General features: G+C 45.2%; 5 protein-coding genes and 1 long non-coding RNA gene across 14 annotated transcripts; 5 read left to right on the plus strand and 1 right to left on the minus strand.

Annotated features, from left to right (window-relative positions):
* Positions 1-4,367: 4,367 nt before the first annotated feature.
* Positions 4,368-8,634, plus strand: LOC113123241 (uncharacterized). The gene is made up of 3 exons (XR_003294942.1): positions 4,368-4,744; positions 4,836-4,942; positions 8,431-8,634. It is a non-coding gene; the product is annotated as an uncharacterized LOC113123241 (long non-coding RNA).
* A 10,242-nt stretch (positions 8,635-18,876) lies between these two features.
* kdm6a (lysine (K)-specific demethylase 6A) lies at positions 18,877-47,535 on the minus strand. Of its 4 annotated transcripts, XM_026295058.2 has the most exons (30): positions 47,059-47,535; positions 46,854-46,917; positions 44,059-44,167; positions 43,672-43,721; positions 40,687-40,745; positions 36,862-36,982; positions 33,324-33,378; positions 32,848-32,882; positions 30,305-30,398; positions 28,559-28,685; positions 27,578-27,676; positions 27,084-27,303; positions 26,549-26,689; positions 25,510-25,602; positions 25,344-25,421; positions 24,850-24,957; positions 24,345-24,731; positions 23,331-24,214; positions 22,896-23,025; positions 22,687-22,792; positions 21,950-22,155; positions 21,590-21,642; positions 21,432-21,506; positions 21,197-21,345; positions 20,998-21,112; positions 20,724-20,911; positions 20,458-20,599; positions 20,244-20,370; positions 19,980-20,150; positions 18,877-19,873 (listed from the first exon to the last, which is right to left on the minus strand). In XM_026295058.2, the coding sequence occupies exons 1-30, from the start codon at positions 47,214-47,216 to the stop codon at positions 19,847-19,849; spliced, it is 4,371 nt and encodes a 1,456-aa protein (XP_026150843.1). In that variant the 5' UTR covers positions 47,217-47,535; the 3' UTR covers positions 18,877-19,846. The 4 variants fall into 4 exon arrangements, with proteins under 4 accessions (XP_026150843.1, XP_026150842.1, XP_026150844.1 ...); XM_026295057.2 differs by having other exon boundaries at positions 18,877-20,150; positions 47,059-47,534; XM_026295059.1 differs by lacking the exons at positions 40,687-40,745; positions 43,672-43,721; positions 44,059-44,167; positions 46,854-46,917; positions 47,059-47,535 and adding an exon at positions 38,135-38,226 and having other exon boundaries at positions 18,877-20,150.
* Positions 47,536-49,496: 1,961 nt separating this feature from the next.
* fundc1 (FUN14 domain containing 1) lies at positions 49,497-51,571 on the plus strand. Its single transcript, XM_026294540.1, has 5 exons — positions 49,497-49,586; positions 50,030-50,183; positions 50,445-50,520; positions 50,634-50,762; positions 51,223-51,571. The coding sequence occupies exons 1-5, from the start codon at positions 49,568-49,570 to the stop codon at positions 51,298-51,300; spliced, it is 456 nt and encodes a 151-aa protein (XP_026150325.1). The 5' UTR covers positions 49,497-49,567; the 3' UTR covers positions 51,301-51,571.
* Positions 51,572-52,189: 618 nt separating this feature from the next.
* Positions 52,190-62,710, plus strand: efhc2 (EF-hand domain (C-terminal) containing 2). 3 transcript variants are annotated; one of them, XM_026295709.1, is made up of 16 exons: positions 52,207-52,339; positions 52,730-52,918; positions 53,149-53,299; positions 53,386-53,609; positions 53,830-54,081; positions 54,845-54,952; positions 55,491-55,629; positions 56,429-56,594; positions 56,704-56,846; positions 57,212-57,408; positions 57,585-57,718; positions 57,980-58,174; positions 59,042-59,134; positions 59,419-59,518; positions 60,058-60,142; positions 60,694-60,794. In XM_026295709.1, exons 1-16 carry the CDS (start codon positions 52,280-52,282, stop codon positions 60,696-60,698), a joined length of 2,241 nt encoding a protein of 746 aa, XP_026151494.1. In that variant the 5' UTR covers positions 52,207-52,279; the 3' UTR covers positions 60,699-60,794. The 3 variants fall into 3 exon arrangements, with proteins under 3 accessions (XP_026151493.1, XP_026151494.1, XP_026151492.1); XM_026295708.1 differs by lacking the exon at positions 60,058-60,142 and having other exon boundaries at positions 52,190-52,321; positions 60,694-62,710; XM_026295707.1 differs by lacking the exon at positions 60,058-60,142 and having other exon boundaries at positions 60,694-62,710.
* A 142-nt stretch (positions 62,711-62,852) lies between these two features.
* On the plus strand, positions 62,853-79,362 carry ndp (norrin cystine knot growth factor NDP). 4 transcript variants are annotated; one of them, XM_026295710.1, is made up of 4 exons: positions 62,853-65,634; positions 66,691-66,790; positions 75,719-76,172; positions 78,719-79,362. In XM_026295710.1, exons 3-4 carry the CDS (start codon positions 75,966-75,968, stop codon positions 78,941-78,943), a joined length of 432 nt encoding a protein of 143 aa, XP_026151495.1. In that variant the 5' UTR covers positions 62,853-65,634; positions 66,691-66,790; positions 75,719-75,965; the 3' UTR covers positions 78,944-79,362. The 4 variants fall into 4 exon arrangements, with proteins under 4 accessions (XP_026151495.1, XP_026151497.1, XP_026151496.1 ...); XM_026295712.1 differs by lacking the exons at positions 62,853-65,634; positions 66,691-66,790 and adding exons at positions 67,333-67,476; positions 71,601-71,763; XM_026295711.1 differs by lacking the exons at positions 62,853-65,634; positions 66,691-66,790 and adding an exon at positions 67,333-67,476.
* A 4,131-nt stretch (positions 79,363-83,493) lies between these two features.
* mao (monoamine oxidase) lies at positions 83,494-102,451 on the plus strand. Its single transcript, XM_026295482.1, has 15 exons — positions 83,494-83,649; positions 90,575-90,669; positions 90,969-91,106; positions 94,889-94,993; positions 95,069-95,160; positions 95,804-95,945; positions 96,956-97,105; positions 97,725-97,884; positions 97,979-98,075; positions 98,392-98,445; positions 98,527-98,584; positions 98,668-98,765; positions 99,047-99,158; positions 99,293-99,355; positions 99,453-102,451. The coding sequence occupies exons 1-15, from the start codon at positions 83,526-83,528 to the stop codon at positions 99,606-99,608; spliced, it is 1,644 nt and encodes a 547-aa protein (XP_026151267.1). The 5' UTR covers positions 83,494-83,525; the 3' UTR covers positions 99,609-102,451.
* The last annotated feature ends 21,674 nt before the right edge of the window (positions 102,452-124,125 follow it).

Consider the following 124,125-nt stretch of genomic DNA (forward strand, 5'->3'; position numbering starts at 1 on the left):
CGTCTAAAGAAGCGTCTACACACAGACGACCGCTACAGGGGCTGAACGTGAGCGTGTGTGATGCCCGATGACGCACACTGAATCACGACAGTTACGTAAAGACCTGAAGACAGAACCAGTGACTAAACATCTCTTGGAAGATGATATCCCAGATCGTGGACTGGAGAGACCAGTAATTGCTGCAGTGCAGTGGAGGCTTTACGTACTGTGCCTGTCTCTACTTTGGTTTGACCACAATTCACCAGAGACTCAAAGTGCTGGCGAAAGAGGCTAATCACAGCATGTTCCCCACTGCATTATCTCATACCAAACCTGCTGACTCAAACGGCAGAGGAGGGTGCCTACCACAGAGTCTGGTGCGAAGGCGTCTCAGCCGGACCCAACCAGACTGGGAGCCGGAGTAGACAACAGGGCAGTCCAGATCCCTTTTAAAGGTGCATGAACCAAGGTTTCCCACACAGTCCAATACCTGCAGGTGCCCAGATCCAGGCCATGGTGTCTCTCACCTTTACTAACCTTGGCTTTATTAGTTTTCTGTCAAAGTAAAATTGAATATTTTGCATTTTTGGATGACGTCACCTTGGCCAAATAATGGACAGATGAACTGATAATGAAAATACTCACTACTTGAAGCAGTGAGAAGTATTATCACTCTAAATGTGAACCAAAATCATTTTATGTGAACTGAGAGAATCAGCAAACAGAAGATGCTGTTCGCGTCATGTCTGTTTAATACACTAATACATGATGCATGTTTCAGACTGAGCACCGTCTCTGTAGGTTATGGGACAAATCCCCATTACTCAGCACACACACTCAGGCTTTGCTAGCTCTGCAGCCTGAATGGAACATGTCAACTATGCAGCGTCTACATAGATTCACTGATACTGTCCTAAAAACATCAGCATCCTCAACGGTCAGTGTCATGCAGGTGACGCACGGAGATACACGACCACACCGGGTTATTTCTGACAAATGGTCCGAGGTGAAGCGTCAGCTCCGGCCTTCATATCTGCTCCCACCATCGGCCCTTAAGTTCAGCTCAACGTGCAAACAGCGACACAAGCATGAGGTTGGCATTCTGCTCCGATTCCCATCTGCAGGAAACCCTGACGATGCAGAAAACAAAGCACGCTCCCTGACATGTCGGACAGATGGACAGACAGGCAGCTGACCTCACGCCGCCGCAGCGCGTCAAACATCAAGGTCTGGGGAAAGGCCAGTGTCAGGGATGGACCCCGTCAAGGGGACGGCACTGAGAAATAAGAGCGTCTCTGTCCCTCAGCTGCAGTGTTTCACAGGGTGAGAGGTGAAGCAGCTGCAGGGAAATGAAGCGCACATGACAGGAGGCTGGAAGTGTCTCTGCCCCACTTGTTTTCCTTGTTGGAGAATGTGGAGGTAATGACATCATTAGCACCTGACACACGGGGATGTTATATACGTTTTAACGCCAACGTCCGCTTGAAGACAGACGAGCCGTAACGGACCAGGGTCTTGTGGTGATAAAGTTTGTGCATCTATGGAAAGCAAAGTGCAAAGTGTAACAACAGTGAATCAGGACGTGCACAAGAAGTGATGAGGCGACTTTCCTCACATTAAAAACACCAACAAACAAAAATACAATTTCCCATCATGCTTTTCCACTGTTTTCCCACCATTTGAGGTTTGACTGGCTCATAAGATCTGCTGAGTCCTTATTCTTTGTCACTGCAAATACAGTGTGTTTCATGTGTGACTGTTCGGCCTTGACACTCATTTGAAATTACAGCTTCTTCTTCTTCTTCTTCTTCTCTCCCAGAGCACTGAAACCCTATAAAAGCCTTATATTTAGACACCAGAGCACTTGAATTCACTGTGATCCTGTAGGTTTGACTTGGCAAGCACACAGCAATCCTAGGTTTCAAAAAATATAATAGATTACGGTTTAATTTCCCTGCTTCTATGAATCCTAAAAGTCTTTTTGGCCACAGCTGCCACGCTCATATTCCTCCTCTGAAAACTCAAAGGTGAAGAAGTACGCCGAGCTGTTTGCTGCTGGATGCGTGTTGTCAGTGACTCCAATGCTTTTGACGTCGAAGCGAGAGCCTGCGGACCGCACTCCTGCAGAGTGAAAGCTTTTCTGCGTGGGAGAGTTGCTTTCTTGTCTCTCCTGACCCCGTGCCTCCTCTCCCCTCTCCTTCACTCTCCCTTTTCTCTCTCGATGCGGCGGCTTAGAAACGAGGAGTAAGTCCCTCTGTTTCAAGAGGTTTGGAATTAGTTTGTCTCCTAGCAACGACCCGCACAATACAACGCGGTTTTGTGCGAGACAGAGACGCAGTGTGAGAGTGTGAGTGTGTAACGAGTGTGAGAGACTTTGGGTACGCCTGGTATTGCTCACGCTGTGGGGACCTCACACCGCGGGGGCTCACCTTCATTGTGGGGACCAGCTGCCATGTAAACCACTGGACCTAAAGACAGTTTGTTCTGTGCATCAGTTTATACACTGGGTCCAGTTTCTTTTCACAGTCTAAGCGAACCAAAATCCTTCACTACAAGTCACATGACAGCGTTCCCTCTGCTCACTGGTTAAATGAGCCGAGGCAGGAACATAAACACAGGAAGACGATCCATGTTCTGCACTGGTGAATGTTCCTATGGAAGAAATTTGCTCATAATTGTGATAATTAGCAACAAAACATCTTGAAAATACTGAAGAGCTTCACACGTTGCAAAGGGAGCGAATGCTGAGCACGTACGACCACACGCTGAACCTCAGCTCGTTCACCTGAACACAGAGTACTCTGTACTTGGTCTGGATCGATGCTGGACCATGTTCCCACTGCAAACAAACTAGTCCAGAGTGTGTCTGGGACCAGGTCGAGACCACAGACCAAACAAGGCAGATGTGACAGCAGGTTGAAGACAACAGGTGTGATAGAAATAAAATTAGCTTTGAGGTCGTGGAGGAGATGCTCCTCTGCTGTTAAACTACCAAACTCTGTCTGTGCTGTGTTTATTTAAAGCGTTCAAACTCGCACCCCGAGACCATGTGCTGTTGAAACCGTCCTCGTTGTGACGTCACACCTAACCGTTAAATCGGATAGGCTACCTGAGGATAAGCCCCGCCCCCTGCACGGCAATACAGGGAGGGAAAGGTATCCAACTGATCTTTGTGGTTGTCTGCAGCCAGAAATGACGAGCCCACCAGGACAGTGGCAGTAACAACTATGACATGAAGCACTTCTGTAAACAAGAACTACACATTTAAAAACAAAAGCAGCCACAAACATCTTTTCTTTCTGGCCCTCAGGTAAATGAAAATAGCTGTGCTAAGGCTAAGCTAGCTGCCTCTCTACTTTTGGAAACAGGACTAAAAACAGAACCGTATCATGCTGCAACATCCAGCTGTTTCCAAGTGCAGCTTTTTGCAGGGTCGAGACCAACCATCCGAGGATCTGCGTTATTTGGTAGGTCAGTTTCTGATTGGCTGAGGGTGAACACGAGTCACAACCTCAGCCAATCAGAGCAGGTGCTCATGAATAACGTACATTTGTACATTGTACATTCGCTGAGGCTTAGCTAAGTGTTGGTTATAGTTCAGCTAGCTCTCCAGGAAATCAATGTAAGTCAATGTAAAGTCACCACAAGTGATGAAAACAAGGCTGTGTGTGTGTGTGTGTGTGTAGGTGTGTGTGTGTGCACAAATGCACTAATCAGCTGAGCACACTTTTTCCACTGTCGTCGGTGTTTGGTGGGTTTACTCTCATGTGGAAACCTGTTCCACTCCACACGTCGCCTCGCTCTACTCGTCCTCGTCCTCCAACACACACACACACACACACACACACACACACACACACACACACACACACACACACACACACACTCTTCATTCACAGCAGACAGCACTTCCTCCCTGGGTCGATGTTACGTAACATAAGGACTAAGAATCTGAATGGAAACTGGTGATAAGCTGGTGTTTTATCACAGGGACAGAGGCAGTGACCATGAGAGTCTGGGTGGGACAAACTGGCCGTGGCTTAATAAACTGGGAAAACCTGACCCCGACCCCACCACCCACATGGCCACCGTGATGTCACCAACCCCGGTGACAAGATTAGTCCGTCAGATATAGGTCACAGCCTGGAAAATCATTTCCAGTGACAGTAGAAAGTAAGATGTGTTTGGAACCGATGCTACAAATAATATTTAAACAAACTGTAAGTGTATTTCTGGGCCACTAATCTCTGTGTAATCACTTCCTCCTTCCTGTGAGAGATTTACTGCTCTCAGCTGAAAGTGAAGCCTGTTTTATTGGAACACAAAGAGTTAAGTTGCTGTAGCTGGAGCTGTGAAATCTGAGACGTGAAGGGAGAGGGGGAAGGCAGGGGAGATTTCTGGGGACCAAAGAAAAAGAGGAAGACCCAGGCCACTAGCCTTTGCCCTCCTCCTCCTCTCTGACAGCTCTTTGCTGTCTCCCGGTGGCACCGGCTTTCTTCTCCTTTCTCTGTCCTCCGTTTTTGAGTGGCAGCCACCTCTGGGATCAGCATAGCTCTTCTGAGTCGCTTTCACACACGAGAATACACGCAAGCACCTGTGACACAGTATGCTCGCTCGGCTTGGACTTGTCTTTTTTGGTCCTCTTTGCTGGGGGACTCTTTTTACAGCTACACCGCTCCAGACGAGGCTCTTTCCCTCCCGGCGTTAAAGCTCAGGAGTAAGCGTTTCCCACTTCCCGTGCAGCACTGAATCAGCCTCCAAGAATGTACGAGCACTGACTCACACTTCCTTCTGGATATGACAGAGCTTCCTCTTCTCTGCCAACTGATTTAGCCTCTTTCTCCTCCGCCCCCCAGGAGCAGCACCCAGCCCAGCCCAGCCCAGCCCAGCCCAGCCCAGCCCAGCCACCCAGCCTCCTTCCTCTCACAGTCGAAGGTCTGAGAGGTGACCCAGAGTGGAATAAGTGAGTCCTGCCTCGTATGTTTGCAGAACATTGACGGAGAGAAGCAGGGCACTGAGGAGGGATAAGTCACAGTCTCAGTCATCAAGCCTGAGTCATTTGAATTTAATTTGTCCTGTCTATATTTAGGAGCCTCGGTCCAACCTTATGATCATTCATAGGAGGAGAACAGATGGGTCTCTGTTGCATCGCTCAGGCTAACAGCAGGTCCAACATTAGCGACGGGGGCAGGTGAACTGCAGTTCAGGTCTTATTAAAACAATTAACTGAAGCTGTGATAGGACACTGAGGATCAGTTAACAGACATTAAATTATAAAGCAATTCATATGATTTTGCTCCTTCATTGTGGAATTAAAGGGTCAGTTCTCCCCTGAATAAAACACACTAACCATGGCCGGATTAACCTTTTATGGGCCCCCAGGGCAAAAGCTTGTTGGTGCCCCCCCCCCCCCAGAATCCAACCAGCAGTGTAGAAGTGAAACAGGTTAATTAAATAGATGCTATTTTCTGATGTTTTATACACAACCAATCCATTCATAAAGAAAACCAATGTCAGACCCACGGATGAAAATAAGGTGCAGCTGTACAATTCTCCCATGTAAGACCAACTGACGAATTTGCAAGTAATCCACTTATGTCTGTATCCAACCATGAAGAGTGAGAACTGTGGATTCAAATGTAGCTTTAAATATTATAACCACAAACCAAAGGCTCAAAAATTAATTTATCAGGACCTGGTCAGAAAATAACATAACTATCTACATGGTTTAAAACCACCAGGAGCAGGTGAGAAAATGTGTTTTTGGGTAATTTTCATGAAGTGACCCTTTAATTAATAAAAGGCCTTTAAAGGGTCACTAATGTTTGCTCTCGTTAACTTCTGTAGCAGCATTAAAGCAGAGGGAGTTTGGGAACAGACCATCAACCTTCTTAGCTTACAGTAAAACCACGCAGAGCAAACAATCAGACTGTGATGTGGTAGGTGCAGGATTTGGTACTGACAGGGACAGAGCAGCTGTTTCACCTCCTTTCCAGTCTTTATGCTAAGCTACGCTAACAGGCCTCACGTTTACTGAGCAGGTGTGAGAGACGTGTCACCTGTCAGCCAGAAAGCAGGATTTCCCAAATGATTAACTGCTAAAGCAGAAAATATAAAGGACTCTATCACATTTCAGACTTTTCTGATAAAGAGGTGTTTCCCACTATGTGCAGACAGGACACACCAGAGGTTCCTCTTCCTGCGACCTTTGACCTCTCCTCTGTGAGAGTAGGCCATTCCCGGACTACTCAAGTGTGTAACGGAAGTCTTTTTGTCCGAGCGCAGTGGAAAGTTTACCATGTGACCAAGGTGTGCTGCTGTGCTGATTACACAAACATCTCACAGCCAGCAGGAGCCTACACACTCACCGCACACACACACACACACACACACACACACACGCATGCATTCACCTGACTCACATATGACGTCACACACACACACACACACACACAACAGGTGCCTCCATGGACACAGCCAGACCCGGGGCAGCGAAGGAGCGTTGGATAAGTGTGTGTATGTGTGTGTGTGTGTGTGTGTGTGTGTTCACTCTGTGTTGTTTGTGGTATTTACACACAACAGTGTAATCGTTAGAGTATCTCGCGTCAGGGGAACCGGGAAACAGCGAGCGGCCGAGAGAAGCTGGTGACGTCACATGGTCATAACCAAGGAAAATGTTGCGCAATACCTGCGTCACCGCGCACCGGGACAACAGCAGGTTGAAGCCTGGAGCCGGCTGGCCAACCTCTAAACAACATCTGTCATATAGAGCCCGAGGTCAGCACAGTGCTGCTGGTTAGTCAAGGGCCACTGGCTTACACTGCATTAGTAGGTGGAAAGCACCGGACTGTCCAGCTAAGCCTGATAATCTGATGACTGGTGGAGGCACTTGAGATGACCAAATATTGTGGTATGTTTGTAAAAGGAAGTAACACAGCCTCAAATTCAGCTGGCTTTCCTGTATCTGCTTGTTCCACACACACGCTTGTCCTACTTAGAACCAGCCTGATCAATTCTGTCCAGTGTAGTCGGGGGTGAAAACAATCTTTGTGCTCGCGTTTCTCCTCCCTGGCTCGGCTCCTCCGGGGTCAGCGCTCAGCCAGAAACGATGCCCTACAGCGCAGGTGGAAAATGGGAGCATTCTGACCCAGGGTAACAACCAGAGCTAAACTGCTGCGGCTTGGACAGTTGAAGAGATGAGATTATGTTATGTCAACAGAGCCTATAAAAAGAGCCCTCTCAGCCACATCCGTTGGAGCGCTGGAGTTTCCCCTGCTGCCCAGGTAGCGGAGCACCTGTCAGGAAGAACGTTGCTTTATGAATTAAACAAACACAGCAGCATCCACCTGAGCTTCCCTCGCTGCCCGTTAACTAAATATTTTCTACTTTCTCTGCGTGAGTGTGTTGTTCAGTCAAGTCACGGTTACTCATCATCTTTATCGCACACAGCCAGACTGTTGATCTTTCCCCTAGTTTATTTTCTATGACAATCCGTATATTCATGGAACCAAAATGTGACCTGCCTTAACCGCTGTTTCAAATTAGCAACATGAAGCATCAAATGGCTGTTAGCTCGACCTCTGTGCCGCCTGATGATCGGCAGTGACTCAGGAAAAACACAGGAAAGAATTTTAAAGATTTTGGACACTTGCCCAAAGCACCAGTTGGGTCACCAGCTGCATTTTGCAGAGATTTCCACTGAAGTCCTGCCGACACGAGGAGACCGTCACAGCCCACACAGGGCAGCCTGCACTTCACTTGGAAGTGGAGACACCAGCTGCAGGTAAGAGGTTGTTTTCGAAGCTGCGTCGACAGTATTTTGTGGACACTGCCACCATGTGGCTCACCTCCAACCTCAGAGCAGGGGTCCCTGCTCCTCCATTTCACGTCCAACACACAAACACCTTCAATTTCAGTGACAGCAGCTGGGAAGCTGCTACATAAACACTGTGAATATTAACAGGATAAAATGGACAAAGAGAGAACGAGCAGCTCTGTCACACACATCAGTTTTATTAAATGCAGCATTTATATGTGTGTTGTTGTTCACACTGTGGCTGACAGCACAAATCCTGGTAATCTCTTTTAAAATGGTTAAATTAAATTTAATTATTATTATATTATTTTATTTTAATTAAATTGTATAAAAGGGACAGCGAAAACAAATCAAGATTTTTTTTATTATTATTTTTTAAATCAACAACAATGTTCTCAAACATTCACACCAACCTTCTGTCTATGAGCTAAATTATTATCAGGTGTGCCACATTCAGATATGTCCACTGGATTATTTGAGTCTAATTGTGTCCACACAGATTAACAAGTGGTGTTAACAGATGTGTTTTCACCAGAAAAGCCACAACCAAGTTCCCCCTGTGCATGTTTGAACTGTGATTCAGTGCTGAGCTCCACACCCACTGATTCATCTTCTAATGGTTAATATATTAACAGGAAAACAACATTTCAAAAACACTGCCCCACAACAACGAGGCACGACGGGCCCGTCCGTGGAAGAACACGTGAAGACTCTGTGAAGGCTGTGACGAGCGGCTCCGGGGGTGGAGGACAGGATCGGGTTAATGCTGCTGAGATGTCAAAGCGAGCTTCATGCCTGTGGGCTTCATGCACGCAGACAATGCTGAACGCAGCAGAGACGAGGTGAATTCAAGTTCCAACTGGAACCATGTGGATTTTTGAGAAGGTGTTGGCTCTGAGCTGATTATAAACCTTCAGCTGATCGGATTTCTCTCTTAGAGGTGATCAACCTTAAATAACCTGTTTGCAAGATGTGGCATTTTTTCAGAAGCAGGAATTTGTTTACCTTCGTTTCGTTTTCTTTAAGAGACCCATCAGAATAATGTGCACTGAATTTTAATGTGAGGTTTTATTGTCCAACAGGAGGAAATTTCCAAAGCACAGTGAGAACAGTCTGCTCAACCAATAACAAAATCATACTGTTTAGTATGAAACTAAATTAAGAACGAAATTGCAAAATGCCTTGTGCTCTTCCCCTTTTACTCTTTAATTACACAATAAGAAGAAGTTATTAACACCATTTTCCCCCGACTTCTGTTTTGTTTCCCAGCAGTGTTGACTCTAGGTAACCAGCATGTACAAAAATACTCAGAGTAAATACTCAGTGTTTTTATTTCTCCTTTCCTACCAAAGCCACACTCCTTTTCCTCCACTGCACCGACAGTTCAGTACATACATTTATATATATTATAATTATTATTATTTTTACATTTCCTTTTGTCCTGAAGTGAAGAGAAAAAAAAAAAAAGCAGAAATGACTAAATGAAAGTTTTGAGACTAATGACACAAAACGTTCTGCTCTAACACCAGGTCGTGCTTGTGCTCGCTGTGATCCGTCCTCCTGTTCACACCGGACAGTAAAGGTTTACTTTGGTAGAGTTACTTTTATAACGTGCTTTAAACGACTGAACTTCATTCACAGCCAGTGGAAATCCTCTGGGGATCAGTCACACAAAGAGGAAGTTTGGTGCTAGAAATACTGTAAATACAGTTTTACCTCATAACGTCTGTTTAACCATTTCTGCCTGTTTTCATTCAACAACCATCTGATATAAACCACATTTTAAAATCTCTGACTAGTTTTAGCTCGTGTTCAACCTTTGAATTCATTTTACTGGGGATTAAAAGGATCTTGTGAAGTCCAGAAGGAACAGGAGGGATGATTAGAAAAGACCCGCCTGGGTTTAACTTTAAGTGTATAGAACCTGTGGACCTGCACATTTTTACGTTAATATTAACACATGTGGCTCAGACTTTATTTGATCATTTTCTGACCGTTGCTCAGGTACAAACTTCTCTTCGTTGTATTTAATTTGTGGTCGTCGTATTTCAGGTAACACGCCGTAAACAAAGGCTCTCAGAGGAACCAGACACAGAAGCTCGACTGTTTCAAACCATTAGAGTCGTAACTCATGTTTTCACGTGGTGCATGAACGCCTCATACGAAAGCAGCATTTCTGAGTTTACCTTGTAAATTGTTTCCAAGTCCAGGGAGCACAGTACAAAAATGTGGTTCCCCCATGTTCTAGGGACACAGAAGATTATCCATCAAGATGATCTGGTGTGATACGTTCAAAGGGTTCACCAGAAAACTGATGCTGCACAGAGAGCACCCTCTGGGTGAGGAGAGCAGTTTCTGCCTGAGCACCACCAGGACCTGCAACGCTGGGCTCACATCAAACACCATGAAAGGAGGGATTCTTCTTGATGACTACTTTAACTTTACACACACACACACACACACACACCTCAGTGAGTGTGTGTGTGTAAAGTTAAAAAAAAAAAAAAACATCACAAGATGCTCATCAAGTTAACCCGATGCTTCCTGTGACTCACAGCTCCAAACGCCTCAGACTCATGTGGGAGGAATCCAGGGGACTTCTGCCACATGGAGACCTTGTTGCTGCTGGCACAGGGAGAACGGATCATGTGCACACTGCACTTCCTGTGCCCTCTCACTGATACAGTACAATCTGAGATATCTGTACTTTACCTGAGTATTTCCACTTTGTGCTACTTCATCCTTGGACTTCACTACATGTCAGAGTCAAACCTTGGACTTTTTCCTGCTCTACATTTGTCTGATACTTTAGTTCCTTTTCAGAATCAGATGGATCCAACAAAATACAGACTGATCATCAAACTTTATTGATCCCTGGGGGGAAATTCCCAAGATACTCAGCAGTATGTAAAGTACTTCAAATTAGAAGTATATAAGGCAGTTAACGTCAGCTACCCAGCAGTATATAAAGTACTTCAAATTAGAAGTATATAAGGCAGTTAACGTCAGCTACCCAGCAGTATATAAAGTACTTCAAATTAGAAGTACATAAGGTAGTTAACGTCAGCTACCCAGCAGTATATAAAGTACTTCAAATTAGAAGTATATAAGGTAGTTAACGTCAGATACCCAGCAGTATATAAAGTACTTCAAATTAGAAGTATATAAGGTAGTTAACGTCAGATACCCAGCAGTATATAAAGTACTTCAAATTAGAAGTATATAAGGTAGTTAACGTCAGATACCCGGCGGTATATAAAGTACTTCAAATTAGAAGTATATAAGGTAGTTAACGTCAGCTACCCGGCGGTATATAAAGTACTTCAAATTAGAAGTATATAAGGTAGTTAACGTCAGATACCCAGCGGTATATAAAGTACTTCAAATTAGAAGTATATAAGGTAGTTAACGTCAGATACCCAGCGGTATATAAAGTACTTCAAATTAGAAGTATATAAGGTAGTTAACGTCAGCTACCCAGCGGTATATAAAGTACTTCAAATTAGAAGTATATAAGGTAGTTAACGTCAGCTACCCAGCGGTATATAAAGTACTTCAAATTAGAAGTATATAAGGTAGTTAACGTCAGCTACCCAGCGGTATATAAAGTACTTCAAATTAGAAGTATATAAGGTAGTTAACGTCAGATACCCGGCGGTATATAAAGTACTTCAAATTAGAAGTATATAAGGTAGTTAACGTCAGCTACCCGGCGGTATATAAAGTACTTCAAATTAGAAGTATATAAGGTAGTTAACGTCAGCTACCCGGCGGTATATAAAGTACTTCAAATTAGAAGTATATAAGGTAGTTAACGTCAGCTACCCGGCGGTATATAAAGTACTTCAAATTAGAAGTATATAAGGTAGTTAACGTCAGATACCCAGCGGTATATAAAGTACTTCAAATTAGAAGTATATAAGGTAGTTATATAGGTCAGCTCCAACATTAAAGTGATCAACACAATAATCATCAATAATTAGAATCCAATAATATCAGATACCTTCATGTGAAATGGACCATTCTGCACAATGAGTACTTTACTTTGGATACTTCAAGTACATTTGGATGATGGTACTTTGGGAGTTTTACTATGACCAACAGAATTTTGCTTCCATTTCTTCCTTTTAAATATAATGTAGTTGTTTCATGTTTTCAGTAGAAGTACTGGAAAGTGACTACTCAAGTATTGATGTACTTGTTCTGTATTTCTACTACAGCACATTTCAGAAAATATACTTGTTCAGTACTTACTGCAGATTAAGACGTTGAAACAAAATCATAGGAGTAATACACACGTCAGGAGGTTGTGTTTACTTTAACTCCACCTCAACTACTGTAGTACCTGCATCTCAGTACATGAATCCTAATAATCCAAGGATATGACATATGACAAGTCCCAGTTTAAAGTACACATTACAGAGGGAAATACTGCACTTTTTACTCACTGAAAGGTACCTGCATGATGTCTTTATTTAAACTAAATGATTTGCTCCTTTAGCTCAATAAGCTTAAGAAGCTGTGCAGCGATAAATAACTGAGTAAACACTAACAGAAATGTTTCTGAGAATTAAACTTCTCTATTTGAGGAGTTTAGGATTTAACCCTTCGGCCGCCGCACCGATCACTGCGCCGATCACTGCACCGATCACTGCACAACAACCTCCAGGAAATGAGTCACTGTTTTGGTTGTGCGGGGACTTTTTCACGGTGACACACTTTATGAATGGCCGCCTCAGATGCAGATTTCCTCATGCGCCTGTTCACTTGGCCGATCGCAGCTCATGTGCAGACGTTATACAGAAGTTACCCACAGTTTGCGGCTGTTTCCGTTTTGCCGGTGCTGCGCCTGCGGTGGTTTACGCACGGCGCTGAGTCACCGGCGCGCACGGAGCCGCGGAATATGAGGAGCGGGACAGGCTGGCAGAGCCTCTGCAGAGTCACTTCCGGCCAGAAACACCCCAAAACATCAGACCCGGCTCCTGACGCTGTTATTGCGCCTCAGTGAGAAGGAATCATTTCTGTAATATTTGGAAGGTTTATCTGATCAGCTCAATCTGCATGAACGTTTTCAACATTCTGTGTTTTTAAAACAAACATGGCTGAGTTTAAAGTGTTTGTGTAGAAGTGCAGCAGCAGAGGATGTGAAACAGAACCAGGGGAAGAGCAGCACCTGATAATGATGCTTTATTTACATTGTTCCTTAAATGATTTTATTTCTTCCTACTTCCTGCTATCAAACATTCTGACTTTGGTTTAGTGGAATAAATAAACACCAACAACAAGGTGCTGTGAGAGCAGCGTGTGTCTGCCCTGTCAGCCTGCAGACACTTTGCACAGGAACGTTAGTCCGCGCTCCTTTCACACACATTCCTCACAAACCCAGCGCTTCCACAAATGACTATGATTTCCTCTTGGCTGCTGAAAGAGGTTTCATCTGCACAGTCCAAGAAACATCAGCTCTGCCCTCCTGTACGTCCACTTCCTGCTCTAAAACACTCGCATATGTTTTCTCTGTCAACTGCAGCCTGACTCACTGGGGTGAAGAGTAAAAACAAATATGAACGGAACAAACACGTGCTGACTCACAGGAGTGACTAAGCTGTTTGGAATACACCTTCAGGATCCGGGGAGAGATGCTGTGTTCCACATATATACATCCATCTCCTCCATAGCTACAGTGACATCTGCTGGCCTCCAGCATCTCCAACCCGACGCCACATGTGAGGCCCCGGCCCTCTGCTCATCTTCACCTCCCTCACCTGATCCAACCACAGGAAGATGAGACTCATCACTATGAAAATCAACATCCGAACTAAAGCTTTAGTGTCAAAAGCTTCTCACATTAATCACATTTCTGTTTTGCTTTGTCTCGTTCAGTTTCATTTATAAATATTTCAGGCCGTTTATCAGGCTGTGACCAGACATGCACAGTGTCTCCACCACCACAACGTCACCCAGAAACCTTTGCAGCGACTAAACCCGTGTTTGAAAGGTAGGAACGAGAAGCTCTCTCTCAAGGTTTGAGTTGTGTCCTTGTCACTACTGGCAGCATAAGGAAGAGCCTGCAGCCCGATCCGAAAGCACAGGGAGTCCAGTTACTCCAAGATGACACAACCATTCGTGCAGTCACAAGAAGATCTGCTGTGTCTCCCAGCACAGTCGTGGAGGAGATACCAGAGAGCTGGACAGGATCATAGAGGAGTAACACATCTCAGCAGGACCAGTATCTGCTCCTCTGTGCAAGGAGGAACAGGAGGAGCACGGTGAGAACCCTACAGATTCTGGATCCGGACCAAAGTGTCAGAAACACACTCCTCTAGTACACGGAGCACATGACGGGCATGGAAGAGTCTGGACACACTGTGGTGAACGTTATGCTGCCTGTCACATCTGAGCATGACTGGTTTGGTGGTGGGTCAGTGAAGGTCTGGGGAGTCACGTCCTCACGGACCAGCACAGACCTCCGTGTCACCGCGATACAATCCTCAGAGCGACTGTCAGGCTTTACGCTGGTGCACTGGGCCCTGGGCTCCTCCTGGTGCAGGACAGTGCCCGGATCGCGTCCTTCCTGAAACTTAAACCACTGTGGGCCTGAAACCAGCAGAGCGACATGTTTCTGTTGCAAACTGACAAAACTAAATGCAGAAACAGCAAACAAAGGCTCAGAACAGGAAACAACTGCGTCTTACAGGAACCCAGGATCCAGTACAAGGCCACACTTCAGTTTCAGACTTTGATATTTTCTAAAATGTCAACCCTCCTCCTTCTTCTCACTTCTGAAGTTAAGAGGAAAGAGGGGGCATTGTTTTAAAAAAAATACCCTGAGCGTTGAAAAGGGATCGTGAATAAATTATAGGTGTTTTGGTGGAAGTGGTTGTCAGCCACCTGTGGTTGTGATAATGAGGTAACTGTCAGGCTCACTGCCTACGAGTCCTGCTACAGGCGAATGATCCCACACTTACGGCTGGAACAGGAGCACAATGAGTGTCATCTAGCCAGCACAATGAATCCCCCCCCTTCCCAATCCATCATGTCTCCTCAGGTTTTCTGAAAAGGCTTAGCTGAGCGACTTCGTTGGACGAGTCTGGAGCAAAAAGTCTCATTTGGGCTTATTATTTATATAATTCGCACACAGAGACCAAGGAGTCGACCACCAGCTCTCCCTGATCTGTCAGCACCCACCTTCAGTCTGCAGGACCCAGGACCAGGCTGGGTGAGTGTCTGCATCGTGAGGTGGACCCAGCTCACACAGTCATCAGTCATTCATTCATTCATTTTTTCAGGGAGGTATTTTGTTTGCATGGACAGAAGATTCTTGTTTACATCTGCACAACAGAAGATTATTGGATATATATTTGGCTTTATTCTTACTGGTAACAGTAACAGAAGTCACTCTTTCATACCAATTAATATAATCTGTATTATCACAGAATGAAATTATTTCTATTGATATAATTATCTCCTACATGCATCCACATCCAATCCAGCACATACCATCAATACTATTATCAGTATTGGATCTGTCTGTATTATTATAATCTATTGTTGATAACATCAAAGATCAGATTAACACGAGGAGCAAGTATCACATGGGATTAATACCGAGTTGATGCAGCACTGAGTGTTTCTGGCAGCAGCTGGTCAACGAGGCACCGACTCAAAACGAATGAAGCTGAAAATGAAAAGCTGAACAACGACAGACGAAGACGCAGAATCAGTTTTCAGTGAAAACTAAGAGCGATGACAACTTCAGCCCAAACCAAACTGCAGCTGCCCCGTGGCACAGGCCTCCTGCTGGGCTGAGTGACGGCAGCAATGCATTAATAGCTTTAATGGAAAGCGCTCCAGAGAAATAATGGCCATTTAAGTGGATGTTCTAAGCCGAGCTTTTCAGAGCACTTAGTCAGGAACAACTATACAACACAACAAAACTAACACAGCAGCAGAACAAGAGAGTTTATTAATGAAACACACAAAATAGTGAAAACAGTCTGAGCAGGAAGCTGAAACCCTGGACTGATCATCTCAGTAGCACATGGAGCCCGACATTTCACTAATGCATGATGGGAAGTGACTGAGGTGGTTTAAACCTAACCTAACCTAAAGACGTTGACCAGGTAAAGATCCCAGTCACCCACAGACAAAATAAAGGAGGAGAAGAAGAAGAAGAAGGAGGAGGAGTTCAATTTAAAATACACTGAGGTGTGTCAGTCTAAACACAACGTCCCTAATGAGCAGATCAAACTGACACATGACTCTGTGCATATGATCAACAGACCTGACAGGTCAGAGTCTGTCAGCCTGCACCGAGAAGAACCAGTCATTTACCCACTAGGTGTGTTGCCTCCTCTTCTACAGTTTAGTTCACGGAGGAGTTTCTGTTCCTCTTTTATAAACCGACACAGGCAAAGTTCCTCTTTTCATCTGCTGTAAATCCTCCCATCCTCACATCCCCAGGGCTGGAGGCTGCACATGGTGTTCACCTCACATGGAAACTGAAAATCACAGCCGCTGTGCTCAGACACCGTCTTTCTCTCCCCGGTGTGTGTTGGCTCTTTAATGCTCATGGCCTTCACTGGGACAGAGACGGCTCAGCTCAGCTGGAGGCAGCATGGGCACATTTAATGAGGCTCTGTGTGTTCGTTAGGGCGCGGGGATGTGTTTACAGCCGCCTGCGTGAGGTGCAGATTTGCAGGGATAACAGGCTGCCTGAACGCTGCACACAGAGACGGCGAGCACCAGGCGACGCGTCGACTGTGATGAAAAACTACAGAAATCAGGTTGATGCTCTTTGCATCAGACGGAGGCTGTTTGTGAATATGAAACCATTGTAACATCCGTGGACGCCTAAAATTAACAATACACTTCACATTTAATACAATAAGCGGGTGCAAAGTCTCTCTCAAATCTCCAGTGACTAACAAACCGCTTGGACAACGTATCTTTCATCTGCGCTTCGCCATCTGCATTGTTCTCACTTGCTCAGTCGCCCAGAACTGTTCTCTCATTTGGTTTTGGTTCAGATCCAGCACAGCAGAGCTTTGATTCTCTGAATACAAACTGCAGAGTCGGATCTTCCACAGCTACACTCTGAACCAACATATTGCTAAGACGTTCCCGTACCCACGTGAAACGCTTCCACCAAGGCCGAGGCGCTCTGTGAGAAGCAGCTCTAATGATCGACTTGGCGGCCTGCTGTGCACCAGAACAACAACAGAAGGACACATGGCAGCATCTCTCTGCTCTTCGCCCAGGACAGTTGCAGATTTGTGTGACTCAGACCAGATCTAAACTCAGCTGTGCACCATGTCATCATGACAGTCCCTGTGCAAACAGCTGGTTGGGTTGAAGGTTCACGTTGAATCCAGTTGTGAGAAGTAAATGAAGTTATCTAAATGATCCAGCTCATCCTCTGGGAAACATGAGCACAACACTAATGGCCTTAAACGAGTAACACAACAATACAAATGAATAAGGTCTCAGCAGGAAGGAAACTCATGAAGTTTCTTGGAAAAGCATCAGAAACAGAAACGGCACGAATTTTAAAACATGATCCACTTAAAGATAAAGGTCGTATGGGCATTTGTTCTACGTAAAGGACACGGTGGAGTCCAGTCAGTCAGTCAGTCAAACAGTTTATGGCCTTAACAACCGCCAATGAAAACATACATATTTGATCTAATTGATATAAAATACAGCTGAACAATAAAAGACAAAGTCAAACAGTAAAGAACTAAACTCTAATTTGACCTTCACCCACAGAGATTTAAAGGTTAACGTTAGTAAGGCTCAGAGACTCAACACCTACATAGAAATAAAGTACGACAGAGATGCACCGTTACGCACCGTTACGGCACCATTACGCACCGTTACGCACGGTTACGCATGGCTTTGATGAACAAGTCTCGTAGCTTTCTGAAAAACTCAACTTTACACTGAGACAAACTGCGTCTATTTTTTCAGTTTCCCAAACAAACGCAGTCAAACTCCACGGAACAACAACTTTGACCTGGATTCAAACATGCGACCAACACAGGCTGTTCAGGGCCAGACCCGGGACACATCAGAGCATCAGCAGACCTGAACTCAGACACACGTCTGTGGGGACAAACCATCCTTACAGAGCAGAGGAAAGAGGCCTACCTGATCCTGCTTGGACATGGGCCCAGACAACCTCCTGCAGGGACATCAGTCGAGTCCCGAGTCCTGGTTGACCTGGAAACACGTTTAAAATCCATTTAAGATAATGTTTTTTTTCTGTCAACAGAACCTTTTTCCCCATTTCCATTGGGAAGTACCAGGTGTGCCCAGTTCGTTAAAGGCACGTGACATAGTCAGGTGAAGAAAAGGTCAGGAAGGGTGGGCGGGGCATCCGGCGGAGAGGCGCGAAATAAAAACGTGTAAACATGTTTTTCTACAGCAGATGTGGACAGTGACAGCTGATTGACTGAAAACACTCTGGTTCCACACTTCAGGAGATTCTCTCACACAGATAAAGTTTTGCAGGGACTGTAGATTCTGTCCCACAGACGGAAGTGACGTGTTGAGGATGTGCACACACAGCAGGACTGATTACATGTGGACATGTGAGGGTTGAACTGAGACAAACTTAAGAAACGAAAGAAAACAACCTTTTAGCATTAAATGATTAAGCCCTGGCCTGTGCATGGACTCTGAGGGTTTGCAGCAGCTGGTACTTAGATTCTTTCTATAATAGACTGGATTATAAAATTTAAAAACATATTTTCAATTAGAGCCAGGTTGAAAAACAGTGACTCAGCTTTTCATATGAAAACAGAGCAGTTCAACGTCAGACCTGCTCCTGTCTCATCTCCAGCTTCAGGTCATCACCAGTGTGACCGGGTCGTCGGTACAGTGACCCTCCGTTTACCCTAAATCCGTTCATCAGTACTGAAGTAAACAGGCTTCTGAACATTGTATGTACATTATTGGATTGTTATGGTGCTGCTGTATTGATAAAGAACCTGAAATGGCCTCTGGGTCAACTTTATGAAAATAACATGGAACCTGCAGCCTCAACATGAACCAGAAAAATAAGTACAGCAAAGCTGCAGATGTAAATAAAGACAGTTTCTGTTTATTGACGCATAAAACATCCTTCAAACAATAAACCCATCTCAAGGTATGGTCTCTGTACAACGCTTACTAAGCAGTTTTATTTATATAGAAAACGTAAGAGGAGCTGTGCTTAAAATCACAAGGCTCCTGCAAATTTAATGGCAGGTACTCTGGAAAAAAATTACAGCATTCCATCAACAAATATCTTCAAGCAATAAATATGCATTTATAAATAGTGTCAATTTACATCAGAATACAAAACACAAATTAAAGTTCACTCTTTTGTCTATGTGCAACCCTTTTCTCTGCGACTTGGCTGTTGTTTGTCTGCAAATGATTCGACTCCCCCACACCCAAAAGTAACCAAACACTCATCAAAAGGTTCCAGCAAAATCAAACTGATCAAAAAAAGCAAAGAGGGGAAAAAAAACAAAACAAAATAAAATGTGTCACTCAACTTTTCACATTACAGACCAGTTTTCTCTCGTTTTCCTGACCGAGGAGGAGTCTAGCACACAAACCACCAGCTATGCCACGGCGCTCATGTCAGCCCACGAACAGAACACAGATGGCAAAGAAAACTATCAGGTCAGTAGTCTCTGTGTGATGACGTCGCCAGTTAAAACAGAATATGTACAAAACTTTATTTCATCATTTTTCTGGGGGATTGTGTGTGTGTGTGTGTTTTCTAGTGAAGTCCAGCTGGGCCAGCAGTAGAACAGTCTGGTCATGATGACAGGACGGGCTGCCGTCCCCCTCCAGTCCACCAGGGGGAGGCACACCGCTCTGGGCAGGTTGCATAGACACACAGCTTTCACGCAGCTGCCTTATGGGATAGCTACAGAGCGCAGTGAGAGGACTGCCGGCTTACTTCCTGAATATCAGAAAAAAAAAAAAAGGTTTCTGGAGAGTTTCTGATGAAGTCCACTGTGGTTCTAACTGTCCTCAGACATGTGAGACATGTTAGCATCAAGAGGAGAAAGGCAGGGGACTGGCCTGTAGAGAGACGGACAAAGGACACACTGAGCTCTGCAGATAAAACTCCTCAAACTCTCCGATGAGCCGTCAGGGGACTGCTGGTGGTTTTGTGTATGACACTTACAAGTGTGAACTGGTCATAAACCTGCATGAGGTCCTCTATCTTGTACTGCTCTAGCACCACAAAGTTGTCCAGGTTAGTGCTCGTCCTGCGGGCACAGTCCTGGCAGTGCACCACGTACGTCTTCCTGCTGTTGCTCTCGCTGGTGACAAAGAGCAGGTCAAACACCTCCACCTGGGCACAGGAGACGGGAAGGTGTTAGAAGAGTCTCAAGTGTAATTTAAACGACTAAACACACACAGCCGAAAGGATCCAGGTGGGGTTTACCTCGCAGATGCTGCAGTAGTGGGCCGGCTCGTTCTGGGTCCTCCCGTGCCACACCAGCTCCTTCCCGGCAGCCAGCAGCAGTTCCCGCTGCATCTGACACTGCTTCAGAGTCCGCAACAAACAATACCTAACGCACAGAAACACACACGTCCACTGAGCTCTGGGTGAAAACACACACTAGTGCGAACACTCACATCAGAAAACGAGATCTCACTTGATCATCTCAAAGAGCTTATGGTCCGACACTTTGATGTTCCGGGCCATGTTCCAGGAGAGGTGGATCATGGGAACGATGGATTTGACGCTCTGCAGCTTGTTCCACTCGTAGCGCTCCACTGCCAGCTTGTACTGACGGGCTGAGGACAGAAACGCACGCTGCACTTTTAGATGCTTACAAAGCCTCCAGGCTCCTGGAGGATCAGTCCTGCCTGAGGTTCTGCTTGGTCCGCGTCTGTATTGTGTGATTCTTGCCTTTCTCACCTGTGAGGGGTCCCACGTTCCACGCGATGTTGTTGCACCAGCCGACGGCCTGAACCCAGTGGATGGTGCCTGTGTTGAGCCACACCAAGTCTCCGGGACGCTGGATGAAGCGATAGACAGGCACGTTGGTCTCGTACAGGTCCTCCAGGTTGGGCCACCAGGAACCCATCAGGAAGTTGATGTTGTTCCTGTTAAAGGAGGAAAAAAAACCCGAAAACGTTAAGTCGTAAGTTAAGTAGGTCTTTCATTTACAGCCTCACTTCTGAAGACGTACTTTTCACAGAAGTCGTTGATGACGCCCCAGTACGGCTCAGGCACAGCGAACCACTCACAGTCCCCAGGGCCGATGTTGATGTTGACGGAGCAGAAGTTGTTGTTCTCTTGATGACCTACAGGAAAGAAAGACGTGATCACTAACAGCGAGGAAAGCGGCAGCCCAGACAGGAGCGGTACTTGTTCAGGTCCATGTGTACCTGGTGTCCGGCTCCCTGGCACCTTCATGTAGAGCTGCACGGTGTTCATGCCCAGGATGGTGTGTCCTACGTGGCTGAGCAGGTTCCCAGCTGACACCACCCGGGCAAAAGCTGGCAGCTTGGACAGCTCCTGAAGCTGCTGCTTCCACCTACGGAGGCCAAAGGTCACACACTCAAAGATCAAAGACAACAACGAGGAGAAGACGTGCGAGGTTTAATTCAACCGGTCACTCACTTCTTGTCATCAGAGAGGTCGATGTTGGTGCCAAACTTGATGTGTTTGAAAGGCCCTTTCCTTCGCCGCATCAGACTGTCAGAGCAGCAGAGGAAAACAGTCAGTCACAGAAACGCTGCTCAAAGTCAAACTGAGAGCTGGGAAACCTGACGACTCACCTGTCTGATGAACCTGCCTCTGCTTCCATCTCCTTCTTCTTCTCATTCTCCTCCTGTCACGAGATTCACAACCAGTGAAAACATTTGGTCAAACTGTTCTGAGGTAGTTAGTCAGTAAATCTCAAAGTGAGGCGGCGTCAACAAACATGACTCTTACTGCAAATCCTTCACTCAGTGTCTGATCAAACACTTAACATTGTGTGTCCATTGCTGAAGATTACGTTTTATATTAAACCTGATAACTCTGTTGTGTTTCCACTTTCATTTACAAGCAAGGAGCCAGTTGTCAGACACACTGGTTCAGGTCCAGCCAGTGCTGCACAGGTCGGGTGTGTGTGATCGTTTGTGACTCCCACTGACCCGCAGAGACTCCTGGAAGGACGAGGCCTGATACTGGGCGTATTTGATGATGGTGGTGTGGGAGCGGCTGCTCTCGCAGCGCCACCTCTTCCTGCTGCCGCTCGGGTCCCAGTTCTCGTCAGTGGGCTGAGCCAACTGGGTCCGCACCTCCACCAGATGGTCGGGGTTGGCCTCCACCAGCGTCTTGGTGGAGAACAGGCCGAGATCTGTGCAGGGATGATGGGAGCAGAGGGGTCAAGCAACCAGAGCTGGATTTGGGTAACAAAACAGTTTTATCTGTGGACCAAAGGTGGAACGCTGAGGAGTGTTTGCCCGTCCTATCAGTGTAAGGTTAGAGGGAGCAGGGCTGCTGGTTATAGGCTGTGTTTGTTGTCTTAACAGAACAAAAGTCAACAAATCGGCATGAACAATTTGTCAGATTAGCGTGTTACATAACACAGCAGCCATTCACTCTAACAGCAGAGCAGATGTTGGAAAATTCTTGGCAAAGTCGACCTGTTTTCTCTACAGCAAACACCTGCAGTAGCTCTTTCCACATGCAGGTGGTGCTGTTGTCATGCATGTCAAATCCCTCCACAGAACACACTCCCTCCCTGATTACAGACACACCCACGGAGCCACGTGAGGCTGGGGAGGACAAACATCCTGTCGGCCATGCACACAGAGCTGCAGCACTCGAAACAGAGAAACTGACTGATGCACTTCAGCAAAGCAAAAACCAGTTTTTAGCCTCTTACCCAGTTTGAGCGATCCAGCCAGTCCTCTGATGACAGTGACTGGGTTGGCGGGGTTGGTGCAGAACTGATGGAGAGGAGGGAAGAAGGCATCCCTCTTGTTTTCTAGCTGCATGTCAGACAGGAGACACAGGAGCAGTCAGGGGACAGAGTCCACCAGCACATTAAACTCTTTACATCTTGGTCAGTGTGGTGTGGTGAGCTGTACGCACATAAATACTGGGTGTGGGGGGGTTGAGTTTGTCCTTTGGCAGTGGAGGAGAGGGCGGGTGAGGGGGTCGTGGCGGGGGACACTTGTCCAGGAGGATGCTGCTGGTCGACAGGCCGTTCTTCCCCAGGTTCCTGTGTTTATCAGATAACAGCATGTTCTCATTTGGTCCCATGAAACCTCACCCCCTCCAGAGCACAGAACTCAGTGGTCAGATTATTAGGATTAGGATTATTAGGGCCTCTAAAACACCCACCCAGGTGAATGACCAGCTCTCACACAGCTCTGAACGTTTTCACTGTGACCACATTTAAATGACTGAAATAAATGTTGTTAAAGAAGGTTCCACCATTAAAGGATTCAACACATCACCGACTCCCCAGCTTCTCACACACACACACGCTTTAACGCTATAACAGGTGCTGTGCAGGTGTCTTACCTGCAGGCTTTGAGCACTTCACTGGAGCTGGGGTAGATGGAAACTGAGGACCAGGGTGCCAGAGCAGCAGGGACAGAGTGTTTGTGAGCTCCTGCAGAAGGCTCCACCTTCAGTGGGCTCCGAGAGTCCTCCAGCCCCTTCCCGTTGAGTGTGGGCCCCTGGCTGTTGGACGGGCTGTTAAGGCAGGACAGGCTGTTGGCGGCGTGAGGTTCTGTTGGGCACGGAGAGGCTGTTGCAGTGGCTGAAACTGGCGAGGAAGCCACCAAGAGCTCCGACGTCGGCTTGGCAGCACCGTGCACACTCGGGTGGATGTTGTTGATTTTCTCTGAGGATGGCCCACCGTGGTTACTGTAGTTATTGTTATCGTCATTACTGGTAGTATTGGCTTTTCCCTTTAGCAAGGCTGAGAGCTTAGGATTGTCTGACGTGAGCGCGCCGGGGGCAGGGGAGCCTGGCCCAGACAGGCCAGCAGAGCTGTCCGTCACCCGTGTCTGGACGTGATTAGTCAGTCCCTGCACGGGGGTGGTACCGGGACTGTGGGGTAGGGTCGTCCCTGCGGAATGCCTGACTGCGGCCTCTGAAGCTGATGGCAAAGAGGCAGCTGCACCACCGCTGCCAGTGTTGCCCCCTGAAGGCGCGGTGTCTTTGGTGTGGACCCCTGAGGTAGTAGCAGAGTGGGGAGGCGAGGACAGGTGGTTGGGGGTGGACTGAGGAGAGGTGGGGGATAAAGAGGAGGCTGAGGAAGAGGCAGTGCAGGGCCCAGAGGAATGTCCAACCTGATTCAGAATGCCAGAGGAAGAGAACGAGGTCTGAGGGGAGGAGGAAGAGAAAGGGGGTTCTCCATTGGGACCTGCCGAATGTGAACCTGGACCTTTTTGAAGTCCCTGCAGAGAAGACGACACTGAATTATACACAACACACTGATCAAGCCTGATGTTACATCAAAAACATGCCAGCAGTTCAAGACAGATGCCGACACGTCACCGTCACAGAGAAAGATGAAACACGGGGTACCTGAGTCGTAGTGTTGCGGTGTTGATTCCTCCATGTCTCGTCCGCATGACTGGGACTACTAGTAGTGCTGCTGGTGCTGGGGTGACTGGTGGCTGTGCAGTTGTGAGGTAGAGAGTTCTGCTGTGGGTAAGGCACATTTCCGTTGCTCACGCCACCACCTCCCAGTCCCAGGGGGGGATTTCTGTCCAGGTGTCCCAACAGCCCCGCTGAAGGACTTGAAGAGCAGGATCCGTTGGCTGTGGGCTGGGTGACACATGGGGGCCGGATGGCTGCGTGATTGGGGGGGGAGGTGCGGGAGAGGCCAGCGTGGTGCTGGGAGGACTCGGCCAATGGCCCGTTGGGAAGGCTGGGCCGTCGCTGGCCACCCGCTGCCGCCTGCTGCCTCATCTGACACAAAGGAGCACAAAGACCACACCCAAACACAAAACAACACAGAATTCGTCAGTAAGTTGGACCTACACGTCCATCAAGTCCAGCAGCTCCAGAACTGTACGACCGCATGTACCTGCTGTTGATGCTGCTGCATGAGAGAGAACTGGTTCTCCAGCTGCTCCAACATCTGCACCTGGGGAGGCTTGAGGTTAGCCCGGTTGGTCCGCAAGTGATCCAGATGCTGCACATTTGACCACAGTGTTTAAATTCAGCAGCTTTAACACTGAGCAAACACTTAAATACACATTGCACATTAAAAGTTAGTAATTTAAAAAACTGCAGCCAGTCACTCTCATGTCCTCCTCCTATCAAACCTGGACTGAGGCAAAACCTCCAGTGAAACTCATGAAACTCATAAGTTAGAAATATCTTCAAATGCATTTTATTAGACATTCAGACACACTATGGCTACAGGAGCCACATGCACAGGCTCCTTTGTAATATACGGTGATGCAAAAACACAAACTCCAGCACCTGGACACTCCTAATTTGTTTTCTTAGGTCTGCATTAAGAACATTTTCAATAACAAATGAAAATGTTTCTGGGGTTAGTGATAGTTTTCCCACCTGCAGCTTCTGTGGAGTTAGGTACCAGCTGGGGACCTGCTGTAGGTTGGGGTTGTTTGTCCATGAATCTGCAACACTCTGACAGAAACAGAAAAGGGGAATCACTTCCACTGCTCAGCTTTTTAACTTGTCCAACAGGAAAATGATGCACATGTTCCAGCAGTACCTTCGCAGGACTGGCAGTGCGTTTTCTCTTGGCGGGACTGGCCTGTGGGTCTGTGTGATTACTGGTGGACTGGCCTCCGTCCCCCTTGCAGGCCTAGCAGGGGGAGACAGTTTGTGAGGACACGGCAGACTAATGATCAGCAAAGGTTCTCCGAGAACCCCGCAGTTCAAAACGAGCCCTAGTGTAACGGTCCAGACAGAGAGAACACCCATGCATCCTGACTTTTCTGCAGAGTGACGCCACATTAACATGCACAACAGTTTCAGCATCTGAAAACAGCATGTACGACAATCCTCTGATTAAAATAAGGTCTGTGTTATCACTTCAATCGGACACAGGTCGATGAAGGTGATAATCACAGATGAATTTTAATGCAGTGTTAGCTGCTGTAACGGACGGTGGGCTGGACATGCAGAACCTTTGTTAACACAACAGCCACGATTGCAGGTAACTATCATGTGTAGACATCAGTGATCAGATCACATGAAAATGGATTAGACAAAATAAATGACTACATGTAACTGAGGTGTCGATGTGGGTGGGAGACGTAATGTGCACACACACACACAGTTGTGACAAGGAAAAACCATTTGTGTCACTTTTAACCATTTAAAAAAAAAGATACAAGAGTCAAATACATGGCATAAACACATGCACTTATATCTAAATATGCTGGATCCATTTAACACGCAGGTTGCCAAGTATGCAGCAATGACTGGCTGCACAGAGTTCGTGCATATCTGCATTAAGGCTAAAAGTTTCACAATGAGCTCTTCGTAAAAACACTGATGGTCACCTGCTCTCTAGTAGTTAGAGTACTGTAACACGGGCCTCGTTCCAGTTCCTTAACACTACACATATTTTTTTTAGATTTCAGTCCAGACACCCATACTGACCACAGATGCAAACCAGAATTTTGGAAAGATCAATACCGTCTGACACAGAAGAAACAAAGAATCCGAGGGAGTCCTCAGCTTTAGTGGTGATCATATAAGTGGTTGCCAAGAGGCTGGAGTCTCTTGTATAAGCTGAATCTCACCTGCTGTGCCTGTGCAGTGTTCAAGGCCCCCTGTCTGGACGTGAGCTCAGCAGGAATGGGTAGGCTCCACGCCTCCTCAATACTAGGGAGCATTTTACTCTTATTCTGCAGACTACCTGGCTGTAGGTTACACAACTGAGCCTAGGAGAAATTGTATAAGACACAAACTTCAGTGCTGCACTTGTGTTTTAACAAGAAAGGCATCACAAAGACTCCTGCTTACTTACAGGCAGTGTTTTAGGAAACTATATAGAGAAAATAAGAGAAATGTTCAATGCCATGAAGTTATGATTAGAATTACACGTGAGAAACACATTAATATGAATCACCGTTCATATCTCAGTGAGCAGAAATCACAATGACAAGACGCACAATCTGCATTTTAAAAAGCCGATTGCTCCACTAATACCTGACAAACACAACACCTCAACACACACACGCACACACACACGCGCACGCACGCACAACGAAATACTGCACAACATCCAACAAACAGAGCAGGTGGAGCACGTTGCTCGTGTAAATGCAGCCCTACCTGCAGCAGCTTGATGCGTTGTGTGAGGACAGCAGTGTTGAGGCAGGCCTTGCTGCGCGTAGCATTGATGTAGCACTTGATAGCGTCATGCGGCTGGCCACAGGACTCGTAGAGGGTGCCGAGGTCCATCCAGGCGGCGGCGTGGCTGTGGTCCAGTTGAACAGCGCAGATATAGGCCTGCAGTGCGTCCATAGGCTGGTTCTGCTGCTGGTACAGCACCCTGGGGCGAAGAACAGCGGAGATGATTCTCTTGCCACCCTCCAGGATCTAAGTCCTTATCTCTCTGAGCCATCCCAGCTCAGTAACCCCCAGAGAACACAACCCACCCTTCATGCATCTATCTATAGATCATGTCTGCTGCCCTGTTATCTCTCCTGTCCCACTGCAGCTGCTGTGTGAGCCAGTCTGCAACACATCAGCTGTGATACACCAGCTACTTAGCTACTTGATGTTAGCCACCCAGTGTAAGGACGGACTGCAGGTTGTGTCCTTACCCTATGGAGCACCAGGTGTCAGCACTGGCCTCCGACTTGTCAATGGACTGACGGTAAGAGATGAAGGCATCCTGCACCTTCCCAATACTGGAGTAACACCTGGAGGAGGGGAGACGGACAGGAAGACAATAATAACACACCTGCTGACACGCTTCAAGTACAGCAGAAAAACGTCCTTTCTACCTTTGCCAACAATGTCTGGTATTGGAAATATTTGGGTTCCAGCTGGGACAATGTTTCATTCAGTCTGATTAGCTCCAATTCCTCATGTCAGGCTGTTTAGAAAGCTCACATTAACAAACAATTCTACTCCAGCGTTCATTACTGTGCACTTCATACTGTGATGGCTGCAGCTGAAGGTTTTAACTGGATCCTGTGCACAAACTAAAGCTGATGCTCCTCATCACCAGAGAAGATTTGTTCACGTCAGCCCTCTGGGTTCTGCATCTTGAACATGTCTGACTGATGATATGATCTACCACTACTGGCACTTATATCAAAATAAATTCCAGTATTAACACAAAAATTCAGCCGATTGAACTAGAGCCATACACCGTGTCGGTAACACAACAAAAGAGCTCGCTGTTCGTTTGGTGTGACTGAAGGTTGGTGCCGTTTCTAAGGTTTCTTGTTCTCCCATGTGAGGACTTTCAAGGAAGAACAACAGTGAGAATTTCTAAATGATTTCAGTTCATTGTGGTTCATTTGTGAAATGGCAGGCAGCAAAACAGAAGCCAAAGTTAAAAGTGATGTTTTGCGAAGATGACAGGTGCTTGACCCCACCTGAAAACCTGGTGTGACATGGGCCTCCATGGGTGGGGCCCCCCCCACAGCATTAATTACTACCAACAAAAAGCTCATGTAGCCAGGATTATGATCCCAGCCCACTGGCTATGAGGTTAAACAAACAGTCAGGAGCCAGGAAACAGTCCAGGCTCTCAAAGGTCACAGTCCAACTCTGTAAAAAAAACACACACTCACCTGCCAAGAAAATACCAGGACTGGCCAGAGTTTGGGTCTGCTTCTAAAGACTTCTGCAGACACTGGATGGCATAGCTGTCCTTGGTGGCTTTATCCCCCAGCTGCTCCACTGTGTGATGCATCCAGCCTGGAAGAGCAGGACAGGAGAGTCAGCTAAGACCCTTATAACAAACCAGCAGCCTGAGCTCTGGCTCTAAAGCAGCTATGACATGCAAAGTTAACAGCAGAATCATACAAAACAGTCAAGAGCTCAAAAGCCTCACCCAAACCAGCTTTTACAAACCTCTCTGGTTTTCAAAGCTGGGTCAGACCGTCATCTGAGCACACGTCCATGTTAACCTTACAGCTACAGGTTAGCTGCACATTCACACCATAAGACAAATCAAACTTCCAAGTTAATGCAAAAACAATCACTCTTCAGAATATCACACAATAAAGCTCCAGTTCTGTGCTGCTCCACTTCTATGTTATGCACATCCTGACATCCTAGACTCATCCTAAACACTCACATGCCACTTCACTCTTCCTGTACATGCCAAGAAATATTAAAAACATATTCAGAAATATTAAGTCGTCTCACAGTCGAGACAAAAGGCCTCTTCCCCTCAGGAAGCAAACAGCAGCTCTGTTGTTTCATCGCTTCACAGCTACAACTGGCACCACTGCCATCCATCACCTCGAGGCTCGTCCTCCAACATCAGCTCATGGGGAGGTTTTCCACCACAATGATCAGGTTTCGTTTTAATCTGAACTTCATTGTAGAAACTACAGTGTACAGTCATAAACTGACTGGTTAATGAGCCCTATCACAACTACACTTTTACTCCAACCTTTTCAGCTTTAGGCCAATCAGATCATCCTGATTCCAGCAGAAAGTCGAAGGAGTTTTAATCTAAAAGGAGGGAAAATGTAACATCGGTGTGTCCCAGTCCTCACACGTCTTAAACAAGGTACCAGGACACAGAGCAGAAGAACGACTGTCCAGTCAGAGCAGGGGTATAACACAACACATGCCCAGAACTACAGATTCACCCGAGGCAGACGCAGCAGCTACTTCCCATCAGCAGCTTGTGTGGTCTGTTAAGTCTTGGCCCGGCGTTCTGCTCTTCCAGTAAAGTCGTGTAATGGATTCAGAGTTGAGTTGATTTACGCGATTCAAATATCCATCCCCAGACAGATAAAAAGAACTAAATTCACTCTAGGATTCGTCTTCGCTCCCCTGCCTCAAACCCACAGGGTCAGCATAAGTAGACGCTGCCACATTTGTCATGCAACCATCAAAAAATGATTTACAGAGATGATGCAGAAAACCTTAAAAGACCCTCAAAAGTGTTTGCATCAAATTCTCTCCAGTCGTACCAGCGCGAAGCTCGTCTCTCTGTAGCGTGATATTTATTAGTTTAACAGTTCACTACAAAACAAACACACCCACCCAATATAACTTTGCATCTGCGTGAGAAAGGGGACAAGAGAAAACAAGAAACCAGCCTGGTAGAAAAACAGGTAGAAACCCGCAGAAAGGCCGTGGTGTGATGTTTTGTGAACACATTTCACTGAACGACGTGATGTCCAAAGACATCCCCAGCACACACAGCACAATGCAATCCCAACCGTGATCACTTATAATCACCTATAATGGCCATACAGAGCAGTCCACGCTGCAGACTGTCTAAACTTTGGGGAGACTTTCTGTTGTGTCCTGTGTGTGGAGATGAGTTTCAGTATATGTGAGCAGGAGACACTCACCAAGCTGTTGCAGTGTGGTCGCCTTCACCTGTGCAGGAAGATTTTCCGTCTGCAGCAGACTTTCATACGTTTCCTTCGCCGCTCTGTATTTCTTCTGCAGGCGGGATGAGAGGAGGAGAAGACCGAAGAGAGAGGGAGAGATACAGAGGTTGTTTAAGCCAGACAGCAGGGTCAGAGGGTTTTATGGTCCTTTTTGGCAGACACAAAGCCTCTACAGACCTCCTCACACACATAATGACCAGCCAGATGAACACACACACACACACGGGGGAGGGTCAGTGTGGAGGACGGGCCAGACTCAACATGTCTGGCAGCTTTAAGTGTGTGTGCATTTAGGTGTGTGTGTTAGTGTTTTGGGGAAACCTGAGCTGAGGGTGAGCCCACTGTTTGTTTTAACTTGGCGACCTCATTGACCTCGAGTCTGAACCCAGACATGGAGGTCTGTGTGTGTGTGTGTGTGTGTGTGTGTGTGTGTGAGGCTGAATCTTATCACAGTCTTTCTACAGAAATACACATCCTAAGAAAATAAAACAAATATTAATGAGTGTGTGTGTATGAAAAATAAAAATATATTAGAAATGACAGCAGGACTGCAGCATTTTTACATCCATTAAAGAAACTCTAGTCTGATCAATAATGAACAAGTGGATTACGCTGAATAAAATATGACAGTGTAAACTTATTGGCCTTTTCCCCCCACTCAGGCTCTTTCAGTGTTGCTGCATCATGAGCATTATCACACAGACTCTCAGACTCAGGTCTGTGAGCTGATTGACCAGACTCCGATCAGCAAAAACAGAGTTTCGTCTCTCAGTGTCGCCCAACTCAACGCTCAGGGTTAGTTTGTTAAGCCCCCAGGTCTCTTCCTGTCTGCACACAATAATGACACCTCAGGGTAAACACAGACACCTGGGGCTACTGAGACAGGCTCTTAGTAGTTCCTTCCTGCTTAGACTAATGACTGCCATCAAGCCAGACCTGGACCAGACAACGAACACATGACAGCATGAAGACAGATCAAGCATAAAATGTTGATGTTAATGTTAGAGATTAAGTCAGTAAACTTTATTTAGTTTGGGGTACATCCTATTCCTATTCCCATGGAGGAGCCATGAGTGAGGACACAACAGGGGTCTTTATAGCAGGGGTGCCCAATCCTGGTCCTCAAGGGCCACTAACCTGCTTGTTTTCCAACTATCCCTGCCCTACCCACTGCTGATTACCTGTGCCAGGTGTGTTCAGGCCTTGGAATCTGGAAGATACCATCTCAGGTGAGGGTGGAAGTGAGAGAAGTTAAGTGGTATCTCCCAGCTTCTGATTGGCTGAACACACCTGATCCAGGTAACCAGCAGTGGGTAGGGCAGGGATAGTTGGGAAACAAGCAGGACAGTGGCCCTGGAGGACCATGGATTGGGCTCCCCTGGTATAAAGACCATCACACCCCTTTAGTGAAGCTCAGTTAGTGATTAGACACATCAGATGACATCTCATTTCTGAAATCATGTTTCCTCAATTCCTCTCTCCTTGCACCTTGGAAGGACATGAGGGAAATGCATTAATAAGGGAAGACAGGTGTAGCCCTGTACCCTTCACCTTGTAGCTGCATTTACAGCAGCATCATGGAACTTTTGCTGAACAGGCGCTTTAACCAAAAGGGACAAAGCCAGGATAGAGGTAAATGTTAAAACACTGCACAACGGCAGCAGCAGAAAAGTTAAATCAACATAAAGAATCAGGAAATTAAAGGAAAACGCACTTTAATTCTACTAACACTGGCTCATATGTGCCACCATAACACTGCTGATACTGATCCAGGGTCCAGGCACAAACATAAACATCACACATCATCAATTTAACAAGAGAAACCCAAGAATAAAGCAGGTGACTTTAATGTGTGGCAGTATAATCACACTAACACAGCTCTGATCTCTCTGTGTCATTAAAAATAATTAAAAAATCCAGAAGCAGCAGAAAATGTGGGTCGATTTCCAAAATAAACCACAACAATAAACACCAACAAACCTCCTGTATTCCTTAAAAGAACATCCTCCTGTATATCTCAATTTGTACATCAATTCAAAGAACAGATTCATCCTAATTCAGGCAGGAGTGAACTCATCAACCTGTGTGCCAAAGTGACTTCAGTTCAAACAGTGACTGTGTCAACGTTGCTGCATGACAGCATGTAAACATAAGATTCAAACAGACATAATTTATCGCTCAGTGATTCCCAGCTTCTTTTGCTTCCTCAAATCTTTAAACACAGGAGTATTTTTAAGGTGCCATGAGAACTAACAGCCTAAAAAAGCCTTTTGCTCAGAGTACCAGTGCCAAAAGAAAAAAGAAATAGTGTGAACCCTTTTCAGAGAAACAGAAATGTGCAAAAACCTCAAAAGCAAAGTAGAAAAGCTGCACTACTTCAACAATATTACACCATATTTTCACCTCAAGAACTCACCAGTTTCTTTTTCACTACTAAAAAAAAAAAAAAAAAAAGCCTTAGAAATGAGAAAATTAAGAAATAAGAGCTGATCAGTGCTTACCTGGATCTCATACAAATGAGCAATGTGGAACTGAACTGTGGGACGAAAAGCAGAGGAAAGAAAAATTAGGGTTCAAGGCTCCATGGAGCTCAGTGTGAACAGATTGCAAACAGTATGGAGCGCAGGTGGGGGGGGGGGGGGGGGGGGGCAGATTCATACAATCTGAAATCCCAGAGTGTATGTGCAATGTGTATTTGTGTATGTGCAATGTGTATTTGTGTACGTGCAATGTGTATTTGTGTACGTGCAATGTGCTTGCAAGCATTTCCAGCACTCTCACTCTCTCCTTGTGCCGTCTCCAAGGCAACCCCACAGTCTCGGGCCGAGTCAGCAGGGAAACGGCAGCGGAGAGGAGAAATGGCTCTGCAGAAATATTCCTGTGCCCTTTTAAAAATGTGTGTTCTGCCACTGAGAAGATGGGGCATCAAATCTAATACGGCAGTACACAGGCTGGAGCCTGTAGCAGCACTACTTACTTTCAGCTTTGGACAAAGTGCAGAGATTGGAGTCGATCAAAGCCAGCTGAAAATGCTGCGAAAGAAAAAGAAAAACTTTAATTACCAACTGAAATACATAAAAATAAGGTCTGATAAGTCTGATAATATAAAGCACAGGATTGCTTAAGGTCTTGATGCTTTTAAGGAAACTAGGGAGAAACTGTTATTCTCCTCCATCCGGTGTGCTTTACTGAAAACCCCAGCAGATTAACAAGAAACCATGAATGAACTCTGATGACCGTAACATGAGAAGACGCTGATAGCTGCCGGGGCTGAACCACAGATATTCTCGTCTCTGGATCACTCAGCTTGCTCCAGCTTCCCTCCCTCCTTTCCACTGAGGAGTCGTCAAAATGCCTCCCTGACATCCAGCAGTTAGAGCGGGATCCTTTCCCACCATCTGAACTGAAGACGGGGCTTCCGGTTCAGGCAGGTGTCTGCAGGGGTTCAGCCCGGCTGCCAGGGCACGGCCCGCTCCTTGCCAACATCTCCATCCAGGGTCAATGAACAGATTAGCCCAGTAGTACATTACACAGCTACAGAGACAGCTCTGTGGGTGCTTCCTCTGGCGTTTCCCTCGTTTCAATACAGCTCTGTCACTGCCTCCTCTGAAAGCCACCATGACCGTGACCTTACACTAAAAGTCCTGTGTTTCCAGGCTCACGAGCTGAGAAACCTATGAAATTCCTGCGAGGTGTCTGAGCCATAGGTGCTTTCAAGGTGACAGGCTCCCACTGCAGCTATTAACCTTCACACACATTAAAGAAAGGCACCACCAGTGTCTAACTGGGTCAGTTAAAACTCACAGCTCCTCAGCACGAGCACCTTCTGAAAGCATGAAGTGCCCACAAGAATCTAGCACACAGGTTACAGAAACACTGCAACCTCAAAAGGTAAATATCAGTATCTGCCATCTAGCTGGCTGTAACCATGCACGCACGCTTAGAGCAGGCGTCCGTAGTGTTGCAGCAGCTACACAGATGGTCAATGTCTGACAGATCTCACACACACACACACACACACACACACACACACACACACACACACACACACACACACACACACACACACACACACACACACACACACACACACACACACACACACACACACACACACACACACACACCAAGAAGCGTCCAGCTGGCTCTTCCTTTGCCTGCTTCACCCTGGACCATTGGAGCTTCACACACACAGAGACAGGACCCTGCTTAGAATAAACTCCCTTTTAGGCAGAGCTATGAGCCACAACACATCAGACACAATCATCACAGTCAGATGTCCCAATGTCAGAGTATGCACTCAAACACACACACGCACGCACCAACGTGTTACCTAGAGTGCTGGCACATCACATTCCTCCTAGAACCCCACTGCATCCTCCTGAAGACCTCTCCCTCGGTCTCTCCTATCCTTCCCCTTCTTCTCTTTCACACTTGCTCTAGCACCAGGCAGATAATGCAGCAGGATTGTCAGCTTGGCATTCCACCTCCCTCCCAATGTCTCGCCTTCCTCACTCTCTCTCTCTCTCTCTGCTATCCTTCTTCCTCTCTCTCCCCCTCCTTCTCCCTCTTCTGTCCTGGTGTCACTGATTACTATTCAGCAGACGGCTGCAGTGGAGAGTGCAGAGAGATGACACACAACACCTCAAAGCTGGAACAGACAGGCACACGCCACCTCTCCCCCTCCCTCTGGCAGCTCCGAGCTCTGCTCTACAGCCAACTCATCACCCTCCCAGTACACAGTGCATGAACACAGGCTCACTTCCCAGCATCTCATTGGCTGAATTAGCAGCCACTGAGGGCATGAAGTTGGTGTGAGTGTGTGTGTGTGTGTGTGTTCAGTACCATGGGTAAAGAAGCATGGTTAGATGCAGCTGAACGCAGTGGATGGCTTGTACCTAAGACTACACCTCTTCGTCATATGGTGCCTCTGAATCTCTTCTCCTGCCGTGTGCTCCAAGGAAAAGAGGAAGCACCATGAAAAATGTATGCACTCACCATCTGAAGCATCCTAACAAATTTCCTGCTCTGCCCTTTCTATTTCCCTTCTCTCATTTCTCTCTTCCTACATTTATTCAATCTCTGCTCTTCTAACCGTGCTAACACCCCTCCCTGTAGATAACTGGGGCAGTCATGTGTGTGGTGTGTGTATGTGTGGGACTCTCTGGGTGTGTGTGTGTGTGTGTGTGTGTGCGTTGCTGGCAGAAAGCCACGACAAAGAAGGAGCGGTGCATCCAAGACAGAGTGAGGACGTGCAGCACGTGCAGCCTACTTAGTCCAATACTGTGCACAAGCATCAATACGCACATTAAACGTACGTACAGCACATCATCGCCCACTACACAATCTGTTATGACATTACAAACACACTAATGCACTGCAATAAATATCTTTGACTATTGAAACTGTATCAGAGGTGCTGATTTACATAATTTAATTTAATAATGACGATAATAATAATGGATAGTTCCCTTTCCTTCTGCAATCGTCTGATTTCTTTAGATTATTAAGTCGTCTGAACGGGAAACGGTGCTCTGCAGTGGACTAAAAACCACAATAAAACCTGCTGTGACACAGTGTCTGGGACAGGACAAAGCCCAGGATCAGATACCAGTCTGGTCCTGAAGGGCACCAGAGGCTCAGACGACAACAGAGCCACAGGCTGCAGTCACACATCCACAGCTCAGAGGAGCCAGGAGACCGTTCAGACAGCGGGGACAGATGATCCAGCTGCCATTGTTGAACTGGCAACCAGTGACTGTCTACATTGTCCATGCTGTTACCATTAACTGGGTGAACACACAGTTGGAAGGATGAAGACAGGACAGTCCATGATCACAGGATAATCTTTGATTGCATACATTAGGACTGCAGCTAATGATTATCATACTGTCAATAAAAATAAATAAAAAACACCCAATATAATCTGACCTGTAGCATCCACTGATGTTTCAAAGTGTCCAATCCAGGGATATTCACTTTTAATATCATGTACCTTCATATTTATGAAGCTGATAGCTACAAATATTTTGATTTCTTTCTTAAAGGCAATAGTTAAAACGGCTGCCAACCTGTTAATCAAATAATTTATAGGCTAATTGCTGCAACTCTGATCATTTTAATTTACTGTAATTATTAAATATTTAATTTGTGTTCTTACAGTGAAATCAAAGTTGTCCTGTGTGTGTGAACAGTGTAACATTTTTTTATTATTCTGACTTTTACAAGAAACAGTCTCCTGGTGACATTTTTTACAATCCAATACATAATTGATGAACAATGCATCAATGCAAAGAGTAACAGCACACCCACCACAGAATTACAGTGATAATTCTGTTCATCACCATGAAAGGCTATGGGAAAGACTCAGTGCTGTGAAAATCACTCTACATGAACTGGTCCCAGCGGTCAGGCTGAACACAGCCCTGCTTAACCGGATCATGACCTGAACCAAAATAAACAGCATAACCTCAAATGACTTTACTCTGGGTCTGTTACAAACCATTCAGACTTACCTTTAAGCTTGACTCATAGTCTGTGTTGACTTTAAACATGAGTGCCAGCCTCAGATGAATCTCTTTAGCTCGAGAGAAGCCGGGGTCGATATAAAGCACCTCCTGGAACGCCTTGATTGCCCTGGAAACACACAAACAGAAGTGATAACAATTATCTCAGCCAACAAAAAGGGAAAATCCAAAAAAAAATAGCTCATCGTGTTACAATAATGTCATTCCTGACTCATTCTGCAACCATCACATTAGCAGACTTTTAATCATTAACCGGAACCAGTGCTGGTTTCACAAACAAGGTGCAAACACTTGTGTCTCCTGAAGGCTGAGCTGATGTGCAGAAATTACACTTCAGTGATCCACACTTGTCCCTGCCTATTAAAGCAACAGGAAGCAGCAGGTTTAGTTAATTCAGTCTGCGTTTTCTGCGGCTTTACCGCTGACCTCTGGGCCAAACGACACTTAATCCATGACACGTCACACGGACATAATCAGAGCTGTCATCTGGCTTAATGGGGACATATACAAATGTGACACACAAGACACTTGAAATGACAAGTTGAAGCAGGGTCCAGTGCAGCTTTTCCACAGCTCTTGATCTTAATAAGAGGCGGGTAATATAGGAGGATCCACCAGCTTCTCACTGCACAGAGCAACGGGCCTCCCATTGTTGAAGAGGAAGAACCATGTGAGCCAGGTCACAGCTGTGGCTCCCTGCTGTGTTTTTAATAGTATTTGGACAACAATGGAGGTCTACGGCTCAGACCCATAAGCTGAACCAGGTTCTGGACTCACACACATTAGGCTGAGGACACCATGTTCATTGGTGCTGTCAGTCTCTGGATGAAGTTTGGACTCACACATGCTGAATCACTGGTTGCTTCCTGTGAATATTATATATATATCACATATCTAAATTCCACTGCGACTGAATTAATAAAGACATCTGCTGTAGATGCTACTGTAAACATGTCTGAGTTTTGAGTGTGAAGTTTTTTTTTCTGACCGTGCAGCACATTTTAATATCAGACATCAATATGCCACACTGAAAACCATTGAAAAGTATTCTCAGTGTTTCCAATTCTTAATTTCTTCAAATGGACAATGCAGCGTCAGCCACTGAAGCAGACGTGGAGTTTGGATGAGCTAAAACGCTGAAATGCTGCTGTTGAGGTCGCACACATTTCTACTGCTGCGTCAACAACATTAATAAGAAACCAGTGCACAGAGAACGCTCCTTAAAACACAAAAACACAGATCTCAAACTGAAGCCACTCACTGTGTAGCTATGACAACAACTGCACGTCAGCGTGAACCCTTCTCCTGTGTGAAGCAGCAGAGCTCTGAGCGACACACACACTGAACACACACACTGAACACACACACTGAACTCATTGCCCCTATCCCTCGCTCTGCCTCCACATTCATCTGGTCCCTCCCTCTGTGCTCGGCTCGCTCTCTCTCCTCCCTCACTGGCAGACGATCCAAAATGCTGAGAGAGTGCAGCTCTTCTGCAGGATAAGTTGTGACACACAGCGCAGCAGGCTCCAGTAAAGAAGGGCCGCTCTTCCCTCCAGAAAAGGTCACGTGTTCTTTGGACAGGCCACGTTATGGACGTTTGTTGTGCAATTACAGATTTCAAAGCATAAATGTTGCGGAGTTTCACTGGTCATTTGCAATATTTTCTCAGGGTGCAGCTAGTTTTGGATGAATTTTGTGATGAGCATGCTAATAACCAACAGACAGACAGGCTGGGCAGTTGAACCACTTCAGCATTTGACAGCTCAGCATTCCTTCAGGCCTAGGGCTCACGGTGACGTCATCCAAGCTCGAGAGCTCAACATGACTCCCGCCCCTTCCCCCACTGACACATTCCCCAGGCTGCAGAGATGGGACACACAAAATTTGGAAGGGCAACGACTCTGGAGCCGGATGAGGTAGGGGGGCAGCAGAAGACCAAACTAAAGAGAGAGGTCATCGTGAGTCAGCAGAGGAAAACATCAGCACATGGAGGGAAAGTGGTTCAGAACCAGGTGGTGTGAACAGAAACGGAGCGAAAATAACCGGTCAATGCACAGCCACAGTTTCCAAGCTCTTTACCGTGTCACACAGCTGATTCAACCGAAGCGCATTTATCGAACAGCCACATTTCAAACACAACATATATTATTAGTGGCTGGGAAATCACAGTCCGACTGTGCCAAGGTAGGAGATCCAGAGTTCACTTTTAACATGCACAGACTGGAAGAAAAACACTGGTAGAACTGAAGATGATGAAGTCGCAGTAGAATATGATGTTTCCGTCAGTGACAGAGACTGAACATGATCTGGGCCCAAACCGACATCTGAATCTACGGGATTGAAAATAAATACTGGACTGTACAGTCCCCTGGTGCAGCTGAGCCACACTGAGCCCACCTGGGCCTCTTTGAGGACACTGAGCTGACCTAGAAAACATCACTGAACTCCTGACACATCCTGACAACTAGAGAACTGGATGTTATTTCTTTCCTTTTTTGGACATGGAACTTCCTGCCACTGGTGGCAGCTCAGAGCTAAAGGACACATCAGCTAATACCTTGCAGTATTAGTGCAGGAACTGAGACAGTCCACTTAGAAGGACATTAAGAATGACAGTATGGTTTTAAAGCTTAAAAGCCTTCAGTAAGAATAAAAAAAAAACAGACACTGTGTTGTGGCAGCTTATTTCAGCAGAAAGTCCATGCTCAACAGCACAGCTGCAGCAACAGGGTGTCTGCTCCACATCGCAAGCACGAAAATGTTTCTCACTTCTTCACAAATCAACATCCCCACTCCACAAACACTGCATGTACACTAACAGGCCATAAAGCTCAACAAGAGAACCAGTCCGACATTTTAGGAAGTAGGCTGAAAAGGGTTCCAGTCCATCTTGAAACCTTAGACTGGATCATAAAGTTTGACTCGCAGGATGAGTTTTCAGGCATTTGGGCTTTAACAGCAGAGGACATGTGGAAACGTGGGTGCTGGGGGCTTTTTCAATGTTCAAATAGTCAATAAATTAAAAAAATAATAATCAAATCAATCTCAGGTGATAAGGTCACTATAAGAAACAAGTAGTGCAAACTCACAAAGATGGTAGCAAAGGACATGTTAGCCTTTAGCTTCATTTAGGGGGAGGGTTTTGGAAGTGTGAAGGCATTTGTTCAACCAGTGTATGATCCCATCAAGACATACAGTCATGGCACGACTGGACAAGCCGTATGATTATAAGTGAACGGCTTGTAATCATCTAATCACTGAATCATTCTAAGTGATATTAAATAGATTTTAGATTAAAATGCCCATCACTGGTAGTCAGACCTGTGCTTTTCCTGCTGCAACAAATCAAAACGTTTGTTAAAAAAAACAAAAAACAAAACAGTGACATTAATCCATAAGAGTGCAGTTAATTTCTTATTCCTTTAAGTGCAACATGTCGCTCACATCACAAATTAACCTAGGACCAACACAGGACTCTTCACTGTAACAGTTTCTGTTCTTGACGCTTGGTGAAGAGCTCACACACTTCAAATAACTGCTTGTTAAGTGGTTCAGTGTACTTCCTATCATGTTAACACACACAACATTACTGATGACAGCTGGGCACCTTTTAGGAAACAAAGTCTGTGCTAAGCTAAGTTGAACAGGTTCAGGAGCTAAGTGCACAGCACTCACAGGATGAGCTGAAGAAAACGTCTGCATCTGACAAAACGTTGGCGTATTTCTCAAGGAATTAAGGTTTGTTTAACTTCACTTCCTACAGGCTGATACTGTGCATGTAATGAAAAAGACTTTTTAAGGAGAACTTACCACTGAAATGCGTTGTAATGGAAGTAAACCATGCCAAGGCCATATAAAAAGGCAGCGTTCTGGAAAGGAAGACATTGTAATGATTAGGTACTGCAGACAGAAATGAGCTAACTGGTTCTTTTCTAATTGCATGAGGTGAATATTGCTGCACCTGATCCCTGAAAAATAACTTGAAACACATAAAAGTAAATAAATTACTGTTCACAACCCAGTAAGGATGGAAGTGTTCTAGTAGACATTCGAATAGCGAATTAATTTGAAAAACATTGTCTAGCCAAGCAGGAACAGGAAACAGTATGACCAATAAATGCAAAAGTACTGAGACTATCATTAAAAAAAAAAAGAGATATGGGATCAATAACATGAGCATGCAGCAGAATCACATTATGCCTCGTTGAAGATCGACAAGCGGCCGACATGACGTCTTAATCAATGACTAGAAAAAACACACACTACAGTCTAACCCCACTTCATATGAAACATCAGCAACAGCAAACGGTCCTCTCAAAGTTTCTGCATTTACTTTGACTTGATTTAACTGCACAGCCAGACAACACATCACACGGATGAGATGCGGCCACTGAGTCACGCTGGCTCGCTGAGTATAAATCGATGCACTTCCATCATCAACAGATTGTTGACACATTTTTCTGCACTAACAGTGTCCCCTTCTCAGACTGTTCGCTCACCAGTGCAGCTCTGGCCAATAAAAGCTCTGCTTTTGGGCTTCAAACTCAGACTATTTACATCCCTGCCTACACCCTCATCCAGCAGAGGGTTGGACCAAACACCCTCTCCTCACTGTGAGGATCTGAAGTCCCAGGGAGCTCAGAGATGTCAGGTCCCATCACCATCAAACTCCCAGCACCTCTGTTTAATGGGCAGTTCAAACAGAGAAGCATCGAACCACACAGAGGATGGGCTGGGCCCCATCATCACACAGCTGATTGGACAATTTCACTGCAGGCAGCAGGAAGTGAGGGAGCAATCAGGGCTGAGGGAAATACTTCTGCAAATTACACAAAAACACTGTCACATCTACAACTTAAGATCACATCCAACAGCACGTGGCATATTTTAGGCTTTGTTTATGATCCAACCTAGATATAAAAAAAATTTTAAAAATGCACTATACCTATTAAGTTATCAATATAAATCAAGATATGTCCTGCTAAAAGAGGCACATCACTGTGGATGACATTACTGTGCTTCAGGAGAAACCAGTACCAAAGCAGCTGCCTGTCACTCAACTTTTCAGTTGAGCAGGTTGGCCCTCAGTGTTTCAGCAGCTGTTTCAAAGCTGCAGCTGTAAAAAGCCACAGTCCTCTACCTGCTCAGCAGCAAACAGCAGACAGACCCAGTCAGAGAACAGCTGGGTCAGAACATAGTGGAGCATTTAGCAGCTAAAGAGCCAGAGGTTTCCCTCAGGAGGTGGTGGAGACCAAACCCAGAGCAGAATAAATAAATTCAGCAAATCAACTTAAAAGTTGACGATATGTCATGTGTTTCTTTCAATAAAATTTCCTGGTAGGAACCTGAATTTGCACTTCACATAGAGGGTATGAAGAGAATGTGCCAAAGGAGGGCACATATAGCCCGTACAACAGCAATAAGCTTGTGACAGTACTGCATGTTACACTGTGCTTGATGGGTCTACTAAAGTCTAGGTGCCAAAGTGCTCTTGGGTTTTTAGAAGCAGCAACTTTGTTGGTGTATTCTGCAGCAGTTCATGTTGTACTCTGATTGGCTCACAGCTAGAATCAGACTGAGATTAAATCAATTCATTTGCCATGAACGGATGCATCTCATGTTTCATCGTCTTAGATTGATGACTAAAGATTTCCTCTCATTACTGTCATCTCTGACAGGCCCAATTTAGCAGTGTGGCTTTAAACCTTCCAACCACAGTGTTTCTAGACTGACACTCCTGTCTCCATCGTTACCCAGTACTCCACTCAACACTGCACTAAACACCAGAGAATCAGGGAACCATGCAGGACATTCAGCTGCCAGATTTTCATTTCAAGTAAATGACATGGAACCAAACCAGTGTTTAAGAAACGTTATTGGCTGCGTTGGTATAGTTTGATAAAATTTCTCCTTAACGTCGAGCCACAGCCTCCGCAATAAACAGGATTATCCAGCCATCCCATCCATCAGCTAAACCTGCTTATCCTGAAGGGTCACAGGGGGCTGCAGCCTGTCCAGGCTGACAGGGGGTACCAGTATATCACAGGGGTGACACACAGAGACGGACATTTCACCAAACCTGCATGTGTTTAAGCTGCGGGAGGAAGCCAGGGAGGGTACCAAGAGGAAACTCTGGCTGCTGGCAGCTCTGTATTAGCATGAATCACTGTTAAACTGAAACTGCATCTCAGTGGCTTTTACATGCACGGATCAGCACTGTCACCAACAAACTCATTAACCACATGGTGTGTATAAAGCCACTGTCCACGCACACACAACCGCCAAGATGGAGAAATGGTTTTCATTGTTTGGTTCTATAAATTACAAATCTGGATTCAAACATAAACAGGTACTGTGTTCATTTCTGTTTTAACTCATATTCATAATCAGTGATTTTTTGCAAAAATAAGCTATAAATCCAGTTTTAGGACAATGCAGCAGAAAAATGATCCTTAACATGTAGTTTAATGGCCAAATATTAATGTGTTCCTAATTGGCCGTTCCCGTCAGCTGGCCACACGCTACTGAACTGGTGTTTCACTTCATAAAGACCAAACTTACAACATTCGCAAGCAAAAAACAAGAAGTGAAGATGGCTGCAGGACAGGCCCCACAGAATCACCAATGAGGATACTGGTGGTCTCTGTTTGAATGGGGATCATGTGGACCCAGCAGCAGACTACATGCACAGCTGTTTACAAGGTGGGAGAGAACAGACACTGCCAGCCTCTAAAAGTGCTGCAAAATAAGACTTAATGTTGGATATTCTACACGCACGGTGTCGTCCAAACTCACCTTCCAGTAGTCCGACTGTAAACTGAAGTACCTCTGGTATGCAGACAATGCTGAGAAAATGGTGAGAGGAATAAAATGTGATACAGGGGGAGAGACACAGAAGGAGATAATGAACTGTTAGCTACTATGTTAAAAGCTCAGGATATTCAATTTAACTGCACTGCTACAGTTCCCAGTGGGACAGTTATCAAGACAACACACACACAAAATATCTAATCAGTAGACAGCTGTCAGCGGGTTTTAGCAGGATGAAACCTGAACAACAAGCATAGAAAATAACAACAGCACATGTTAAATGACTCCTCTTGAAAAATAAGCTACTGCTTGGTCCTGAGATACAGATCTGGAAGGAGGAACAGGAACAGTGACAGGTACAAAGGCTCTCACCTTTTTCATAGTCCTCCAGCAGGAGGTTGAAGTGGCCCAGCTGACAGAAAATGTCAGGGTCCACTTTCCCCTCTGTTTTCAGGATGAGGGCATCATAGCAGCTGACAGCCTAAATGAAGGAACAACAGTGTAGAGTCAGAGTGGAGCTGATCAGCTGCAATGAGGAAAAAAAAAAAAAACAAAACAAAAAAAAAAACACAGGTACACAGGTGGAACGACCTGTACGTATGACACAAAAAACTAGAAATGGCCGACATGCTCACATGACCTAATTCTTAGACCAAAGGTTGGTTTATTAGAGCTGACTGAGGTTGAGTTTTAAGACTTGCCAAGGTTGTTTTGCATAGTACCAGCTGTATGCCCAAATATGGGCTTTGTCAGTCAGCATTTAAACAACGGCTAAACAAATGACTCTGCTAGCTCATACTGCAGCCACTGAATCACTCATAGTTAGCACTGTGAGAAACTAAAACCACTAAACTAAGGCTGATTTTGTGTTGAATCACCTTAAATGTAAGTCGATCTTGCTGAGTTTTGCAGTCACTAATTACTAAAACAATTCAAGCACGTGTTTGTCATATTATTGAAACAAAAGCAAAGGCCTGGATACAGAAACAATGTTCCTGCACAGGTCATTCTGAAAGTACACAGACCTTTTTGTCTGTATGTGACCGAGAGTCACTCAGGTACTCATTTTTAGAGGAGGTGTTGATCATCGCGCCGCGACAGTGGCAAAGGCTGTTTTATTTTTCCTCTCAGAGATTCTGACACATTGTCTTTTCACACAAATGATTCTGACTCTTATTATCACACCACTCTGGACACAGTCCTGGAATGTGTGCTTCAGAGCTCAGTCTGTCTCCAAACTAACACGACAGAAAAACCTAGCAAACCAGAGCCCTCACTGGAGGGCACTAATATTTTATTTGCAAGCCCGATAAGCATCACAACCAATCTTCAAAAGATATGGCACAGTTTACCACTAAGCACATAATTGGTGAAAGCTTTATATAGCCCTGAATAATATATCTGCAATGAAGACAGACAGACACTGGTTGGTAACACATTCATACATGAAAAGCCAACAGATTTGAAAAGTTGGGCTCCATTAAAAATAATATATAAATCTCATAATGCAACTGTTTATTTTCAGTGAAATAAATACAGACCTTAGAATCTTAAAATCAAATCAAGCTGAAACATAAGACCGTATACGTGTTTAAAGAATCAAATACTAATCACATTTTGAACCGTACCACCTTTATCTACCCACACTCAGAGCAGCAATCTGCCATTTTAGACAAATAAAACCATGCATTTTTACACATTGTATTGAGCGTCAGTGCTGGTATCGTGGTAGGTTACAGGTATATTGTATAAGACACAGGTTAGCTGTGCAGACACTGTGTGATTCAGCAAAAGAAAACAATACTCCACATTTATCTAATGTGCTGTGCTGAATCTGTCTGAACTGTGCCTCATGCTGCACTAATACCTTCCCTTCCCCCACATTTCAACATGCTACAGTCCACAGAGGGGATGTAAAGGGGAACTTGGTAGATTTACTCCAACAGAGAAATATAGAAAGTGTTTAATGTGGCACAGCTTTATAGAAGACACAACCCAGAATCAGACCCCATGGGCTTAATGCTGTGATGGGAGCATGGCCTGGCTGGCTGGCTGGCTGGCTGGCTGGCTGGCTGGCTGGCCAGGTATCCTGCAACAAAACAATGGCAGTAACTAAGTGCTGGCTGGGCCTGATCTGAGAGTCCAGCCCAACACACCAGTGTTCCCAGCTCACCCTACACCAGCAACCCCAGCAGCCACATGTTGCAGGCACATGACGCATGGGTTGACTGTAGTTACACCAGGTGGTGCGTGTGCACCAAGCATTGTGCAGCTAGTTAGATGTGCAGCCCTCACTCATGTGCAGACACCGGGACAGTTTTTGTCTTTTTGGTCATTAGCCTAACAGTTAGCCACGGCTGCTACTGGGGCTAGCTAACGTTTGCTAGGTGTTTTCTTCCCACCCCCGCCATCTTGAGCCAAGTCAAGCAGCCATTATTTTTGCAGCCCCACACCAGCACCGTGCATGTGTGTCTGCTCCAGTAAACTCAGCCAGGCGGTGTCGTGGAAGCGATTTGTGCGAGCGGGGCAGGGGACAACCTGTTAGCCGCTACATGCTAGCACGGTGAGCTGACGCACGACCCGAACTCTCCCTCCCGTTACCGAGGAGGGTGGTGGAGTGGGACACCCACATTTTCTCATCGATAATCACTCGGAAATGTGCACTGGTCCTTTCACTGTGGTGCTTTTTGCAGCAGACACATGCCAGGTAGCAGGGCTTAAGCTCGGGCTGCAGCAAATGGAGCACATGCCTGCGTCTCCTTACGGACCCTAATGTTTATACCGACATCTGTGCACGTTTTCAAGCGGTCGGTACCGGTGCTATCACGCAGCATGGTTCCTATTCTCTCCGCACCCGGTGACACCGCCGATTTGAGCCGGGGTGGAGATTCACATCGCCCTGCTCTCACCGTGACACAGCGTCGGGTTCTGCTGGTTCGGTCCTGTTTCATAACAACCACCGTTTTACCGTGTTTGCAATAATCCATAATCGAAGGCTGCTTTTTTTTTTTTAACCGACAGCCGCTGCTCCAGCTCCCACGTTGGGGGGAAGCCGAGTCTCGTGTATGTGGCGGCTGAGACGTTTAGCCAGCGCGGGGCTGGCAGGTCCGGGCCACCTGGCTCAGGTGGGACACGCACGGGACCAGGGAGACCCTCTGTGTTCATACCTTTAACAGCAAGGCCTTCGTTCTGGCGCCATCTTCTTGAAGCCCGTGAAATCCAAACAGTGAACTGCAAGTAGAGGACAGACAACACACAGGCGGTTCCGTGTTACTTGGGGGCATTCACATTTGTTGGTTCAAACTGCGCGAAGACACATATAAATGGCAGAAAAGAGGCGTGTGAGGCTGTTGGCACCGCAGACCGTCTAACCTGTCCATGCCGACCAGGCTCTCGGTCTCCTGCGCTGTTAGCTTCGGAAAGTCCTCTTCGATTTCAGTCGCTTTTCCCGACGCCATTTTCTCCTCGTCATTACCAGCAACGCCGAGACTCTGGGCAGCGGCGCTGAGCGACACTCCGCACGATTTCATGGATAAGACACGGGGAGATTCAGCGGGACCGAGCAACTCCGGCAAAATGCAATAAGAGCCAAAGTGCCGCACACCTATCCAGGACTAAAACGGGGCGTAGCGTAGTTCTTGCCAAATCCTCAAGGAAATGATCCCTTCAAGTTCCCTTCCACACTGCTTTCATTGTACACCAAAACACGGCGTGTATCCCGGCGCCAATGTATGCATGAAGTTGATGTAATGTTGGGATTTAGGAGGGAGTGTTGTTTAATATTGTCGCAAACTTCCCCAACCAGCGGCTCAAAGTTGTTGTAATTGTGTCACATAGGCAAACGCACGCCGCCACCGTCGGCACGCCCTCTGCTCAGACCGACCAATCGGTGGCCGGCATGCGCAGTCATGTGACTTCTCCGGTTGAGGCGTTGCGAACACGCCTACGAACACGCGCACGCACACATCAAATTGGCTTCGAACGCCCGCCTCGAGTCCTCTGATTGGTTCCTCGCGTTATATTATGATTACGTAACTGCATTTCACGGCAGCCTATTGGTCAAAGCAGCTGTCACATTTGCCGGGGGGCGTGGCTGTTTGAGATGTTTGTTGCAACGTTGCACAAATAAAGTGCGTTGTGATAAATACACATTAACTCTAACAAGTAAACAAACCACATAACTGTTTACCTTAGATAAACACATTAAATGCGATGACTAAGAAAAAAGCACAAACATAAATAGTCAACAAAAACGACTAAATATGTACTGAATCTATATATGAATGAATCTTTATTGTCATTGTATGCACACAGCGGTACAAAACAAGGAAATGGAGTGAGCAGCTCTTAAGACGCCCCCAAACAGCTGTGATAAATAATATAAAAAACTAAAATACACAGTTAAAATGAACATTAGTGCAGAAACAGTACAGTGTTTTAAAGCGAGCACGTGCAAAGAGGCAGTTCTGGTTCCACTTTACTAAGACAGTATCAATACAGTTCAGCTGTAGGTGTATGAATATAGTATAAATATTCAGAGACAGCAGCAATTATACATTAGAATGTGTAATGCACATTGTAAAGCCAAAATTGTTGTACATTTGCTGCATTCATAAGATAAGATAAGATAAAAAAAACTTTATTTGTCCCACAATGGGGAAATTCCATTGTTGCAACAGCAAAGTACAAGTACACAATAGAGTACCAAAAGTAGCAAAGATATGAGATAAATAAGAAATTAAAAATACTAAGTGGAAAAAAAACTACAAAGCTACAAAAACTATAAGTGTGTACAATATGTGCCTATGGGTATGTACAGTATATGGACATCGATGGATAAATAAATGAATACCAGGTAAAGTGACTACAGTATATTGCACTGATAGTGATTCACCTTATAAAACAGTATAATACAGTTCATTGTCAGCTTTGCGTAGTTTAGCCCCCACTCTATATAAACTGTTCCACTACAACCACTATTATTATTTTATCAAATAATTCCTTCACACTGTATAGTCTAATACATATGAAAGGATATGTAGTATAAGTATGTAGGTGGCATAATAGAAGAGTACTTTTCATCCATTGGTCAATATCATTTTACAAAGTGGATGGTCAGTATGTCAGGGAGCACATAGTCATGTTCTTGAAAGCCATACCTGTTGATGATGCCAACATTGTTTTGGTTGAGTTATCAGAAATCAGAGAAAACCACACCACCAGACAACAGAACTGTCACCCATAGTACATCAGCAAAAATGACAACACAATTCCTTTTGCCAACTGTCATGTTTGTTTTCTTTTCCTGAGCATTGCTCTTGGAGATGTATGTAAACACATGAAAATAAAATACACTTATAACCTGGAGTTGTAGGAACCCTTAGAATAATTGTTGTGTTGTGCGTTTATTAACTGAGCTTATTACTTTCACTTGTAGTATAGCACAGACCTCTGTGCCCATAATTAAGGACAGCACGGAAGTCTTTGTTTAATTTATAGATATACTAAAAATACAAAAATGCAAAGAAAGGCCAAATGTACGTATTATCCCAGACTCACCTCTTTTCAATAGTACACTTAACCTGTTTGCTTTACTGTACATACCCTTCAGGCTATGTTTATGTTATTAGCTCTTCTTGATCAATGGTCTAGAAACTATAAAAACTGGAGTCAAAATATATTAATATACTTTAATTCTGGGTCTGATGGAATCTGATTAAAGCATATTCAAACTGTTGCTTTGAGCGAAACTATTATTATTATTATCATCATTATTATAATAATTATTATTATTAAATAGACATGTTTAGGCAGACGTGCCCAGTCTGCTGTAAATGACGCCGGACGTGGTGCAGCCGAGGACAGACCAGCGTACTCCAAAATGGCGAACCGCGACAAGGGTAAGCAGGCCCATAACTGAACTACACCTCTATCTGAGACCAGGACACGCAGGCTTCTTTAAGCATGAGTTACACACACCCCATGTTGGTTAACTTTTATAACGTGTGCGTCTGAAACTCTGCCCGATGTGCTCAGGAGTAGCTGCAGCTAACTTTCCCACTGTGCCTTAGCTTTAGCTTTAGCTAACGTTAGCTAAGAAGTTTACCAAGTTCCAGCCAGCTCTAGCTAAGCTAGCTAGGTTAGCTAGGTCTGCCACATTAAAACACCTGGACGGGTGGTTTGTGCATTTTAGTTAGTTTATTGTTAACTTAGGGTCACAGCAAAGTTGGATGAAGTCCGGACTGATTGTTAGATCAACCTGATATGGTCGCATATCCTTGTTTTTCTTTTGGTATCGGTTCCTCCTGTGCTGATTTGTTTCTGTCTTTAAATGTGCTGAAAGAACTGGAAGAGGAAATCTACGACAAAGTCGTCGACCTGACAGAATATGCCAAACGTCAACGATGGTGGAACCGCCTGTTCGGGAAGAACTCCGGTCCTGTAGCGGAGAAATACTCCGTGGCCACACAGATAGCCATAGGTGGAGTCAGTGGATGGTAAATGCTTCCTTTCCTCATTAACCAGCCCACCTCGCCTCCTGCGGATAAATATGCATAGCAAACCATTTGTGCAGCTCGGAAGTAGTCAGGAGCAAAATTAGGGACATCATGAATTGTCCCATTGGCTTTGGGTTAAATTCTGTTTTAATCATACCTTGAATGTTAGGCCATTCACTGTCATGCAAACCTCAGCAGTGGTCATTTAAGGTCATTGTGTTAGATTCACCTTCATGCTCTGCCTCATGTTCACTGTTTTAGGTGTGCAGGGTATCTTTTCCAGAAGGTTGGAAAAGTTGCTGCTACAGCTGTGGGGGGAGGTCTGCTGCTGCTGCAGGTATTCTTGCACCACTGGGCTTTGGCACATAAGGGGTTAAGCCTTACAACAAAATAAAAAAACATTTTGATGACTGTCACTGATCTAGTTTTCATCTGTCTGACTTTCTCTAGATAGCTAACAATAGTGGCTACATCCAAGTGGACTGGAAGAGGGTAGAGAAGGATGTCAACAAAGCTAAGAAGCAGTTAAAGAAGGGCACCAAGCAAGCAGGCCCGGAGCTCAACACATTTGTTGAGAAGGTAAGGGTTTTCCTTTTTAATTATCACGTGAAGGGTAATAAGAACCTTGTCTTAATATTTTTCATCCTCCCAGCGCATAGAAAAAATAGGGACTTCAAGTGGCGTTGTGGTTAAACACCTAGTATATAAAAAATTTTGAAATCATTATTGCACATCACACGCCTCTTTCATAGTTTCTAGTCTGTATCTACACCTTCAATCTATTAAACAGGATGTTCTTACAGGTCACTTACAAGATCTTAATCCATCCATCTATTATCTACTGTTTATTCCTGCTGTCTTAATATTGTTTTCTTGGTGTGACTCTTACTGCCCCTCTGTTTGAAAATTTGTCATTGAATTGTGGAAAAGGTTTAATTTAAAAGGTTGATTCAGCCGTATTGCATTTGAATGTGAATTGATGTGAATATGGACATTGTATCTACTTAATTTGCTGAAACGTGTTGTCTGTCTTTTTCAGTCCACAGAGTTTGTGAAGAAAAACATTGTTGTTACAAGTGGTTTCATTGGAGGATTTCTGCTTGGCCTGGCATCTTAGGGTGGGCCAAATGAAAAGGTTCTGTATTTCTTTGATATCACAAAGAAGTATAGGAGAAAACAATAAATCATTGCTGGATGGTTTCTATGTGGTTTAACCAGTTTCACATTAGCTTGTTGTAGCTGTGTGTTTCTACATAAGCTGCACATACTTTTTTTCTTCTTTCATACTGTACCTCCACATCACAATCACTGCTGATATTGATGGGGGGGTTTTGGTTGGTCCTCTTAAAATACGTCATTTTTCAGGCCAAATAACGAAACATATCATGCAAAATTACTTAAAAAGACACATAAGACATCAGAATGTTAAAGCTGTTATTTATTTTTACCAAACTGACATTGTAACAGAGGTAATTATGCACTGTTGTTGTGCACAAATGAGCACAGCGCAAGTATATTTACATTCAGATGGTGCCCACAAGTTTCTATTGATGCCAGTGTTGCATATATTTTTCAATTCCAGACATCGTAATTAATCATTTTCAGGGTTAAACTTGAATTTTACTCTTTAAGTGCTGATAGATATGGGATAATTATGCCTCTTTTTTTTTTTAGTTGTTCTGTATGTTTGATTGCTCATGTTAGCCTCCCCTGCAACTTTTTTTATGTATGTTGTTTAGCAGTAAATTGATGCTTTAGATATTGAAGGCTATGGTTTGTCAACTCTGTTTGATGAATAAATTAAAATAAAACATCAATTGTTTCTGTTATTATATACAGTATGTATCTTTACACAAGACACACAATATTTCCAGTTTATGTTTTTTTTAATCATATTTAGATTTTTTTTTTCTTTATTTATTCCTGGACGTGATGAATCGCTAATACGCATGCTAACATGCTAGTATTTCACTTCCGGGTACAAGTGTTGCCAGGAGACGCCCCCAAACAAGACGTTTCCCTGGTAACCAGCAACAGACGGTTGAACGTTCACAGCGGCGTAAAGAAAATTAACTATCTTCTTTTAAAACCCAGTCATGGCTTTACCATTTCTACCAGGGAACTCGTCCAACAAACAAGTAAGGTTGCTACATTTGGTATGTTTTATGGAAGTGTTTTCTGTATTATTCTATATAGTTTATATAAATACAGCTAGCTAGCTAATCTTACAGTTCGGTGGGTAAGTTAGCAGGTTAGCTAGCTCATGGGTTAGTTAACGTTATCTAAGTATATGTAGTGTCAATCCAACTAGTTAGCTAGCTAGCTACCAGTATTACCATTTGATAAAAGTGATTCTGCTGTTATGTTTTTTTTGGTATAATGGACAAGGTTGAATGTGCATTACATTAACTATTGCTTTATTTGATTCACCGAGTCACATCATTATCAAAGATATAAATACTTTAGCTAGCTGATTTAATAAGTCTGTACCAAAACTCCCCATGTTGCGTTATGTTTTGAGATGCTTCCTCGCTTCTGTATAACAGCTGGGGAAGGACAGGTTCCACAAATCCCAGCATTTTGATTACACCAATGGGGTTCCTATGCTGGTGGGATCTGAGAAGCCGGGTATCGGAGGAGAGCCTTTACTTGGTCAGAAGGTTAAACCAAAGTACTCTGTGTACCCCAAAGGACAAGGTGTTGATTTACCTTCATGGGTAGCCTTTGACAAACAGGTGAGATGTATTTTAATGTACACATTGTTTTGTCTCTAACAGTTGTGTGTTATATTCAGCAGTGCCTTTAGCTAAATGTGTGTAAGTTACATCACACTGCGTTACCACTGTTAAGGCATTTAAAAAAATCTTATCATGCCAATAGTCAGCCAAATGTGGATATTTACATTATGTAATTAAAATCCATAATTTGATTCATCTCATTCAAAAATGCCAATTTGTCCCTCCAGGTGTTGTGTTTTGAAGCATACTTTCAGGAAGCTGTACCTGAAGCACGGGATGAGACCTACAGAATCAGGAAGTGTAACATCTACTTTTACCTGGAGGATGATACCATACAGGTGGTGGAACCAGAGTACAAGAACAGTGGCATCCCTCAAGGTGAAAAACAATGAAATATGATGAGATATGATGAGCGTTTAATACCTGTCTCTCACCTGTTGCTTTGTTGTTTTTCTTTGTGGTAGGAACATTTATTCATCGCCACCGCATCCCACTGCCTCCCCCAAATGATGATCAGTTCTACAATGTTTTTCATTTCAACATCAACCAACAGATGGTGCTGTACTCCCGCACATTCACTCTGACCAACTGTGATACGTTTACAAGGAATTTTCTCACAAAACTTGGTGTGCGCCTGAATGATCCTGCCACTGTACCTGATGACCCCTACAGCAACCTCCGGGAACAGGTAGGGAAATTCCTGATATTAATCATTATGTAATCTAAGTGTTTTTTTGTCATATTTGTTTTGCATTATTATTATAATTATTACAATCACATCAAATAGCTATTTAATCAGCCACTCTGTTGCCTGTGGCAAGGTACTAATTAAAAAACACTGAAGAAAAATGATTTTATTTTTATGAATTTGTAATAATATGTATTGATTTCTCATGATTTCAATCCAGATTGAGAAAAGCATGAAGCCACTTCGGCCATACGAGAGGTGCGACACACTGAAGCAATTCCTGGACCAAGATCGTAAAGTCTTGCGCTTCTACTGCTTCTGGGATGACACAGAGAGCTTGTTCGGGGACCTTCGGGAGCTCATAATGCACTACTTCCTAGCTGATGACACCATTGAGATTCGGGAAGTTATTTCCCCAGACTCTGGCAGAGATGCCGTACCTAAATTTCTACATCGTGGCAAACTGCCCAAGGTGAGGTATGGCAATAGTGTAGGAGCGCTTTAGAAAGTGTGTCACAGTCCATGAGAGTACAAAAAGGACTAATGAATATTTCTTGTTGTTGAAGGAGAAGATGCAAGAAAAAACACAGAATCTACATGTTATGGAATTTCTTGAATTCATAGAGAAACATTCAAAACAGGAAAAGTCAGAAAATATGTGCTGAGGAACATTTAGAAAGTGCATGAATATCTCATACCTTTAGTACATTAGGTGTTTGTTATAGGTGGTTATTACTAACCCCAAAGCAATTCCTTTCTTTCTGATTGGGTGGCTTCTTTTAATGTTTCTCTCATCATACCTTCCTTCACTGAGACCTCATGCAGACTGACATGACTGCTGTAGCATCTGATCTCCCTCAAGCTTTTCGCCTTTCTCCTCGAGTTACTGACTGAGACCTAATTTATCTTGAAAGACAAGCAGGCCTCAGCTATGTGTGTGTGTGTGTGTGTGCGCTTGTGTTTTTTCAGTTCAGTAATTTTATTTGTTCTAATGCTTTTTATGAAATGTCAGTCCTAAAGGTTGACGCAAGTCCTCCATCCAAAATCACTATGTTCTCAATGATGGATCACTTTTTTATGTTTGCTGCTACTGTTGCTCTGTCTCTCTTTGTTTTTTGGTCTCTGTCTCCTGCTGCAGGCATTTGTACCCTTGTTTACATGCAGAATGCTGATCAATTGTAGAATGTTTTGTGTGTTTCTGCCTTGTCCAGTGGTCATTTGTCTTTTTTCTGCAGCATGGTCCAGCCCAAATCAAGCAGCCTGGAGAGATCACAGACCGCACAGTGCTCAATGTGTTTGCTTCTACGAGTCAGGGAAAACGCTACATCCTGGACAGCCTCAAAGTATGTCCTCTGTCAGCCACAATATTCTGCCATGGCAACAAGGGAAATAAACAAAAAATGTTGTTTGGTGGGGCAATAAAGAGATGGAGACTGTTTTGTAAACCTAAAACAAGCTATTCTCTGTGGCCAAAAGTACAGAGACAAGCTTGTCCAGCTGAGGTAAAATGTAGTTCTAATTCCAGTTTACTTCATGTAAATCTTAACTCTGAAGCACACAATGATATTTTCCTGCTCTCATGCACAAAACGACATACACAAAGAGAAAGTTTTCAGAGTTTGGCGTGGAAGAAGCTGTAGTCCTCAACTGTGAGCCAGACTTTCCACCCATCATCAGTGTTGGACACCCATTACTCTGGAATGAGAATATCATTCACATACACATGTCATGACTGGGTGTCCATGTACCTGAAACAGTTGGAGATTTGACCCAGCCTGTATGTACATATAGCTAAATACCAAAGGTTCAGCAAATAAAAAGTCTCAAACTGGCCTTTCACTCATCCCATATCCCCTCTTTCTTCCCTCTCTGTCTTTGCAGACAGGAGCTGTCCATGAGGAGTTTTATAAGGACTGTGATCTGACTGTAGGTGGAGAAATAAATGTGTGGGGCAGGAGGGTGGTCATCACTGATTGTGATGATTTCACCAAAGACTATTACCGCCTCAAGTATGGCATAGGTAACCTCTACTGCTGTTTTGGTTTATTTTTTCGTATTGTTAAAATATGTGTACTGTATTTCAGACACAATAAGCTGATTTAAAACGCCATATTTTTGTTGGCAATGTTGTATAAAAGTGTTTTTATCTATTGCTTATGCCTGCATTGCATTAATCACTTTTCAACACTTGGGGGCAGTATGTGCAAGCCAGAGCTATTACCTTCATAGCAAACTGATTCCTGAGACCAGTGTCACAGAATGTTTGTTCAGAGGATAAAATAGTTAGGACCACAGAAATGTGTAACACTGAGTCTGGGTAATGATGTTTATTCTTAAAAACCCTGGACCCTGGCCTCTCAGTGGCGTGTATAATGTTCTGGTTTTCTTGGTCCTTCCTTGTTCAATGGATATCAGAACCAGTAACAGCATTCAGCACCACTGTCCACCTGACATAAGATACTCGAGCCTCCAGCACTGGTATTTCTTCATGCCTAACCAGTTAAAGGCATTGGGGACCACATAAGGCACACTGCTCCCCAGCAGGAGAAACCCAAGCTGGTTCTGGATTTGTCTGCCACCCTGGGCATGTTTTGGGGCTCCCTGCATTAGTCACACTAGTGAATCAGGTGGAGCCCCTGGTGACAGCTCACTGTGATGGAGGGTCCTGTCTAACTCTGAGTAGTCAGAGGTCAGCTCAGGGTTACGGTCTGACCCAGGCTGTTGTCCTCTTGCATGGATGGATTACCTGCTGTCCTCTGATCATTCCCTCCTTTCTTCTTTTAAGTGGTTTGTGTTTTCTTTCTCTTTCTTCCCCTCAGACGACTTCACCCGAGTGCAGTACAAAGCTCCTGCAGCCCCGCCGCCCCCGAGGTTTGTGCCCCCCTACAATGGCTTTGGTTCAGAGGAGGACTCTCTAAGCTCCTGCCAGGGCCTGTTGCCCAAGCCTCCACAGAAAGATTTCCGCAAGTTTATGGAAAAAGACAGGTTGGACTGGTTGTAGCCACACTCACAATCAAATTACACACTGAAATATTTGTATCTGTGTGTCTTAGTGGTTGACCCCAATTCTAGTGTATACCATATGTACCTCCAGATGTGGCCTGGAGAGTAATGTGCTGAATTTCCGTGCCAAGATGGTGACCGCCGATCCAGTTGACAGAGAGAGACTGTTCATCATCTCCTTCTACCTCTGTGATGACTCCATCAGTGTGTTTGAACGGCCACAGAGGAACTCAGGTAAAACATTTGGACTATAACTGCACCACAACTGCTCCTGAGATATGAGACACACATCAGTGACTCTCATGGTAAGTATTAGGTTTGTCAGATTCAGTTTCCATTTCCAGAGTCTTTTGAAAACAGATGAAATGGATGATGTTTTGTTCAGAAAACCTCAGTGATTCACATCAATAAATCAAAGACTGACAATATGTTTTACAGTACATCATGGGTTCAGGGACTCCAAACACGTGAAATGATGTAAAACAAAACAGTATGAGTGGAATTTAAATTAAACTCCAAAGAACATGAGATTTTAAAATAAAGTACAAAACAGCAAAAGGAAAATTATGAATCGCTCATCCTTCCCCATCATGCACCAGGTGTAATTGGTGGTAAGTTCATGGAGCGCAGCCGTGTGAAGAAGCCAGACCAGGAGCTGTTTAAGAGCGAGCTGTCGGAGTACTTCACAGCACAGGATCTGTATGTAGGTGCTACCCTTTGCCTCAACAGCAAGCACTTCCAACTTCTGGATGCTGATGAATACACTTTGAACTACATGGAGCAACATGCTGAGGAGGTAGGGAGAGACCTGAAAGAGGAATTCTTTTCTTCTGTGGTTTTCTAAGGTTATGTGGTTTTGTTTCAAAGGGTTTGGTAGTAGAACTTTATTTTCAGTGGCAATCTATAGAGCAAGCAGCCATTTTAATTTGGTATTGCTTTAATACAGACTGCATGTGTGTGTGATTTCTGAAGTTCCCCAAGGCCAACCTGGGCACCATCCTCAGCAAACTACGTTCAGTTCCAGAGGAGAAACAGAGTGAGATCAGGAGGTTTCTGGCTCTTGCTGACTCCAACAACACTGGCTTCATCCCTTCTGAGCCATTCAGGTACAGTAAAGCAGCAAAATACATACGTACGAACCTGCCCAGTATTTACTAAGTATACTGTTAATACTTACTGGAAGACCATAGCAAAGTGATGACATGCCTTTCAAGATAAGATAAGATAGATCAAAGGATGGCAATATTACAAAGTAACAGCAGGAAGAAAAGAGAAATTCTATACATACTCACTTTAAAGTCAGGACTGCGAGGAGTGGTTACCCTGTGTTATTTCTTCATTTATGTGTGTGCCTGTGTGCACCGCAGGGGCCTGCTCATGGGCCTGGACTGTGGTCTGTCAGAACATGAGGTGCTCGTGCTGGGCCGACGTTTCACAGTGCGTGAGGAGCCTGAAGCCGATGTGGGCCTGATGCTGGCTGTGGCCCAGGACCTGCTCAAAAAGAAGCACTTTGAAGAGATCCCTGACCTGGCCAGAGCCTTCGCATATCATGACCGACAGAAGTAGGAGGCAGCGCCTACCACACACACGTTAACTTAGCTGCAACAGACACACACGCACACACACAGATAGTGTCACAAGATATCAATCGTGCAGCCAGTGGCCCCATATTTCTGAGCAACGATTAGTTCCAGCAATGTGAGAGTGGAGCATTGGAACCAGATGGACCCTAAAAACCTGTATGGCATGGAGCTTTGGAGGCCAAAGGACACACACACTACTTAATCTCTCTTTCTCTTTTTGTGTCTCACCGTGTCTGTCCTCTGTCCTATTGTTGTGCTTCAAATCACGTATTTAATACGTGTATTCTACATACAACCACCCATGTGTCTGTAGAGGACCTTTCACCTGGGTCGGACTAGCTGTGCCACCAGGTCAAGCTGCCTGTTTGTTATGGCTGTGTTGACAGTCTGAGCTAGTGTCAGATTGTTCATCAGCATCCCTGTAATGAAGCTAGCATGACGAGAACGAGCCTCTAAACTGCCTGGCATCACTTTGGAAAAACAACTGTGGTCTTGTAGGACAAGGCTCCACTGTTTCACACACACACGTGTTGTCCTCCTACACATTCAGGCATATTTTCTCTGACCTTGTGTGTTCAACTTGTCAACACTGACTAATGAGGAGATCCTATTCAGTGGTTCTTATAACATTATAAAAAGCTGAATTACTTTCAGTTTTGTTAGATTCCAGCCTCTGAGGAGCATGTGTTGTGTTTTTTTTTCTTTGAGCTTTATTCAGTTAACTTACACTAAAAATAGGAAAGCAGTGTGTTGTAGGTCCAAACCCACTCGTTTCACAACTTGCTCTTGTTAGGTTCTTTTTCTTGCATTGTATACCTGTGCCTCTGCTTTTCTTTGTGTCTCCAGAACTGGCCGTCTCTCCACTAAGGAGTCCAGGACCATCTGTAAGGCCTTCCAGCTTCCTCTGCCTGAAAACCTGCTCAAAAGTCTGCTCAGCAAGTAAGAGTCCAGTAATCACTGTGCAGCTCCGGGTGGAACAGTTCAAGGTTCCATTGTATTTTCAGAATAAGTTTTGAATTATTCATTTTCTTTGATTGCAAAGTATAGCCCAGAAACTTTTCTTGGCATGCTTGAAAAATCTCTGAACCAGTGTTTGGATTGAATTCCACAAAAGTATGCATTGGAAGTAGTACAGAACAGATTCTTATAAATCAAGTGTGAGCTGTTTTTGAAGGTTTCTTCATGGATTGTACCATTTTCTAATCTGGATGCATGTCTCTTAGGTTTGCAGATGGGGATGAGATTGACTATCATGCCTTGCTGGCTGGTATTAACTGGATAGAGCGCCCTGCAGCCCCAGTATTGCCAGAAGACACCTTAAAGGTAAGAGAGAGGGACGCCTGTAACTCATCTTAAACAAGCCCTCTGAGAACTTTTTAGATGAGTGTGAATCAGAAAAGCACAGCAAGTGACGCCACAACCTGTGCACAGATTTTTAAATAGTTGTAACTAATAATCAATCTACATTTTACCCCTGGCTGTCATGACTCACTGGATAGGTGAGCCAAAAGCAAAATCAAGTGAGTGGGAAGGAATGGTCAAACGGACAAGAGAAGGATTTACTGTGCACAGACCTGAGAGACCTAGACACAGACAGAGGTGGTCAAAAAAGAAGGAAGTAGCTCCTCTGATCTTCTCTCTTGCATTTCTACCTTTCCTATGTAATGTTGATTTAGCATGCTTTGCCTGAGCCAAACCTAAGCAGAAACAGGTGAGCAGGATAGATATACACCATGGCATGACAACAAAGGGAGGCTTGCATGGACAGAATGATTGTGGACTGAGTCTGTGTGTATGTTTGGGTGTGTGTATGCAGATGCGGTACTCACTTAATTCTGTTTTTCCTCTGTCACGGTTTCCAGCTGCTCTTTGCCTCGCCTCGCTCTAAGCCCGAGCTAGTCTCTGAGTCTCTGCTCAGCTACTCTGCCCTCCTTAAAAAGGTTCAAGGTAAACTTCAAATACGGCTGAAAATAACCTCTGAGCCTTTGTGCATCTCTGATCGTGTCAGCGTTGATTGACCCAGATTGACTGACATCGTTTTGCTCTTTGTTGAAATTTATCTGCTCTTCAGTATTGCCAATTTTCCTATTACCTCTGTTCTTTTCTTCCCTTCTTTCTCTTCATTATATTTAACGATCTTGGGACAGATTCAAGAACACACACTTTAAAGAAATAGCTAAATTACTTTTGGGCTGTAGTGTTAAAAGAAGTTGTTTTGTCTTGAGTATGAGCTTTAATCAGTCTAATGGAGGTTAAAGACAAGTCTAAGTTTTAAAACGTCAAACAAGACAGTGTTGTTTACGTCATGTGTTTAAACACACGGAAAACTGAAGGTGCTTTTCAAATTGTGTGAAGTGCATAAGACGAATTAGACACACAATGGACTAATAAAGGGGACATTTATCACAGAGAAACTGAGTTCTTTTATTAAAAGTAGAACAATAAACAGTAAAAACCAATAATCAATAAATAATAAACTTGTGTATTTCTGTCTCCAGTTTGATGTGAACGAGAAGTTTGACACCGGTGCAATGAAAAACATCAACTACTCTGCTTTTCTGGGGGATGTGTTCAGCTTTCCCTCCATCAGCGGTGACCCAACAACTGCCACCGCAACATAGACACACAGAGGGAGGTGAAAGAGTTTACCTCACACACACACACACACACACACACACACACACACACACACCCTGCTTGTTCCTAAATTAAAATACATGGCTCATCAGCTGCATGTGTTTATATTCTGTGTCATGGTGGAGATGTGTAACCCTACAGGACAGTTGGGATGTGTGCATAATTTGTTTTCTTCTTTATGAATAATTTGGTAATGATGGTCTCTGAAAGTGTTAGTGAACACACCATCCAATTAGCTGCAAAACTGATGCTTTTCTGCGAACACAGATGCTTTTTAATGTGCTCGTTTTCACATCGGCCTTAAAAGACCCAAGGTGTTAAAGCAGAACCATATTTCAGCACAGGCCGACGTGCACTAACACACTTCATGATTGCAGGGTATTACACTGTGTTAAGTTAATAAAGGTGAAATTGGGTAAATGATGTGTGCTATAGGTGTGCTACGCTGGCTAAATCTAACAGGAGAGAGGCCACACAAGGCCTCATATGTGGACCATCAGGGCTAAATCTCACATTTTAAGGTGGAAAAGTAAAAAATGAACTGGAGTTATCTTCTGTCCTTTCTGTTGTTTTTTTTATTATTGATCCTGCAGCAGTATGGCAGGTTTATTGTTGATGATAGTTATAGGATTTATTCTCTTGTATTAAATGGATTAAACTGGAGGAGAGAGTATCAGGAGGAGTGACCTCTTCGGTGTTCAGATTTACAAGGTACCGTGCTCTCATTATGTTTTTGGCTGTGTGGCAGTATAAAAAGGCACAGGTTGTTCAGGTTGAGGCGCCATTGTAATCAGAGCCCACATTGCAAATTCTAGTAAGGGGATAAGTCAAACATTAGGTAATCGACCATGCAATCGCTCTTCTTTAACCAGCACACATACACACAGCCTTCCTACCTCACTCCCTTCACAGTGAGCACAGAAATAGTCCATTACATCACCCCAGGCATTATCAGATCTTCTTCGTCTGCTTTCACACGTACTAAAATATTCACTTCCCCAGTCGCCCCCCACCAAAACACAAAGGGTGACGTTGGTGCGGTCAGTGGTGGCAGGGAGTTTCCTGAGGGCATACTTGGCCGTTTTTGCCTTCTGTAGTAGAGTGTCAGAGAGGGAGAACAGTGAGGGAGGAACTCTGACACCCTCTTTCAATCTGCATCCCCCGCTCCTTCTCCTGACAGTCTGTCTCTTTGCACCCACACATCCCATTTTCTGCCCAGTCGTGCTCTGTGGCACAGCAACAGTGAATTATATCCTCATCATTCATCTGTAAAACCATATCCTTTAGAACATCCTTTAGGATCAGACACATAATCTTGTTATGGTTCCATATTTTTAATTGTCATCAAATCCCATGAAAATGCTAGAACCAGCAGTGTGTTCAGACAGACAGTGCTCAGTGCACTCATGTTTGCTTTAATAGATCACTGGAAACACATGCAGTACCAGTTCATTGTTGGTTCTGTTTTTTCATGGGATCTGTGGACAGCATGAATAACACCTTCCTGATCCTGTGTATGTATATTTTTGTTAAATCTAATATTATACAGTGATGTTCGGCTGGTTGAGCAGCTCATAACATGTACTTCCCCAAAGCATATTTCAAATAGTGAGGCACAGGAAAGCCCCTAACCTGGTGTGGCAACGAGAATTTACCTAATAGTTTTAATTACTTGATGGATTGTATTGAATATGTGTTGGATGAATTGGATGTATTGAAGAATGTGGGTTTTGGTCCAGATGTTGTATAAAATGACAATGGCACCTTCTATCACCATCAGGACTCCAGTATTCACTCTGTTGAACCTCAACCAGCACATTGACTAACGCATGAATTAAACTTTGTACCAAACAAAGAATAAAGCTCTGATGAACGGCCCTCCCTGGTGATGTCTGCTCTCAGCATGCGATGTTTTGTTGATGAGGTTTGAGTGGCAGCTTTGTGTTGTCGCTCTGTCTCCACTCGGCAGAAGCAGAACATGGAGGTTTGTTGTGAAGAATCTGCTCCTCTTGTTTTGTCCCTGCTCCACTTTACTGCAGTTCTGCTCAGGTCCACTGCTCTATAAAAACTGATATACAGGAATGTCTCTAGGGCTAAGAGGATCTGGGTGTGTTCCTGTCTGTGTGTGTGTGTGTGTGTGTGTGTGTGTGTGTGAGTGAGCATGCATGATGGGCTTAATGCAAGTCTGATGGAGTCATGACTAATCTATGAAGTCTAAACAGATATCTGAGAACAAGAGGGGAAACATTTCTGTTTACTGGCTGCGTGCCTTTCTTTTCTCATGACAAAAACCCTAAACCTGGAAGCACACACACACACACACACACACACACACACACACACACACACTTCACTGAGCACCTGCACACAGATATTGTTTTTCTCAGGAAAGCAACGATTTTTGGTCTTTGAGTTCACTCTGAATCAACTCCTAGTAAACGATCTCTCTTTTTTATTTCATTCATCCAACTGATTTTCCAACAATTAAACCCTAATTTCAGATTATTGTAAAGTCTCTGTTTTCCAGCTTAAAATCAAAAAGCTTTAATGTAGAAATCCAGCTACACAAAGCTTTGAGCTAATTGCTAACGTTTTCAGTGCTAATATGCCCCCAGTGACTGTGGTCATTGTGTTAGTTTGCATTTGATATTTAGCCATAAATGCAAACACAGCTCATCAGTTTTTTATATATGTGATTATAGACTGAAATCTGAATAACTATGAATAACACTTGGCTTACAAATTATTCCTTAAACAGAAAAAAAGTGATGCAGTCAGTGAAGACACAGATTCTTAAAGGGCTGGCAGAGATCGGTGTCTTCCTTCCTGTTGGCTCCTTATCAGAGAATATGCAGTTAGTGCTGGAGCCCATCACTGTCCTGGTCCAGCTGTAGAGAAGATGGAGCAGCTTGCTAAGTGGTCTGAGTGTCTGGACCAGACTCAAGGCTGCTCAGTAACTTCTTCAGAAATGAAGAGAGTTTAGCAGATGGTTTTTGGCCGTGCTCCCTCATTCCAGTGATTCCTCAGTGCCTATGGGCATTGGCACATGGAGGGGGGGGGCCAAGGCTAAGGCTTAGACCCTGCTTTATACAGGGTCAGCCACAGCCCCAGGTGCACATGGGGAAACACTTAGCAACTATCTCATTGTTTCATATCTCCCTCTACGTCTTTCTCAGTCTTTCACTTTCTCTCTTTTATTCCTTTCTCCATGACCGCCCTGCCCCAACCACCACCACCACCACCCATGACTGCTGTTCTCACTGCTTTTGCAATATCATGCACATGCCTGTGTGTATTCATGTGCTAACGTGTTAAGGTCATTAGCTGCACAGTAGTCTGCCCTCAGCGTGTCCTCATCACAGTCTGAGTATCTTTGATACTGGTGTTCCTGTACTAGATATTATCCCTTGATTCCGAGCACTTGTACTGGAGACCTGCGTTTCCTCCTGAACTACAAAAGCAGACCTGGTACACTCATCATGCATCCGTTGTCTTTGGCAGCTGCTGTGACATTACTTTACCTGGTCAAGAAAAGAGAAAGTTATTCTACACCGGCTGTAAATTACAACTATGGGTCTATGAGGCCATTTCTCAGGCAAACACGCCTGTTTTTCTGTTACGCAGACGTCCAACATCAATCTCTCAAAATTACAGCCCCTTTCCATTTTTTTTCACGTAGCTGAAAATCAATCCACCAAATGAAGATGGACTGTGTCTATGCACCATCAGTCAGTCGACATGTTTGTGCCTCTCACAGATAATACGAGCCAGGATGGAATAGGCTGGTGTTTAAAAGCTATATCACATTCTTGTAGAACAGAACAGGGAGAGACATGGGCTGCAGTTTGGACATTATGGCCATAGGCAGCCTGTATGTGACTGGGAGCTGTGATGAGACCTTGCCGTGCTAATCCTGTCCTGACGAGAAGATGACTCATGTCACGTCAGGTCCGGTCACATCTCAGTTTTCGGTGCTCGTGGGGACAGCATGTGAGACCGCCTATGGCCAAGGTGGGGCTCGATTAAGATCTCACAATCACCGTTGTAACGAGGGTGCAACCTGACCTGTGGTCTAATCACTGGTCTGAACAGTGTTAGTGTTAGCCGGGCAGTGACACATCACTAAGATGGGAATTTTGAGAAACAGTGGAGTGAGTAAAGATTTAAGATAATCTTAAACAGCAAATAACCTGTCAGCAGCTGTCATATAGAAACACAGTTACTTTGCTATTTATTACCATCCATTTACTGAGTACTGCTACAGAATGGGAAAGTTTGTACAAGCTGTCAGAAAGCTGCTTTAGCTGCGGTATGTCATTTCATTGTATCCCCTACTTTTGTCCAATATATCTTCTGTCTTCTGGCCTTTTCCTCCGCTCTCTGCCTCTCACCCCACCCTCTGCTTCCCACATATGGGATTCACATTTGGCTTCGCTGAACATTTTCTTAATGCGATATTATGATACATTATCTGAAGCCATTTACTCCCTGTCACCACCTCTCATGTGGACACAAGCTGAATAAGCCAAGGAGAGGCGGTCAGACTCTGTCCAGGTGAGTTATGGCCATTTAATTTGACACTGTTCACAGCGGTGATCATTTACAATGCCTGAAAGTGTAATCAAAATATAAACTCTGCTTACGTGGGTCTCTCGCTCTCTTTCTCTCTAGGAGCCTGTTGGTGCTGTATGAGTTTTCAGCCTCTCCTGCTGCAGGCTGTAAATCGCCTCTTGTCGAGAGTGTGTGCGCATGTGTGAGGGAACAGAAGGTGAGAAATCTGGGGGTCAGCTGAGGTCCTTCAGGTAATTGTGCTTCTTAAACTTTTGACCCACTAAGCCCTACTTAGTATGGTGCAGCTCGCTCCCCTTATTTCCCCTGAGAGTTTTGACTCTGCATACCAGGACGTGTGTGTGTGTGTGTGTGTGTGTACCATGAGTATCTGAACATATGTCAGCATCACACAGCTCATGTTATTCTTTCTCACCTATTTTGGCATTGCAGTCATTGTTATTCCCACACTGTTTGATCGCCCTTCTCTTATTTAATGAGACTATGAAAAATACATTATTTTGTCATGTTGTCCTCTCCCCAAGCTGCCCCCTCTCCCTCCCCACCTCTCTTATGAAACATGTTGAAAGAATGCATCCTCAGTATTTAGGCCCTGGATGATCTGACTTATTTCTCTGGCTGCATTTTTCCACATCAATTAGGGGATTATACCTTTTGCCATCGGTGTCGGTCTTTGATGTCGCACCGCTGACTCCGGTAACTTAAACTGTTTAATAAACCACCCAAACTGCAAACAATCCAGAGATGAGAGGGAGGCACAGCGACTGATGTAATATCACGCAATAATTTGGCAGCAGTTGTGTGCGAGCCCTCGGAGAAAGTATGACCACTGTTGTGTGAGGGTAACGCTGATGCCTCCCTCATTATTAGCTCCATCACAGTTTGTCCCCGGTATATCTTCAGGGTGTCTGTCTTCATGTTGAGCCATGTGAGAATGATGGATGAGGCCGTTTCACTTTGGATCTACTCCATACTGGGCTCCGTTGCTGTTGTTTTCATCATTTCCAAACATACAGGCACTGCACGGTCATCTAATCGTTTACAGATGAGGACAAAATGAAATATCCACCAGATGACTCGGACCAACAACTGACCCACTAGGTCCTGTGTATTTTTAAAGACAGAGTGATTAATGCATTGCTCTATTTTAAGTTTAAGTTCATATACAGTGGTTGAGAAATCAGCTTCTCATTTGGTTATAGTTTTGAACATTTGCAAAGCTTTCAGGATGAGTGATGTTGAACATACTTTCTGCTGTTTTTTTTCTTCTCTTGATGACAATTTAACAGATATACGACTGAAACTTCACCACAGGTGGAGCATATCCCAGCATCACAGTCCCATCTGTACATACAACACAGTGATCCCCGTCATGACAAGACTGCTGAGGTGAGATATTTAACCTTTTAACCTCTTCTTCTTCTCCTCTACATTTCCTCCCCCTCACCCATCCCACCTGCACACCCCCCTCCCTCCCCCCATGTCATGGTAGGGGGAAGCGTGTGAAGAGGAAGGCCACAGGAGCCAGTTGTTTTTAAATAAACTAAATCAGCTAACAGTTTTATAACCCTGACCTCGTAAAACCGGCTGCAGCTTTTGGTCAGCTCTGACCTGATGGGGTGAGCAGAGCCGTCCAGGGGCTGGAATTCCCATTTGCCGCTGTGGAGTGTGTCAGCGAGTCAGCTGGTGTGTGTGTGTGTGTGTGTGTGTGTGTGTGTGTGTGTGAGGGAGACAGGGAGAGAAAGTGCGGATGATATACGATTGCTGTGTCACAGTCCACATGTGACGACCGTCCTCACAGGCTACTCCCTGTTTCTGGTGATCCTCCTGTTCGAGAGAGAGTGAGAGAGTGTGGGACAGAAAGGGGAGAGAGAGAGCGAGAGAGGAGGTGAGAGAGACAGTGAGACAGAGGGAGGAGAGAGTAGCGCTCAGACAATCAGTGTGTGAGAGGTAGAAACAGGAGGAGAGAGGAGCTGGCTGGGAAACAACAGCTGAACAGCAAACCCAGTTTTGCGTGCAGGATCGCAGCCTCTCTCTGGATACCTCTGCTGTCTTCCTGCTGCCGGGTGCTGAAGGTAAGGCCGTCAGCCTGGGTGTCACGTCTGATCAGCACACTCACAGCTGCTGTCCTGTTTTATGCCCAGACTGCTGAAGATATGTTGTGTCGGTTCACGTGACAGCTCGTACATGATGCTGTGATTCTGTTACAGATGTGAGAATGTGATGCATGTTTGTTGTGCATTAGTGCTTAGCTGTTTGATACGTATCTACCCCGACACAGGAGGAGTTCAACTTCTGCTCACTTTTACTCCCTTGCACATCCTCAGGCTCAGGTGCACATTCCTCTTTTTATTGCAGGTATTTTCTGCTCCGCGTCGGTCCAGAAACTACAAGTGGTTGTGATTAGGGCGCAGCGTCACATGATGTGTAATCGGAGGAAACATGTTTGTGTTGGCACCGGTGGATTCGCTAATCAGGCACTGACAGCAAAGCTGGATGGATAGTGGAACTCGAAGCAGTGGTGTGAATAACTCTGGATATGTATGGATATGTGTTTTACAGGTGTGTGTGTTTATGACCACGAGTGTGTGAATGACTTGGCCTGTTCTGCTGAACCCTGAGGCCGCTGGCTTATGCTAGAAGGAGATGATGACAGATATAATAGACTCTGTGGTAGGTCGGAGGAGGAGACGAGCTACCACTTCCATCTAACTGAGAGGGAGAGGGTGTTTAAATGAAATATAAAATGACTACGAAAGAGGAGATAATGAAAAGGGAAAGAGAAAAAGCAGGAGGGAAAATATCCGAGAACGAGACAGGAGCAGCGAACCCTCCGAAAGACAAGCAGTGCCAGAGGTGGACACAGTAAATAGGAGAAACAGAATGAAACTGAGATGTGTGAGAGGGGGAGACAGCTGGCTGGAGGAGGTGAGAGCGACTGGGAGACAGGAGGCAGACTGAGGCTGTGTGATGGAAACATCCTTCACGTCTAGTGACACCAGATGAGAAACAGTTTGTACAGTGAGAAAACGTCTGTGTATTTTCTCCGTCTGCGTCTCCGATTCGAACTAAAAGTCACATTTGACCTGTGTGGAGAAGAGGAAGGTGATGAAGAGGAGCAGGATGTGTGTTTGAAGCATCACACTGAGCCAGGTGCAGAGAACCAGTGCTCTGGCAGAACCTTGCATGGTTGGTCATGTTTCATTTTCTGCACACGCATGCGAACACACAGAGCCCCATTGTCAATGTATTTATTTGGACAGTGTTGAAGCTCTGATAGGCAGTTCTGTCTCATGTCTCACTGCTTCTGACAAACTGATGCACTGCATGAACTTCAGTCCGTGGAGAAGATCCTTGACACCACCCGGCCAGACAAGCATGAGACTGATCTCTGCTGCTCGAAGGAACCTGGTCCGGTGTGATAAAACAAACTCCTTTCCTTGCTATTTCCCAGAGCGCCTTGGGCTCCGAGCTCTTTGATCTAGCTTCGTGCCTGCAGCTCGATGTGTTCCCACTGGTTTTCTCTGTGATGAGGATGGATTTAGGATTTGAGGCACATGTGTGTTGACCTGGAAATCTTAAGCCTTCATCAGCTTTACCGTCACAGTCTGATCGTGCACTGCAGCACACTGAACAGGAGTCTGAGGATATACACTTACTGTCTGTCCTTTACTTTCTGTCTCCGTCTCCACTGTTTCTGAGAAGCCTAAATTTTAAAGCTAACACAAGCTTAGCTCCGGCTCACACGGCCGCCTGTCATTGGCTGTACACCGCTCTCAAATCCACTCTGTTTGTCTTTTCTTTGCGGGGGGATATATTTAGTGAGGAGCTTAGCTTTTAGGAGGTTGACGCATTGGGAGGGTAAGAGAGGGTGTGTGTGTGTGGTGTGTGTGTGTGGTGTGTGTGTGAGAGAGTGAAAGGGACAGTAAGTTTGTGTGTTTCAGGAGCTGGCGTCAGTAGACAGTGGAAGAGCTTGGCACTCTGCATGCCAAAGTGTGTGTGTGTGTGTGTGTGTGTGTCTGTGTGCACATTGTGTGTATATGTGTGTGTGTGTGTGTGTGTGTGGTTGGAGGACAGGTCTGTGGGTCTGTACCCCCCTCCCTCCCCTTCCAGTCAGGAATCTGCCCTTTAGTTTATTAAAAGCTGGTGAAACAATGGAGGGAGGTGAGGCGGAGCAGGAGGGGGGGCGCTGAATAGAAAAACATGACGTAAACCCCGGGCACGGTGCAGCAGGGCAGCAAATCAGAAAACAGTGTGATGATGTATTTGAAGAGTAAGAGACAGAGGTAGAGAAATGCACTGATGATTGATAACGGCTCAATCACTACGTTTCCCCGCTCTACCTGTCGTTTCCACTTAATTCCCGTCCTCCGGCTTCCTTTGATGCACCTGTTTTCTGTGCCTGGCAGCCAGGGCTCTATCACTGAGCTGCCCCTTGCTGCTGCAGACAGGCTCCACGCCTGGACAACTGTGTACTCAGCTGCCAGCTGGCCTGGCTGATAAAGTGGAGGATCCCTCTGATGATCTGGCTCCCCACCCTGGCCCATGTGCCGTCACATCCCCAGCAATGTTTGGAGCCAGGGGAATACTGCACCGCAGCCCGTGTGTGTGTGAGAACGAACCCAGAAGTAAGGTGGGCAGGCGATATTTATACATGAGCCCCACCGCTAAGAACAAAATGTGGTAATGTGGACTGAGAAATTCTGTTGTACACAACATATGGCTTCAACAGTTGGGAGACGTCATGGTGTCACTTTTCAGAACAGATTTTTAGATCATAGTTTCACTTTTATTTCAAACAAAACTCTCCATTATGACTTTTTCACACCTCACTGCACCGATGTGTTTCCATCTTTAAGAAAAGATTATTGATTATTAATTATTCTGCCATTTTTCCAATGAGTTGGTCAGATGTTTGATTTAGTTGTCAGAAGAATGCTCATTACAACAGTCAGATCATTTCAGTGTTGGGAGCCGTAATTATTAATTTGGCTTTTAATGTTTGGTAAATTTGAGATTTCAGTGTCCTGAATCTCCTCTCTAACAAACAACTGTCAACACAACAGAAATACATCCAAAAATATTATCAGTTAACGCTGCAATGACCTACAAAGTCAATGAACTTATTCCCAGCATTGTGTGTGTGTGTGCGTGCGTCTAACAGAGACATCCCAACATCTGCACTCCCTAAGCTCAGACTCACCATCTCATAACTCCCAAAGTCCTGAAGCTTCAAGCCAGAGGGGTTGTGGTATGTGAGGAGGGATTGTGTTGTGGTTTTGTGGTTTGGCTCCCCAGAGATTCTTAACCCACACTGCACATTCTGGGCCCTTCTTAAACGACCTGGCCCTTGGCAATGCTGCTGAAGCTCTGTTTACACAAATGAAGTGCAATTTACAAAAATTTGATTTGCTGTATGACATGCGATACGTCTTAATGAACAGTATACACAGATCTAGAGATAGGTCTACACACTTTATATGTGTGTAGTTACATATAATGCACACTGTTTAATAATTTCATTTTCTTGTGGGCCTCCAGCTTTTTCTGAGCACTGGGACGTCCACACTGGTCAGTGAAAGAAGGAACGCTTTAGATGTTTAGGTCGTTGTGCTGATTTGTTGAAGGCAGAAGAGCAAAAGAACAAATGGAGTCAGTAAACAGACGGTCCTCGCTGATGCCTATAGCCTGGAAGGCCACACAGGCCTGCACATGCAGCTTCAGCTCAGTCATTTAGCCTTCAAGTGCACATTTAAGACCCATTTTCAAGGTTCTTGGTTTAGAACGGGTCAACTGGAAACATTAAGAAGTCAGCCAGAGCATATTTGGCTGAATTGGTTACCTGGCTACAGCTGATAACGTTTGTGAGTGACAGTTGTCAGCTAGAAAGAGAAACCTGCCTCTGTCTGCTATTTAAGAACCCGTTCTGCCATTGTTATCATCATAAAGTATATTTGTATGCTGTGCAGGAACAATAATTAACCATATAAAAATAATTTGTTGTTGCTACCCTTCTTGAATCCATTGATTCAGGGTCCTTGGCTTTTATGGTCTGTCCACACAGCAATCACTGCAGAGCTACCGCTCCGTCCCCTCCCCTCTGATAATGAAGCCATCACTCCGGACTGTTTGCTTTGGATGTACTTCAAACTTGGCAAGGTTGTGATTGCTAATTCTGGATGTCTTCCCTCTTCCCCAGGCAGAACAGGACCCACTCTCCCCTCCTCTGATGCTCCAACAGAATCTTAACGAACAGAGTAGACTCTGTTTTCTAGCGTCCAGGTTTCCCCCTCGGCTGAGCTCTGAGCACAGATTGCTGTCACTGATGTCAGGGCAAAAGAGATCCTGGACTCAGGCTTGAGGTACATAATATGTTACCCATGACCTCATTCAGTTTCTTGTCTCAGACTGCGTACTATTCCTCAAACTGTATCTGGACTGAGATAAGGCCTGTTCCAGATACAGCCTTCACCTCATCAGATGGAAAATGTGAGTTTCTTGGTGGAGGTTTCCTGGATGGAGCCTGGCCTTGCAGCGGCTTTTCTACAATGAAGTGAAGTGAAGTTGTTTACTTTAATCGAACTGAAATTTCATGGGTAATTCAGAATGAGCTCTGCTGCCAACATAGCTGCTCTTTCTAAGGGAGCCAGTAAGAACTCAAGGTGACAGTGGGTTTTGAAAGGTACAACTGCTCGATGGAAGATACTTTTGGGAAGATACTAATACGGTGAAACACAACTGGGATGTGAACATTATATAAATTTGAGTGTAGGTGAGCTGGGGCAGAGGAGGCCATACTGACCCTTACGCTGCTTCAGAACCTCCTGACCTTGTTCACATCTGCTTGAAGCTGCAGTACAGACAGGCAGGGAGGCAGCCAGGCATCGCACAGCTGAGCACTCTCACGCTCACAGCGCAGTACTGAACTCACTGTCTCCATATATGCTCCCAAAAGCCCCCATATCTGAACCAGCTGCCATTCGTAGCTATTGATATCACCAGCAGACAGTAAATGTAATGTGTAGTCAGTCACCTTGTAGAGAGGGATGTCCCTGATTGCATAGCACTGGCTGCACAACAATCCACTGACAATGATCTCTGTGCTGAACATTCTGACGGTGGGAATGCCTGGCAGCTCCGACTGTTAATCAGAGTTAATCAGACGTGGCTGGAGACCAACATGACAGTGTTTGAGGTAAAATGAAGTTTGTTTGGCTTGTTCTGGTATGTACTGGTGGATCAGTCCTGGCATTATTTTTGTTTACTTTACGATGGCCTGTGTTTAACTGAAACACATGTTCTGTTTTTAATTTCAGGGAATTCTGGGAATGTTTTCCTGTGACCATAAATATAGTTCAAATGTCTTGTTTGATCTGCATTGATTCCGTGTGTTTGCACTTCATTAAACTCTTTTACTGGATTTATAAGACATTACATCTCTATATACTGTCTGTTCCTCAGTGAAGAATCCAACTGGGCGAAGTGAAAGAAGCTCACAGCATGGCAACTGGTTTGTTACTTCAACCAGCAGAGGATTTTATAGGAAATTTGCACCAGTGATGTACAGCATCAGTTAATTCTGCAATACGTGATTCTTTAGCCACTAGGGGGCAGCGGAAACAAGCAGGGAACCTTAAGTTGTTCACTGGTTCTGTCCCGTTTTAAGATGATATGGTACCATCGGCTCTCGTTATTTATGCTTGTGGTGACCTTGTTCTAGATGTTTAGTTCTCTCTTTTCAACCTCCACCACCTCCTGAGGGAAATCTCAATGCTCCACTATGTTCCGACCCAGCTGGTCTCTGACTGGGTCTGTCTGCTGTTTGCTGCTGAGCAGGTAGAGGACTGTGGCTTTTTACAGCTGCAGCTCTGAAACAGCTTCCTCTTTGGGCTAAAAATCACAGAGCAGTGAGTTTTAACTGAAACAGTATATTGGCACTCAGTAAAACCACAAGAGAAATGAGCTGAAAGAACCTGAAACTCTTTGTAGATCTGAGGGGAACTGCACAGTCCAGGAGTTATCTGGGTTCATCACTAAGTCCTTTCACATTACACGCAGTCATTTGATCAGTTGTTATTATAAAAACATCAATCATGGCAGCAAATCTTGTTTTAATTACTTCATTTTAGAATTTGCTTCATATTCTTACATAAAGTTGTGCTCTACGGACTTAGGAAGCTTGGGCCCATGGGTATTATGTAAGCTGGTCTTGTCCTTCACGTAGACCCTCACAGTGGAGGTGAGCATGTCAGTAGTAAAAACCAACACCTGCATGAGTCTTCTGGCTGATCTGCCTGGGACTGTGACGATGCCGACAGTGACAGCAGCAGCAGAGATGGGGATAGGTGCTCGTTGGAATGTCTCAGCCAGGTCCGGCTGGCAGGGCCAGGGGTGCTGATGGGTGCTGATGGGTGCTGGCTGTATAAGACAGACGAGCGGTCGTCTGCTATGTAAACCGTGCAGCACATGTTCGACCGCCCAACGAAGCCTCTCGGAGAGTATTTATTTTAACAGGTCAAATGATACTTTCACTTTTCTCAAGAGGAATTTTAAGGTTAAATAATTTTCCTCAGAAAGAAAAACACTGGGGGTGGATTAGGGTGGATGAAGGTGGGTCGATCTGTTACTTCAGTTTAAATGAGGAAAAACAGAAAACTGCCTATGGGTGCTAGTGTGAGAACTTTGATATGATGCAACATTATGTTCACTTCCTCTTTAACTGTGCCAAACACTCAGTGGGTCTGTATTAACACATTCACACTCTTTACTGTGCTTGAGAATGAAAACAATCACTAATTAGTCCAGTCTGTTGTGACTTAACAAAACTTTAGAAACTTACAGGCACAATATAAATCAGTGCAGACAAGCAGCCTCAGTGATAAAATGGAAAAGAATCAGAACCTGCTGTTGCTCCCAAACCGAGGACAGGGAGAGAAACTTTTCTGATGCTGCTCGAGGTTTGTTTTTTTGCATCAGCAATGTTTGTGAGCAAAACTGATCAGAACATTGTAGAAACAGATCTGATTTCCCAAGTTATTATTTGAGAACAATTATATTGTTTCAGGAATAGTTTGTCAAATGCATTCGGCCAACGCAAATAGTTTTCTCATAATGAAATGAGTGTATTACAGACCAAACCCAGTGTATTATTACAAAGGGTTATGTCGATAACACGAGGCTAATAACGGTCAGCTAGGTAAGCATCATCTGATACTGTACGGCTTATTCTAATACAAGAACGTATAAACAGAACTAAATAATAATACATGTGCAGAGGTTCTAAGTTATGCCACAGCTGCTGGTGTCAGTGTGCACATTTACATTTCTTTTGATTTGACTTTATTTCCTGGACACATTAATAGATTCTTTACAACAAGACATTTTATTGGTGCAGTCTCCCGAGCTGTTTGTTTTTAAGGAGCTGCATGTCAGCTGAAGTGTGGCCTCAGCAGCTACATGTGTAAACTCCATAGTTTTGCTGTAAGAAGTTTATGCACAAGCATAAATCAAACTCAAGGACTCAGGAAGGACTTTACACACAAACTCAGTAATTTATGAGTAGCTGGCACGAACCATTGCAGTGGTCAAACCCAAACCCAAACCCCAGTGCCAGCGTGCATTCAATCACATCCCAACATTAAACGCCTTGAGCACATATTTCTGAACAGACCAGGAACTCTGTAAAAACAATTCTTGAACCTTAAACCTCGAACGCTGCAGCCCCTTCCCTAACGCTGACGCCTCATGTGCACACACCTCTCCCTAACGCGCCACACGACGCCTGTTAGCAAACCTGCCACACACAAACCCCATTGTCTAGAGGACAATAAAACTATGGAGGTGGAAAAACATAACTACATAAATGCAAAATACGCTGCCGTGCTGGCCGAGCGTCTGCAGCCCTGAGAGTGATTTGTTTTAATGAAAAAGTCATTCCTGTGGAGAGGAAAGGCTCTGGCTGCCGGCTGTTTGTGCACGGCTTTAGTTTCTGCTCTGTAATAAAAGCACCTAGACGTTCGTGTCCACATGTGTGTGCGGCGTGTGGGTGTAGAGCGGAGACGAAGGTGGCGGCCAAACTCGGAGACGCACACTCATCAAACAGTCACTCGCTATAACAGGCTAAAACATCTGCGAGAAGCTGTGTGGTGGTATCTTCATCCACTGGAGGAGACGGAGTGATCACTTACAGTAGCTCCTCTGGATGCACAGATGACTAAGAGACAAAACATGCTGCCCCCACACACACAATATTGTTTCTCTTTGCCTTTATCTCTGCATGTTTCCACTGAATCCTTGTTGTTTGTCTTCCTCTTCCAGACTGTGCTGGATCCAGGCGGTGGGGAATGGAGTGGCCCAGCAGAACAACCCTTCTACTACCTCTCCCCCCACAGGTCACTGACCTTGAACCTCTACTGTACTAGCAAGAAAAAGAGCGAGACCAAAACCTCCCCCTGTGCAAACGTGGGTGGGAGACAGAGAGTTTGATAGTGAGACAGGGAGAAACAGAGGCAGTGTGTTGTGGTAGACATCCTGTGAGGATCAAGAACCTCAGGGTCACCTGATCATGAAACCCCTAACCTGTGTGGGGCCCCCGTCTGGCCTGCTGCTGGTCCTCATGTGCTTCCCCCTGCTGGGCTCGGTCCATTCAGCCAACAGCAACAAGGCGAGCGACGGTGGACACCCACACCTGGGGGAGTCTGACCCGGATCGTTGCATGAGGCACCACTTTGTGGAGACCATCACACATCCGATTTATAAGTGCAACTCCAAGGTAAGGACGAAAACCTGACACACACAGACCAAAGCCAATCCACTTCACTGTGGCCACCCACTTCTTTTTGGTAAGTTGTTTAGGGGGACTCCACCAGCCCACCACACAGAGGAAATCATGTTTGTTCAACACTGACTTTGGAATCACTTATCACATGTTTACTGTCATTACTCTCCATTATGTCGCTTTATTGTCTTTAACTCTCCGTCATTTAGAAGAGTCACGCTGTGTGTGTGTGTGTGTGTGTATGTGTGTATGTGTGTGTGTGTGTGTGTGTGTGTGTGTGTGTGTGTGTGTGTGTGTGTAGAAGGTATTACTCATATTGTGGAGACCCTAATCTGACCACACACTTACTTCTAGGGAGGTTGTGTGTGTGTACTTGAACCTCTATCTCTGTGAGGACCATATGAGTATCATTCTATCAGAGTGAGGACATTTGGGCTGGTTCTTACTTTTTCAGACTCCTGTTTGAGGATTAACACTTGGTTTTAGGGTTGGGGTTAGAGGTTAAGCACTAGATAAGTCGTGATGGTTGAAATGAGGGTCTAAGGAATGCATTTATGTCAATGAGTGTCCTCACAAAGATATAAATACAACTGAGCTGGGACTCAGTTTGGTGTGAAGAGGACGTCTCCCAGTCAGCTGCCTCTGCTGCAGAAAGGAAAAGTGAACCTCATGATGTGGAGGCGTGTTGCTCATTCTGTTTCTGCAAAGAGGCCGATGATCCGTTGAGTCACACCAGACGTGAGGGCTATTGTGGGAAGTGACAGTCGGTTTTCTCACTTTCCTTTTGTTGTGCACCGGTGCAGCTGTTCCTCTGGTCTGAGTGATCGGATCCTCGGTGTGTTTTTGATAGTCCGACTCTGAGCGCACAGAGCAGGTGGCCAAACCGCAGCTCAGCTCAGGCGAGGCAGGGCAGAACACGCTGACGGTGAGCTCTCCATTACAGGCCACAGAGAACCGACCGGGAGCCTGGCCGAGCGACGGCTTTACACCTCAGTCTGCTCGGATTCTCCCTAGTTCTCCTGCACCATGGGTTGGCTGAGTCTAGGTGTATCTGGGTGAAGTAGAGCAGGTGGGATTAACATAAATCTGCTGCCCGTCATTGTCCCCCAGGATAAATGTGAATGTACAGAACTAGACTAATTTAAAATGAGGTTTAACCTGCTCACAATGCTCAAACTATAAGTCTGTATTCAAATAGAGCACAGTTTAACCGAAATATGAGAAAATTACTACAGGAAGAGATTTATGTGATTTTACAGCCAGGGGACTTTAAACCACTGTAGAAGAAGAAGATGCAACAAAATGAAAAACTGAAATGATCTTTATTTTATATTTTATAGGTCTGTCGTTTTTTAACCTCTGATTCATGTATCTTATGATTTATTTGCTTTTTTTAAATTCAAAGTGGATTAAAAACCCATAAAAAACATCCTGGGGATGCTGTCAGAGTTATCTTTGCACTTAACATATTTAATTTACAGCTAAATTACAAACTGGAGGTGCTGAGGTTAAAATGAGTTGAGTTGATTTATGGGTATTGTAGGTCTGAGACCACAGGCCCAGTACTACAGACTAAGTCAGATATTAAATTACTGAGGTTCCTCTCTCTGTGTTTTCTATGGGGGAATGAAAATCCTCACAGTAAATTATCCATCCATGCTAATTGATAAGTTCTTGTCAGACTGTTTCTTATTGCAGTCAGAAGAAAACATCTGTCTATACTTGTTAAACTCACCTAAAGCTTTTTTGTGGATTTCAGTTTATTTGTTAATTCAGTTTGTTCAGTCTCAGCTGTCACTCACTTCACATTTTCTACGCGCAGAATTAAAACTGTAAATATCGGGCATGTTTATATTCCACAGTGGTGCGACGTCAGTTTTCTCTGCTGCATCGTGCTGTGCATGACACCCCCAGGAGGTTCTTCTCCACCACCGGCTTTGAAAAGGTGAATGATCAGGGGAGGAGAGCGGCGTCACACAAGAGGAATTGTCTCTGTTTGACAGGCTGATCCTCAGCTATGACAAAGACAAATGGTCTTAAAGTGGCGACAACACTCCTGATGTGTGTGTGTGTGTGTGTGTGTGTGTGTGTGTGTGCGCGGCCCCAGACGGGCTTTAATTACAGTGGGTGCATGGGTGGCGACACAGAGCAGCTGACTGGAGGACATGACACAGGAGTCAGTTTAGGGAGCTGACAGGAATGTGGTGACCCCCAGAGGAATCCGGGTCGCATGGTCACGACACTAATCAGGCCAGTTTTATTCAGTGCACTTCAGATGGGAACGTAAACGTCTGTGTGTAACCCTGAGCTCTGAGCTGCAGCAGGTGTTGGATCGTGTGGCTGCCCTCGTTGCTATCTCTCATTTTGCAGGTGCAAGGCTGAGGTTGGGAGATTTAGGAGACATTCTCAGCCCAGACAGACAAACACTGGCTCATTGTGCCCTCGGCCCCTTTCTCTCATCCCTGATAGAGCCCGAAGGTCACGACAAACATGTGTCAGACTTATCTGTTGTTCTGCTTTTTCTGCGTGCTGTGTTGCAGATGGTGTTGCTGGCACGCTGCGAGGGCCGCTGCAGCCGTACGACCCGCTCCGACCCGCTCATCTCCTTCAGCTCGCTGCTCAAACAGCCCTTCAAGAGCACCTGCTCCTGCTGCCGACCACACACCTCCAAGCTGAAGGCGATGAGGCTGCGCTGTGCAGGGGGGATTCGCATTACAGCCACTTACAGATACATCCTAGCCTGCAACTGTGAGGAATGCAGCTGAGCAGGAAGGAGCAGCCTCCCAAACATTCAAGACGCTCAAAAACCTGCTTCTTTTTTTTTTTTTTGGCCTTGGACCGTAGTGTAAAGCTGTCCAGAGCATTTTGGTTGATTACTGGATCAGAAAATTGCCCCAGAGGACACTCGAGATACTCGTCGTCGTCTTGGGAGAGATAGTTTGGAACAGTCATACCACCCTCACTCAGGCCTTCAAGCTGACCTGCAGCCCCTGGGACAGAATATACCATAGCCTCTCTATTACACGCATTCAGTCAGTACAATCATATGAAGCCTATAACTCCAGCACACAAGGCCAAAGTCCCACAGGCCGGTTGGAGACCCTCCTCAGTGCCGAGGCAGGCTGCACTCATTACAGGCCTCTGTAATTCATAACACACGCTCATTACAAATATCCGCCTTCTGCCAGCTCCATAAAAACTCCGCCAAGCATTTGACAACAAAACAACACGCTTCGTTAAAAAGCAGCATGGGAAAGGACGAGGCTTGATGGGAACCAGTGGATCCATATGAGCGCAGACATGTGGAGGCTCTACAGAGGAGCGCCTGCGCTGTGCTTATTCACCCAATAACATTTACACACTCCCTGCAGACTTTCATCCAGCTGTGTGAAACATGCCCGGTGACGACAGGAGAGCTCATCAGGTGAACTATGAAAAGAGTAAAAGGTCTCTGAGGATGAGAGGTGGAGGATAAAGGTGGAGGTGTGGACTGTCAGTGGACTGTTGAGGCCATCAGTGTTCATGTTTAATGTGATCTGTTCTCTTTGAGTCTTTGTGATGTTCCTGTCAATGTTACTGAAACTGTAGCTACTATCACGCCAGATTTAGAAAACTGCTGCTTTCGCCTGTCGTGTATTGTTACTAATGACACGTCCAGAGTTTCGACTCGGGGGAAACTCTCGTCAAAACAGCGCTATGGTTGTTCCGCATACGGCTGTGAAGCCTGCGTACGTTATCGGTCTCATACGATTCACCCTGTGTGCGCACACCAGGCTCCACTGTCCATCAGTGCCTGTGCTCGGTTCATGGGAATTTACTAATGAACCAAAACATAAAAAATACCATCTTTACGCCGTTTCACCACAGACATTTTGAATTTAAACTAATGAGGCGATTTATGGAAGCAGAGAACCTCCATAATGAGTTTAACCATCTGGGAGTTTAAGTATCACTGAGTTTATACTTTCATTTCCATCTGTATGACTTTATGTCCACATACTAGAGGCGTGCACGGGTTCAGACAGATAATTCAAAATTCACTGTTACTGGAATTAATGTGGTTTGGGTCAGACTGATCATGTTCAGATCACATGGTCCAGGAAAAGCATTTTTCAAAGTGAAATATTTCAGTGTGTTCACTAACATCAGTTAGATGTCAGACGTCAATGAACACTGGAATTAGACCCAATTACAAACCTGATCACATCCAATATAAGCTGCTCTATAAAGTGCAGACATGTTTACAGATGCTGAACACATTGACCACCTGTAAAAAAAAAAAAAAGGGTTTGATTTCATGAAAATGTGTGAGATCAGAACTTTAATTATTCAGTAGAAGTTAAAAGTCACAGTGAGGTGCTCGGTGACTAATCATTAAGGCAGTTCTTTGCTTCCATAGTCTGAGAGACTGGGCCTCTGGGCACTGACCTGTGACAGCCCCGGACTGACAGACACAAAACAACAAACAAACAAGCATCAGCGGCATCTTTCTCTTCTGTCCTCGTTTCAGTCCCTGTGTAGTATTTGTGTGTCTTTGCAGTAGTTTTGTGTTCTCTTGAGCCTTTTAGTAGTTTTCCATCTCTTCACGGTCAAAACATGCAAAACTTCCTCGTTTGTGGTTGTTTTGTGTCTTTCTTAAGTCCTTTGATTGACTGGGTCTTTGAACAGAGACTCTAGCCCAGGGGCCCCTAAGCCCTTGCGCCCCTAGACCCTTGGGCCCAGTTGTCCTGATGCTGCTGACCCTCTTCCTTCTCTGTGAGGCAGAATAAATCCTGAATCTTCCTGTGTGGATGAACTAACTATCCCGTCAGTATGTGACAGGGTTGTGCACGGAGCCCTGACTCTCATCGGTTGTCACGCACACACACATACGGTACATGCTCCCTGTACAGACGCCGTGCTGCGCTCGGAGCTGAGACATCACCCTCCCCTGCCGTCCTGGAGACGTTTCAGCTCTGAGCACGGCCGACAGCACGGCCGGCCGCTTCACACGTGAACCTAATAAAACTGTTTTCCCTTCCACTCTGGAGATTAATCTGCTTTTCCCTGCTGTCTGCTCTCGCTGTGTCTCTGCTTCATCAAAACACACACAAACACACACACACACACACACACACACATTAGTGGAGGGGAGGCATGTGCGACATGAGGCCGGAGGTATAATTTGGGGAACCAGTGTGACAGAATGACAGAGGGGAAAGATAATGGCTGTCAAGCTGATGCTCAGCGTGCTGTGCCCTGGCAGAGGAGACACGGGAGAGATGCAGATTCTCTAATTAGAGAAACACAAACATCATTCATCAAATATAGTTTTTCTTCTCGGTCTGTTTCCGGTTGTGAGGCAGGCCTACGTGTCTTCTTTCACCCCTTCATAACAGCGACAACTCCTGCATTTATTGAGCCTTCATCCTAATCAAACCCCAGAGAGGAGGCCTGTTGCTGACCTGCACCGTACCAGAGGTGCCTCCGTGTTAAAAAGAGATTTTCACATCTGTGTTTAAGGTTCCATTAAAATCCCAGCTGTGAAGCCTCCCATTTGTTAGGAGCTCAGGTTCCTCAGGATCCTTGTGTTTCTTTCTAGAAAAAGACAAGCCTTTTGATTTGAATGAATGAATGTTGCATTTCTCCGTCTAAAAGCATCTGTTTTCAGAGAACTCATATACTGGGATGCTTCACATTTTAATGTCAGAGGGTTTCCTTACGGAACATATTTAAAACATGTTTTACAGCTCTGGATACCAAACCTCAGGGCAATCGGCCAAGACAAATAATGAGTTTAGGTTTTCCAGCTATGAGGAGTCAAACCCGTCAATCTGAATCATGTTCTTCTTCTTCTTCTGAAATGAGTTTGCTGTTTTTTAAGGCTGCGCTGACTCCAGTTATCTTCATTTACCCACAGAAAATATGTTTAAGCCCCTGGAGACAAATGTTTGATTCATAAATAAAATGTCACCAGAAAACTTTTGCTGGACTACTTGAGCTCCAGGTGAGTCCAGTGTGAAATGATCCTGAGTGGAGTCATGTCAGGCCTCTGCTGCCCCCTGCTGACGAGCCGCAGGTCACACACTGCCGCTGGGTTTCAGCTGACGTTTATAATGTGCAGCTCTGAGTCACACAGCAGAGAGGAAGATGAGGAGGGAGGAGGGGGGGGGTGGTCTCTGCTAATGAAACACACAGCACAGGTACAGAATCACCTTCTGTCCCACTGTGTCTCAGGTCTCTATCTGTTTTCAGCCTCCACAGATCCACCTCTGCAGCTGATGAGCATCACTGCAGCTCTGAACCAGCAGCAGCAGAAACAGGCCATAACAAGCAAGAGCAGGTAGGACTCGAGTCCAAACACCAAACTATCCCAACTACAAACCACTTATTGTGTCATGTTCAAGTACAGGAAGTTGTTTTTCATAGAGGTGAAGTTTATATTGGACGTTATGTTGCTGAAGAAAGAAGAGGAGAGCAGGTGCACTGATGTCTCCTCACATCTGAGTCTGAAAACAAGGGGAGCTAAAAGCCTGAATGATATTATCTGCACCAACAGTCTGACAAAGAACATTTGCCTGGACAGGTGGCGACTCAGTGTCTGTAATGTGTTTCTAATCACCACAGCTGTTCCAACAAGAACTTCATCATATCTAAATGACTATTGGCCCCACACGTCACCGTCCTTTCTGATGCCTGGTCTTACTCTCAGCAGCACAAACCTCATTCCTGCTGTAAATTGTGTTTTATCATCATGTTGAACAAACAGCAGCTGCAGATCAGAGGAGACGAACCATTAACGCGGACAGAAAGAGGAACCAAATAAAACAAATAGTAAAACACGACCCAGTCCAGGATCCACTCAGACTCAGCTGCAGCCCTGGATGCTGCCCTGTGCCAACATCAGCTCTTAGTTAGTTGGAAGCAAACGGACAGAAGGGGGCGACAGAAACTAAGAGATACTCAGGTAAACTCTCAGCCCAGAGCTCAAAGCCTTTGAGACTCTGTTCCATCACCACTGGAGACTGCACAGGTTTTGTTTCCTGCAGGACAAGGTGAGTTTTACCTGGTGTTTATCACGAGACAGTATCGTGGACTCAGAGATTTACAGCACCTGATCAAGGTGAGGTCCTTTCATGTGTAGCAGCCAGCAGCCGCATGATAAGCCCACAGACCTTGACCCAGATTCAGGAGCGAAGTCCGCGTCCTGAACTGTGAAATGTGCGTATAGCAGAGACTTCAAGAGATAAGGTCTGTGCAGGGACGTGCCGAGTCCTGCTGCTCCCCCCTGTCCCCACAGCGGTGCGCTGCTCTACTATCGGGGGCGGAGCTCGGAGGGAGTGGGCCTGCCCGGAGCTTTTAATACAGATGCGCTCCTCCGTGCGCCACGCGTTCAGCAGCGAGCGGACACGGCAGAGAGGTGGAGACAGAGCAGACTGCACCATGACTGCACCCAACTACGACGTTATAGTGATCGGTGGGGGGATATCAGGTAGGTGAAAGGTGAGGGAAGGGGATGTAGCCCTGCAGGGTGTGGTGGAGGCAGACGGAACCGTAACCATCGCAGCGCAGCCGCCTGGTGCGCTTTGCGTGAGGTGACCAGACAACTGTTGCACTAAAACTGTCTGTTGATGCCAAGAGCCGCTGCCCGCAGCTGATTCCGGGTCTATAGAGACTCGTCCTTGTCAGAATGCGGGTTTTTCTCTCTCAAGCTGTTTTCCGGTCTCTCTTCCGTTCGCGCTGCCTCTTCCCCGTCCACCGCTGTGTCCCCACAGCAGCTCCTGTTAAGTAACAGCTAATCAGGCTGAGCGCACTTTGTGTTACATAAGAGGAGGAGGCTCTTACGACCTGTGACCAGACACTTCCTTTGAAACGTGCCCACCTGTTTCTGTCTGCTCCGTGTGATGCTGAGGAGGAAAAACCACGTCTGCTTCTGCTGCAGCTGGTCCTGGAGCAGCCGTGAGGCCACAGTTACACTAATAACAAACCGCAGGAGGAGCGAGAGGGAGTAGATGGGTTTTTTCTTATGGACAGAGACTCTGCAGCTTCCTTGTTTTGGTTTCTTGTTAGGTCCCAGCGGGAAAAGGAGGAGCAACAGGCACAAATGTTTGATTCTAGTTTGTTACTGTGCAGCCATGCAGAGCTCCACACACACTGATGTCTCCTTAGATGTAGGGACAAGGCCTGTGAGCTCGATTTGCTTTGCAGGGGGATGCTGCTCAGACTGTCCCTGACTGGGCCCTGAGCTCGCTCTGCCTCAGCACCGTCCTGACGCTTCAGTCCAGGTCTCATCCGTCTGTCACACTGTGAACGGTTTAGGTCGGTGTCAGATCTGGTCCCAGTCAAACAGTCGATGTGATGACCCTGACCCTTTGGTAATTGCACCATTTGTTTATCCAGTTGCCCTTTACTGCTTTGTAATGAGGTCCATATATAACAATCAGTGTCCAGTCAAAGGACACTTCACTCCTCTTCCCTCCATCTCCCTCCTTTTGCCTGCAAATGCAGTTGTCTCTCTCCTGTCACCCACCAGCCGGACTGTGGCCCTCGAGCAGCAGCCGGCGCCGTCTGAGAAGACGCTGAGCGGTTCTGACAGCCTGTTATCAAAGCAGCGGCACAAATGAGGAGGTTGGTTTGATAACAGGGAGGCGGAGGAGTCGGGGTACAGCAGGGTGGGAGACTGAAATAATGGGAACAAGAAGGAGGAACCAGTGTCAGCACCTGTGACTGAGGAGAAGTAGGAAACAGAAATGAGACAGAAAGGAAGGTCTGAGAAGGAGGTGAAAAGGAAACTGTGTGTGTGTGTGTGTGTGTGTGTGTGTGTGTGTGTGTGTGTGTGTGTGTGAGCAGACTAAACGGGAAACTTGTGAAACCCAGAGAGGGTGGAAGGGTTGGCACTGAGTCCAAAAGCTGAAAAGACTAAAAGCACCTGTCGAGGCCTGGTGCACGTGTCCTCAGTAAACTGTGCAGATGATTTAAAGGATCCTGTCAGCTCAGGCCTGGGCCTATAAACTCAGCTGGACTCCACAGACCTTTACTCAGAGAAGTTGGCAGTAAATTCGAATTACTCTCAGAAGTCACAGGGCTGCGTTTCTGTGTTTGCTGACAGGACGACTCTTCTTCTTTACCAGTTAGATTTTCTTTGTCCCTTTGCTCCCACTGGCATCTCTTTGGTTTAGTGAATCTAATATAGCTGTTTATGTTCTTATCAGCCTTTAATAGACTGTGGCCTACACACGGAGAGGAGTCCATGATGTTGGTTCAGACTTAGAAGTAGAGAGCTGGAAGAATGACTGACCTGCAGACAGACCAGGCTGTGGAGGTGCAGGGAGGGTGGGGGAGTGTACGTGGAGCGAAGGACACTGGCACATGCTGATTCATCAAACTCATGATGAGGCTTGTTAAGACGGTGCTGACATGAGCTGCTGTTTACTTTTACTTCTTCAGTGTTGGTGGGAAAAACAAGTCCTTCCTGGACGACAGAGCTTCACAGACAGAATACAGAGGCAGGTTGGCTCATGTTGTATGAGTTTGATTGTAATTTTGGTGTTTTTCTGATGATGTGACAGAGAATCATCAGCTGAACCTGCAGCTTCACAGTGAGTCTGTGCAGCTGTCTCAGAGCTGCAGCTGTAAAAAGCCACAGTCAGAGACCAGCTGGGTCAGAACATAGTGGAGTATTTAACAGCTAAAGAGCCAGAGGTTTCCCTCAGGAGGTGGTGGAGACCAAAGCCAGAGCTCAAACTGATGGAACACTGAGTTCCATCAGGTGGACCTTGGTCCACATGGATCAGCAGGTCGGTCTTTGGCTAAGATAAGGACGTGTTTTACTGTGTGCACTTCAAAGGTTTTGGTAACGTGGTTTATGGATATGGATCAATGAGGGTGAATGAGGTGAGGGGAAGCCTGCAGGCTGAGAGCTCTAAACGACTGAAAACAACACGTACGTGTCTGGTTGTGTGTCCCACTGTGCTCTGTTGTTCTTGCTGGTGCTGGTATTTAGAGAGCTGGATAACAGCCAAGTCCAGCAGCACACACACACACACACACGCACACATGCACACACACACACACATATGCATACACAGTAATAACTGATGTGTGGGAGAGCTGGAGCCTCAGTTCTCTTCCCTGACCACAGGAGTTTCACATCCTGAATCCTAAACACTGTAACTTCACTCCTCACGTCTTTCTTCAACCTTTTCTGCCTTCTTCCTCTGTGAAAGTCCCAAAAGCTGCAAGTCTGTAGTCATCTAGTCTGAAATGACACCACAGTCTGATTGCGGTTGATCCTGAGGCGCCTCTGACCTTCTCTGACACCCTGTTTACCATCAACACAGCTGCAATCCCAGAACACCACTTTCTCTGTCCCGGCTGTGCAATCTAATCTGAACAATGTACAACAAAGCACATGCAGCAGATGGATATTTGCACAACTGGAAAATTCCCATTCACCGTATTTATTTCGAAACGCTCGTATTTTTCAGATCAGTGTTTGTCAGTGATGGTTATACTTAGTGTGTGCACAGGATTGACTGCAGGCTGCAGCCCCCGATGGATGATGTGAGTGTTTAAAAGAACAGTTTGACATTTTGGGAACGGCATGTATTGCTTTATTTGCAGATAGTTATATAACTAATAGCACTGTGCCAGGCCTGGTGCCAGGTCCTGGCAGGCTCCCATTCCCAGGAGTTCAATCCAGTCCTCTCTGCCACCTCCCTCCTTCTTCTTCCTTTAACTCTTCACTCTCCACCAACCAAACTCGTTTAACCGCTTCTCTCTTTTCTTTTTGTGTCCTTCCCACACACAACACCCACAAACCACACACAACTGAAGCCTCTGGCCTCTGTCTGTAATTACATTACATTTTACGACTTAGTTGCTCAACAGAAAATGAATCAGAAGCAATTTAGATAATCATAGATAATCAATTTGCAGCTTTTCTTTGTCTTCATTGTAAATATTTTACCATCCTGGACTCCTGGTTGGGAAACAACAGAGTTGTTCTCCTGCTCTGTCTCGCATCTGTTTGAATTTCAAGCCCTCGTGTAATTGCTCGCCAATATCAGGCCTCAGTGCGCTGCTCATAAACAGCCAATCAGTGTCTGAGGACATGAGACGGGGGAATGTGATTGCTGCGCGTCTTGTAAATGTCTCCCCCTGCGGATCGATACGAGCCGCTCGGGGCCCTGATTCAAGTGGCTCCTCGGCTGCTATTGGATTTTTGTTTGTGTCCCTGTGGAACGAACTTTGCTGAGGTGCAGACGCGTTTTCAAAGAAAAGAAAATGTCACAAGCAGACGGCGTTTAGCAGCAGAATCCTTTGAGAAGACGGAGCAGAAATGTGAGTGTTTTATTAAACATGAGCAGCAGAATGTGACGCCTGTCAGGAGAACATGCTCACAGAAATCAGTTTACATCTCAGCTGTGAGGCAGCGACAACAGCAACAGCAACAACAACAGCCTGGACTCTTTAAGACTCTTTAACATTGAAACACTGGGAATGTTGATCCTTCGTTTGATTTTCACGTTGAGACAAATCTGTCAGCCTGTAGTTTAAAGGGACAAAAACAAAATGTTCAAAAACATGTAAAAAAAAAAGTGTCTCCATGTTTCAGAGCGAGGCATCAACCTCTTCTGACTCTTGGAAATAAAGTAAGTACGTGTATTTACCAACTTCCAACCTTTACCTGGCGCCTGGTCAGGGACAAACCTGTGACTGGTCTCTGCAGGTGTCCACACATGTAGCGTTGGAGCAGACATCGCTAATCGATTCTGAGCCGAGGGCACGTGTCAACTCTCATCTGCTGTTCCTGATGTCGACTAATGTGATTTGGACTGTTACCACTGGGAAACACTGGAGGACAAAAGATGGAAAGAGCAATTGGAAGCGAAAAGACAAATGGCAGGTGGCACGACTGAGCAGAGCGGCGAGGAAACAGGAGTTTTAAGGACAGTGGCGTTATAATTCAGGATTGCACAGTGTGGTTGTCGAGCCCAGGATCACAGGGCTTCATTATTGAATGATTATTAACCAACATCACATTGACTGTGGTGCAGCTTTTGGAGTTTATGTGTATGGAGATGAATTAGTTTGGCAGGTATATAACCAGCATTACTATTAAAATTATACTGTTGCTTAATGACTCAAATCATTTGACTGATTAGCTTTTACTCGCTGCATCCACCTGGATATCCCAGCATGCCATCTGCTTCTTTCCCTGGTTGACTGTTGAAAAGCCAGATGTCTGACTTTTCCACTAGCATGTGAACGCGGCATGTATTTGTGGAGCAGAGATTGTGGCGAGTCTCAAAGCCGCGCAGTCAAATGATCGACAGGTGTGAGGTGAAAAGTTTATTTTCACAGGATTCATTACAGAATCACATTTGTTCTCATCTGTGGACGGGAAATGTTGATATTTATTCACCTGCTGTGTGTTTTAGCTCTTTTATTTACAGATCATGTAACATTGGTCACCACATTGTTGAATGTGTGTTGTGTTTGCTGGAGTGGTGTGTTTGAGTGCCTGAACTGTGTGTGTATTCACATTGATTTATACAGTTAAAGACACACACACACACACACACACACACACTCCTTTTCATCCTCTGCCCAGTGTGGAAACAGGGACAGACTCAGTTTCCTTGACAACAGTAAAGGATGGAGCCACTTGGCTGAAACAAACTGCATTTGTTTGTGTGTGTGTGTGTGTGTGTGTGTGTGTGTAGCTTGAAATGATTCTTGTGAGGAAATTTCTGGTCCTCATGCCTTCCAAGTCCTGTTGAGGGTTCAGACCTGGTCCGGGGTTCAGTTTAGAGCCAGGTTTGGTTCAGGGTTGTGGTGGGGTTAGACGTTTAGCAGCGATGGTTCAGTACTGCTCAGACCTGCTGTCATGTACCTTCATACATAAATAAATGTTTTGACGTGTACGTTCTTGTCCAGTAAGGACAGAAGCTGGATGAAATATAAAACTGTTCGCTCCTCAAAACATCTTCATATTTAACATGCCAGCAAACATTTGCACTATTCTTCTCAGCAGCTGGGAATCTGTGCAGCACACGCTGTGACCCAAGAATGTACAAACCAGCCACTTATCACATCTCCTCCCTGCTGTCGCCTGATGCCTCCTTCAGTGCGTTACAACAGGACGACTGTGCTCGAATCTGTTTTAGAAATATCAGGCATGTCTTCAGGCACAGAAAGCCTCACCCCATTGTGATCCCCCTTGGGTGCTGGTTATTGTTCTCATAACAACAGTCAGGTGCACACATGCTCATTGAGACACTGCTGGTCCCTTTGCTCCTGTTCACACTGGTTGCTAAGACGGCCCCTAATGTGCTGCAAATGTTCAAAGTGATGAAATCTGCAAACACACATCAGACTGATGACGCTCACGGACGCTCTCTTGCTTTTTCTGTTTGTTTTTCTACGACCCAGTTCCTCGAGTCCATGCATAAAGCCTCTCTCTGTCTCTGCTGAAGTTCAGCGTTAGCCTGTGGATTTTTCCAGCAGTTCGGTTCATTGCTCTTCTTCATTTCATGGGGGAACTGAAGTGAACCACAGGGGGAAGCTTTGAAACGATCAAAGCTTTATACTGATCTATTAGTCATATTTGTACAAGGCTTTTTGTACCAAACAAAAAATAATATGCCTCAATTAACCCAAAGAACCTTTGTGATTAAAGCAGTGCTTCAACAGGAGGCTACTGTTTGCAGTGATTGCTGCAGGCACAAACAGGAGATGCAGACAGATGCTCTTTGTTTTCCAGGACTGACCTTTTAAGCTGAGCACAGATAATAGCATCAATTTAACAAGGGAAGATTTGTGATCCTCCTCTGGTCACACTAATGCTTTCCCCAAAGCCTGGCAGGCTGGGTGTGTTTGTACCAGGAGGGAGTGATGATTTTGGAGAGTACAGGACCAACTATGGTAAAGCTAATGTAACCTCAGCGGCACTGAGAAGGCCACCAAGGAAAGAGCAAAGGGTTTAAGGCTGGAAGGTTGGAGCGGACTGTAGGGCGAAGGGCAGGAAAGCTTTGTTGTCCGACCAGCTACATCCTGCTGCTGTATTGAATTAGAGGGATCGCCTGAGGTGAAGCGCTGGTTGGTCAGTCAGTCAGTAAGTCAGTGTACCATGTGCACTGTATGTGAAAGGTGTGCTCAGCAGGCCACAGACTGTTACACAACAAGGCCCATAAACACACAATAAGGTGCTTCTGTCCAGGAAGGTGGGGCATAGAATCACATTTAACCGGGACGCCTCCTGCTCATGTGCCTTAATTAAACCTAAGAGAGAAGCACCTTAATTACACTCACACACGTCATGCACAATCATTCACAAGCATATTCCTGCCTTGGTGCATGCAGACAGTGTGTTGTGCTGTTCCTCACCTCAGTGTTTCTCTGTGTGTTTGCAGGGTTAAGTGCAGCGAAGCTGCTGAAAGCCAGTGGACTGAGCCCTGTGGTGCTGGAGGCCAGGGATCGGGTTGGGGGTCGCACCTTCACTGCGCGGGTACGACCTCATCTCTGTCTTTGTGTGTGACCCGCAGATGAGTCCTGAGCCGATGGAATCACAGAATAATGAAGATGTGGAAAGATTTGATCAGTCATAGAAACACTGACGCTCTTTGATGCTGTAGCTTTATCTGATCCCTGATCAGTCTGAATGGTCTGTGTGAGTCAGGGCTGTGAACTGCGTCGTCAATACAACTGATCCGTGCATTAGTTTATTTGTAGCTGTCAGCTAAGGCTCGTTACACGTTTATCTCTAACATTAATCCTCTTTTCTGTGTTTCTATGTGTGTGTTTCAGAACAAAGAGACAAAGTGGGTCGATCTGGGCGGGGCTTACATCGGCCCGACTCAGAACCGCATCTTCCGATTGGCCAGAGAGTACGGCATAAAGACCTACAAGGTCAACGAGCAGGAGAAACAGGTGCACTATGTCAAAGTGAGTGTCCCTCCGTCTTCTGTGTATTTATAGGACATCAGGTAATTCTGCTCCGAGGTCCACACATGATCCACATAGGTCCTTCAGTCTGGGAGTAAGTGTTGACCGTTTCCAGAAGACAACGGAAACACCCTGAGTCTGTCTCATTAACCAGCAGACAGGAAGCTCATGTCTGTGTTAATCTCCTGCCTCGTTCAACAGCAGGGACACGTGTTTTTATGTTTCTGGTCAGTGTTTTCAACACAGGACTGTAGATTTTTGTAAGAATGGCCTGTAGGTGATCTCATATAACTTTGTGTTCTCAAAGAAAAGTCACGCAATGAGCCAAGCACCATGATATCTGCAGGACTAATGACCCAGTGTTGTCACTGTAGGCTGCTACATCAGTTCTGCAGCATGTTTATCAGCACATCATCATCATAGGCTCAGGTTCATGTCACACCTCACTATGTAAATAAGTGCTAATGAGGTGGTTTGGCCTAGTATCACCTGTCGGCATTACAGTCCAGTAGCAGCACAAACAGCCTGAACACCAACTGCACCTAAGCACCTTCATAAAGGGGCCCCGGCATTAGCATCGAACCAGCCACAGAGAACCAAGGTAAGATTACAGATGTTGTACAGATGCAGCCGCCCGTCTCCTCTTCAGCATTAGCAGCTGGAGATGCTAATCTGTGCCCGAGGGTTTAGTGTAATGCAGTTTCTCTTTCGTCTGAGTGGTCCAAAGGAGCAAAGGAGGAAGAGAGGACTGGGGCTGTCTTTGTTCCATATCTCATTAGCGTGGACACACGGCTGTCTTTAACACAGTTGTGCTCCTCTACCTGATTTGATTTACTGTTGCTGCCATGTACCCTGGTCAGACCAACCCCACTCTGTGTGTGTGTGTGGGGGGGGGGGGGGGCTTATCATGTTCACGTCATTGAATCATAACTTTAGAGATGGACTTTGAGTTTTTCAGGCCTGCGGCTGTGGCCACAGACACTACAGTATAATGTAACTACGTCAAACTGCATTATGTAATACAGTGTAATGCACTTTCATTGCATTACATATTTCTAATGTCCACTATACACACATATACACACACACACACACACACACACACGAGGGGTGAGATATCAGAAACACCTCCCAATAAAATAAAGTTCAGCATAACAAACAAAACGCTGCCTCACTGCTTCAGTGAGCTTCAAATCCCATTAGAGTGCAGAGCTGCACCAACAAGCTGCATCTTAAACTCAGTTTGATGTGAGTGTGTAGAACAGAGGGCACTCAGTGACTGTCCTTTCCCCCACAGGAGGGCAGGATGTTGGAAAACGGCCCCTGACTCTAACCACTGCCACATAAAGTTCCTGGTAGACGCTCAGATTAAACCTGCAGCTCAGTGTGTGTTTGTGCAGTTTGTACAGAAACAGGATGGCAGCTCAGATCAGATTAACTGTGACATGTTGCTCAACACTCTTTGCTTTTAGCTTTGTCTGTTGAAACACATGCGTTAAGTGCTAAACCGCACTGAAGCTCTGGCTGCACAGTCGTCACCTCAGCCCTGCGCTCTGTGTGCTGCTGACCTACTTAACCAACACTGTGAAGTGGCAGCAGGGTGACACTTGGCCCAGACAGCAGCTGTAAAATAAAACCGTTCTGTGAGAATCCGTCCAGCTGCTGTGTGTCTCCTTAGCTACTATCTCTGTGCGATCACCTCAAAGACCGGGCACACACACACACACACGCTCACACACACACACACACACACACTCACACACACGTTGCTCGTAGCTTCCTGGCTGGTTTCCATGGCAGCGAACCTCATCAAAAGCTGCTCACCGCAATCAGTGTCAGACTGTGTATTTGTCCATCTGTGCATTTGTGTGTGCAGGATGAGGAGCTTGTGTTTCTGGCCTCACCGCAAAATGAGTGTGAAGCATTAGTTCACGCTCACACACACACTCAGAGACAAAGGTAGTTCCCAGGTCAAAAGATATTTCACTGACAGTCGTGTGTGTCAGAGAAAGGCAGCAGGTCTTCGTATGTGCAATAACTAAACTAAGAGTTAAGGATAACTCGTCTCTCAGTCGATGAATCGGTTAATTAGCTGCAGCGCTGTTTGAGCTATAGTTAGTGACAGAGGAAAGCAGACGTGTGGACTGAATGACAGCGTCCGCATGACCTGACGGGGCAGAAGTTACTGTGTAGTGCTAGTAAACCAGCATGTGTGCCGGGCCATTGTGCAATTAGTGCTAGCTTTCATGCAAGTCACGGAGCTAATCAGCTTTTCTTCAGCAGATTGTAATCCTAAAGGCCAGTGCTGCTTTCCCTTATCAGCAAACTAGTGCCTGACAGGCAGCTGCAGAGTTTATTAATGAGCTGAGTCCACGGGAGACGAGGAAACAGACCTTCCCTGGTTCGACTGAGAAAGAGGCTCCTCCTGCAGCGTGGATGTGCGTACTTGCACGTCCACAGGACCAGTGGGAGGAAAGACAGATGACTTTCACTGATGTTCTCCGGTAAAGAACGAAGACTAGTTGTGTCGCAGGACTTGAGTCTCGTCTGCAGCACTGAATCATCTTTGTGCTCCTGTGTGAACAGGCAGTGACATTAGGGAGACCTTTGAGACACAATAACTCCAGCAAAACTTCACATTTCCACTTCTGGGACCAGATGTCGATGCAGCTTCACTACACGTGATGAAGTGTAGACGAAGCACAACAAGCTCATATTTTCAGTCAGATCGGAGAGAGAGGAAAGAGTGTGATGACGCAGCAGGAGGAGTCAGGAGCAGCTCCTTCTCTGCAGCCGCCCGTGTCTTCGTGTGCTGCTGGTCGTGACCTGCTGCTCACTGATGTGCAAACAGATGCAGCCTCTCCTCCCTGGCACTCGCCTCCTTCTGTTTTCGCTTGGCCGGCGTCGCCATGGAGACAGACCCGTTCTTCCACGGCGCTGTGGCGAACAGCTTCTGTCTCTGAGTGATTTGAGTTGGTCGCTGTAGAAAGGAACTTCTCAGACGTCTGGAGCTTCACTGAGCCTCTGCTTCAATGGGTTTTTTTTTTTGGCCATTATTGACGGTGGACTGGCTTTGTATTCCTGACACGGGTGCAGTTTTCTCAGCACTGAGCCCAGACGTTTGAAGGCAGGATGTGTGTAAAGCTCAGTCTGACACACTGCAGTCACAATTAAAGGAACAACCAACATTTGATGAGTCTTTAAGGCTCAGTGATGATGCAGCCTGAGCCGAACACACTAGTTTCACGGTGCAATGAATTTACCCATTAATCTAAATGTTAACACATTAACATCCACACAAACATCAGGTAATAGAAAGCTGAGGGACCTTTAACTATAACTGGGTCAGAAAAACCCCAGAGCTCAACGGAGTCCGAGAGCTGACCGGGGTCACCGTCCAGCCGCTGTCTGCACTTATGAATCAGTGTGTGGTTGAGAAACAGAGCGACAAACATGATTGTGAACAGTCTTATCAGCGTGAGCGTGAACCATCATAAAATATTGCACAACTGTAACTGGTCCCCTACTTTTTTACAGCACAGTATATTGTTCAGAGTCCTCCTGACTCAGCATGCTGCAGGTCAACTGATCAGGAAAACTCTGTGAACACTTCCCCTCACTAGAATCAACCAGAAACACTGAAAACACTGTGTCGAGTGTTAACATGGGTCTGAGTCAGAGAGAAGACGACATCTGACAGTAAACTCCTTAAAAACCAAAGAGTGTAACCTCTCAGCTCTGCATGTACACAGTTGAGAATATGTTTATACTGTGTCCAACAGGGAAAGTCGTACCCGTTCAAAGGCTCCTTCCCTCCCATGTGGAACCCCATCGTGCTGCTGGACTTCAACAACCTGTGGAGGACGATGGACGAGATGGGAACAGAGGTGGAACAACATACGGCACAATCACGTTGTTGTGTTTCGCATGTTACATTCGCTAAACATTTGTTTCTTGTTCAGATCCCCAGAGAGGCTCCTTGGAGAGCGCCCCATGCTGAGGAGTGGGACAAGATGACCATGCAGGAGCTCATTGACAAAGTCTGCTGGACCAGGTAGGACACAGCAAGAGGACGGAGGGACTTTATTAAGAAAACTGTGTCGAGGCAGATGAGAAATGATGAGTTTGAAGCTTTGTACGTTAATTTGAACAGATGTGTCGAATGTCACACATATAAAATAAACTTAAAAAGTAAAATTAATTGTGACATGATTGTTGGAAGGACAGGACAGCACGTTGGTTCAGTGGATAGCACTGTTGCCTCACATCAAGAAGGTTCCTGGTTTGAAACCCATCAGGGGCCTTTCTGTGTGGAGTCTGCATGTTCTCCCTGTGCTTGTGTGGGTTTTCTCCAGGTACTCTGGTTTCCTCCCACAGTCCAAAAACATGTATGTCAGGTTGATTGGTGACTCTAAATTGCCCATAGGAGTGAGTGTGAGTGTGTGAGGTTGTTTGTCTCTATGTGGCCCTGTGATGGACTGGGGACCTGTCCAGGGTGGACCCCTGCCTTTCACCCAAAGAGAGCTGGGATAGGCTCCAGCAGGTCCCCGTGATCCTGGTTAGGACTAAGGGGGTCTAGATGATGGATGGATGGATGGATGGACATAGTGGGACATTGTTGATTCAGACTTTATGCAGCATCTCGTAGCTGTTACATACATTTGGAGCTGTTCCTTTACTCCCTCCCTGTCTTCCAGAACTGTTCGTAGCTTCGTCAGACTGTTCGTCAATGTGAACGTGACGTCCGAACCTCACGAGGTGTCGGCTCTCTGGTTCCTCTGGTATGTGAAACAGTGCGGAGGAACCATGAGGATCTTCTCCACCACCAACGGAGGACAGGTTTGTCTGCACCAGTTGTCTGGATCACCTACATCTGCTCTTGTTCGTTAGAGAAGACGCTGCACACCAGGCTGGGACAGATTTATGTGAGCTAGAGCTCTGCAAAGAAACCAGATGACAAAATATTTCCTGTAACTGAATTGATACCGACTGAACCCAGAATCCAAACAGAACAGTCCAGTTAACATACAGACTCCCCAGTCCACCTGCTGGTTCAAACTGAAACTTTCTTCTCGTTTGGTGTCACTTACAAACATATATACAACCTGTTTCCAGGTTACCTGTTATTAATTTAATTTCCCATTTTATTCTTCAAAACACAAATATATTTATATATATTTATATAACTCTAGAAATCAACACTTCCTCTATTTTCCACATAAAAAGTATCATAATACTTGGAAATACCCGTGTAATTAACACATTGATACGAGCTCATGTTTAGGAAATAGTGAGTGACTTGCTAAAGCTGCAGTGTGGACAGAGGCCAGTGCAGAAGAGCTGCAGAGGAGCCGTGGGACTTAGACCGGCTGCTGCAAACATGCAGAGCAGGACATCAGCAGGACGTCCCACAGCCTCGGCAACCTCCAGAACCACTGTGGCATTTAGATCGGGCCGTGGTGGAATGTGCACAATGTGCTTCTGATCAGACTGGAGAGAGAGATGCTGACGCTATAGCACATGGAAAAGTTTAATTTTGTGTGTGAGAGCTTTGGCAGCATGTAATCATCATCAGCCGCTAGTCTGAGCTTTGCAAACACATTTTCCTTTAGGTGTAAGACATTTGTAGTGAAGGAAAGAGGCTGGATTGAAGATAACTCCAGGATAAGGGTTTTGTTAGCCTGCTGGAGTCGCACTCTGAGCAGGATCAGACTGGCCTGTTGCAATATAAACTGAGAGTGTCTTAGAGTAGAGCATGAAGAAGCCACAGCAGAACCTCCAGTCCTGCTGCGTGTGGTTTCTGTGGTCTTAGCTCACACTGACGTGCCGTTCTCCGGCCTCCTCTGCAGGAGCGGAAGTTTCAGGGCGGCTCCAGTCAGATCAGTGAGTGCATGGCCAGGGAGCTGGGCGACCGGGTGAAGCTGCAGTCTCCAGTCTACAGGATCGACCAGACCGGGGACACGGTGGTGGTGGAGACGCTGGACAAGCAGACCTACACGGTTAGCATGTCAGGGTGTTCTGCTACAGTCATGCAATGCTGGAAAATATTTATTCAACTACTGTACTTAAGAATTTCAAGGTACTCCTACTTTATCTGAGTAGTTCCATGAGTACTACTTTATACTTCGCTAAATTTCAAAGGTAAACTCTCCTCTTCTTTACTGCCGTGAGCTTATAAAATAAAACACATGGTCAAAGATTAAACCTAACCAACATTTATGGCTCATAAAATGCACTCTTCAGATGTCTGTGACACAGATGATCCCGCTCTAAGGTTTCATTTAGGTCACTGTTCCAGGCCCAAGGACATCTGATTATTCAAACTGTCTCTAAAATGCTAAGAACTTTCCAGTCCTGTCAATCACCAGCCCTCAGATTTGGTGCAGGACTTCTACTAGTACTTTCACGTATCTTATTCCAGCACTGCAGCCATATTGATTTGTATTATTGTTATCCTACTGGTATTGAAAAGCAGAGAAATACACATGCAGTATTAGAATATTACATGTGATATAATGTGGATGTAGCTCGTCCTGCTCTGTGCTGCCACCTGCTGCTTGTTTTGTAACTGCCCTGCGTGTGTTTGCTCCGCTCTCTTTGTGTGCGTCTCCGTCTCAGGCCAAGTACGTGATCGTGGCCGTCCCCCCTAGTCTGAATCTGAAGATGCACTTTAACCCCGAGCTGCCCTCGCTGAGGAACCAGCTGATCCACCGCGTCCCCATGGGCTCCGTCATCAAGTGCATGGTCTACTACAGAGAGAACTTCTGGAGGAAAAAGGGTTCGTGGGCAGCGGCTACCATGTAGGACGGGCTCTTATTGAATCAGACTGTATTTGTGAACACTGCTGTGGCTGTGCATGTGTGTGTGTGCAGGGTTCTGTGGCAGCATGGTGATCGAGGAGGAGGGTTCTCCCATCGACCTCACACTGGATGACACAAAGCCAGATGGGACTGTGCCCTGCATCATGGGGTAAATACGAAGTTCTCTGCAGAATTACATAATATTATCACACTCTTATGTTTCTTTATGTTTCTAAATATCAACATATCCCATGAAAATCCAGAACTCAGTATGTGAGACTGACACAAACCATAGTAATGTAGGATCAATTTTTATAGACCTGGATCAGGATTCTCCCTAAACTCTTGTCACAAAGCTGTTTAAATGATCATTTACCTTCAGTAGAAACTAAGACACAGACCAGAAGTACGCACATACAAAAGCTGTGGCCATGTCACATGTAGCTGGACGTGCAGATAATCTTCCTCTTTTCCCTCTGCTGCAGATTCATTCTTGCCCGCAAGTGCAGAAAGCTCTCGGAGCTGACCAGAGAAGAGAGGTAATGACTGGTGGAGACAGCACAGCAGGTTAATAAACTCCACTGTAAAATAGGGTTAATCCAAACTGGTGTCTCCTTTAGGCTGAGGAGGATCTGTGAGATCTACTCCAGAGTGCTGGGCTCGGACGAGGCTCTGCATGTGAGTTTGGATACAGATTAACACAACTATAGTGGAACCGTGTCACTGTCTGAACCATTCACGTGCGCCCTTGTGTCTGTCAGCCGGTGCACTACGAGGAGAAGAACTGGTGTGAAGAGGAGTACTCTGGGGGCTGCTACACGGCCTATTTCCCCCCGGGAATCCTCACCCAGTATGGAAAGTAAGGCACCACCACATCGGGTTCGCGTTCAGTGTCTGTGCTGCAGCTGTCAGTATTTTATCCCTAAACCTTAACAGATGTGAAGTGATTTAAACCAGGAGATAATCAAACGATGAACTACACTCATGGTTTGTTGTTAGCTTTTAAATCAGTTCATCATCACAGTTGGAAGTGGAGTTGAAATGTTTCGCAGATATTGTTATGTAGGACAGTATCTGTGGTCTGGGGACAACTAATGGCTGCGTATTTAAATTGAATCACTGTAACTGTGTTTCCTGCAGGGTGCTGAGGGAGCCGGTGGGCCGGTTGTACTTCGCAGGCACGGAGACGGCCACGGAGTGGAGTGGCTACATGGAGGGGGCGGTCGAAGCTGGAGAGAGGGCAGCCAGAGAGGTCAGTGCACAGGAGATCCACTCACAGCAGAACATGCAAGAGCAGAGTTACTACAGAACAGACCGGGAGTGTTTGTTGTTTCAGCCCCCTCATGGTTAATAAATGATCTCACCGCTCGGCGTGCTTTGTTGCAGGTCATGTGTGCGATGGGTAAAATCCCCCGGACTCAGATTTGGCAGACGGAGCCTCAGTGTGTGGTGAGAGAAATCTTTCAAAGTCTTTATGGTGAGGACGAAACTCAAACACAGAACAAATGAAAGCTAAACCCTTCACCCTCCTCTGTCGTTGCAACAGGACGTTCCCGCGTTCCCGTTTGTCACCACCTTCTGGGAGAGGAATTTGCCTTCAGTGGGCGGCCTCCTCAAGCTGATGGGAGTCTCCACCTTCCTGTCTGCGGCCGCCGCCGTCGGCCTGGTGGCCTGCAAGAAGGGCCTCCTGCCCCGCAGTTAAACCGCCCACACCTGTCATCTCACTCCTCACAGGGACACATCTCAGCTGACACTGTACTCGTGTGTTTCTAGTGCACTACTTTATGGTCCGAGCCACAAAGTCGTGGACTGTGTTCTGCAGAGTACAGGATGTTGGTTGAGAAACACCCTGCTGTAAGACAGACTGTTCAGCTCATGCAAAGCACGAAAGCACCGTCACTCTGCACCGTCTGTTCACAAACGAAAGAGGGAGTGAGACAAAGAGGACTGGGCTCAGAAAAGATGAGGACGAAGACTTAACGTCAGTGTAAATCCACAGATTGTGACACCAACAAAAGAAAAGATCAGAATTCATGATTACGACTGTCCGCGCTGCCAATCACCTTCACCTTCTGATTCCACGACTTTATTAACTCATCATGCTTACTTACTGTGGGGATGAGCTTTGTTCTGTATGCATGCACACATGCTTTGGTGAGCGTGCATTTGTGGGTGCGTACAAAAAGTGTGTGCGTGTCTGCGTGTGTGTTTCCACTGTGTCTAATTACCTCTGCTGATTTTAGGTGCTGATTTCTTCTGGCCAACCAGCTGCAGCTGTTTGATGAGATCCAGCGACATCAGAGCAGGACAGAGTTGTGCCGTTGTCCATTACAAGCCCCCAGAGGAGGTTTAAGAATAAGGCTGGTGATATTCTCTTTAAAAGCACAGCAAAAAGCCTGGAGGTCGGTCCATCCCTTTGTGGTATAGTCTGTGTCACATGTTCCACAGGGATTTACTTAATGAACACTGTTTATTCCATTAAGACCCTCCCCAGCTGCAGTGGCAGTTTAACCTCTTCAGACCCAGCCTTGATTTCAAATGCATTTTTAATTTCTCCCAGCTGTTATGAAAAGTAAACGCTGCCTTTAATCGGGAAGTAGGAAAACAATCATTTGCTCAGGATGTTATTTGACACAGCACAATGAAGAGTGTCATAGCCAAAACGTCTTGCGACTGTATAAGTCGTAAGAATCTGAGTTTCATCTTCTTAGGACAAACATTTGATCATACAAACTATAGAAATGTGAAGTTCCCAGATGAGGATGCAGGGGTTTTATTTTCACACTGAACACAAAGTGAAATTTCCCCTGGTGCTGTTTGTTCCCCCTGAACAGCCATAGAACCTGTGCAGGTGTTGCAGCTTGTAACACACAGTGTGTACGGGGACTGAGCCAGTGCAGCCTGGGGATCATTTGTCTGGACACATCCTGTTGAGTCAATTGTATTTAAATATTCAGGAATCATCCGTTGGCCTCAAGCATTTTAAAACACACAACAGGCTCGACAGCATCCCCTGTGATGGAAACAGTCCCCAACAAATGCTCGGTGTGCTCCTGTTTGAGTAGCGTCTGCTAAATTATTTAGCTTTTTAAAAACGATGCTGCGTTTGTGACCCATTTTTAAAGGCTTATGATTTATGTCGGCAGCGTGTAAAAAGATTTTAAAAATGCAGAAGAAGAATAATGCCAGTCTTATTCTTTAAACTGAGACCTGTGTTAGGGCTGATGTAGTGCTGCTGAGCTGTTTTATCTCACAGTAAACGGAAACATGTGAATGTATTTTCTGCAGAATACATACCACAAATTGTTTCTGTACTCAGATGATCTGCTTTTTTACATGGATATATTTTTACTTGCTGCTGCTCAGCAACAGTGCTACGCAAAAACCACACGCTAAGTCTTTTACAGAGCCTGAAACGTAACGTGCATTATCACTGAACTCTATTTCGATCCTGCAGCTCCTCTGTGAAGGCCTCCGACTATATTCAATCCTAATAAACCTCTCGGAGGCTTAATTGTATTATTTACTCAAAATTCCTGCTTCCCGTCTGAAAATCCCAGCTGACCGCTAAGAGTGAAGATGAAGTGTTGACACAACAATCTATGTGAAGTTGCAATGCATGTTTGTGCTCACTGGTCAGAGTGCTGTTTATCTGTGGTGTAATAAAAAAAAAAGAGATTTATTCGAGGTAGAAAACCAACCAGGACCTGGCTGGACCTGCAGGAGGGCTCCTGTCTGTCTGCAGCTCCCTGAGAGAGTCGTGCTGTTCTTGTCCCAAAGACCAGTGTGTGTGTGTGTGTGCGTGTGTGTGTGTGTTTGTGAGTGTAATTATCTGTCGTGCCTTAATGGAAGTCATAGTGTTGGTGTCATTTCTCTCAAGTGCCTGTGTGCCCTTTGCCCCCACCCACCTGCACCAAAGGTGAGAGGTCAGATGGACCAGGACACTGGTTTAAACCGTAACTATCTGTATACAGGGACAGTCAGAACAGTAACACCTTGTTGTTCCTTTTAAGCATGTCCAGAGTTTTACCTGAGCTGTGTCGTCGCTATGAACTTGACTCAGGTATAGCCAGGTGTTTAAACACAGTGTCACCTGTGAACAGTAGAGCTCAGACTGTTGATCAAACTGCTTATCTCCAGTGAAGCCAGTCTGTGTGTGTTTGTGCTGTGATTGCACTGCTTCGTTATCTCCCCTTGTTGTGATGCCCCTGTGTCTCTCTAGCTGCTTAATTTTCCCCTGTTGTCTCTCCAACCTTTCCCCGGTTTCACCCGAGCACCTGCACTAGAAGCGAGGATCGGTCACTCCCATCTCTGAAAGTCTTGATATTTACGGTTTTCTGAAACCAGCACAGCCTCGGGGGCTCAGTCCACCCATCCACACGCATCATGTATGTGATCTCCACCTGATGCTCCAACATTGGAGACCTGTCCCTCTTCTGTGCATACGAGCCTCCCTAACTCTTCCTGTGATGTCTTCGATTTCTCAAACAAAGCTGGTGATATTGAAGAGAAAATAATGTGAAATAAATCTTTTACTCGTATTCAGCTGCTCTTTTGTGCTGTTGTGTTTCCTGCTGGGAAGATGCAGCTGCATGTGTTATCCTCTAGAGGCCTGATGCTTTAAACTAAAGAAGCTTTAGAAGAAAAGTAGGTTTGAAATTAGTTTTTGCTCTGCAACAGAAAACAGAAGTGCTGATGCAGCTTTGAGCTTTGTTAAGAAACCTATTATATAAAGGACCAAATGTTAAAGGAGTAGTTTGAAACAGGGGCGGTTCTAGGATTTAATCCTAAAGGGGGCTTAGCCCTCACTATTGTTGCTGATAACACTACCTACCTTCTATAACCACCTACACGTTAAAAGACATTTGATCGTCTCCCACCTCCGGCTGACGTACGGCAGAAGCCGTTGCACTTCTAAGGCTATCACACATGCACAGAAGAGCAAAGAGATTTAAAAACAATAATAAAAAAACTCAGATCTTTTTTTTAATTGACGTCCTGCATTTATTAATTATTTTAATTTTTATTTTAAAAAGTAAAAATTATACTTTCAATAAATTTTGATAGTTGATTGTTTTAGGGGGGGGGGGCTGAAATGACAGACAAGGGGGACAAAGCCCCCCCAAAAGGGTCTAGAACCACCCCTGGTTTAACACTTTGCTGAGAGTGAGTAGCTGAACCCCTCTCATGTCTGGGATGACAGGCAGTCACAGGCTAGCAGTTTCCCCTCGTTTCCAGTCTTTATGCTAAGCTAAGCTAACAGGCATTGTGCCAAGATTGATCACCTGTGTCCCCCTAGAAGCATTAAGGCATGAGACTCAGAACAGCCCATAGACTCTACTTAAAGATGGATGATGCAGTTCCACCTCAGGCGGCTGTGCAAAGTGCCAGCCAGTGACCGGAGGCTCAAAGCTGTCAGTCATTGGAAATACACCTGTTTTTCTAACTTATTAAAAACAAACATACAAACCCACTCTCTCTGTGCTAAAGAACGCTCTGGTTCCCACTTTGAGCTGCAGAGACTCCTCCATGGCTGCTGTTGGAAACCACTACTGGCTTCTTCTGACCTTGGCCAGGTGGCGGCGGCGGTGGGGGGGGGGGGGCTGAGAGACACCAGGGCCTGGATCTGGGTACCTGAAGACTGTGGGGCAAATCTTCATTAATGAACCTTAATGACCATTAAAGTCTAAGATAAGACAAACTTGAATCCTGAATGTCACTTGCAATATTTAATGGCAGTTCATCTTTTAGCTGTAGGAATATTTCAGTCTGTATTAACGTGGACTAGCAGACCGCCAGCATGGCTGAAAATGTCCTTGGTGACTATGAAAAGCTCAAAGGTCATGAAGACAAGTGGATTTATACTAGACTAAAGCAGCACTGCAGCCTCACCTTCTACAGGCTCAGTGTATTGACTGAAACCCATCAAAATCTCCCCAAGGAAGCTAAAACTCAGATGTAGACCAGTGCTGACCACAGAATTCAAGACCAAAGCCAGAGCAGCAGGAGGGCAAGAGGAGGGTGGAGAGCCCAACAATACCACTTCCACTTGTCACAAATGTCAAACCCCAAATGTAAAAGCTTTCATTCTGATTTACTCAGCTTATCTCTTTCAGACCAGTCTCCTCAGTGTGTGTGTGGCTTCGTGCCAGGAGCTGTGCTCTGCTCTGCAGGGATAAAATGCCATCCTCTTTCATCTCATCTGTATTTAATTTAATCTTCCCTTTGAGCTCTTCGCTGCAGGCCATTGAAGAACAGTAAAATCAATATAAATCATGGCTGTGCACCAGTATAAGGATGTGAGTATTGAGATAATGTGCTCCTGCAGGTTTTTGATTTGGGGGATTGTGGAGTGCAGTCTGGAGCCATGAGTCCTTCCTGCAGTTACGTGCTGGGCCACTAGAGGGCAGATAACAACCACAGACTGTACTGAATGTTTTCATCCAATATTGTCTGTTAGTTACTATTATTGTAAGAAATGCTTCCACCGACACAGAGAGGCTTTGCTGTGACGTTATTCCTGGAATGGGGTTAGTCACTGTCTCTGGGCTGGTTGTGCTGGTTGACATATGGCACTTATGTTGCTCTCATCACTACAGTCTCAGCTGTGATAGCCAGAGGCTTGTACAACCCCAGACTGACACAGCAGGGTTAGTCATATGTTTCCCAGTCTGCACAAATGCTGTGTCAGTGCAGCACACGAGCAGCTGATGGTGCTGGGCCTGCTGTTTTTCTTTATTGCATGTAGGTGTCAACACATCTGCATCCAACTGCACAGGCACCACCCAGCACACACAGGCTTCCCCACCACCTTCATACACACTGTCCTCTCTTTATTAGACTCCAGCCCTGCCCCTGGCCCCGCTGCAGCTTGCTGTGATATGAAATCTGACACTGTCAATTTGCCTCCCAATCCGTCAGACTGTGGATTGGATTCAGATGGCAGTGTTGTGGGGCCCGGGGACTCTGAGCTGTGGCCTAGGCAACTGCTAACCGCCATCCACCCACAATCATACCCCCACAGGTTCCCTCAACGGTGAAATCGTCTGCAATCTCCCATTAAATGTTCCGACTCCCAGACTCAGTGTTAGATTGTTTTCTAGTCTGCAGGTATCAGCGGTGCTCAGAATCTCTCCCCAAGAGGCTGAGGCGAATTGCAGCAATGAAGTTTGCTAGAAATAACAGTTTCTAATAAAAAAAATAAAAAAAAGTTTCTCATGGTGGAAAAGCTTTGGGATTTACCACAGTTCAAAATAACATTCATGTGCATTTGTTCTTGATTTCAGTGCACACACCAGCTGTAAGGCAGGAGGAGGAGGAACACTCTCCACAATAATCATATGTTTTCAAATATGTCTGGGGCTTTTCTGCCTTTATCAGTAATTTGACAACAGACAGGGCAGGAAGTGAAGGGAGGGAAGGAAGGTGGAAGGTGTCCAGGGCCTACAGTCTCACTTTTAACACAAGCTCTGCAAAGCCAGTAACAGTCATTTGTTTTAAGTTGTAACAAAATGCTTCATTTAGCAAATAAATCAGTTATGAATATTTCAGATATCAGTGGGAGATGTTAATAAGAAGATGTTTTGGCTCTGTGTTGGCTGGTAACAGTGCAGTTAAATTATAATCTCACTCTCTAACAAAGCATCAAGTCTGTAAATGTCAGAAGCCGAGGGTTCTTCAAGGGATATTTAATCACGTACTTATTCTCCGGCTTACAGGAAGCTAGATACTACGATTGGCACCAGTCTCATATCGAAAGACTGAAGTCACAGCCAGTCAGTGTTTAGCGTAGCTTAGGATAAAAAGCAGAAATACTTACGGAGCTTTAAAAGGTCAGGACTTTAAGGTCAGGACTTTATGGCATCTGCCTGCACTAGCTTCATATTTAACCCTTTGTCTCACCAGCACATAAGTCACTTCTTTGTTCCATCTGATCTGCCATAGTTGTTCGATAAATAGGGTTTGGGTCTATTAAGGGTGTATTATTATAAACTGGCACCAATGCGTCACTGTCATCATGGTGATGGTCAGTCAGCTGTCGATACACTGCAGACATCTGTAATGTGAAGTCCATCAGTCCAATAAAGGCTACAACGGTGCAATTACATCAGTGACGTCATTTCAGATACCCAACATGTAACTGTAGATATCTTGAATTATAATTCACATTATAGTCACAACGTATCAGAAACCCAATTTTGGACATAAGTCCCATATTTAAGTGGAAACTCTTTAATGTTAAAATGATTTGTCATAGCTGCTCATGTTGTGTTTTTAACCACTAGATATGGAGGCTGGACGGAGCCAGAGAAAAGGTAAACAAACCCAGTTTAGATAGCAGTTCAACCTGTATGTACGATTATAACATGTGACTGTTTTTACAACAGTTTTTATTACATTATTTATTATTTATATTTGTTGGTGAAACATTCCCAACCAACCAATACCTTGAAAACATAGGAAAACATAGGCCCAGTGCAGTCAAGACGTGGCCCCTGATCATTCAGGTGCTAAACACGCCCCTGCACTGTGCTATAGGCTTTCTAACTTATTGTTCTGGGCTGCTGGGATGGCTGTGAGATTTACTGTGAGATCCTCAATTGATTACAGCATCTTCTCTTGTTAGACGTTTCACTTCAGTAGGAGGAGGAAAAATATGCTCTCCAGTCACCGACCTTGATGATTTATGCAACGTGTTTGCTGATCGTGTCGTCAAGCGCAGGCAGGAACAAATAATAGCTACACAATAATCCAGCAAGGTCAGAAAGGTCTGAGCGTCTTGCCACATGTTTCTAAATTTTCTTAAAGCTGTAGTTTGACATTTAGTGAAATGTGCTTGTTTGCTTTCTTGCTACATGTGAGAAGAGAAGAAAAGCAGCTGATTGGCCCAGCTTAGCAGAACCCCTGGTAAACCACACTGTGTCACTTCAACACTGTGGTTTTGGTGTGGGTGAATTTAAGCAAGATATAAGATGTTATTATGGAGATTTAAGGAAGTACATAGAAATAAAAAAGCACAAACATCAACAATGATTATGGTGTCGTCAGCGTAATAACGTGTGTGAATCCAGAACCTGGTTCAGCTTATGGGTCTGAGCCGTAGACCTCCATTGTTGTCCAAAAACTATTAAAAACACAGCAGGGAGCCACAGCTCTGACCTGGCTCACATGGTTCTCGTGCAGCACAGACATATCGTTTTCAGTGTCTGTATGGGATTTGTGGAAAACAGAAAATCACTTACCTTTGGTGCATCGTTTTTGCCTTTTGCATTTCTGGATTTGGACTGTGTTCCCCTCATTATTTGTGCTTCCTCTCTTGTAGCTCCTCTCCTCGTTAGGTGGGTTTAGGTAGGACCAGGTCAGCTGTTTCTCCTGTTACCAATCTCTGTGCTAAGCTAAGCTCCTACTGGCCTCTGGTTCTGGCTTAATACTCATTATTACAGTTCAGACATGAATTGTGACTCTCAGCAATAAAGCAAATGAGCATAGTTAGAAAAATGTCAAATTATTCCCTTAATATTGAGACAGCGGCCTGTTGATAATACTATCTATTGGTTATTTTTATTCTGAAGTTCCACAATGATCCCCGTGCTGGAGCTGGTCCATTAGCCTCTGAATGGCTTCTTTGTGACATTGACAGAGCACTGAGGAGGATTTCATGTGATATGGAGCCATCAGAGCCTAGTAATGATCAACATCACTCAGCCTGTCAAAGCACATAGACAAAAGAAAGTGAGTGTGGCAAGAAAAGTTAGAGAGGTAAGATCTCTGGAGGGGAGAGGGCAAAGGAGGTGACGGTGCAGAAACGTCAAGAGAGGAAGTGGAGAGAAAGATGATGGGAGCGTGTGGACCGAAGGGGAAATGTGGCAGTTTGGTGAGGGACTGCGATAACAAAAGGAGTCTTCTGTCTGCTCTGCTCCTTGGGTTTTACTTCTAGAATCCAGTGGGGGGGGGGGGGGGGGGGGGTGATAGGCTTTGACCTTCGAGTGACAGTAAATGACGCAGAACATTTAGCGTCATGCTAAATGACAGGTTCTGACAGTTGACGTAAACCTGCGACACCCCCTTGTCCCCTGCAGGACAGTGGGAATGACCCATCTGCAGAGGGAAGAAGGGATTTCTCTGATGCTTGATAATCAAATCAAATTACACAAGGCCGAGAGTTTTAATTCCAGCCCTGGCTGTACGTCACTCTCTCTCTGGCCCTGCAGGCCTCTCCATCACAGCTCTAACGTCATAAATAACTGGGGTAAATAGTAAATCCACCCAAGGCTGCAGCAGGAAGGAGCAGAGGGGGGGTGTAGTCAAGGGAGGCTTTCTGAGTCTTAATCCCTCGAGTGAAATGACTGCAGCACAAGTCGAGCCCTGGAGCCCAAAATAGTATTTTTCTCTTGCTCTCATTTTCTCCGTCCATACAATAAAGGCCAGACTCTCCTGCCAGCGTAGGTAAATGGTCCATTAGAGTGAAAGAGGGAAATAAACACTCAAGTGCTGCACTTAAGGGAGTCAGCTGCCACCGTCATATTCCCAGGTTGCCTCAAATGTGTCCCATTTAAATGCGTAATGCCTTAGAGGGTGGAAATAGCTAATCACAACTCATTCCAAATTAGTCTTTACAAATGGCAACCTGGCTTAATCATATTGGAGCGCTAACTGCGTAGAGTGTTATTTGATTATTCCACCTCACTGAAGACCCAACATGAGAACTCACTTCTGCAGGCGAAGCTGAGTGTTATGTACGTATGTGTACAAATGCATCACACCGCAAAGATGCAAGAAAGTCATTGAATTCCATCTGCTCATCTGCAGAACCAGCCGCTGCTGTAACATCACTGGGGAAAATGTGTTTCACTGAGAACTACAGAAGTATTTTGAGAACATTTGAAAAGTTTTTATGCAGATTTACCAGCAGTAAATTGAAATATCTCAGAGAGAGGTTGTGGTTGAGTGGAATAAAGTAAATATTTAGTGTAGTCTTGATGAACAGGAGCATGTTGTGATGGAGTAAACTTTCTCTGTTAAAAAAGCATCCAAAGAAATCGATTGTGGTCACACTTGGTTTGGCAGGATGTTGGTCTTAATTTAAAGTCACCAAGCCGTACAAGGAGAAGGAGTGCACTGCAAACAAATCCTTCTCTAGGCCATGTTCAGTTTTAAAGGGCTTTTAGTATTGCTCTTCCATAAAGGTGGGAACTGCAATTATCAGGAGTGGTGGAAGAAGTACTCAGGTCCTTTAACTGCAGTAGCATTCAAAATGTTACTGCGGTAAAAATACAAAAGTAGCATCTCCAAATACATTTGGTAGTCAGTTTTTTAATTTATCATCTTTATGACGGAGGATCAATACACTGTATTAGTTTCAGCTACGTTTTACCCAGTAAACTGCCAGCTGAGTGTATTTTTGCTACTTTCGTTACTTCTCAGTAACTTTCCCATCATGTCAGCCACTGTTATTCTCCCAGCCCCTGCAGGGGCCCCGCTGTTTCTGTACCTTTCATCATCACTTGACTTCCTAACCTATCTGCACACCTGTTCCCAATTCCCTAATCAGCTCAACAACTTCTTGCCTCCCTGCCTGACCGCTTGTGTTATTTGTCAGTTCCGTGCTGAGCCATCAATACAGTAAAACCCTGAGTTTGTTTTTTTACCTGCCCTGCTAATCTCACTACTCTCTACAGTAACGAGCCCACTGTTGTGTAGTGAAACTGCTGAAATTTAGGGAATTGCCAACTTTCTTCCCATTCATCCTGACAATCCAGTCATTAGCTGTTTAATTGTTTGGTGGATCGTCAGACTGAGCCAAGTCAGGCGCATGGCTGGAAATTATATTATACACTTCAAATCCTCAAGAAAAACCTCTTGAAAATTAGAAACACAACAGAATAATGGGAGTAACATCTAAAAGCCAACACAGTGAGAGAGGAGTTTCATCTATTGTGGCCATAAAGTGTCTTCTGTGCTCTCTGAACATAGATTCTTTTACGTGCCAGCAAACAAACAGACAGACCCTGGAGATCTGTCCCAACCCTCCTGAGGCCAACAGGTTCATTTGCATTCAAACTCAATTGAAAATTTTAATTCAAAACCTGTGAGGAGAGGTTGAATGCATCCATTACTCTGTTAATTGAATTCAAGTGGTGGAAAGCAGTTGAGTGGATATGAAAAATTTTCCTCATATCTAGTTTATGGCGCCTCTCAACCCGAGACGTTGATAAGAGGCATCTATTTATATACAAACAGAAGCAGAGAAGCGCTGATGATAAATCTGCAGTTCTCAGAGTTATGCTCTGGGAAACGTAAGAATCATTACAGCAATCAAACAAATATTGAACAGACCATCTCATCTCTGGCATTTAAAGAGTAACATCAAATATGGACGGCAGTGCAACAATGCAGAACATCGTATTCAAAGCAGACAGCAGCAAAGAGAAACCACTGCATCCTTCATCAGAGCATATATTCTCCCCTCTGAGCAGAGACTACATTACAGATATTGCTAATGCAGAGGAGGCAGCCGCGGGAATTGTTATCCCTCTCTTGCCTGTTCATGGATGGCAGCTTCACTCTCCGTCTCCTATCTTTCAGCCATGACCCCATTCACACGCTCTGCTGGACACTGCTGCTGTGGCAGCGTGGCTGATAGCTGGGCTGGGGAGGCTGCAGAGAGGCTGACCTCAGCTCTATCTCTAACACACAGGTGGGGCTCGGGGGGGTAGTCTATGTAGAAGAGACTTGGATTGGACAGAAGGACTCAGCCTGACACTGCAGGGTGATTTTATTTTGGTATGTTATGTTGTTTTTATTGCATCTACTTTCTATAGTATTTTGTAATTGCTAAAGGTTTTCAGACCTTTTAAGGCTCCAGAGCAGGTCGGTCTTTGAGGAAAGGTAACCCACCCTGAGTTGAGCTGCAGTCAAACCAAAATTCACTTCAGATTCATGTTTATATGAAACAGGGTGAGATACAGTTACTTCGACCTGACCCTTCGCTTCAGTCCACAGTTCAATCTGATTAAACTTTGAGCTGTGAGATTGTGAGGTTGCTGGTGACCAGTCCAGGGTGTACCCCTGCTGGGATAGGCTCCAGCAGGTCCCTGGGACCCTGGTTAGAGAGAGAATACCAGCGCAATGAAGCTGTTGATGGAGAAATATTTGAAAAACGCTGTATAATTTACAGCTGTGCAGGTTGTTGTTAGTCTGCTAGCAGCACTATCCTCTGTTTGTGTCCCCTCCTGGTTTTGGCCACCTCACATGAGTAAATGCAGCTTTTGCTCTGGCTGCACCTTTAAGCTGAAAACCATCCGACTAACTCACAAATCTGGCATCATGTGCAGGCCCAGGAGCCTGAGTGTGCTGGCACCTGTGAAGGCCCCACATATCTCACTCCTGTTAGCTATACTGCTAACAAAGCTAACGCACACACCTATTGTTTATCTTATTGTAAACAGCTATGTTTGTTTAAAACCAGTTATTGCTGCTTTATTTTCTCACGTATCTGTGGCAGATAGGAGCTGCAGGTTAACAAACCGGGTTATCACTGAGTTTGATCTTTGAGGACAGTAAAAAACATAGAGAGTATCACCCATAGATAGAAATCAGCCTAGAACCAAAAGCACTTTATCTGCTTAGCCTTTGTCCGTCGTGTGAATCACGCAGCAGAAATGACTTCACATCTGAGGAACCAGGAGCAGTCACAACCGCAGGTTTCAAAGTTCACCAGTAGCACGGACGCTAAAAGGGCCGAGCACATGGAGCCAGAGACGTGAGGAGGTTTTCAGCACAGGAGAAACGGCTTCACTTTCATAACGTCACAGTTTAAGAATTATTTTCTGGCATGAAAGTGTAAGTAAATGTACAATGTGCATGAAGACATGACACTTATCGTGATGAAAGTGCTCGAGATAAAAACAGTGACACAGAAAAGAAACTTTGATCTTACAGTCAGTCTGACATGTCAACACGCAGTTAGAAAACATTTTTCATCCTGTATTCTCCTTTAAATCAGTTTCCCTACAATAAAATCCGAGCCCTTTACATTAGAGTAGGTTAATATACACATTGAAGTTGTGCTCAAAGCACAAATAAAATGTGCTTTAGAGGAAATGTTTGATTCATCTGCAGAGGTAGGATGCTGTTAGTTTGGAAATGGTGTTTATATTTCCCTGGTTAATAGTTAAGCCTGCTGGTTATGGTCAAAGTTTTTAAATGATTTCTGAGTTGGGTCAGGGAGGACACATTGAGGAAGAGATTTAATGGAAGTGTTTGATTGGTCGACTGCGTCTGCAGGTGTGATTGGATGAATCTGGTCTGACAGGCTGAGAGTTTGAGGAATAGACCCGGGGTCCGGTTCTAATCTAACTATTGGTGCCTCCAGTGACCATAATCCCTGTAAACGTAAACACCATTTGCCATATTTGCAGATTTGAAAGGTTTCCCATCCTGGCTGCTGCTCCGACTGGTGTCTGAAACAAAGAGTGGAAACTGACAGTAACTTTATCTGCCTGGTGTCCCAGCTGCTGCGTCCAGCACTAACACAATCTAAAGCTCTTGGCTGATGATTTCTTCAGTCTGTAAATGGCTAAAACGTAAACGTCACTTAAACTTAAACAACATCCTGCTTGTTGCTCTCTGGAACATCATATGGGCGAGGGGTATTAGTCTTGTATAGACTAGTTTTGGTTTTAGCTACAACCTGTGATTTCTTTTCATGGTTTTACAAATCTAAAGCCCTTAATTCAAACAACATCTTATTTGGTGATTATTTAAAACTGAAAAGGCTGAATATCCATCTATCACCTACACCAGCTCCTGGTTCTGTGTGTGTTTATGATATGTTGACCGATTTAATGAGCAGAAGCCTTGCCTCTGGTCAGTTCTGCGTCTGTCTCTCTCTACTCCATCTCTGTCTCTTCACCCCCCTCTGCCGCTCTCTCCCTTCATTTTTGCTCCTCCATCCACCCTCCTTACAGTTTCTCTCAGTGCCAGCTCAGACCTGACATTTGGTTTAGTGGTGCAACCAGCAGGACAGATAGAAAGTCAGATAGAGGGGGAGGAAGAGGGGAAGAGGTGGTGCTACTAAAAAGGTGAAGCGATAACGCAGGTCGCAGACGTTAATGAAGAGACCTCAAAGAATAGGCTGAATGGAGCTAAGGAGATTAGGATGCAAGAGCCAGAACAAGAGCGACTAAAGAGGAGATGGAAAGTGGGAGGGAGGGAAATAGTTTCCATAGTAACCTGTAGTTGCATGAGTCTGGGATGAGGTAGGAGGAGACAGGAGAGACGGAGATGGAGAGCTGTGTCGTGCTTTAATTGCTGCTCTCCGGTCTAATCTCCTGTAGGCCCCGTGAATCCTAACAGCCTCCTCTGTCTGAGGTGAGGACAAGACTCTGCCCAGAAGACTTTGCAGCAGCTCACGGTGGTGTCTCATCACCGCACTGATGACAGACAAAGCGTAAAGACGAGTAAGACGAGTCAATGTTCTAGATGTGTTAAAGGGAAACGCCACTGATTTCACACGTGAACGTCTGGGCGGTACGTCTCCGTCCATGAAAAGACAAAAGTAATGACGGCATACTTCCTCTGCTGTGGTTTCCTGAATAGAGCCATGCACACTGAGTGAGGCTTGGCTATTCTGTCTGTGCTGTAATCAGCTACATGGTGAGAATAATGACAGACTGACTATTTTAGCCACCTCTGTCTTCCTGCCTCTACATGCACAGAGTCCATTTGTATTGGCTAGAAGTTAACGACGTCCGGCCCCTGTGGATTTCCACCCTGAGGGCATGTTAGACCCAGTCAGAGAGCTCCGAACGCGCCTCGCTCTCCACATTTGGGCAGTGGGTTTGAGTGACTGTGCGTTTGTGTGCATGCACCTAGTGAGTCCAGCATGCCTGACTGTGTGTGCATGCATGTGTGTGGTTTTTAATAGCCTAATTCCCTTCAGGAGGGTGGAGGGGGGTAGAGAGGCAGTTGCCCAGGCAGTCGAGGAGATAAAGCACTCAGAGCACTGTGAGATGGTTTTACTGCGGCACACTCCAACAGCAACCACATCCCATCCTTACTTAGTGGCTTCCCCCCCGATGAAGCCCTGCAGAATCTGTTCTAATGTGCCGGAGTGGAGGATCTCTCCAACTGCCCTGTTTTCACCGGTGACCTGCAACCACATTCGCTTCTGCCTTCAGCCCTGTGAATGACCAGTATGCAAAATCATAGTGTGTGTGTGTGTGTGTGTGTGTGTCTCTGTGTTGGATTAGTTATGCAGATTATTATTTGTATCCTGTGTGTGAGAACCACACACACAGCCCCAGTATAAGTGTGGATTTATGCTAAAGATTGTGTTTGTACTCTTGGTGAGTGTTGGGTGATGAGACATGCACACTGGCAGTTTAACCTCCTTGTTTTGTTTGTTTGTTTGTTTGTTTGTTTGTTTGTTCGGATCGACCTGGTGACAAACACAGTAAACTTTGTTTTCACCTTCAGTGCACCCTGACATCTAATCTGACCCAAAACACAACACTGCTCTTCAGGATTCACTGGGAGCAAAAGTCCAAATAAAATCTGACGGTGCATTTCTCAAGCTGATCAACAGACCACACCTGTCTCACTAACAAGACCACCTATCCTTAATTTGTGACAGTACGTCTGATCTAAAAAAAAAAAACAGTGTTCAGAAGGCCGCTGAGAAGACGGAGGAGATGAAGTCCTCTGGGGAGTGACGGGATGTGGTGAGAAGACAGACAGAGGGCGGAGAGCTGCAGGAGCCACGTCTTTGTGGCCTGAGGCTGAGATCATTGGGGATGAAAGTGATGGGCTCATCTAAAGCAGCTGCCTCTGTTGTGTGTGAGGAGCGGACTACTAAGACTGTCGAGCTCCAGGTTCCCACTGGGCTAAAACGTGACATCTCCACAGGCTGCTGCTGTTGAGCTTATAGAGATGTCAGTGCTAATGAGGACCCTCTGCAGTGGTTCTCAGGATGGTCTGGATCACAGACACAGTGTTTGTGAAGGGTGCAGTGGGAAAAAGCAATGACAATCTGCAGTTTAAACCACTTGGTTTGGATCCATAGCACCGCGTTATAGCCACATACTATCAAAGACGTCTCTTACTGGAGGATAATAATATGTGTCCACCTGTGGTTTGTGCAGGAAGCTGCCCTCGGTCCAACGTCACAAACATCAGACTTAACCCTGAGGAAGAGCTGCAGCCAAACGGAAACAGAAGGGCGTCAGTCAGCAGCTGCTCCCTGGCAGGTAACAATATATTTTTAATAATGATAATAAAACTCATAGGCACAGTGGGTGTTTTTTTAACATGCAATAAGGTTTGAAGTTTCATTTCTCTAAAAATAAAACACATCAGAATATTTTGAAAGAGGCTGCACACATGGACTTTAAATCCAGAAGTGATTAACATCTTTACTTCTATGTGAACAGGCAAAGTTCAGTCCACTTCATTTAATTGAATCATTTTAATCAGAGCTAATAATTCATTTAATAAACTCACATTTTCATGTTCTCCGTATTAATTAGAGCATCCCACAGAGACCCTAAGCTGTTATCTTCAGGCGTTTTTTAAGTGTTTTTGTGATTAAATGTTAACATGTTCTTTTTCTCCCACCTGCCTGATTAACTTACTCATAAGCTAACGACTTCATTCCCACAATGCCTTGTCGTGTGTAAACATCCACTCAGCTGTCGGTTGGAAATGTGGGCGTTATTGGGAATAAGAGTAAAAGTGATTTTAGGATTGAAGAGGGTGGATTTGTGGCAACGTCTCTGAAGGATAAATGTGTTTCTGTTTAAACAGCATTAGACAAAACAATGACAAAGAAACAATTAGTGCATTAAGTGGCTGTAACACTAACACCTGACATTTACAACTGTGGTTCTAGATCGATTTCATTCTGCAAGGAAATCCATTACTCTCAGTAAAATAACGGCAATATATATAAGATTATTTCTGTCCTGGCTCTTATGCAATTTAAAGTTCGTTTTACACCAGTGATGGTTATAGTTTATGTGACTTTCACCTTGTTTGGTAAAATCTCATCATTATGAAGCAGTTGCATCACTTTAGTACCCATGATGCTCTGTTGCCAAGTGTTGCATGTGATAATTCAAGAAACACAAGTGGATGTAAAGGCAGCAGAAAGAAATGGATATGTTCACATGTACTGGCAGGTGTGCACACACTCTAAATGCCTCATTACTTTGTCTCTGATGAGTGTGATCCCACGGGCACTTTAACATTTCCCGGTCTCAGCGATGTAACGAGAGCACATCTCAGTCTGTCGTCGACCTCCATCCACTTCCTGCACCCTGTCACCTGCTGCAGCAAAGGAAGGTGTTGTTCATTTTTCTGCTTTGCACATATTTTCTGTCTGTCTGCGGCTGCTCTTGCCCTTTTCTCTGTGAGTCAGTACATATGGAAATGGTTAGAATTTACGGCATTAAGCCTCCATTGAAAATCAACATGAGTTCAGACTCATTAGCGTATGTGTGTATTTGTATTTGTGTGTTTTGTGTTGTCTGCTCTTGTTATGCTGCATTTGTGTGCATTCAAATTGGTGCCTGTGTGTTTTAATTGGCCCATGTTGGATGTGGTTCTATGTGTTTGCAACGCTGTGTGTCACAGTTTGTTCAGTTCTCCCCTGGCCTCCTTTTCCTCCTGCCCTGAGGAGGAGTCACCTGCTTCCTCCCCACCCACCAGCTCACCTGGTCCTCATTCAGCCAATCTTCCAGGTACAGTCCGGTTCACTTCCAGCTGCATGTTGCTGGGTTTACTGACTGACGCTCCTGTTGGTGCGTCTGAGTTGTGCATTTCAGTGTGAGCTGTGGTGCACGGGGCCTCGGTGCACTTCATTTATCAAATGCAAATGTTCTCGGTGCAACAAGTTAAAGGCAGAAAAAAGAAGGTGAACTTGATCAAGCTGCAGAATCAAAGGAGCCAGAACGGGATCGTCCTATTAAAGCTGGACCCCAGTTTTCATCTGCTGAAGTTGAAAATAATGTTGCTTTTAAATCCCAGAAGAAAATACCTCAAGGTCATCGCAGCGTGCACTTTAACTGCAGGAAGCTTCTCTTGATGTGTGCTGGCTTCAAATCAGACCATCTCACAAATAATTGGTCACTTGTCAGGTGAAATATTCAGGCTGCCTTGGGCACAGTCTTAAAAACAATAGCCTGCAGCTGTAGCTCAGTCTTCTCTCGGGGGGGCACAGATCTCCTATTAGACCAACAGGAGAGTGAGATGTTTAATTTACCACCTTTAATTACTAAGAGTTCATGCTCAGAAACCTTAAGCAGGCTCTTATTCAACACACACAATGGATCGCACATAAATTAGCCAGGAAAATCAACTTACTTCAACAGTGGAGGTAAAAAAGGACTTTCAGCACAGTGTGAGTGTAAACAACCACACACACACACACACACACACACACACACACACACACACACACACACACACACACACACACAAAATATTTGTTTTCCACTGATGCCCTCCCAAGGATGTGTACAGTAAATGATCAGTGTTTGTGACATTTTCAAAGCAAAGAGCTGGAACAGCTGCACAAACACAACACTGGATATTACAGCATCTTTGCTTTACAGTCAGCACTAGAACAGGTATCAGAGGAACCACAGCTTGTTCTTAAAGAATTAGGAGCACTTCAGTGTTGACGGATTAATTCAGGACAGTGACACTGTTTTACTGGAAAGCAAAGGTCATGTTAATAAATATTTAACCTATCATTAAATTGTGTTAGTACGTGTAGTGAGGAAACACAAAGATGAAAGAGGCCAGTACAGTGTCTGTGTGACTGTCCCCGTCCCACTGAGCAGATTCAAACTCACACCCGTATTCAACCCAATAAATTGCCTCAGCACGCAGTGTTTCAACAAAGTGACTCTTATTATGACACTGTCTTCACCTCTTTTTACAGCCACAGCCAAAGCTGGTACAGTTTAAACACACCTGCTCGTCATAATCCTGAGTCTGACTCAGACGTTTTGCAGGTTTGACATTAAGCAGAAGCTGCTCACTGAACACACTGATGCCAAATTGTCAACTAACCTACGGCAAACTCAGTAATCTGTACCAGAGGAACACAGGCCCTGTAGTGCTGTTAAAACTACTGCTTATGATACTTCATAAATGTTTGCTGTTCACAACTTCAACATGGAAAGAATAAATGAATAAATATGAACAGTAGAAAATAGATTTTAATGGTGAAATAAAATACAAATAAAAAGCATGACAACCAATGGAGACAACTCAGTTTATTAGTGCTGCATTGTTGAGACAAATGATGTGGGCACAGTGAGTCCAGAAAAAGCTTCAGAGATGAATAAGTCTGCCTCATAGCAAAGGCTGCAAAAATTGTGTTTTGTTCCATAATAATGGACCTTTTAAAATCTATCAGCAGCTGAACATATGGGAATGAATTTGTTGAGAAAGAGTTCTGCTGCTCTCTCAGCACATTTATCTTAATTCACTATTATCCCACGAGCAGCCTCTTTAAATTAGAAGTCAAGGCTTATATTTGTATCTGCGTGGGCAAAAGGAACTTTTACTATGTTTTTAATAAACATTACTGTCAGTAGAACTATGAAAGAGAAAAAATGTGTACTGACTTACTCTGATGTTGAGGCAGCCTCACACTCAAAAGTTAAAAGTGCCTCTTGTTTTACAGTGGAAGAGTGGCTGCAAAGTCATCTGCGTAAAGTAGGTCACACCTGTGCATGCTCCTCCGTGCTGAGTTTATGGAAAATCTAGAAAATGACAGTCTTGTTTGGTAATTATGGCACTCTGCGTCACCTTTCATTCCACCAAACCCATGTGCTTAATTTTAAACTGGCTGGAAAAAGAAGGTTGATGAGTTACAGCCAGATATCGAGTAATTATGAATTGATCAATAGTGACCAATTTATAATGAATAGACTGGCTAAAGTGATCAGGGAGACAGGTAGGAGGGTACTTCGTGTGTCATCTGGAAAGAGGAAAGCAGATAAGGAGACGTGGTGGTGGAATGAGGAAGTTCAGGAGTGTGTTAAGAGGAAAAGGTTAGCTAAGAAGAAGTGGGACACTGAGAGGACAGAAGAGAACAGACAGGAGTACAGGGAGATGCAGCGTAAAGTGAAGGTAGTGGTGGCAAAGGCCAAACAAAGGGCGTATGAGTTTTTGTATGATAGGATGGACACTAAGGGAGAGGTGAATTTGTACAGGTTGGCGGGGCAGAGAGACAGAGATGGGAAGGATGTGCAGCAGGTTAGGGTGATCAAGGACAGGGATGGAGATGTGTTGACAGGTGCCACAAGTGTGATGGAAAGATGGAAGGAATACTTTGAAGAGTTGATGAATGAGGAAAATGTTAGAGAGCACAGAGTAGAAGAGGTGACTGTTGTGGAGCAGGAAGTAGCAAAGATCAGTAAGGATGAAGTGAGGCAGGCGTTGAAGAGGATGAAGAGTGGAAAGGCAGTTGGTCCTGACAACATACCTGTGGAGGTATGGAAGTGTTTAGGAGAGGTGGCAATAGAGTTTTTGACTGGGCCACTTAACAAGATCTTGGAGAGTGAGAGGATGCCTGAGGAATGGAGGAGAAGTGTACTGGTGCCCATCTTTAAGAACAAGGGAGACGTGCAGAGTTGAGGAAACTACAGAGGAATAAAGCTGATGAGTCACACAATGAAGTTATGGGAAAGAGTAGTGGAGGCTAGGCTGAGGTCAGATGTGAGCATTTGTGAGCAGCAATAAGGTTTCATGCCAAGAAAGAGCACCACAGATGCAATATTTGCTTTGAGAATGCTGATGGAGAAGTACAGAGAAGGCCAGAAGGAGCTGCATTGTGTCTTTGTAGATTTGGAAAAAGTGTATGACAGGGTGCAGAGAGAGGAGCTGTGGTTTTGTATGAGGAAGTCTGGTGTGGCAGAGAAGTATGTTCGAGTGGTGCAGGACATGTATGAGAGCTGTAAGACAGTGGTGAGGTGTGCTGTAGAGGTGACAGAGTACATGTGTGTAAATGCGAGGGACTCAAGTAGAACAGTGAGGTTACAGGGAGTAGAGGTGAAGAAGGTGGAGGATTTTAAGTACCTAGGGTCAACAGTCCAGAGCAACGGAGAGTGTGGGAAAGAAGTGAAGAGACGTGTGCAAGCAGGTTGGAACGGGTGGAGGAAAGTGTCAGGTGTGATGTGTGACAAAAGAGTGTCAGCAAGAATGAAAGGAAAGGTGGACAAGACAGTGGTGAGACCAGCAATGTTGTCTGGTTTAGAGACAGTGGCACTGAGACAAAGACAGGAGGCAGAGCTGGAGGTAGCAGAGCTGAAGATGTTGAGGTTCTCTCTGGGAGTGACGAGGATGGATAGGATCAGGAATGAGGACATCAGAGGAACAGCTCATGTTAGATGTTTTGGAGAAAAAGCCAAGGAAGCCAGATTGAGATGGTTTGGACATGTTCAGAGGAGGGACAGTGAATACATTGGTAACAGGATGCTGAGGTTAGAGCTGCCAGGAAGGAGGCCTAGAGGAAGACCAAAGAGGAGGTTCTTGGATGTAGTGAAGGAGGACATGAGGATAGTTGGTGTGGGTGAGGAGGATACAGAGGATAGGGTTGAATGGAGGCAGACGATTCGCTGTGGAGACCCCTGAAGGGAGCAGCCCAAAGGAAGACTGGCCTTTTTTGATCAGTTGTGTACTGGGTGCATTCATATCAAAAACATGTCAGAACAACGTCAGGCAAAACAAACCCAATATGCTCAATGTAGCTTCAGTAATTGGACTTGTTTAGCAAAGACAGCTGAATGTTCTGTATGTGTCACAGCTTGTCAGCTTGATAGTTGTGGAAAATCTCATGATAAATTCTGCAAAATGAACATGAACACAAACACTAATGATACTCCACTACTCGCATTAATAATATAAAAACAGTAGGATGACAACCTCTGTCTGAGCCTGGATATTCTCCCAGCTGTTTCCCACAGATGTGCGTCCTCACTGAAGAACAGCCTGGAATAATTTCCCCTCCTTTCTTTCCACTGTGGCACGACAGTCCATTAAAAATGTGTCCATTAAAATCTGTCGGCGTGTCTTTCAACTCACCTGTCTGGGCACAGAGACTGCGGGGCGGAAGAAATCGAGCCAACACCAAAAGAGCTATATTTCAAAGCTGCAAATTCATTCACAGAGTGTTGTGCAGAACGCAGAACACTTAAAACACACACAACAAATTTTAATCTTAGTAGAATGATAGTGATTTAAGAGCAGTGTGAGCATGCACAGCTCACTGAGCACATGTCTGAGCATCTGCAGATTAACAGACACAAACATGCACAAAGCTAAAATGGTTTGTGTCCTTCTGGTCTCTTTGGGGTGTAACAGATAATTTCCATGCAGGTTGTTCTGTTGGGTCAGCACCCAGCAGGTGGGACTTGTGGGGGTAGGGCTGCCCCTTTTATGCCTCTCCCTCTGGGTTTATTTTCACCTACTAGTCCTGCATGAAGAAACGACTGGGTCTGGGAACTTACCAGCCAAAACATCTGTTGTTTGGGAGGAAGGCTTGAAGTGGGGTTATGATTATACACAGAAACAGCTCCAGGCTGCAGAAACATATTCTGCTCAAGGGTTAAGGTTCAGACAGATGGAAGGCAGAAAGTGGGGTAAAGACAGAACCATCTTCACAAGCTGTACTTGTGTGACAGTATTATTGGGCTTTTACCAGAAAACTCTTCCTTGTGGACTACAACACTGGAGTGGATGCATCCCAAAAAAATCAGCTTTTCCACACTCACACACGTCATTTGCCATTCATCACATGCCGCCTCCTTCCTCACCCCATCTCCTCCTCTTGCTCCCTCTCTCCTCCTCCTCCTCCCCGCTGCTCACTACGTCCCTGATAAGCACTCTGCAAACGTACCTCCACTGCAGTCAGCCAGACAGATGAGCTTTCTCTTTCTCTTACACACACATTCTGGATTTCATTCACCGTTTCAGGCACACAAATTATTTATCTATCTGGGCTGTGAAGCCCACTGATACAGCTCATGTTAACCGGCATTGATTTCTGCTTTGTGAATACCATTAGGAGAGCCAGTAGTCAGTGTGAGGACAGGGTTCTGCTTCTGCTGGACCAGAGGGACTTAGAACAATTATCCTCTGTGTCTTTTTGTTGGCTCATTTCAAGAATAACAGTGACTGAGCAGAGAGGAAAACCACAAAGGTCTTCTCATGCCCTTGTGTAGGATGTGCACCTTCTGTTCAAGGGGGTAAATAGATATAAATCAGCATCAAACCTTCCAAACTGGGCAGAGATAAGATTGCACTGTTATTCCAGCTCAAAGCAAAAATCACAGAGAAAGTAAATATAGGGAGAGTGCTGGGAAATAAGATGGAGAGACTGTAGGGCAGTCGGCGTATTACAGGATAGGCACAAACAGCTCCTAAATGGATTCCTGCAGCAAAGGGATGATGCATTCTACATGCAATACTTTTCCTAAGGCCTGCTAGTGGGGAAGTTCAGTTTACTCTGCTACTGAAAATTGGAACAAGGTTTGCTTTAGACCCGGCCAGGGGCAAGACTTAATACTCAAAGACCAAAACCAGCAGAGGATATAATTAAGCTGCACTGACATGATCCGTGATGTGCACCAGCGCCTCTTGGAGCTGGATAGAGTGAATCATACATCAGTGCTGGCTGTTTAAAGAGCAAATACGGTTGTTTCTGAAGCATGGAGGTTAAACATGGACACTGATGATTTTGAATGTGCTCTGGACTTGGATACAACCCATAGTCACATAGTAGCAGCAGGTGTGACAGACCTTTGTCATCATGGTGACAATAATAAATGTCATTTGTTGAATGGTGATGGATAAAATATATATATGTTACCTAACAATAAGACTTAAAAGTGCATTAATGAGGATTTGCCCCACAGTCTGGTCCCTGCAGGTACCCAGATCCAGGCCCTGGTGTCTCTCAGCTATACTACCCCCCCATGACTCTCTGCTACCTACAGCCCTTTTGTTGTTATTCCAGCTTCTCTACCCTGTGTTGTCAAAGTCCGCTCCGTCAGTGAGACCCCCTGCCACCTGGCCAAGGTCAGAAGAAGCCAGTAGTGGTTTCCAGCAGCAGCCATGGAGGAGTCTCTGCAGCTCAAAGTGGGGAACAGTGGCTGCCAGAGCCAAGAGGCGGCGTTCTTTAGCACAGAGAGAGTGGGACAAAGAGAGACCAACAACCAGGGTTAACACGGCTTTGGCTTTTTCCATAGAGAGAGTTCAAAGCAGCCAAAGGACTCACACTGGATCTACATGGGGCCTTCTTCCTTCTGTGTTTTCATGTGTTAGCATCTAAAGCTAACCAGTTGGCTCTGGTAGCATTAGCCACCTAGCATGGTCCTGATTGGACCTTTGGACTGAATGGATCTGATGTGAATTTGGGAGGAACTGGAGCTTTGGGTAACGTTAGAGCTTTGGGTCACGTTCCAATATACGTTCCAATACGTTCCAATAATGAATTAATACACATTTGGATAGAAGTATAGAATTATTTGTTAAACTATCATGTAATTCATTATGGAGACTGGTTCCCATTGGACCTAATGGTGTTAGTGTGATGGTACTGCTGGTGTTGGACCCTGGAAAAGAAGGAAGAATGTAAAGAGAAATACTGAAGCCTTATGGCCTAAATGTATGGCTCTCATCTATAATATACTGAATGAGGAAGTATTTTTGCTGCAGGGTCATAAATCATAATGCAATAATATTTCAAAGTGAACAACTGAGCACTTATAAAGATTTAATGAAGAAAATAGAAATGACTTTAGTAGCAACACCATCTGTGTTTCACTGAGCACTGTTAAAAAAATATTGTAAGAAAATGAATATTTATGTCAGACGGTAAACATAAGGGCGAAAAGAAAACTGCATCTCAGAGAGGAGAGGAGAGGAGGGTAGAAGGAGAGGAGAGGAGAGGAGAGGAGAGGAGAGGAGGGTAGAAGGAAAGGAGAGGAGAGGAGGGTAGAGAGGAGAGGAGAGGAGAGGAGGGTAGAGAGGAGAGGAGAGAGAGGAGAGGAGAGGAGAGGAGGAGGAGAGAGGATAGGAGGGTAGGAGGAGAGGAGAGGAGAGGAGGAGAGAGGAGAGGAGAGGAGGGAGAGAGGAGAGGAGAGGAGAGAGAGGAGAGGAGAGGAGAGGAGAGGAGAGGAGAGGAGAGGAGAGGAGAGAGGAGA

Source organism: Mastacembelus armatus, chromosome 21, assembly GCF_900324485.2.
Source record: "Mastacembelus armatus chromosome 21, fMasArm1.2, whole genome shotgun sequence".
Lineage (NCBI taxonomy): Eukaryota > Metazoa > Chordata > Actinopteri > Synbranchiformes > Mastacembelidae > Mastacembelus > Mastacembelus armatus.

Coding starts and splice junctions, on each gene's coding strand:
- fundc1 (XM_026294540.1), top strand. Junction 50,184..50,444: donor ATAGGTGGAGTCAGTGGATG/GTAAATGCTTCC, acceptor TCACTGTTTTAG/GTGTGCAGGGTATCTTTTCC. Junction 50,521..50,633: donor GAGGTCTGCTGCTGCTGCAG/GTATTCTTGCAC, acceptor GACTTTCTCTAG/ATAGCTAACAATAGTGGCTA.
- efhc2 (XM_026295707.1), top strand. CDS start 52,280: ATGGCTTTACCATTTCTACCAGGGAACTCGTCCAACAAACAAGTAAGG. Junction 54,082..54,844: donor ATCGTGGCAAACTGCCCAAG/GTGAGGTATGGC, acceptor TTTTTTCTGCAG/CATGGTCCAGCCCAAATCAA. Junction 56,847..57,211: donor ACGGCCACAGAGGAACTCAG/GTAAAACATTTG, acceptor ATCATGCACCAG/GTGTAATTGGTGGTAAGTTC.
- kdm6a (XM_026295057.2), bottom strand. CDS start 47,216: ATGAAATCGTGCGGAGTGTCGCTCAGCGCCGCTGCCCAGAGTCTCGGC. Junction 20,912..20,997: donor ATCAACGACTTCTGTGAAAA/GTACGTCTTCAG, acceptor CTCCTTTAACAG/GAACAACATCAACTTCCTGA. Junction 20,600..20,723: donor GAACGTGGGACCCCTCACAG/GTGAGAAAGGCA, acceptor TTCTGTCCTCAG/CCCGTCAGTACAAGCTGGCA.
- ndp (XM_026295710.1), top strand. CDS start 75,966: ATGAAACCCCTAACCTGTGTGGGGCCCCCGTCTGGCCTGCTGCTGGTC. Junction 76,173..78,718: donor TTTATAAGTGCAACTCCAAG/GTAAGGACGAAA, acceptor GCTGTGTTGCAG/ATGGTGTTGCTGGCACGCTG.
- mao (XM_026295482.1), top strand. CDS start 83,526: ATGCGCTCCTCCGTGCGCCACGCGTTCAGCAGCGAGCGGACACGGCAG. Junction 98,585..98,667: donor GCTCGGACGAGGCTCTGCAT/GTGAGTTTGGAT, acceptor TGTGTCTGTCAG/CCGGTGCACTACGAGGAGAA. Junction 99,356..99,452: donor AGACGGAGCCTCAGTGTGTG/GTGAGAGAAATC, acceptor TCGTTGCAACAG/GACGTTCCCGCGTTCCCGTT.